Raw genomic sequence first — 127932 nt, 5'->3', positions numbered from 1 at the left:
TTAGAAAACAATCTGGAAACATCTGTAAGAGATTTCAGTTAACAATTCAGTGGTAGGCAACTCATACCTTTTTTACAGGAATATTCAATAATGGAAAAGGTCTTACCATTAAAATATTTCCTTATATAGAGGTCAAATATGATGCTTTAACAACTTCAATCATTATTTCTCTTTCTAATGCTAACAGTGAAATAACGCTGAGAGAGAGAAACTGGAGAGACTGAGAGAATCTACTCTCAATAAAGATTTATCAAAAATAGTTGAGAAAATTTCAACTATTTTTGATTGATTCTGTAATTTAAAGAAGTTTTCAGAAATTGCAATGGGGAAATGGTACACTTGATGAATTTCTTGTCAAATCTCTCTTAAACCGTTTTCCAAACTAAAAGAATGAGTTTCCCAGAGTTTCCTTTGTGGCTCAGTGGTTAATGAATCCGACTAGGAACCATGAGGTTGCAGGTTTGATCCCTGGCCTTGCTCAGTGGGTTTAAGGATCCAGTGTGGCCGTGAGCTGTGATGTAGGTCACAAAGACGGCTCGGATCCTGAGTTGCTGTGGCTGTGGCATAGCCTGGTGGCTACAGCTCCAATTAGACCCCTAGCCTGGGAACCTCCATATGCCGTGGGTGCAGCCCTAGAATGGACAAAATAATAATAATAATATAATAATAGAATGTGTTCCCTCCAAAAATGAAAGTAAACAGTTGAAGCGAGACTGCCACATCTCTTGCCTCCAGTTCTGCTTTTATGGGAAGGTTAGGAGCCGCTATCTCTGTATCATCACCATTCAGGAACAATGTCAAAGCCTGTCAGAGTAGATAGCATACTTTAGTTATTTAAATATTAGTAACTTACTATTTCCAAAACATTCCCCCGGAATACATAAAAAATAAGAACCATCACTAGACTTGAGAAGGCAAGTTGCGAAGTTGTTGTCCACGTGGTCTACTTTGGGTTGAGATCTGAAAAGGCATGACAGAGAAATTTCTTGTTAACATCCAGACCAATCCTATTGCTGTTTCTACAACAGAAATTTTATTCTATACTCAAGTAACCTGTAGGTCTATGACCAAGTTTCAGTCTTCATAGTAGAGGGATTGCCTGCTTCTAAGTATCTCAAGGGGGTCTTGCAGCAGCCACTCAGAAGACAATGTGGGACTGAATATCTCAGAGTAGACCAGGGATTAGGGAGATGTTTCTCCTATGGGTTATGAAGGATTGCTGAGGGTGGCCACTTAAAAGTAAATGACAGAATCTCTGCCAAATTCTGGATGTGCCGCATCTTCGACCTACACCACAGCTCACAGGCAATGCCGGATCCTCAACCCACTGAGTGAGGCCAGGGATCGAACCCGCATCCTCATGGTTCCTAGTCGGATTCGTTAACCACTGAGCCACAATGGGAACTCCCTACATCATCTGTTTTGTCAAGCCTCAGATGGTACCACATGTATGGGGTCTTATGTCGTATGTCCTGTGAAGCTAAACATGATCAGGGCAGGTTGCAGAATGGCCCTACCCCAGCAACTCAAAAACACTCTCTCCTTCCATAGCATTAATCAATGCTGAGTGGAGAACCTGTACTTTTACCTGCACTTAGCAAAATGAGGTGCTATAAGAGATCCCCCAAATGTCCAGTATACAATAGAAAATCACACTTCACACGTGGGAGAACCAAGCAAATATCCACTCAAATGAAAAAAAAAAAAAAAAAAAAAGACCATCAATGTACATCAGCACCAAAAGGACAATGATTTTTGAATGATCTGTCAAGAATGGTAGGGTGTTATCACAAAAATAAGCATTCTGAACATACTTTTAACAAATGAAAAAGATAGAAAGTTTAGTAAATAGGACAAAACAGAAATTTAAGAACTGGAAAATAAAATGCTCACTGAATAGCTTAGCAGAAAAAAGAGATGACAGAAAGTCAGTGAACTTGAATACAGAAAAACTATCAATCTCAACAACAAAGAGGAAAAGACTAAAATAAATTCCTGTGGGCTATCACAGAAATTAATGTACATGTCACTGAGGTCCCAGGAAGGGGAGAGGCCGTGGGCTGAAAACTGTTTGAATAATTGATGGCTGAAAATTTTCAAATTTGGCACAGGGCATCAATCTACATATTCAATAAGCTGAGCAACCACAAATAGGATAAACCTGACTAATTCATGCCAAGATACATAATAATCCAACATCTGAAATGAATATCATTCATGACTATGGTGTCCTTAATTACTGTTAATTCTGTTAATTTCTGTCAGAAATAGAATCAGAATATCCTAATTTACCTTACCACAGAGGATGCTGATGGCTTAGCAGTGATAAAATTTTATTTTATGTAATTTTATTTCTTTAATTCAGGGTGAGATTGAAATTTTCTGAAAAATAAGATCAATCTCAGTCATTCATACTGAACACCACGTAACTCTGAAAATAGCTCTTACTTCAGACATCATAATGCTTCTCCACACATTCAATCTAAAATTACAAGGTAAAATAGAACTTGCATATGAAATTTACACTGTGATGAGGCCGTTTTAACTACAATTGTATCACATAAAGTGTCAAGCTCCTTTGCATATGCCTCTTGTGGTGTCAGAAAGTAAACAAACAAAAGGAAAGATCTTCCTCCTCACACGAATTTGCACCAGATATGTTTTTAAAGTTTAAATTAGATTTCCAGCAGCATCCATTTTACCTCAATAACACTGCAAAGGAAATTTCCATATGTTAAAATGTATGTCTCTGTGCAGTTGAGCAGCTTCCAAATAATCTTCAAATGGAAGTGGCAGATCTACAGTGTAATGACATTCTAAAGGCGACTAGTAAGAGAAGAACAAAATAGAACTCAAATATTGTCTTTGAAGTGATTCAAGCTCAGTTAAACTCATATGCCCCTGGACTAGTATCAGCATTTGGTGGTAGTTCGCTGGGTGAAAAGACATTTTCAAAGATGAAATAAGTAACTCTTATAACAGACCATTATTAACAGATAAGCACTGTTTCTAAAGATCAGGAATGCTAACTTAAATCCACAATTAAGCAAGACCTTATTTCCTCCAAAACTTCTATTCTTCTCATTATTAGATCTGCATCACACAAATTGTACTCAATAGCTATTAATACTTAATAAATCTCGGAGTTCCCGTTGTGGCTCAGTGGTTGGCGAATCAGACTAGGAACCATGAGGTTGTGGGTTCTATCCCTGGCCTTGCTCAGTGGGTTAAGGATCCGGTGTTGCTGTGAGCTGTGGTGTAGGTTGCAGATGTGGCTTGGATCCTGCATTGCTGTGGCTCTGGCGTAAGCCGGCTGCTACAGCTCCAATTAGATCCCTAGCCTGGAAACCTCCATATGCTGCGGGAGTGGCCCTAGAAGAGTCAAAAAGACAAAAAAGACAAAAAAAAAAAAAAACTTAATAAATCTCACCAATAAAATATCTATGGAAATGTTTTCTCTCTTATTATGTAAGTACATACTATTTTTTGCCTCTTAGTCTTCAAAGCCTGGAGTATTTATCACCTTTTCCTTTACATATAATGTTTCCTGATCCCTGGTTTGGGGAAAGAAACTGGAGGGACTCTACCTGAGTGAAAACAGCGTAACTCTTCTGAAGTGCTACTCAGGTTGGAATCTGAAGATGCAGCTAACTGATCAGGCTTCTAGTAGGATATGTTTTTACTGTACACACTGATTATGAATATCCAATCATATATACATGATTCACACCCCTCTAGAACTGTGCCGTTTTACTGGAAATATAGACAAATTTTATGAATAGAAGTGAATGAGTTTGTCTCCTAGATCTTATATATACATATTTTTAAGAAGACTTAATTTAGTAGAAGTAGAGCAGATAAATGTAAAGTTTTATTTATTGCCAAATGCAAATATTGCATTTATGAGCAATAAACAGGAAAAATCCTTTTTCACCTTTTTTCTTTTTTTCCATTTTAGGGCAGTGCCTGAGGCATATGGAAGTTCCCAGGCTAGGGGTCAAATTAGAGCTGCAGCTGCAAGCCTACCCCACAGTCACAGTACTCGGGATCTGAGCTGCACCCGTGACCTACACCACAGCTTATGGGCAATGCCAGCTCCTTAACCCATTGAGCAAGACTAGGGATCATTCCCATATCCTCATGATACTAGTCAGGCTGGTTACTGCTGACCTGGGATAGAAAATCCCCTTTTCATCTTTGAATCTGATTTGCTTTGAAATGTAAAGTGAAAAATCTCATTCTTTTTTTTATATACAATTTTTAAAGGGGGCGAAATAGGGGTGGGGAGTGGGAGGTACAAACTATTGAGTTTAAGGTGGGCTACAAGGATGTACTTAAGACACAGGAAATACAGCGAATATTTTGTAATAACCATAAATGGGGTGTAACCTTTAAATATCTGTATGAATTTCCCTGGTGCAGCAGCAGGTTAAGGATCTGGCATAGTCACTGTAGTGGCTCAAGTCACTTCTGTGGCTTGGGTTTGATCCCTGGCCAGGATTGGATGAAAAACTTACTCTTTCTAAATGTAAATTCTACACCTTTAAGTTTTTTTGTTCAGAAAATGCATTTGAAGTTAATAACATGGTCTTATATGTCATTCAGATTATTTACTTGTTGGTTTTTAAAAATAATTAAATAATTGAGATAAATTCCAAGAATTTAAGTAAATGAGATGTAGCCACCTTTACTTAATTGAACTGGCTGTAATATGATTTAGTTATATTCTTACTTCTTTTTCTTTATATTATCATCTTTCTTCTTGCTAGAGACCAACAGTTCTCTGCTTATTTCTTAGCCAAATGTCTGAGGGAATTGGATGTATTTACACCATTACTGTTAGTACTGTTTGAACAGGAAGCTTTGGTGAAGCTCTCCTTCTAGGTAAATGGTCATATCATCTATGGGTTCCTCTGTTCTTGTATCTAGTCTTCTTCCTCAAACATTAAATATTTCATTAAATATTGCCAAGTAATAAAATGTTTAAAGTTAATATCAAAATAGTCCAAAGCCATACGCTTACATAAAACATTTTTAGGGAGTTCCTGTCATGGCGCAGTGGTTAACGAATCCGACTAGGAACCATGAGGTTGCAGGTTCGATCCCTGCCCTTGCTCAGTGGGTTAAGGACCCAGCGTTGCTGTGAGCTGTGGTGTAGGTCGCAGATGTGGCTCGGATCCCGCGCTGCTGTGGCTCTGGTGTAGGCCGGCGGCTACAGCTCCGATTCGACCCCTAGCCTGGAACCTCCATATGCCACACATGCGGCCCTAGAAATGGCAAAAAGACACAAAACAAAAACAAAACAAAAAGACCATTTTTAGAACAAAGTATAAAACTCTTATGTTAGAATAATTTGAATGATACCCAACAATGACCAGAAATAACTTTTTCTAATCTCTACACATCTATGAGTTGTTTCACAGGTTATTTTTCCAAGCAGAGAAGCTTACCTATGGCCTCATTATACATCAATTTTTTTAGGACTTACTATGAACCAGAATATTAGCCACTATAGCTTAGTTCTCCACTCTTAAAATGCCCAATTACTGCACATTAAAATATATTCACCAAGAATATTAAAAGCATCTTGGAATTCCACAGCATCATGTGCCTTAAAAGAAGCTTTTGGAGTTCCTGTCATGGCTCAGTGGTTAACGAATCTGACTAGGAACCATGAGGTTGCGGGTTTGATCCCTGGCCTGGCTCAGTGGTTTAAGGATCTGGAGTTGCCATGAGCTGTGGTGTAGGTTGTAGACACAGCTTGGATCCCACGTTGTTGTGGCTCTGGTGTGGGCGGGTGGCTACAGCTCTGATTCGACCCCTAGCTTGGGAACCTCCATATGCTGCAGGAGCGGCCCAAGAAATGGCAAAAAGACAAAAAAAAAAAAAAAAAAAAAAAAAAGAAGCTTTTAATTCATTATTACATAAAGTCACTAGTATAAGACTGTTAGTTTTTAATCCTATAAGGTACTTTTTCATAACTTTAGAATGCACACTTAAAATATCACACTTATTAATTGCTAATTTCTGGTTATATTTTTGAAATAAGTGATACTCTAATGACATAGAGAAAAGAATGCATGGAAGTCAGGTTGACCAGACTTGGGAGAGTAGAATATCCAAGTCTTATACCTTGTACACTGAGGTTTGCTCTATCTTTGTGACTCAGATGTTTTTTTCAGAGGCACTAGACACATGTGTGCTCTTGAACACATGCTCTCGTTCTACACACACACACACACACGAACAATAACTGCAGTATCAAAAATAAAACTCACCTTTGTGATTTTCATTCATTATATGTAATTTTCTACAGCAATCTCTTGGGTAGGTCATCATCTCAGGAAAGAAATTGTTTCACGTCTTTCACTCGTGGCCCAAAGAAAATCCTTAACTTGGTTTCAAGTTGCGTTGGCAGGATTTTTAAATCCTTTGTGTTTTTGAAACACAAAGATTTTGAAAGTCTTTGTATTCACTCTGTTAACACAGGGGCAAGATACCACCCAAGGCAATATCACTGGATCAGAGAGAAGTTTTACTCATGTGAATCAGGTTTCTTGCTCTTGAGCTCTCTAGGTAGATTGGAGTATAGAATTAATCAGAAGCAGGAACAGAAACTCTGGACTCTGGACTTTATAGCTCATAAAACCATATTTTAGTTGCATTTAGTTCATTTGCTCATCTGAACACATGCACAAATAATTGCACATACACAGAAAATCAATTGATACATGGGAGATTTCTCTTTTTTCCTCTTCAGTGCAAATCAACCTCAGAGTGTCTAGTGCTAAAAGAGAAAAAAATTTTGTGTTCACTTGATAATTGATAAAGACCAGTAAAAACTAAGGGTTGTTGCAAAGTAGGTTCCTCTTCTTTTTTCTGAAAATCTTATCCACTGATTTCAGTCTCCTTGTCTCAAGAGTTTTCTTCAGCAGCCCAAGTTGAGCACTGGACACTATCCTCAGACTCTGTGAACTTCTGAACCATTTCTGCTATGATGGACCTAGACTCTGCTGTAGGTTCTCCTTGTATCTCTATCCTTACATAGGCTCTTTGGTGGAGTCCCAGGGCTGTATCTTTGACCCCATCTCACACCCTTTTGATGACCTGCTCTAACCAGACCAATTCCCTTGCTGTTCCATGAATATTCCAATCAGGTTTTGTTTCTTCTTACTCTTTCCTCTAAATGGAATGCTCTTCCTCCAGATATGCCCACAACTCTCCCTCCACCCTCTCAGGTCTTTGTTCACCTTTCTAGGGAGACTTTCCTTGGGAAAACTGTCTCATGTTGCCAGGCTTCTTCAATCCTTATACGCCTTTGCTACTCTATCTTCTTCTGAGTATTTATTACCATTTAAGACACTCCATATGTAACGTCTGTAAATGTGTATTGTCTCTCTCAACAAGAATGAAAACTCCTTGAGGGTAGGGATTTGTGTCTACTTTCTTTCCTGTTGTATACTCACTGTGTTTGTGGAGGACATGAATCAATACCATTTTAAAATTAATTAATTTAAAATGTTACTAGTCTTTTCTGGTTTACTGCTTTTGTGAGAACCTCCAATAAATTAGATTTGATGAACCAGTATTTTACATTCTTATTCTGTTTGTTTTTCATAGCTAACTCTGTGAACCTTGAAGCTCCAGAATTCAAGTCCTTTCTTTCCTTTTAGATCAATGACCGTCTTGTTTGAGGGATAGATTAGCATAAAGGGCACTGAACACATAGTGATGTCACATAGTAATATCTCACAATGTATTGTATTTTTAATAGAATTATATGTTTATAATACCTGATATAATAGTTTATTAGTATTTCCAGTGGTGTTCTTGACACTGTAGGCATATCTTGGAGATACTGTGAGTTCAATTCCAGACCACTTCAATAAAGCGAATATTCCAATAAAGCTAGTCATGCTAGTTTTTTGGTTTCCCAGTGCATTAAAAGTTATATTTACACTGTGTTGTAGTCTGTTAAGTATTAAATAGGATTATATCTAAATATATATAAATATATATATATATCTTAAGTTAAAAATACTTCATTGCTAAAATATACTTATCTGAGCCTTCAGCACATCTTAGTCTTTTTGCAATAGCGGTAACATTAACGATCGCTGATGACAAATCACCTTAATATGATTTGTTATGAATATGATCACAATGAAAACCTTTGAAATATTGCAAGAATTACCAAAATGTGACACAGAGACATGAAATGAGAAATGCTCTTGGAAAGTGGCACTGATAGACTGACTCTGTGCAGGATTGCCACAAACCTTTAATTTGCAAAAAACAAACCAGCAAACAAACAAACAAACTGTGTCTATGAAGCACAATAAAGCAAAGCACAATAAAACCAGGTATGTGTGTACTTTAACTTCAGCGAATTTTACGGTCCTGCTTTAATAAAGTCGTTTGAAAATACTCTTTTTCAGTAAAGATTTTCTAATTAAAGAAATATGAATTAAAAATGATCATTTGCTGTTGTTATTCTGCTTCTTTCTTTTCTCTGCCTTATTGTAACCCATGCCTACTTCTATCTGTTTTCAAGGCAGTTAAAAATGAGTAGTTGTGGTCATGGTTAATGAACTTTTTTGGGAGTTCCCTGGTGGCTCAGTAGGTTAAGGATACAGCATCATCTCTGCTCTGGCTCTGGTTACTGCTGTGGCATGGGTTTGACCCCTGGCCCAGTAACTTCCATATGTCTTGGGTGCATCAAAAAGATAAAAATAGGGAGTTCCCATTGCGGCTCAATGGTAATTAATCTGACTAGTATCCATGAGGATACAGGTTCTATCCCTGGCCTCGCTCAGTGGGTTAAGGATCCAGCATTGCTGTGAGCTGTGGTGTAGGCTGACAGCTGCAGCTCCGATTCTACCCCTAGCTTGGGAACTTCCATATGCTTCTAGTGTGGCCATAAAAAGCAAAAAGAAGTTACAACCTCTCTTTTCTCCCTCTCTCCTCTATTTCTCTTGCCTTTTCTTGCTTTCTTCCTGAAAAACATGAATGCTACTTTATATTTACAAAATAAAACATGTCAAGGTGATAATGAATTTTCAGAGGAAAGAGATTGTTTTTTTTATTTTTTTTTTTTTTTTTTTTTTGTCTTTTTGCTATTTCTGTGGGCTCTTCGGCATATGGAGGTTCCAGGCTAGGGGTGAATCGGAACTGTAGCCACGGCCTAGCCAGAGCCACAGCAACGCTGGATCCGAGCCGCGTCTGCAACCTACACCACAGCTCACGCAAGCCGGATCGTTAACCCACTGAGCAGGGCAGGACTGAACCCGCAACTCACGGTTCCTAGTCGATTCGTTAACCACTGCGCCACGACGGAACTCGAGATTGTTTTTTTTTAAATGCTGTTCTCTTTTTTAAAAAATAAATTTCATTGGAGTATAGTTGACTTACACAGTTGTGTTAGGTTATTTCCTTTACATAATTCTGTTAGATAGAAATAGTTGGCTGGTTGGATAAAAGGTCCTTGAACAATGCACTCCCTTTGTCCTCACCCAGTCTTGAGGCTCAGTAGGAGCTAACAGACAAAGGCCAGAAGGCATGGAGATGGCAGCCTAGTACTGTGCTTCTTAATCTTGGGTGCACTGCATAGTCACTTGAGACTGTCATTAAATTACTGATTCATAGCCCTGTCTTCTTTCCCTCCTCTCCCCCTCCCCATTCCCAAGGGGAAAAAAAATATTTTTAGGGCCACACCCGAGGCATACGGAGGTTCCCAGGCTAGGGGTCCAATTGGAGCTGTAGCCGCTGGCCTATGCCACAGCCACAGCAAGGCCAGATCTGAGACATGTCTGAGATCTTATCCAGCTCACAACAATGCCGGATCCTTAACCTACTGCGTGGGACTAGAGATCTAAGCTGTGTCCTCTTGGATACCAGTCAGGTTTGTTTCTGCTGAGCCACAACAGGATGTCCCCTCCCAAGAAATTTTTATCTCATCCAAGACAGGACCTGGATGAAGTCACTTTTTATAAACACTTAGGGTAATTTGGGGCAGGACTAGCCTGTGCTCCATTCACACATATTACATGTGAATGAATAATCAAAAGGATGGGAAGTGTTTTAAGTCTTTTGACAATACTTGAAAAAAAAGGGAATTAGTCCTCTTTTCTCTGAAGGTCTTCATAATCTGTTGATATAGAGGAAAAACTTGACCCAAAAGATTGTCTTCATTGGTGTTAATTGCCAAGAATGTTCACCCAAAGACTAACACATAACTTATCTGTGTGCCTGTCCCAATTCTCCTTAGGAAACGGCTGCTGGAGAATAACCCTTTCTGAAAATTCTTACCTTTGCAGCTTTATGGAAGAAGGTTGTGTATTCTCCTTATCTTCTCAACTTTGTAGGAAAATGAGAAGTAATACTAAGGCAGTCCCTATTATCTCCATGATTTTTTTATTGAAGTATAGTTAATTTACAATAATACGTTAGTTTCAGGTGTTTGGTATAGTGATTCAATATGAAACTGAGCAGGGCCCTGTGGAACTTCTGGACACAACAGCCTTTCCCTGTCCCCCATTTCCTTATTCAGCCTCCATGACCTCCCCTGAGTTCCAAAGGGCAGGTTCAAGCAGTTGTTAATTAGGGAAGGGAGGGGATGCAGAGACCAGAGAGGAAAAGTAAAGTGCCACTTTGGGGCCGGGGTTCTGTTTCCTCTATCAAGGAATACACGGAACAATATCTTTGCGCTCTTCTGCAGAACTAAAACCCCCAACGCATGAATGATGCTAACTACTTGGTGAAGCATTCTTCATTCCAGAAAGGAGGACCCCAGGAACCAGCCCCAGGGCCACTAAACACCAGCTTTGAAGAAGGATGAAAACTTGCATCTACCCTGATCCTTATCTCCAGCCCTATTTTCTACTCTCCAACTGTAAAACCACTTCCTAATTTCTCCCAAGGGAGGGCATAGTCTTTAGGGCATTCGCCTGCTGTGCGCTCCTTTGCCTGGCAAAGCAATATTTTCTCCTAGGCCCCAAACTCTGTCTCTGAGTTTCTATTCAGCCCTGGTGGACAGAGGCCAAGTTTGAGTAACACGACTTCCACCTTCCCTCTCCCTGTTGGTAACCACTGGTTTGTTTTCTATATCTGTGAGTCTGTTTCTGTTCTGTTATATACATTTGTTTTACTTTTAGACTTCCGCATGTAAGTGTTAATGTATTTTCTTTCTCTCTCTGAATTTTGTCACTAAGCATAATACTCTCTAGGTCTATCCATGTTGTTGCAAATGACAGAATTTCATTATTTTATGGCTGAGTAATACTTCACTTTATACCCACACACTCACATTGATACACATACACACATTTATATGCCATATGTATTCCAAATCTTCTCTTTTATTCATTTGTTGATAGACATTTAAGTTGCCTCCATATCTTGGCTATTGTAAATAATGCTGCTATGAATATTGGGGTACATTTTTTTTTCAAATCAGTGTTTTTGTTCTCTTCAGATATATACCCAGAGTAGAATTGCTGGATCATATTGTAGTTGTTTTTTGTGTTTTGGCTGCTCCACAGCATATGGATTTCCCTGGCCAGGGATCAGATCTGAGGCACAGTCGCAACCTAAGCTACAGCTGTGGCAATGCCAGATCATTAACCCACTCTGCCTGGTCAGGGATCAAACCTGTGTCCTGGGGCTCCCAAGATGCCACAAGTCCCATTGTGCCACAGGGGGAAAATCCTATCTTTAAGTTGCTGAGGAACGTCCATGCCGTTTCACACAGAGACTGCACCAATTTACATTCCTGCCAATAGTGTGTAAGGGTTCCCTTTTCTCCATAGCCTCACCAATATTTGACTTGCAATAATCGCCATTCTATCAGGTATGAGGTGATATCCCACTGTGTTTTGATTTGCATTTCTCTAATAATTAGTGATGCTGAGCATGTTTTCATGAGCCTGTTAGCCCTCTACTGAGGGTGTCTTGAATTGAGCCATTTCGTAGCATCTCTTACCCATCTTGGATGGAATGAAAAGACAGGGAATGAGGTTAGGAAAAGAACCACACAATTCTTCCATTTCATAGCCACCAAAAAGTATATAATTAATTTTAAACCATGCTTTGCAGGGATATAAAAATCTCATTTTTGGCCAGCCAACCAGCCTTATGTCAGTCTTTATTGTTATTGCTGAGAACTGCATATTCTGACTGGGCAGTCAATGTGTGTCAAGGCCCCTTTGGCTACTTGAATTGTTTAAAATATTAACCCTATTTCTAGATCAACTGATCTCAACCCCAGGTACCATTAGAACCAGCTAAGAGCTTTTAAAAAGAACCATTGCCCGGTTCCCACTTCAGACTAATTAAATAGAAATTTCTTGGGGATGGGAGGAAGAAAGAGAAGGTAGGGCTATCAATCAGTAACTTAAAATACATTCTCAAGGGATTATACTGTGCAACCAGAGTTAAGAAGCACAGTTCTACCTGTCATCCCATTCCTCCTTTCCCTTATCTGAGAGCTCCTGCTGAGCCCTCAAGTCAGGGTGAAATGGAAGGGATTGTATTGTGCAAGGACCCTCTTATCAACCAGCCACTTCTTATCAAAAGAAATATTTTGAACTCCGTTTCAACCACAATTAATCTAGTGTTCTTGACCCATGGGTATAAAGATATTGTGGTGCCTCACCCAAAAGAGTTATGTGCCACTAAAACTCATGAGGGTAGTTAATGTTACTGAAACTCAACCTCTGCCTACTGTTGCCAAATAGAAACAGCACCTTTGGGTGAAGGAGAAAAAGATAGTTTTATTGCTTTGTCAGACAAAGGGTGTCACACCAGGCTAATGCCTTAAAGACTGTGCCTTCTTTGGAAGAGATTAGGAAGTGGTTTTATGGTTTGAGAAGTGGAAAATAGGGCCACAGATAAAGATCAGGGTAGAGGCAAGCTTGCATTGTCTTTCAAAGCTGGTGTTTTGTGGCCCAGGACAGATTCTAGTGGTCCTTCTTCTTCCAGGAATGAAGAATGCTTCATCAAGTCCTTCTTCCATTTGCTGGAGGTTTCACTTCTTCAGAAAGCCTCAAGGAGATTATTATCCATAGTCTTTGAGGAGGAACCAGGACCTGCCCTAAGGCTGCACCACCTTGACTGTTCCTCCCTGGTCTCTACATGCCCTCCCTTCCCTGATTAGCAGCTGCCCTTTGGAACTCACAGAAGGTCATAGTGGCTGAGGCTTATTCCCTAAATACAATAGATGGAGGACACAGAAAGTCTTGTATGCCAAACAGGGTACTGGCTCGGTTACATTAATGTATAATTGACCTTTGATTAAAGGTATGGCTGAGTTCTTTTGAGGCAGAATATTAACTCAGGGAGTCAGTGTAGGAGCATGGGTTCCCATGCATTCTTTGCTATGGCTATTGATTAACATTTGTAGCTTAAGGGCTCTAGGGAGTAACATCCCCACAGGCCTTGTTTACTATAGGCAGTGTACCTATGCCCAGATGGTCATTAATCTCTAACCCCCTGTAACTCAGTTTACAGGAAGAAAAGAGCAAAGAAACCCTGAGACATATGGGACATTTCCACCTCTAGACCCCTACTGGACAGGAACTGATATAGGTAATTGGGCAAGGCCAATGGGAGAAAACCACATCTTTCTGGACCCCACGTTGGTACCCCCCCATCTTTAAGAGATAAAAACTCCTATAGGATGATAGAGAAGGGGACACTTCTCCCCCCTCCCAGCTGTCCTGGGAGCTATTTGCTTTCCTGTAACAACGACTTTGCTTGCTTGCTGCCTGTGTGTTCACGAAGTTCATTCTTCAGCTGTGTGAACAAGAACCCGATCCCAATAACATCTTTCCAGCATCAGTTTGACTTCATCTCAGATGTAGTATTTCATTTTCCTTATTTTCTAAATACTCTGACTTCAAAGAATATATAAAGCAAGGGTGATCTTTGAAATAAGATTACAAGACTAAGAGCTCTCTTGTGAAGAAATTGAACGTCATTACTCTGTGATCACACCAAGTAAGATTTAATCATTTTATAAATATAAAGAAACCAGTCCAGAGGTCCCTGTATCTGTTATATTAACTAGTCTACTTCATTTCATATTAAAAATTCATCAAATAATTTAATATGTCCTAATTGGAATTTAATCTAATTTTTATTTTAATGGTTGCCAATCCCAAACATAAAACTTACTCTTTTGCAATTCGCAGAATAAAACAAGGCAAATCTATAAATGAGTGGAATATAAAAATGTATGCACTGTCCTGGCTCGTGAGTATTTTGAATATTATCTTTGGCTGTGGTTCAAACCAATTTCTTCTGTCTCATAGCTCTCAGTTATTTATGTAGTTCTATATTATATTTAGGCTCCATCTATGATACTTGGCAGTTCAGGCCTGAAGTGCTTCAATAATTCTCTTTTAGGAGTTCCCGTCATGGCACAGTAGTTAATGAATCCGACTAGGAACCATGGGGTTGCGGGTTCGGTCCCTGTCCTTGCTCAGTGGGTTGACGATCTGGCATTTTCCTGAGCTGTGGTGTAGGTTGCAGATGCGGCTCGGATCCCGCATTGCTGTGGCTCTGGTGTAGGCCAGTGGCTACAGCTCCGATTGGATCCCTAGCCTGGGAACCTCCATATGCCGCGGGGGCGGCCCAGGAAATAGCAAAAAGACCAAATAATAATAATAATAATAATAATAATAATAATTCTCTTTTAGAAAATATTATTCTTTAAAATTATTTTAGTCATCCTAATCTGATGTATCTTTCTTATGTTGTCAGGAGTCATATATATATACACTTCACAACTCTGGTCTCACATCTAGTATCCCCAAATGGAAAAAATAATGTGCGCTCACACATGCACACACACACATCACCTTTTAAAGTGTGCTTCATTAATGTGCTTTCATTTATGTACAACCCAATATAGTCTGAACAATTTTTAGGTACAGTTTTTAATCCTTGAATAGAACTTTTTGCCACATGAGAGAGAGAGAAAAAAGAGATCATGTTAAAGAAAATGAATGAATAGGAATGTTGTAGGTTAGGTTTTCTTATTAAAAATAATCCATATTATTTTAAAAGAGAAATATGGTGGCAAGAGTATGAAATATAAACAGGAACTGGAAAGAAAAAACTATAGAAAGTAACAATTTTTGGCAAAATATAAAATGTAAACATCTTGGAAACCTAGTAGAGTTTCACAGGAGGTACACTGTGCAACTCTATAGCTATCAATACTGTAGACTAGAAGTCAGCATGTTTATTCTATAAAGGGTCAGAAAGTAAATTGTTTTAGGGCTTTGTTGTCTACATATAGTCTGTGTCATATATTTGTTCCCTACATCCCTTTAAAAATGTGAAAAATCTTCTTGGTTGTATCTTATGCAAAAACAGACTATGGGCCAGGATAGGATCAGGGACTGTGATTTGCAAAACTCTTCTATGGACTATGACATCTGGACTGGAGAGGTGGAACATGGTGACCCTTTAACATTAACATCACAAGGTTAAGATTAGGAGAATATAAGTTTATTTTTTTCCCCAAAAGCAGGCAAGCATTTATATCCATGTCAGACTTCTGCCTGTTTGGAAAATGCAAACCCAAATCTCGAATGAGATTATTAACACTTAAGCAAGTTTCAAAGGAATATCAGACTGAACATAAACTTGGGGATCTATTTATAGAGACACAACTAGGAAAGACTTGACATTCCAAACACAGCAAAAGTTCTTGGTATAAAAGTGTACGTTATGTGTATAGAGGTCTGATTCTTCAGGGTACACTCAAAAGATTATTACTCACTTCTTCCCATAGGCATGAATATATATATTTTTAATCATAAAGGTATAATAAAATAGATTGGAAAATATATCTAGCAATCTGGAGCTTCTTCACCTCTTTTCCAATCAAAAAGGCTTTGAGTCTATAAACAATGTAGTCTTCAGAGAAGTTATATTGGTGGCCTTGCTCGTTGAAAGCATTACTGCTTCTGGTGGTCTCTAATAGCAAGAATCAAGGAAAAGCACTTGCAAGATCAATAGCTACTTATCAGAGGGTGTGTTAATTTGCTCAAGTGATAAAAATCACATCTAATACAGCAGATACAATTGAGGTCACCACCTGGTTAGGTTTGTGATAATCCATGATCATTCTCCAAGATCCACCTGTTTTCTGTATAAGCCAAATCGGTGCGTTGAAGGAAGATGTGGGAAATCACTACCTCTGAGTCCTTCAAGTCACTGACGATGGCACTAATCTCTGCAGTCACTCCAGGAAAATGGTATTTGTGTATTATTTTCACAGAAGTCTTCCACTTGGCCTTTTTTTTTTTTTTTTTTTTTTTTTGCCATAATAGCTTTCATCCCACTTGTCGGGAACAAATGTGGATATTCTGCCATTTTCTGAGTGAGTCTATTCCAATTATGCATTCTGAAACTGGGTAAATGACCACAGGATGGGTTTGGGGGCCTATTCTACCCAGTGTAAAATGAACCCAAGCTAGAACTCCTTGGATCACCTACCCTTCATAAACTTGTACTCTTGACTTGTGGACTTCAGTAAAGTTCGAGGTCTCCTGGAATTAGTGTCAGCTCAGAGTCAGTGTCCAGAAATCCGTGAAAGGTCTGATTATTTCCTTTTACCCAGTACATAGTCACCCTGGTCACCACAGGACCCTCTGAGGAGGGTTAGGAGGAAGAGTAACTGTATAAAGTTTTGACACTCTCTTTCATTAATTTTTGCCCTTAAGACCTTCAACTGACTAGATGAGGCCGTCTTTATTACAGAGGTTAATATGCTTAAAGTCAGTTGATTTTAGATGCTAACCATACCTGCAACATATCTTCACAGTAGCATCTAGATCATCGGTTGATTAAATAACTGAGTACGATAGCCTAGCCAGGCTGACAAATAAAATGATGAGCATAGGCTCAACCTCTATCCTTCTAATCAGTATAATCAAGTTAGCTAAGGAAGGCATCCATAATACCTTATGAGATTCTTGGTACCTCTCTGCCCAGCTGTCGGGCTTAGATAAACTGAAGGTATCATTTACTCTGCCCTAGGAGGTTAATTCCAAACAGGTATTCCCAAACCAATGGACACATTCTGAAGTTATTTGTTAAGTTTAAAGCTCCCAATACACTGGATGATGGTCCAAGGGAGGATCTCACATGCTTATGATTCATGCATTGACCCTAAACACTACCGTTTGAATCAGCTTCCCTTTGGTTTCTATACCAATTGACACTGTGACATTGAAATAATGATTTGTATTAATTATGCTTTGGCTATGGACATAGGACAATTATGAACAATATGGAATGAAGGGTTTGCAATAGGTCCTATAGAATAGGACTATAGAATTGTTGGAGCTGGTCAAGATGTCTACAAAAATCCACTGCAGGGTTTACTAATTTTTTAATGTTAGTGACAGCTTGTCAATTTAATGGTAAAAAATGGTCACCTGTTTTGATTTAAATACATGTTTTCCTTCCATAAGCATAGATAAGTGATTTTGGTTTATCGGTGTGAAGCATGTCAGAAAAAACAGGGATCGTGTTTCTGAAAACTATATGCTGAGAGCATCTTAAAAATAGAATATTGCTGGATTAGGAAGATGTGGTATACACACACAAACACACACACACACACACACACTCAATGGAATACTACTCGGCCATAAAAAAGAACAAAATAATGCCTTTGCAGCAACATGGATGGAACTAGAGACTCTCATACTGAGTGAAGTAAGTCAGAAAGAGAAAAGCAGATACCATATGACATTACTTATATCTGGAATCTAATATAGGGCACATATGGAACTTTCCACAGAAAAGAGAATCATGGACATGGAGAATAGACATGTGGTTGCCAAAGGGGAGGGGCAGGGTGAGATAGATGGCGTGCTTGGGGTTAATAGATGCAGACTATTGCCTTTGGAATGGATTAGCAATGAGATCCCGCTGTGTAGCACTGGAAACTATGTCTGGTCACTTATGATGGAGCATGATAATGTGAGAAAAAAGAATGTATACATGTATGTGTAACTGGGTCACCATGCTGTGCAGTAGAAAATTGACAGAACACTGTAAACCAGCTATAATGGGAAAAAATAAAAATCATAAATAATAGAATACTGGGAATTTGTGGTGCCAGAATTTGAGGCAGCCCACTGCCTAGGTCATAAATACATGAATTCAATGTCCTTTTTACTGAACTACTTTAAAGGACATTTTAATTTTCAGGAAAACATACCATAAGGAGGTACCCACTGAGGAACTGTTCTGTGTGGGTGAGCTGGTAGTTTGGAGCAGTTGGTTTGAGGGGGCCTATCCATTCACATGATGACTACAGTTGTGGGAATTAGTCCTGCCAGGAGGTCCCCCATATGCCCTTTCTTAGGCCCAGACCAGGTGGCAGAGAGAGCAGTTGAGTTCCCTGATCTCTAACATGGAGAAAGGACTGTAGTGAATGGTGGTCTGAGAGTCTTCATCACTGGTACTTGATATGGCAGCAGCCACTTCCTAGGGCTTTGGAGTAAATAAACTAGACTCTTTCATTGAAAACTGACTGTAAGAGAATGTAGAAGAAATAAATCACTTGGAGAGAAAGTGCCGAAAAAAGAACATTATACTTAAGAATTCAGGGAAAAGAGATAAGAGATGTGGAGGAAGAGATAAGGCCCTGAGGATGTAAGAGATAACTTGTAAAGGAAGAAGAGTGAAACGCCAAGAGCAGGAAGCTAAGCCCCTCCCTTACCCCTGGAAGGGATGCCTTCCCAAGCTTGCTATTTCTGCTCCCACAGACTTTCCCAGTCCCTTTCTTTTGACTTCCCAGTAGCCAGTGCTCTGTAATCCTCCAGGTCCTAGACCTCAGTTTTTACTCCCTTGGGTGGGGCTCTCTGCTGCTAGGGGTGAGCCCTAATTAATGTTGTCTATGTTCAGCTGCCACTCGGACCTCATCACACACTCTTGTGCTAAAGTAAAGTTTCTCAAAAAGGATAAACTCAGTTATTATTACATGTTGATGCTCTTCGTAGCTCTGCCTTTGGCCTCTGGGCTTGGTGGCTTTAATCAGTCTCCTAAGAGTGGGCCCATAGGTATTCTTAAAGAATTTTATGTTATGTGAGAGAGCAGAATCCCCTTGCTCCATAAGTCATTTTTGTGAATGGAGAGAGTACTCTGTGGAGCACAGAATCCCACGCCTCAACTGTGCCATCAAAGCAACATAAACATTTTAGAACGTTCTTGATGTGACACACAGCAAGAGTTTATTAATTTGGAAAATTCGTGACTTAAACATGCCAAGGAGAATATACTCTATATATTCATAAATCAAATTTTTTTTTTAACAACTCTGCTGAACAAAACAGATTAATTCCTGATGCTCATGGACTTCATTCCTACACCATTTACCTCTCTCTGACAACTTGTTTGAGCTTGAGCTCTTTTGGTCTTTTTGTCTTATTGAGTAATAGATAATTGGTTGTCCAATTATCACTTATAATGATTTTTATTTTTTGCATTATAGCTGGTTTAGATGTTATATCTCTTTAATCTCCTCTTGGCTATGGCAATTTCTCAGATTTTCCTTGGTTTGAAAATGACCTTAACAATTTTCAGGAGTCCTTGTCAGGAATTTTATATGCCATCGAACCGAGAGTTGTCAGATGTTTTTCTCACGGACAGACAAGAGGAAGAGCGCAGAGGTAAACTTCCATTTTCATCACGCCATATCAAGAGTGTATGCTATCAACAAGATTTATGTTGGATTCATTGACCTCACTGAGGTAAGGTTTATGAACTTTCTCCACTGCACAATTATTCCTTTCCACCTCCCATTTCCATACCGTACACTGTGGAAAGTGTCACTGTGTGTAACCCCCACATCTAAGGAGTGAAAAATTATGCTTCCCCTCCATGAGAACAAAGTAACTACAACCTACGTTTATTACTTGGAATTCATTTACATGAAATGTTTGTCTCTTTTTCTCTCGATTAATTAATTTAATCATTTGTTTTTTTTATCAAGAGGGACTCACGGATATTTATTTTTTACTTTAGGTTAATGCAATATTATTTAATTTTGTTATTTAAATTATTCCGGCTTTGGCCATTGGGAGCTCTTTCATTTGGCTTCTGCACCTCTTTGATGTGCCCTCATTAACTTTTTTAGCCTTTTTTACTTCCTGACACTAAATAATGCTTCTGAGCCAGTCCTAGAATCAACCATTTCTCCCGGAGCCCTGCACAGTTCTTTTATTGGAGAATGGTATTAAAAATTACATCTGGGAGTTCCTGCTCTGGCTCAACAGGCTGGGCAGTGTTTTGGGAGCAGTGGGACACAGGTTCGATCCCCAGGCTGGCACAGTGGCTTAAAGATCTGGTGTTGCCACTGCTGTGGCTTCAGTTGTGACTTTGGCTCAGATGTGATCCCTGACCTGGGAACTCCATATGTTGCCAGGAGGCCCAAAAAACAAACAAATTCAAAGCAGTATCAGGATGCTAGGTTTGTGGAGCTACTTTCTTTTAATCTTTCCTTACTTTTATTGATCAAACAAAGGAGATAGTGTAGACTCTAAAGATTTGTCTTCTTTTGAGGTGATCCTGCCTTTACTTTTGGTTCTGGATCAAGGTTGTTTCCTGTTGTTGCTACTGACTTTTTGTAAGTGCACATTCTAGTAAATTTAGAAAATTTAGCACAAATCTTCTGTTAATATCATCTGTGGATCTACTTGTAAATCAGGAATTCCCTCTCCTCCAGAAAGAGTTCACTGTGATAAATAACTAATCCTATGGCTGGGATTTTGGTGACAAGTAGTTCAAATCTGAGGGGAGGGATACCGATTCTTAGCAAATCATGAACCCTTAAAAAGGAGCTTATTTATAGCTCTTGGAGTGCCAGAATCTCCTCAATACCATCTCCAATAATATTGTGATCCCATAACAATCTCCATTGTGTGACCGTTTGCTCTTAATGAATTACCTCTATGAAGGAGGTGACATTTTTATCTTCAGCAGCTGTTATCATTTCTCTCTTAAATAGGTTGCAAATTTGACTTTAAAAATTTTCTGCAAAATAATTCTAATCCTGCTTGATGACTTCTCAGGATGACCACTGTTCCAAATGCTTAGTCCAGTCCTTTAGATGTTTGAAAATTATTACCTTAATCTCCCAAAGGTTTTTCCTTTTCAGATTGTATTATTTTCTTAAGGCTACTCTAACAAATTACCAAAAACTTGGTGGTTTAAAAGTTCAGAAATTTATCCTCTCTCAGTTCTGAAAGCCAGAAGTCTGAAATCAAGGTTTCAGTAGCAGTGCACCCTCTCTGAAACCTCTAGGTGAAAGTACTTTCTGTTTCTTCCAGCTTCTGGTGGTGACACACACATTTCTTGGCTTGTGGATATATAACTTCTATCTGTGCTTCCATTTTCCCAAGGCCACCTTCTCTGCATGTATCTCTTATAAGGACATTTATTTTTGAGTTTAGAGCCTACTTGGAACACTGAGGAAGGTTTTCTCTCAATATCCTTAATTTAATTACATTTACAATTGCTCTTTTTCCGGATAAGGTTGAGTTCACAGGTTCTGGGGATTAAGACATGGATCAATCTTTCGGGAAGCCACCATTCAACCCACTCCACAGGCTCAACATCTTCAATCATTTTAGCCATTTATTCTTCTTTGCGGGGCTGTCCAAATTATCCTCAGTTAGAGTTGTCATATTCTTTTCATGATCAAATTTGTCAATTCCTTATCAAACTATGCTTCTAAGAACATGGTAGGTCCTGATGTAAGCAGTGACTACTAGAATGAGACTACTATATTTTTCTGTATTGAGCAGTCAAATGACTCCAATGACACTCATCAGGGCACCAATGACAACTTTCAGAGAAGAGGGAAGTTTCTTCTAGAACTTGGATTTTACCATTTTCATTGCTTTCTTTTAATTGCTTGTCCATGAGAGAGACTGTGAAGGGAAACAGGAACCACAGGAGAAGGAGTGGTAGCTAGTAGGATCATGTCTAGGATGAGGTAGTTACTGAGTATGGTTCTATCACCTACCAGCACTTGCTTGGGAGATTGAAGGATGCCCTGGAGGATTTCATGTCCTTTCTCATCCGTATGCTCCTCCTTGTGGAGAACTTGTAATTTCACAGAGTTCTTTGGAATTCAGAAGGAAGAGAAAATTTGAAAAGTTTATCCATTCAATAACCAGAGATGGTTTTCCTGTGATACTGGTAAATGAAACATTTCTTTTCTCTCTCTCTGCTCATTATGCTTAATGCTTAGAGATGCTGATTGAAGGGGAAAAAAATCCCCCAAAGAGAAAGAGAATCCTTTTATACCCTTGTTGACCATCTCTTCTGCACAGGGGAATCTGCTAGGCATAAGAGGATGTTGGCTCCCCTCAGAGAATGCATGAGTAACGAAATGGCATAAATATAGAAGTAACAATAATTCAATAGGTATACCTTAATTTACATTTTTGAGAGTAAGCTTTAGTTGTCATATAGAAAAGGGAAGAAATGATGTAAGCTTTATGTTTAACAGCATTATGGTTTCTTATTTCCCTGTGCTAATTCAGATTCTCCTTCCCTCACTTTTAGTTCAGTAATTCAAAAGGAAAATACAACGTCCAAGGTAAACCACATAGGGTATATATTCCCAAATGACTGTTCAGTAGTATGTGCACAGGAATAATGATTGGACACTATTCACAATACAAACATGTCAGATAATTAATTTTTATTTTATTTTTTTTTTTTTTTTTTTTTTTTTTTTTTTTTTTTGCCTTTTCTATGGCCACACCTGTGGCATATGGATGTTCCCAGGCTAGGGGTCAAATCGGATCTATAGCTGCCAGCCTACACCACAGTCACATCATGGTTCCCAGTCAGATTCATTAAACACTGCCACACGAGGGGAACACTGAATTTTTTATTTGAGTTATTGTATTTTGCGTCTCTGCTTGCTGAAGTTTTATATCTTGTATTTCTTTCCTCAGTGTTTCCTGTAAATTATCCATCTTTGCCTATAGGTTATTTTCAATGACTTGCATCATCTTTAGCATCAACAATCTAAAGTCTTTTTCCCAGAGGCTGAGACTCTCATCTCTTAGCTGATTTTCTGTTTTTATTTTTTCTTCTTTCTCCCTTATCTGAGTTATAGTTCTCTCTTTTCATTTTTATAAGTTTTTGGTGTGGTGACCTTTTTACAGATTATATACTTTTAGCCTCTCTTACTTCTGATGGCTGCCCCCCTGGTGGCAGAAGTTGGTATGGGGGCTTGCTGTAGGCTTCCTGATGGGAGGAACTGGTGCCTGCCCACTGGTAGGTGGAGCTGATTCCTATCCCTCTATTGGGTGAGGCTTTGTCTCTGGGTGAGATTAGAGGTGGCTATGTGCCTGGGGGGTCTTTAGGCAGCCTGTTTACTGATGGATGGGGCTGTGATCCCACCTAGATTGTTGTTTGCCTGGGGCTTCCAGTGCTAATGGGTGGGGCCAGATTTTCCCAAAATGGCCACCTCCAGAGGAATCATGTTGATGGATATTCCCAAAGCTTTGCTTCCAATGCCCTTCCCCCACAAGAAGCCACATTCACCCTTGCTTTCCCAGGAGGTCCTCCAAGAACTGCAGTCAGGTTTGACCCAGATTCCTATGGAGACTTTGCTTTGCCCTGGGACCAAGTGCACCTGAAAGTCTGTGTGTGTCTTTTAGGAATGGGATCTCCATTTCCCTCAGTCCTGTGGAGCTCCTGCACACAAGCCGCACTGTCCTTCATGCATGCTCCATTCTCCAATGCCAGATCTCCAGGCATGGGGACTTGACATGGGGCTCACAACTCTCACTCCTGTAGGTAAATCTTTGTGATACACTTAATTTCCATGGATTTTTTTAAAGAGTAAAAAAAAATGAGTGAAGTGCCAGAGACACTATCTACTGGATATTTTGAGTTATCTAATCCCTTAGCAAGATTAATAATTAGAGTGCAAGAGCCTTTTCAGGAAGATCAAATGCTAGAGACTGGATGTAATCACCTCAAGTTCAGGCAGAAGTTGGTGTCATTTTCTGAAAACTACATTGCAAACACTAGGAGGTTTACCAAATGGAATTTATGAAATGTCCTTATTTTTCCCCCTGCATTTCTTCACAGTCCATCATGCTTCTTCTAGACTTAATGTTTCTTGATGTTGTAAGGGGGATGGTTGGGCCTTTTATAGCCCCCCATGATCTTAACCCTCAGCACTTGTATCAAAATAAGCAATGAGATGGTATTTGTATAAACCAGACTATTAAGTCAACTAATCAAGCTGACATACTGCCATCATACACAAATGTGAACCAGTGGATCCATTGGTATGTAAACAAGGGAACTTATGTCATGCGACCCGTGATGCCAGTCCCAGGATCATTGCTTGTGTGTTTTGTTGTTCAATATGAACACACGGTTACTTTCTCATTAGTATATACTTCAGGTCTCTATACCATCAAATTACTGTAGAACTGTGAACAATATTTGTGATATAAGATGAATTAGTGGTTTTGTATGACAAAACAGAGAAAGAACAATATCACTCTATGTGGAAGGTTATTTCTCTTTCTGAAATACTGTTCAGCCAAGGAGTAAATGTGAAGGATGAATTTTTTGAAAGAAATTGCAGGGAAAATTATGTTTGAGGCTTTAGGCCTTCACTTGTTATCTATCACTTTATAAGGAGATTACTCTCCTAAGAATCTGGCTATCTCTTATGCTGTATCAAACCTAGATTAATCATAAAACCAGCTGATGAGGTTCATCTGGTGTGTTGACTCTTGAAAAAAAAAGTGATAGAATTATTGGAAACTGTTATCTTCCTCCTCTCCTCCTCTTCCTTCCTCTTCTTCTTCTTCTTCATATTCAAAAATGAAATACAGTTAGAAACTGAGAATAAGGGGGTGGTAGAGTTGGACATTTAGAGAAACTAGAATTTTTAATAAAATTAACTGCAAAATATGGGAATGCAAATGGCTAGAGATGCATAGGGTGATTATCAGATAGTACTAGTGTCCACAAATTGGCAAGTGACTACACGTGTATAAAGAAAATAATCTACTCATTTGTATGAGTTTTAATAGCATATCAGGCTGCCAGTATCATAAGTAGAGGAATTCCCACTGTGAGGCAGAGAGTTAGGAATCTTACTGCAGAGGCTCAGCTCAGGTCACTGTAGAAGTATGGGTACCATCCCTGGTCCTGTTCAGTGAAGTAAAGGATCTGGCATCGCCACAGCTGTGGCATAGGTTTCAGCTGTGGCTTGGATTTAGTCACTGGCCTAGGAATTTCCATATGCCAAGGGTGTGGCCATCCAAAAAAATAAGTAGATGACTACATTAATTTGTATTTGTATTTTGCCAAGTTATTGTGGCAGAAAAAAAATGACACCAGGATTTCCATTTCTGAGGAAGAGAATACTTGAAATTATTAGCCATGACACCAAGTAGGGAAAAGGGTAGGAAGTGAAGTCAGGAGTGACGAATGAATTAGGAGACATAAAGGGGCCTGATGAGCCTGACACAGTGCAGGAGTAGGAGTAGCTATGTAATCAAGTACAAGACTTATACCTCCAGTTTCCTTGCACATTCAATGTGGATGTCATCTGCTGCCAAACTTAAAGGCAGAGGGCACCAGTAAGGGTAAGAATCAATCACAAGGGACAAATATCCAACACACAAATTGATTAAAGACATACATGTTTGCGTTTCATGAAAAGAATTCTAGAATTGAATTGAGGGCAATAGAGGGGCTCCATAGAGTTGACAGACTCCCAAGTCCACTTCAATTTCTCTACCATCTGCGTCATATTACATGGTCATATATGTTTTTTGAATTCCATTAATCATAACACTTTATAGCCAGAAGAAAAGTAAAGAAGAAAAGAAAGACACAATTTTCCTTTAAGGACACATCCTTGTAATTCACCTTTTAATACACCACCATCCTTTGGTCACATGCACCAGGGGAGTCTAGGAAATCTAGTACTTACAGGAGGCTGTCATAGGAAAAGGTAATAATGAGAAAAATACACAACGAAAAGAGGGAGAATTGATATGAGGGACAATCATTAAGTCTGAGTCCCAGAGCTTCATATTGACAATGAACCAGTAGGGACTAGGAAAAAATCTATTTATATATCTGGTTGGGGGAGAAGTGCCATCTTCTATGGGGCAAAGTGATCATTTCACCTGGAGGGTAGGCTTATGAATTACATCAGTACATTCTCCTTCAGCTGAACAGATGGTTAGGGAGCCCGAGTCAAAGGACCAAAGTCTGAAAAGTGGTCTTAGGACACCACAGAATGTGTTCTGGGGAAAGGTGAAAATGTGAGATCCATCTGTCATGTTGTAGAAAGATACATCTCCAGCCTCATAATTCAGGAATATCCCCACCTTAAGGGGTCTTTCTCTTAGAGGAAGAGAAGTTTCCGGGGAGGTGAGGGCCCAGTAGTCCCCGTCATAGAGCCTAATGGCCCAGAAACCATTCTGTGGGGACATAATGAATGCCCCCTTCCTGGTCACATTATCTCTACAAATTCCCAGGTCCCAAGATTGCATGTCCCCAACCTCCACCTCCCAGTAGGCTCTCCCTGAGTTGATGCGCAGCTGACCCAGCACACAGGGAATGGAGTTGAATCTCTGTGTGGAGTTGGGTAGATCTTGACAAGTTTCTTGCCAGGTAACTCGCCTCCCTCCTTCAGACATGAGGAGGGCAGGATGGGCAGTGGCTTCATCCAGGGTCACATTTGCTGCAAAGACCAGTGGACTATCATGCTTCTGGCAATGGTCATAGTCATGGGCCAGAGGGTTCCCGTTCTGTCAGGACTCCTCTGGCCCTGGGTAGATCCAGCTCACTTTTACCCAGCAATCCTCCAGCCACTCCACAAAAAGCAAGTTCCCTGCTGGATCTTGATAGACTCACCAGCTTCGAATACTTCTTTCCTCCAATCTATAAGGTAAGAAATAATCATGAGATCCCACCATCTGAAAAATAAATCTGCCTGTCTGACCAGAAGACCATGAGTATAAATTCCCTAGGATTAGTCAAGAATAATATCAACCAGGATTTCCCGTCATGGCGCAGTGGTTAACGAATCCGACTAGGAACCATGAGGTTGCGGGTTCAATCCCTGCCCTTGCTCAGTGTGTTAACGACCGGCGTTGCCGTGAGCTGTGGTGTAGGTTGCAGACGCAGCTTGGATCATGAGTTGCTGTGGTTCTGGCATAGGCTGGCGGCTACAGCTCCGATTAGACCCCTAGCCTGGGAAACTCCATATGCTGTGGGAGCGGCCCAAGAAATAGCAAAAAGACAAAAAATAAATAAATAAATAAAAGAATAATAGCAACCAAGAAAAATATTCTTTCATAAATTGAACTTCTTTTTACAATCTATTAAATTATGTCTGACTTGAGACCTGACCCATTTTCTGTGTCTTCTAAGTCAACATCCCTGTAGGATAAATATCTATAAACTTGTTAGGATGTTTCAGAGAAAATAGGGAACATGGTGTATCTGACCAAATAAAGTATTTTTCATGTTAGTGTCCTCAGATTTTAGCTGATGAAAATCACTCTGCATATGCTCAAAACACAATGTAAAGTGCAATTATAAAATGAAAAACCTGCTATAATTCAATGTTTCAAACAAATTATTATCTGTTTAAAACATTGAGTAATCTATGGAGTTCATGTTGTCTATGGTTTGGATTTTCTTTGATTTTCAGCATATTATTTTTGGACATGGTAGGTGTTCATTGCAAATATCCTAGACAGTAGGATTGTCTTCATCATAGGCCATGTTACTCACCAGGATATATTGGAGCATCCCTCCAGGCTGCAAAAGAAAACATAGGAAACCCTTTAGCTTTTTTCCTTCTCCATTTACTCCTGTTATCTTTTCCATTGCTCCCTGTCATTATCCCTTTTCCTCTCTTGAATACCTCATACTTCCTCTTTCTATTCTGTATTACCTCCACATTGCATTTTAAGAAACATGACAAATAAAAACGGTCAGGTTTAAGATACAGATAACAAGTTACAATGGTCAGGTTTAAGATATAGGTAGAAATACAGAAGCAACAAAAGTGGGAGGGACAGAGGTGGAACACAAAGCAGGGAGCATAAGATAAAGTCAAGAAGAAAGGAAAGAGGAGAGGGGGAAGAACATGCTGAATCACTCCTCATTTACACTTCAGAGAGAATTCATTACAGAAATTTAGACAAGGAAAAACAAAGGCTTCTTTGCCCAATATAGACATTTTAATTTTTATGCCTGCATTCTCTCATACTGCTATAGGGACAGGACCCAAGAGAGATGGAAGAAGGAAGCTTTCTGAGAGACAACCATTTACTTACCGTTCTTGAATTGAGCCTTCCTCCTAGCTGAGAGAAAACACAAAACACCCATAGATATGAGAGGATTTCTTAACTTCATGAGGAAGATGCAATTAAAGCCATACATCTGCTAATGATTATATCTGCATGTTGGTCAAGTAATTCACATTTTAAAAATAATGAGAAATCTTTCTGGTCCATTCTAAATAAAAAGTTCCCTTCAATTTTAGGAGTACTACATGATATGTAGGGACATCAGAACATAAAATATTCATGTAGAGTACTAAAAAATAGTTTAAGAATTCTTCATAAGATAGCCTTAGACTATAAGGATACATTACCAAGGAAGTGGGATAGAAAAATCAACATAAAAATATCATGAAGGAAGAGAAATTTGTCAAATACATGTTAGAGTGGATGAAAATAACCACAAAAGAAGAAGAAGAACTAAAGTTGGAAAGAGAAATTAAGCAGGCAGATCAGGAAAATATATTTACAGACAGATTACTTGAGGGTATGTTCAAGGAAAGTAGACTAGTCAGTCAACTACAGGAGGAACTTATAATAGAAAAAGTGTGTAAATCAAAAGGAAAAACTTCTCTCTCTAACCAAGTTTGGAGTCTGAATGTTTACACTAAAAATCAGGACAATATCAGGTACAAAACAGTGGGCACTCTATCTCAGAGGACACATTAGAGAACCCAGTCTAAAGAAAGTTTTTTATTTCAGAGAAAACAACATTCTTCAAAACACATTTTTTCTTGCCCAACTCCTTTCATTTAACAAACCTTACAATGAAATCACGGTAATCATCTGGAAGACAGTAAATGAAAGTAATAGCAAAGGAAGGCAAGAAACAAAGAGAATATTTCTAGGAAATATACCTTCCCCACCAAAAAAAGACCAGAAAAAGTTACCAATCTCATCCTGAAGGGCTCCTGAAAGATAAATTAAAAAAAGACTCATATAAATATGAGGAAATCATCAAAACAACAGGGAAAGAAGAAGAAAATTTCTAGGTGTGGGATTAATAATTCAAAATTGACAACAGAATGCATATTCAATAAAATAATTATATAACAAATGTTTTTAGTAGTTATTTTTTGCTTTCTTTTTTCTTTTTTTATAATTTTTTTATTTTCCCACTGTACAGCAAGGGGGTCAGGTTATCCTTACACGTATACATTACAATTACATTTTTTCCCCCACCATTTCTTCTGTTGCAACATGAATATCTAGACAAAGTTCTCAATGCTATTCAGCAGGATCTCCTTGTAAATCTATTCTAAGTTGTGTCTGATAAGCCCAAGCTCCCAATCCCTCCCCCTCCCATCAGGCAGCCACAAGTCTCTTCTCCAAGTCCATGATTTTATTTATTTTGGTAGAGTGGATTGATATTGATTTTTCATTTTGAAAGTGTTTCCAACTATGCCACATTGAACAAGATGCTTTTCAGGGAAAGCACTCTTTTTACAATAGTGTGAAACACATGCATTAGTCCTGAAAAGGTCTTTTTGGAAGATGCCACAGCAGCTGAGAAAGGGGATGACTGACATCTGGGTCATGGCTTTTGAATACTTATGGTTTCTATTTCTCTTTATTTAACACAACTGTAAGAAAAACTAATTTAGTTTTCAATAGTGCTTTCAAAATTACCTCATGTTTATCATCTAATGAAGAAAGTCAAAGAGCTAAGGAGCATGGATCTAATCACATTCTTTCCATTCCTGTTAACTTACCACGGGAGTGAAGAATGTCTCAGAAAACCAATCTTTCATAATCCAAGAGTAAAGAAATGGAATAAAATGGATGTTGAGGCTGACTCATGTATTTGGGGCAAATATAATTTTCAGCAATAAGTTAGTAAAGAAAAACAAATGGTACAAGTATAAGAGCAAAGTGTTAGAAAACTGAGCACTTATTTCATCTCTTTTCTATAATATGACTCAAGGTTTTACTGATGTCCCTTACAGAACTTGTGTGCACATTTCAATAGATTAGCTCATCTATAGAACTGAGATTTTATTAAAAGAGAGTACTTAGGAGTCCTTATGATATAAGGAATCAAGACTTTAGGTCATATACACTTTCTCTTGTCCAATAACACTGTTGGAAATCTCTCTGGCATTGTTAGACACATTCTGTGGGCACAATTAAATATCCACTCTGTTCAATAGAGGAAAGCATTTATTAATGCAGAAATATGTTTAACAAGTTATAAATTGACTATATATGTATGCTTTAAGCAATACTACATCACTTAAAAAAAAAAAGGACGAATAATTTTTGTGCTTCAGTGGGAAAAAATGTGAGTAGTATCCAGGAGGACACAGGTTCCATCCTGGCCCTTGCTCAGGAGGTTAAGGCTCTGGCATGGCCATGGGCTGTGGTGTATGGTTCCCAGGGGTGGCTGGTACCCGGCCTTGCTGATTCTGTGGTGTAGGCCGGTGGCTACAGCTCCCATTCAGCCCCTAGCCTGGAAGGTCACTGTGCCGGTGGGTGTGGCCCTTACAAAACAAAAGAGGCTAGTAATGCCATCTCACATAACTTCTGGGGAGGAAAACGAAGCATTCTAAAAGCGAGTAATCCAAAAGGACCTGAAAAGATGTGTTACGTGGAACTGAAGATTGCTCTCAATTTTCAAAAGCCTACGTCGGAGGGAACTGACATTGCAGAACTCTGAGACACCCAAAAGGACACAACCGGTAGGCCTGGCTTTTGTTTCGAACATCAGGCAAACTGAAGTGACATGTTTATACCTGGGAATACTTGGTTCCCAGGGTAAGGCCAGTGGAATAGGGGCGCTCTGGCACACTCTGGACCGATGGATGATAGCATATACTACTTAGGCTTTGAAAGGGCAGTGGGCAGAGGGCGTTAACTGAGCCATTTTGGGGCCATCTCCCATCCCTTAAGTCTTTGAAGAGCTATCACTTGTGTAGGAAGGGCACCTCTGACTTGGAAGTCCCGACAGAGCCCCTGTGTTTGGATGTTTTCGAGAAACACACGTGGAAGAGAAACCATCTCCCTCTCAGCGTAATGCTTTGCATCTCACCAACTTCTTCATGAAACTGTGGCAAGTGCCTGAAAGACCGAAGCAAAGCCAGTCCTTATGGGGAGGGCATGGCATGCATTGCAAAGAGCAGGAATGGCAGAGCAGAGGAGGTAGGCAAACAGAAATGGACAGAAGGAACGTGGGACATGTCCCACCCAAAACACTGAGGTGGAGCCCGTAGACAGAACGTGCAAGAGAAAGGCATGCCGACAGAAGCGAAACAGATGAAGCGGCAGACAAGATGAAAGGTTGAACCAGTCTCTTCAGAGGGGCTCAAGAGCAATGGGATATCAGAAATATTACCATTTATTTTCTGAAGTTTTCCTGAAAAAAAAAAAAAGGTAAATGTAAATATCATGAGGGAGAACTAGAGGCAGAATTCAGATTTATTGAAAGCTTCCTATTTAAAATGAACACTCTGAGAGAGGACAAGATGGCGTAGGAGTAGGGGGACACGCTCGCCCTCTCCCACAAACACAACAAAAAAAGCACATCTACAGAATAAATGACTCGCACAGAACAGCAACCAATCACTGGCAGAGGAACCTAAACTCCAATAATGGCAAGAAGTTCGTGACATTATTGGGCAGAATGGGAGAAAGGAGTAGAGTGAGAAAAGGTGAATCCAAGCGGGATGGGCACTCCCGAAAGGGAACTGCGGAGGAGAAAGGGATCCCGCACCCTGGAAAGTCACCTACCGGGCTAAAGATCAAACGAACCGGAGGAATCTCCAGATGCAGAGAAGAGTGTAGCAGTAAGTTGGTGTATGGAACAGCCGATCAAGAACCCAATGGACCATCTGAACTAGGGGCACAGTCACCAAAAATTGAGACACCTGGGTGGGGGCTGGGCACCAAATCCTCGGCTCCAGAGGTTAGTCCCTGGGAAAGGGCCAGGGGACGCCTGGGTGGGGGCTGGGCACCAAGAACACGCCTCTGAAGTTTAGTCCCCGAGACGGGGCCAGGGGATGCCTGGGGGGGCGGCTGGGCACCGAGACCTCGCCTCCGAAGGTTAGTCCCCTAGAGGGGGCTGGGGGATGCCTGGGTGGGGGCTGGGCACTGAGACCTCGGCTCCAGAGATTAGTCCCCGGGCTAGGGGGGCGGGGCAGATCGGAAACTGCTTGGGAGGTCTAGAAACCATTTGATGGGGCAGAGACTGCCTGGAAGACTAGAAAACAAAGCTGTTGCAGAGGAAGGGAGCAATACTCTAGGGGCGGGGAAGTGGAAAGCCGCATCAGAGGGAACCTGGGAGAAGAGCCTGGTCTACGCCCATGCTGGAGAGGGGAGAGAAGAAGAGGTGGGTCCCCATAGAATACCACCCACGCCACAGCAAGCTTACAGGCCTGCTAGCTAGCTGAAAGCTGTGCTTCCCAGTGCATCCCCTCCCCCCACCCCCACCACGCCCTACGCTCTCACCAGACCTGGGGCTGCCTGCCATCCAGGAGGGCTGGCCTCAACAATTGCTTGAAGCCTACCACTCAGGGGCTGTCCCTGCACAGGCCTGCTTGCCCTTTGGAGGGGCTACACTTCCGCAGAGCAGCACCAAACACCACCAGCCCCCGAGAAAAGGCCTGCAGCCCAGAAAAGCTAGAACAAGCTTAGCCAGGCTGTGAATAGATCGGCCTAATTCTCTGACGGTTTTTCTGAGTCAGGTTGCCCTGGGGAGGAGCCTCTTAGGTTTCCAACGGCCATGCTACTCACCCAAGCCCCCAGGGGATGCTCTAGTGGACCAGCTGCATAGGACTGCCAGCTCCAGGCAGGACCACCTGCAGCCCAGAAAAGCTGCAACAAGCCTGGCTGAGTCGGGAAAAGATCTCAGACGGTTTTTCGGAGTCAGGCTGCCCTGGGTAGGAGCCTCTTGGGTTTTCAGTGGCCCTGCTACCTGCCCAAGCCTCCAGGTGGTGCCCCACTCCCACGGAATAGCTGCTTAGCACCACCAGCCCCCTGGAAGAGCCCCTGCAGCCCAGAAAAGCTGCAACAAGCTCGGCCAGACTGTGAAAAGATCCGCCTACATTCTCAGGCCATCCTTCTGAGTTGGGCTGCCCTAGGGAAGAGCCTCTTACATTCTCAGTGACCCAGATAGCTGCTCCAGCCCTCAGGGGGTGCTGCACTCCTGAGGAACAGCTGCCCAACACCGCCAACCCCCTGCAAGAACCCCACAGCCTAAAAACACCAGAGCAAGCTCTGCATGGCCAAGTGAAATCTGCTACCATCGTGGTGTGGACCTCCCAGTCCTGTCTGCCCTCAGGAAGTCCTCCTTTGCTTCAAAGAAACACTGTCAGCCCCATCAACACTCCAGAAAAGCCACACTGCCTCAAAAAAGATTGACCAACAATGCCAGCCCTCAGGAAATATTCCACGGCAGTGACAAGGCAAACACTGCCCGATCACGGAGAGTACAACTCCCTCAGGAGAAAGAAAACAACAAGCAAGATGAAGAAGCAGAGAAGCCACCCCCAGTCAAACCAACAGGAGAACTCACCTAAAACAGTCAACAATGAAACAGATCTCTGCAGTCAGACAGACCTGGAGTTCAAAAGAGAAATAGTGAAAATAATGAAGGAATTAAGAGAAGATATGAACAGTAATGCAGATACCCTCAGAAAGGAACTAGAAAATATAAGGAGGAGCCAAGAAAAACTAGAACATTCATTTGCAGAGATGCAAACTGAACTAGGGGCAGTAAAAACCAGAATGAATAATGCAGAAGAACGAATCAATGATATGGAAGATAGAATAATGGAAATCACTCAATCTGGTCAACAGACAGAAAACCGAATCAAAAAACTGGAAAGCAATATAAGAGACCTATGGGATAATATAAAACGGGCCAATCTATGCATAATAGGAATTCCAGAAGGAGTAGAAAAAGATAAGGGAATGGAAAATATATTTGAAGAAATTATCGCTGGAAACTTCCCAAATCTAAAGGATACTGGATTCAAGATACAAGAAGCACAGAGGGCCCCAAAAAAACTGAACCCAAACAGACCCACACCAAGACACATCATAATAAAAATGGCAAAAGTTAGTGATAAAGAGAGGCTCCTAAAGGCAGCAAGAGAAAACCAGAATGTTACCTACAAGGGAACCCCCATAAGAATATCAGCTGATTTCTCTACAGAAACACTACAGGCCAGGAGGGAATGGCAAGAGATATTTAAAGTGCTAAAAGGAAAAAATATGCAACCTAGAATACTCTATCCAGCAAGAATATCATTTAAAATAGAAGGGGAAATCAAAATTTTTCCCAACAAACAAAAACTTAAAGAATACAGCAACACAAAACGCAGGTTAAAGGAAATATTGAAAGGGCTTCTCTAAACCAAAAAGAAAGGAAGGAAAGGGAAGAAAAAAGAAATGAAAAAAAAAAAAAGAAGAAGAGGAAGAACTAGGACTGAGGAAACTGTAATCAGAGAGCTGTCACTCAAATCAGCCAGCATACAGATTTAATCATGAACATGCTTCAAACAAAATAAAATTAAAAAGAAAAAATAAAAAAGAGTCATCAAAACCATAAAATGTGAGCAAGGGATGTTAGGAGGTAAGTAACCCTTTTTGTGTTTATGTATGTCTCTCTTCTTAATTTTAATATAGTAATGAAGTGTTTGAACTTACAGGACCATCAGGCTAAAACACACATTTATGGGAAGGGGTTAGCATACTTAAAAAACAGGGCAACCACAAGCCAAAACCAAATATTGCATTTGCAAAAAATGAAAAAAAAAATTCACTCAAGCAGATAATAACAGGAGACCATCCAACCAAAAAAAAAAAAAAAAGAAAAGAAAAAAAGAAAAAAGAAAGGAAGAATGAAATGGAGAACCATAGAATCAACTGGAACACGAGGTTCAAATGGCAATAAATAGTCATCTATCAATTATCACCTTAAATGTCAATGGACTGAATGCCCCAATCAAAAGACACAGAGTGGCTGAGTGGATAAAAAGGCAAAATCCTTCAATATGCTGCCTACAAGAAACTCACCTTAGGACAAATGATACATATAGATTGAAAGTGAAAGGGTGGGGAAAAATATTTCACGCCAATAGACATGACAGAAAAGCAGGAGTCACAACGCTCATATCAGACAAAATAGACTTTAAAACAAAAGACATAAAGAAAGACAAAGAAGGACACTATTTAATGATTAAGGGATCCATCCAAGGAGAGGATGTTACTATCATCAACATATATGCCCCAAATATAGGAGCACCCAGATACATACAACAAATATTAACAGACATAAAGGGAGATATTGATGAGAATACAATCATAGTAGGAGACCTAAATACCCCCCTCACATCAATGGACAGATCCTCTAGACAGAAAACCAATAAAGCAACAGAGATCCTAAAGGAAACAATAGAAAAGTTAGACTTAATTGATATCTTCAGGACACTACATCCAAAAAAAGCAGAATACACATTCTTCTCAAATGCTCATGGAACATTCTCAAGAATCGACCACATATTGGGACACAAAGCAAATCTCAATAAATTTAGGAGCGTAGAAATTATCTCAAGTATCTTCTCTGACCACAATGCCATGAAATTAGAAATCAACCATGGGAAAAGCAAAGAGAAAAAACCTACTACATGGAGACTAAATAACATGCTACTACAAAACCAATGGGTCAATGAGGAAATCAAGAAGGAAATTACAAACTACCTTGAAACAAATGATAATGAAGACACAACCTCTCAAAATCTATGGGATGCTGTGAAAGCAGTGCTCAGAGGGAAAATTATAGCAATACAGGCTTTTCTCAAAAAAGAAGAAAGATTCCAAATTGACAACTTAACCCTCCACCTAAACGAATTAGAAAAAGAAGAACAAAAAAGTCCTAAAGTCAGCAGAAGGAAGGAAATTATAAAGATCAAAGAAGAAATCAATAAAATAGAGACTCAAAAACAATAGAGAAAATTAATAAAACCAAGAGCTGGTTCTTTGAAAAGGTGAACAAAATTGACAAACCCCTGGCCAGCCTCACTAAAAAGAGGAGAGAAAGAACCCAAATCACCAAAATTATAAATGAAAAAGGAGAAATCACAACGGATACAGCAGAAATACAAAAAACCATAAGAGAATACTATGAACAATTATATGGCAACAAGTTTGACAATCTGGAAGAAATGGACAATTCTCTAGAATCTTACAGCCTGCCAAAACTGAATCAAGCAGAAACAGACCAACTGAACAGACCAATCACTAGAAATGAAATTGAAGAGGTCATAAAATCACTCCCTACAAATAAAAGTCCAGGACCAGATGGCTTCACAGGTGAATTTGATCAAACATATAAAGAGGAATTGGTGCCCATCCACCTTAAACTCTTTCAAAAGGTTGAAGAAGCAGGAATACTCCCAAAGACATTCTATGAGGCCACCATCACCCTCATTCCAAAGCCAGGCAGAGATACCACCAAAAAAGAAAACTATCGGCCAATATCATTGATGAATATAGATGCAAAAATTCTCAACAAAATCTTAGCCAACCGAATCCAACAACATACCAAAAAAATTATACACCATGACCAGGTTGGGTTCATCCCAGGTTCACAAGGATGGTTCAACATATGCAAATCAATCAGCATCATACACCACATTAACCCCAAAAAATGTCAAAAATCATATGATCATTTCAATAGACGCAGAAAAAGCATTTGACAAAGTTCAACATCCATTCATGATCAAGACCCTCGCCAAAGTGGGTATAGAGGGAACATTCCTGAACATAATCAAAGCCATTTATGATAAACCCACAGCAAATATAATCCTCAATGGGGAAAAACTGAAAGCCTTCTCCCTCAAATCTGGAACAAGACAGGGATGCCCACTCTCACCACTGCTCTTCAACATCGTTTTGGAAGTCCTAGCCACAGCAATTAGACAAACAAAAGAAATAAAAGGCATCCATATAGGAAGAGAAGAGATCAAACTGTCACTGTATGCAGATGACATGATACTAGACATAGAAAACCCGAAGGACTCAACCCCAAAACTCCTTGAACTGATTAATAAATTCAGCAAAGTAGCAGGATATAAGATTAACATTCAGAAGTCAGTTGCATTTCTGTATACCAGCAATGAAACATTAGAAAAGGAATACAAAAATACGATACCTTTTAAAATTGTACCACACAAAATCAAATACCTCAGAATACACCTGACCAAGGCGGTAAAGGACCTATATGCTGAGAACTATAAAACTTTAATCAAAGAAATCAAAGAAGATGTAAAGAAATGGAAAGATATTCCATGTTCCTGGATTGGAAAAATCAATATTGTGAAAATGGCCATCCTACCCAAAGCAATCTACAGATTCAGTGCAATCCCTATCAAATTACCCATGACATTGTTCACAGAACTAGAACAAACAATCCAAACATTTATATGGAACAACAAAAGACCCAGAATGGCCAAAGCAATCCGGAGAAACAAAAACCAAGCAGGAGGCATAACTCTCCCAGACTTCAAGAAATACTACAAAGCCACAGTCATCAAAACAGTGTGGTACTCGTACCAAAACAGACAGACAGAACAATGGAACAGAATAGAGAATCCGGAAATAAACCCTGACACCTATGGTCAATTAATCTTTGACAAGGGAGGCAAGAATATAAAATGGGAAAGAGAAAGTCTATTCAGCAAGCATTGCTGGGAAACCTGGACAGCTGCATGCAAAGCAATGAAACTAGAACACACCCTCACACCATGCACAGAAATAAACTCCAAATGGCTGAAAGACTTCAATATATGACAGGACACCATCAAACTCCCAGAAGAAAACATAGGCAAAACACTCTCTGACATCAACCTCATGAATATTTTCTCAGGTCAGTCTCCCAAAGCAATAGAAATTAGAGCAAAAATAAACCCATGGGACCTCATCAAACTGAAAAGCTTTTGCACAGCAAAGGAAACCCAAAAGAAAACAAAAAGACAACTTACAGAATGGGAGAAAATAGTTTCAAATGATGCAACTGACAATGGCTTAATCTCTAGAATATATAAGCAACTTATACAACTCAACAGCAAAAAAACCAATCAATCAATGGAAAAATGGGCAAAAGACCTGAAGAGACATTTCTCCAAAGAAGATATACAGATGGCCAACAAACACATGAAAAAATGCTCAACATCGCTGATTATAAGAGAAATGCAAAGCAAAACTACCATGCGATACCACCTCACACCAGTCAGAATGGCCATCATTAAGAAGTCCACAAATAACAGGTGCTGGAGGGGCTGTGGAGAAAAGGGAACCCTCCTGCACTGCTGGTGGGAATGGAAACTGGTACAGCCACTATGGAGAACAGTTTGGAGATACCTTAGAAATCTATACATAGAACTTCCATATGACCCTGCAATCCCACTCTTGGGCATCTATCCGGACAAAGCTCTACTTAAAAGAGACTCATGCACCCGCATGTTCATAGTAGCACTATTCACAATAGCCAGGACATGGAAACAACCTAAATGTCCATTGACAGAGTATTGGATTCGGAAGATGTGATATATATACACAATGGAATACTACTCAGCCATAAAAAAGAATGACATAATGCCATTTGCAGCAACATGGATGGAGCTAGAGAATCTCATCCTGAGTGAAATGAGCCAGAAAGACAAAGACAAATACCATATGCTATCACTTATAACTGGAATCTAATATCCAGCACAAATGAACATCTCCTCAGAAGAGAAAAACATGGACTTGGAGAAGAGACTTGTACTTGCCTGATGGGAGAGGGAGGGAGTGGGAGGGATCGGGAGCTTGGGCTTATCAGACACAACTTAGAATAGATTTACAAGGAGATCCTGTTGAATAGCATTGAGAACTATGTCTAGATACTCATGTTGCAACAGAAGAAAGGCTGGGGGAAAAACTGTAATTGCAATGTATACATGTAAGGATAACCTGACCCCCTTGCTGTACAGTGGGAAAAAAAATTAAAAAAAAATTAAAATGAACCCTATGCAGTTTCAAGTGACAACCATAGCCATCCCCAGAGCCACCTATACACACATCGGCTCAGAGGACAGCAGTGTCCAGAGATCGTCTACAGTAAAGGAACAGAGGGGAAATGGAGTTAATTTCGATGAGCTGAAGAAAACAAGAATGATTCGTTCTGGGGTTGAGTTCGCAAAAGCAGTCTTGATCACTTTGACCATATTTAGGGTCCTGTTGTTCTGCTGTGCATTTTAGCATGGCCATGGGCTGGCTGTGCAAGTGGAAGTCAGTTCTCACGCTGGTGGTCACGGGTGCTACCTTGTGTCAAGTTGCCACAAACCCTGTGTGAGGTTATACCAAGACCCTGTTGGTGTGTGGGATCCACGTTCAGGTTTCCGGGTGCCTCTTTTCACAAACAGACTGCTACTGATTAAATGGCGATGTTACTGAATTTGAGTGTGTGTTTTACCTCATGCATAAGTGCAGATTTTCTGAACCAAAGCACATGGGTACTGAATCCAGGAGAGAGAACGTTACCCCGGGAGAGACTGTTTCTTACCCCATGCTTACTGTGCATCCTCCCTTCTGAGAGAAAATATCTGAACGTGCTCGTATGAAACAGGTTTTCCGAACTTTATGAAGAAGGCGTGACCAGAGCGCTACATGTCCGAGTGAGTGTTTCTGGAGCATTTTCAAGTCACGTCCACTCCTGAGTTCAAGAGGCAGATCTCTAAACTCCATGCCATTGAAAGCACCACCACCATTTTCAGAATACTTTGTCACATACAGGCTTATGAAATTGAAAATATTTCTTGTGTTAGGGTATTACGGAGAGGTGTGGCATCATCTCAGAACACAACTTTGGACTTTAGCTATGTATTACCAGTGTGATTTCTTGAGGGGAAAAAGTGCACCCAAAGATGCCAGAGGGCAGTTAACTTGGTGAGATAATAAAGAAATAGGTAACATAAAAATGAACGAAGAGTAAGAACTGTGGTTGTAAACTGAAAATAACCAGGACAAGTCAGGCAACAATATTTCTATACACTGGATCTCTTGAGAGTGTGATCGGCAGATGTGAACTGGCCTGTCTTAAGATAACTTATGCAGGGCATCGGCTGTTGACAGAGTGTGAGCAATCAAAGGAAAAAACTCATCCCTGTAACCAGGGTTGGAATCGGAACCATTCCAGTAACAACTGGGACAATGTCAAATACAACACAGCGGGCACTGCATCTAGTTGTGGTGGTGGAGGACCCAGGTAAAAGGAAGCTTTCTGTGGAATGGAGGAAAGAGCATTCTTCAAGCCTGGTTCTCTTCATTTAACAAACCTCGTAATGAGAGGGTGGTAAGTGCCTGGAAGACAGTGACTTGAAGCAATATCAAAGGAAGGAGAGACAAGAGAGATAAAATATTTCTAGGAAATATATCCACCCCTCCAAAACAGAAAAAAAAAAAAGAAAGTAAAGAAGAAGGAAAAGTCAGAAACAAGTTGCCTGAAGTTCTCCTGAAAAGGAAATTTACAAATAGTCATTCAAATGTTAAGGAAACCACAACAGATAGTAACAAGAAGATGACAGTTGCCAGGCATGGAGTTTCTGACTCAGAAGACGTATCTAAGAAAATGATGTCATGTTATTTCAGGAGTTCCCACTGTGGTACAGTGGGTTAGGAACCTCACTTCAGTGGCTCGTGTTGCAGTGGAGGTGCGGGTTCGTGCTCTGGCTGGACACAGTGAGTTCAAGGATGTGGCATTGCCCCAGCAGTATTCTTGGTTGCAGCTGTGGCTCAGATTCAGCAACTGGCCCTGGAACTTCCACATGCCATGGGTGCGACCATAAAAAAACAAAAACACAAAAAAAACAAACAAAAAATGATAGAAATTGCTATCTTGGCCGTGGATCGAAGTTAAATCTCTCAGTGTGGCAGACACTTCTGACGATGCCATATTAGACAAGTTGTCTTCCAGGGAAAGCACTGTTTCGTAGTTCATGTGAAACACAAGCGTCACTCCTGAAAAAGTCTTTTCGGAAGATGCCACAGTGCCTGAGCAAGTGGATGACGTATGTCTGGGTACTGGCTTTTGCAAGTGTGATGGTGTCTAATGCTTTGCATGTCACAAAGCGATGCTAAACTTAATGTAGTTGTCAAGAGGGCTTTCCAAATTGCCTCTGAAGGTGTCGTCTCCTGCGGAAAGGCAAAGACCTGGGCGACAAGGCTCTAATCCTACGCTTTCCATTCCTGTCAACTGACATGGTCATAAGGATGTTCTCAGCGACAGATCATTTTCCTATTCAAAGCACAGAGAAATGGAATCAAATCGATGTTGAGACGGGCTCATGCATTTTGGGGAAATGCAGTTTTCGAAAATGCGTTGGTGGAGGGAAACGAAGGGCACGATTGAATGAGCAAGGTGCCAGAAAGCCATGCTCTTGTTCGCTCTCTTTTCTTTGATGTGACTCGAGGCTTTCCTGGGAGTTCCCGTCATGGCTCAGTGGAAGTGAATCGGACGAGTATCCAGGAGGACACAGGTTCCATCCTGGCCCTTGCTCAGGAGGTTAAGGCTCTGGCGTGGCCATGGGCTGTGGTGTGTGGTTCCCAGGGGTGGCTGGTACCCGGCCTTGCTGCTTCTGTGGTGTAGGCCGGCGGCTACAGCTCCCATTCAGCCCCTAGCCTGGGAATGTCCCTGTGCCGGTGGGTGTGGCCCTTACAAAACAAAAGAGGCTAGTAATGTCATCTCACATAACTTCTGGGGAGGAAAACGAAGCATTCTAAAAGCGAGTCACACAAAAGGAACCGAAAAGATGTGTTACGTGGAACTGAAGATTGCTCTAAATTTTCAAAAGCCTACGTCGGAGGGAACTGACATTTCAGAACTCTGAGACACCCAAAAGGACACAACCGGTAGGCCTGGCTTTTGTTTCGAACATCAGGCAAACTGAAGTGACATGTTTATACCTGGGAATACTTGGTTCCCAGGGGTAAGGCCAGTGGAAGAGGGGTGCCCTGGCACACTCTGGACTGATGGATGATAGCATATGCTACTTAGGCTTTGAAAGGGCAGTGGGCAGAGGGCGTTAACTGAGCCATTTTGGGGCCATCTCCCATCCCTTACGTCTTTGAAGAGCTATCACTTGTGTAGGAAGGGCCCCTCTGACTTGGAAGTCCCGACAGAGCCCGTGTGTTGGATGTTTTCTAGTAATACATGTGGAAGAGAAACCATCTCCCTCTCAGCGTAATGCTTTGCATCTCACCAACTTCTTCATGAACCTGTGGCAAGTGCCTGAAAGACCGAAGCAAAGCCAGTCCTTACCGGGAGGGCATGGCATGCATTGCAAAGAGCAGGAATGGCAGAGCAGAGGAGGTAGGCAAACAGAAATGGACAGAAGGAACGTGGGACAAGTCCAACGCAAAACATTGAGGTGGAGCCCGTAGACAGGACGTGCAAGAGAAAGGCGTGCCGACAGAAGCGAAATAGATGAAACGGCAGACAAGATGAAAGGCTGAAGCAGTCTCTTCGGAGGGGCTCAAGAGCAATGGGTTATCGGCAATCTTACCGTTTACTTTCTGAAGCTTTTCTGCAAAAAAAAAAAAAAAAAAAAAAAAGTAAATGTAAACATCATGACGGAGAACTAGAGGGAGAATTCAGATTTATTGAAAACTTCATATTTAAAATGAACCCTCTGCAGTTTCAGGTGACAACCACAGCCACCCGCACACACATCTGCTCAGAGGCAGGCAAACAGAAATGGACAGAATTAACGTGGGATATGTCCAATGCAAATTATCGAGGTGGAGCTCGTAGACATTTGATCGTAATATATTATATCTATATATATATATATTTTTGTCTTTTTGCTATTTCTTTGGGCCGCTCCCACGGCATATGGAGGTTCCCAGCATAGGGGTCTAATTGGAGCTGTAGCCACCAGCCTACGCCAGAGACACAGCAACACGGGATCCGAATCGCATCTGCAGCCTACACCACATCTCACAGCAATGCCGCATCATTAACACACTGAGTAAGGGCAGGGACCGAACCCGAAACCTCATGGCTCCTAGTCCGATTCGTTAACCACTGCTCCATGACGTGAACTCCAAATCTCCCATAAATTCTTATGAGGGTAAACTCATCATTCCAAATTGAGTAACAGAAATGTAATAGGAAGAGGTTTTACATGGAAGTGAAGATTGATCTAAATGTAAAAGAGTCTGTGTTGGAGAAAACGGACATAACAGAACCTTAAGATACTCCACTGTGACACATAGCTAGGTGAAAAATACTAGTTACAGAAAGTCTCTGTCTCCTTGATTATTAGCAATGACTACAATATGAAAGAGGCAATAACCACTTAAACTGAATAGTACATGAAGACAGGTAACCTAAGTTGGAAGGGTAAGATATAGACATATAATCATGTAAAAACATGTCTCTGTGTGAGTTAAGGCAGATGATCATTAAGAGTTTCAACATGAGAATTTCAATGGTACGAGAAACAGATGAGAGAATAACAGTTGAGTACATTATAGTTACTTGCCATTTAGCAGTGCTCTCTCCCCTGAACAGGTGAAAAAAAAAAGAAATAAGATACTCATTCCAAATAAAGGCATAACATTGGAAAGGAAGGAGAACAAATATTGGGATCCTTTTCATGGTTTTCTCTGTGATGCATCTTGACCCATGTTTGTGAAAACTGGAACCATAAGGTTCCAAGGGACATCTTACCAATCAAAGTGTGGTTTTCCAACCCCACATCCCTATGTACAAGGGAACTAAGTTAGGAAGTGAAACTCTAAGAGAAGATAGTGCAGGAATTTGGAGGTAGGCCCAATGCCACTCATTCCTCTTTCATTGGGGCATTCTTTTTCATACTAAAATACAAATGTACACACCTGCACATGACAGGTCCTTAGAAAGTGATGAGGAAGCGTTCTTCACTTAAAGTTTTCAGTATTGAGAGATGTATTTCAACTTTATTAACATGTATAATTCTTCTAAATATATTAATGTGATTTGCTGTTTGCTGTTTTGGTTAATTGTGCAAATAAAAATGCAAATGAATAAAGAACAATCAATCATAGGGTTAGATTTTGTTTAGAAAAAGATGTAAACATCAGTGACATATTTAGATAACTGGGAATACTTGGTTCACTTGTTCAAAGACAGTGGAAGAGTGGCATCCAAGTGTACTCTTGACCGAGTGAATATGAAGGAATTAAGAGCAGCTAGGAACAGTAATGCACAGTACTTTCGAAAGGAATGAGAAAGCCTGAGGAGGAGCCAAGAAAAAATAGAAAATTCATTTGCAGAGGCACAAGCTGAGTTAAAGCCCATGAAGAACATAGTGAACAATGCAGAGGAATGAATTAGTGACTTGTGAGATGGAGTATTGTAAATCACCCAATCAGGACAGCAGGCGGAATCAAAGTGAAAACACGTAAAAACAATATAAGAGATCTATGAGATATTATAAAGCAGGCCAACCTGCAAATAATAAGGATTCAGAAGGAGAAGACAAAGAAGAAGGGATTGAAAATACATTTGAAGAAATTATGGCTGAAAACTTTCCAAATATAATGGGAACAGACATCAAGATAGAGGATCAAAGAGCACCTCAGCAAGTTGAAGCCAAACAGGCCCACTCCAAGACATACTATAATAAAAATGGCAAAAATTAAAGAGAAGGAGAGGATTCTAAAGTCAGCAAGTGAAAAACAGAGAGTTAATTATAAGGGAACCCCCCCGTAAGTCTATAAGCTGATTTCTCCACAGAAACACTATAGATCCAAAGGGAGAGATAAGATATATTTAAAGTTCTAAAATGGAAAAATTTGCAGCCTAGAATACCCAGCAAGAACATCATTTAAAGTAGAAGGAGAAATCAAGAATTTCTCTAACAAACAAAAACTAAAAGAATACAGAATGCTAAAACCATTCTAAAAGAAATACCTGAAAGGCCTCTGCAATAGGAAAGAAGTAAGAAGACACAGGATGGAGGAAATCACAATTGCAAAGCAATCACTTAAAAAAGCCAGTACACAGATCTAAAATGGGAAGGGGGAAAAACTATTGTAAAGCCAGAATAAACACAAGGAACGGCAAAAGGGTAAACAGGGGATTACTTGTTTTAGATCAGTAAAGACAAACATGACTAGTATCCACGAGGATGCAGGTTCAATCCCTGGCCTCACTCAGTGGATCGAGGGTCTGGTGTTGCCATGGACTGTACTTAGGTAGCAGACAAGGCTAGGATCTGGCATTGCTGTGGCTGTGGCATAGGCTGGCAGGTATAACTCTGATTCAACCTCTACCCTGGGAATGTCCATATACCATGAGTGTGGCCCTAAAAAGCAAAAAATAAATAAATAAATAAAGGATAAACATGATGAGCTTAAAAAAGGGCATCAAAACCATAAAATGTGGGGAAGGAAAATAATTATATCTAGACTCTTTTTTAATAGAATATGTTTGAGCCTATATGACTGTCAGGCTAAAGCAAGCAGATATAGGATGTGGTTAAAATACATGAAAAACAGGGCAACCACATCAAAACCAAGCAATACATTCACCAAAAATAAAGGAAGAGGACACAAACAGAAAATAAAAGGAAATCATCACAGGAAAGAAAGAAAGAAAGAAAGAAAGAAAGAAAGAAAGAAAGAAAGAAAGAAAGAAAGAAAACAACAAAGAAGAAACTGAATCAACTGGAAAACAAGCTTTAAAATGGCAATAAATACATATCTATCAATAATTACCTTAAATGTCAAGGGACTGAATGTTCCAGTCAAAATTAGAGAGTGGCAGATTGGATAAAAAAACAAAATCCTACCATATGCTGCCTACAAGAGGCTCACTTTTGGGCAAAGTACACATATAACTGGAATATGATGGGATGGAAAAAGATATTTCATGCCAATGGACAAGACAGGAAAGCAAGAGTTGCAATACTCATATCAGGCAAAATAGACTTTAAAATGAAGGCCATAAAGACAGATAAAGAAGGACACTATTTAATGAAAAATGGACACATTCAAGAAGAGGATGTTACAATTGTCAGCATATATGCCCCTAATATAGGAGCACCCAGAAACATACAACAAATACTAACAGACATAAAAGGAGAAATGGATGGGACTACACTAATAGTGGGGAGATGTTAGCACACCACTCACATCAATGGACAGAACCTCGAGAAGAAAGTCAATAAGGCTACAGAAATCCTAAATGACACAGTAGAGAAATTAGACTTAATTGATATTTTTAGGACATTACTGACAAAAAAATCAGAACAAGCCTTCTTTTCAAGTGCACATGGAACATTCTCAAGGATTGACCACATAATGGGGCATAAAGCTAACTTCAAAACATTTAAGAGAGTAGAATTTTTTTCTCCTTTTGTGGCTGCATTTGTGCCTAATGGAAGTTCCCAGGCTAGGGGTTGAATCAGAGCTACAGCTGCTGGCCTGCACCACAGCCACAGCAATGCCAGATCTGAGCCGCATCTGCAACCTACACCACAACTCACAGCAACACAAGATCCTTTAATCTACTGAGCAGGACCAGATATCAAACCTGCCACCTCACGGATATTAGTCAGATATTTTTCTGCTGAGTCACAACAGGAACTCCAAAATTATTGAAATTATTTCAAGCATCTTTTCTGACCCCAAGAGAAGATTACTAGTTTCTTTACTAGTCATGACTAGTAAAGAAAGTAGTAATCAACCATAGGAGAGGAAATGAGAAAAAACTGACTAGATGGAGACTAAACAACATGCTACTAAAAAAACCAGTGGATCAGGAGTTCCTGTTGTGGCGAAGATAAAACAAATCTGACCAGGAACCATGAGGTTGCAGGTTTGATTCCTGGCCTTGCTCAGTGGGTTAAGGATCCAGCATTGCCATGAGCTGTGGTGTAGGTCACAGATGCAGCTCGGATCTGGTGCTGCTGTGGCTGTGGTGTAGGTCAGTAGCTGTAGCTCCAATTAGCCTCCTAGCCTGGGAACATCCATATGCTGAGATAAAACAACCAGTGGATCAATGAGGAAATCAGAAGGGAAATTTAAAAATGCCTCGAGACAAATGATACTGAAAACACAACCATTCAAAATCTATGGGATGCCACGAAAGTAGTTCTTGGAGGGAAGTTCATAGCAATACAGGCCTCCTTCAAAAAGGAAGAAAAATCTCAAATCAACAACTTAACCTGCCATCGAAAAGAATTAGAAAAGAAGAACAAACAAAACCTAAAGTCAGCAGAAGGAAGGAAATCATAAAGAAGCAAGGAAATCCATCAACTTCCCATGTTGTACAGTGGGGAAAAAAGGTATGTTGGGAGAAATAACAAAAAAATTAAATAAAAAAAATCATCACTTAAAAAAAAAAGAAGCAAGGAGATCGGTCAAATAGAGATTCAAAAAAGAATAGAAAAAGTCAATAAAACCAAGAGCTGGTTCTTTGAAAATTTAAACAAAATTGAGAAACCTCTGGCTAGACTCCCCAAGAAGGGGAAAGAACTCAAATAACAAAATAAGAAATGAAAAAGGAGAAATTTCAAAGAATACTGCAGTAATACAAAAAACTATAAGAGAATAGTATGAACAATTGCATACCAACAAATTTGACAACCTAGAGGAAATGGACAACTTTCTAGACTTCCAGCCTACCAAAACTGAATCAAGAAGAAATAGATCAGTTGAACAGACCAATCACTACAAACGAAATTGAATATGTAATAAAAAAACACTCTCTACAAACCAAAGTCCAGGAGCAAAAGACTTCTCAGGTGAATTCTACCAAACATACAAATAAAAACTCATACCCATCCTTCTTAAACTGTTCCAAAAGGATGAAGAAAAAGGAACACTCCCAATATATTCTTGTGAAGCCACCATCACCCTAATACCAAAACCAAAGATACTACCAAAAAAGAAAATTTATAGGCCAATATCTTTGATGAATATGGACACTAAAATTCTCAACCAAATTTTAGCCAACTGAATCCAGCAACATATAAAAAAGATCATACACCATGACCAAGTGAGATTCATCCCAATTCACAAGGATGGTTCAACATAGGCAAATCAATCAATGTCATACACCACATTAAAAAGGAAAGTCCAAGACAACATGATCATCTCAATAGATGTAGAAAAAGCATTTGACAAAGTCCAACATCCATTCATCATAAAAAGTCTTACCAAAGTGGGTATAGAAGGAATATACCTTAACATAGTAAAAGCTGTTTATGACAAACCTCCAGCCAACATAATACTCAATAGAGAAAAGCTGAAAGCCATCCTGCTAAAATCTGGAAGTCAAGGATGCCCACTCTTACCACTTTTATTCCACATAGTATTGGAAGTCCTAGCCAAGGCAATCAGACAAACAAAAGAAATAAAAGGTATCCAATATGAAACTATTTTCTCCCATTCTGTAAGTTGTCTTTTTGTTTCCTTTGCTGTGCAAAAGCTTGTCCATTTCATTAGGTCCCATTGGTTTATTTCTGCTCTTATTTCTGTTGCTTTGGGAGACTGACCTGAGAAAACATTTGTAAGGTTGATATCAAAGAATGTTTTGCTTATGTTCTCTTCCAGGAGTTTGATTGTGTCTTGCCTTATATTTAAGTCTTACAGCCATTTTTGAGTTTACTTTGGTGCATAGTGTGAGGGTGAGTTCTACTTTCATTGATTTGCATGCAGGTGTCCAGAAAACTACCATGAGATACCACCTCACACCAGTCAGAATGGCCATGATTAATAAGTCCACAAACAACAAATGCTGGAGGGGGTGTGGGGAAAAGGGAACCCTCTTGCACTGTTGATTGGAATGTAGGCTGGTTCAAACACTATGGAGAACGGTATGCAGGTACCTTAGAAAAATTTTCATAGAACTACCATATGACCCAGCAATCCTCCTCTTGGGCATATATCTGGACAAAACTTTCCTTAAAAAAGACACATGCACCCGCATGTCATTGCAGCACTATTCACAATAGCCAAGACAGGGAAACAACCCAAATGTCCATTGACAGACAATTGGATTAGGAAGATGTAGTATATATACACAATGGAATACTACTCAGCCATAAAAAAGAACAACATAATGCCATTTGCAGCAACATGGATGGAACTAGAGACTCTCATACTGAGTGAAGTAACTCAGAAAGAGAAAGACAAATACCTTATGATATCACTTAGATCTGGAATCTAATATATGGCACAAAGGAACTTTTCCTCAGAAAAGAAAATCATGGACTTGCAGAATAGACTTGTGGTTGCCAAGAGGGAAAGGGAGAGAGTGGGAGGGACTGGGAGCTTGGGGTACATGGATGTAGACTATTGCCTTTGGGATGGATTAGCAGTGAGATCCTGCCGTGTAGCACTGGGAACTATGTCTAGTCACTTATGATGGAGCATGATGATGTGAGAAAAAAAAATGTATACATGTATGTGTAACTGGGTCATGCTGTACAGTAGAAAACTGAAAGGACACTGTAAACCAGGTATAAATGAAAAAAATTATATACAAAAAATAAAAATAAAAACAAAGAAAAGATGTATGCACTGCAGTGTTCATTGTAGCACTATTTACAATAGCCAAGACAGGGAAACCACCTGAATGTCCATTGACAGAGGACTGAATAAAGAAGAAGTGGTACATACATTCAGTGAAATATTACTCAGTCATAAAAAATGAAATACTGCCATTGGCAGCAACATGGATGCAACTAGAGATTATCATACTGAGTGAAATAAGTCAGATAAAGACAAATATCATATGATATCACTTATATGTAGATTCTAATAAAAAATGATATTGATAAAAAAGGACAGATAAAGACTCAGTTATGTCCAGATCAAACTTAGGGTTGCCAGAGGGGAAACTGAGGGGGCAGGGATAAATTTGGAGGAGGGGATTGGCACATGAACACTACTATATATAGGAGAGGTAACTAACAGGGACCTATTGCATAGCACAGGTAGGTCTACTCAATATTCCGTAATAATGTATATGGGGAAAAAAGAACAGGTATATGTATATGTACAACCGATTCACTTTGCTCTAAGCCTAAAGCTAGTACAATATTGTAAATCAACTATACTTCCCCAAAATTTAAAAGAAGTGTCAGAGAGGCCAACTACAAATTTATCTCATACATGTTTCTTTATGGATGACTTTATATATTTAGAAAATTCAGAGTTTGGACCAAATGTATATTTAAAAAAATAATTTTGTTACAAATAGTATCTCAGTAGTAGTGCATAAAATTGATACCTTAATTTTTCCAATTTTTTACAGGTATGTTCGACTAAGCAGGGTGTCTCTAAGTGAAAATACAATTTGCACTAGTAGTAGTCAATCTATAAAGCTTGTCAAAGTCTTTCTAGTCAATGCTAAAATCATTGAGAAAGAGAATGACTATAATGTGTCAGCATACATCTTTGTGCAGGTTTGATGGTTTTTAATTCTTTGACTTTACCAAAACTGCAATGAACTGAACTGGCAGTAGGTAGAACTTCTAAAATTACCTTTGATAAACACTCTTTGAATTTTAACTTTTACCTCAAAAGAAATTCAAAGAATTGAGTGACATCATTTTAACCCCCAATTTTCCACTTCTAATAATGTATAGAAGGACACAGTTTCATGGCACATATGTCTTTTATAAACAAAAAAAGAAAATAAAATTGAGGCTGAATTCGATTTGGGAAAAATAAAATATGAGTTAATTGTGGTAAAGAAATTCTGTAAAATGTTTGAGTAGGAAGGAAATGTGTATTCATGTACTTTTTAATTGATCACGCTGTGTATAAAATAAAGCAGTGAATATTGGGAAAGGGAATCCTTGAGTACAGTTTATCAGCCCTGGTTAGTCATAGAAGAATTAGCCTTTGCATTGGGAAACCTCTTTACCAAGAGTTAAAGAGCTCACACAGCCTGCATTGGACTTACCATCTTGTGTGGGAATATCCTTCCCTGTTTCAGGCTCAACGAACACTTTATTTTTTATCTCTACTTAAAGCATGTGCATTATATAGTACTTGGCCAACCCTACGTTTGTATCTTTCATCTGAGGGGAGGGGTGGGTCTTTCTATTACAGCACAAGAGTGGTGCATGTAAGCAAATTACTCTTGTGTCAGCCACCAGGAGAGACCTGTTGGCCATGAGGGACCAGCAAACACTACTGAAGATAATCTTTGTCTATTCTCTGTGTAAGTTCCATTACTCCATGCAGTGCTTTGTGCTCTTCCTGGTGACTCGGATACCAAAATGCAGTGGGCAGAAGTGCCGAGGTCCAGCCCCAGCAGCCAGGGAGTGCCGAAGGAGAGGATGGGCTACAAACGGCGTGGAAAGAATTGGAGCCAACTCCTCAGCTGCATGCTGCAGATGACCCAATTTATTAAATGAAAATCATCAGTTTTTATACCATTTCACAATCAGATTTCGTGTAAGATTTAACATTAACATTTGATTTAAAGCCCTTTTGTTCCCTCCACCCGAGATACAAAAAAGAAGGTTAGTTAAAACATGTTCCTTTCAACTTCAGATTTTCCTACAAGATTACAAACTTAAAGTTTCACACTGTATTTTTCTTAAAAGGTCAACAACAGTAGCTATTCTATTCTATATTAAGAACAAAGCTTTAATAAGTAATAAACTATGATACCTAACATTCTTTAACTAAAGGTGTATGTGGTTAACAAAACGCATGAAAGCTTTGGGCTCATGGCATTCTTAAAACCACGATTTATTTGGCGCCAGCAAGCTAAGCATTTAACCTATTGTACTGATTTACGTAAGTTCCAAACCACCAATTTCAATAGAAAGGAGTATTATACCCAAAAATTAACAAATGCCCCCACAAGGGATGAAAGCTACAAGTGACACTGTTAAAAATATATCTATTATAGAAAATAGCAATTTATAGGCCAAACAACATTTTCCCAGCCCCAAACTTCTTTTTAAGTAAAGGGACTGAAATCATAAGTTTCCCCTGTATACTCTCACAAAATAGGTGCCATAAATTGTTACTCCAAAACAAAGGCCTTTTCCATTACATTGTTTAAACAACTTCATTCTGTTTTGGTTCAAGTGTTTTACGTATCCAGGGCAAATCTTTAGCAGTAAGAAAGCTGTGAATAGAGATAGAAAAGGAAAGATAAACACAGAAAAATAGATTAACATATTTTTTAGGGGATATCATTTTTATTTTCCTGGAACTGATGTCTTTCAAGGGATTGCTCTGCAATCCTTCTTCTTTCTTCAGCTTGTCTGTAGCTCTGCTAACCAGACAAGCCTCACGCATCCGCAATCCTTCTTCTTTCTTCAGCTTGTCTGTAGCTCTGCTAACCAGACAAGCCTCATGCAGGTGCCGACTGTGGTTTTGCTTTCTTTACTGGAGCAGCCCTATGGCTCCCGACACAGAAGTATTTAGAATTCTCCTCTGGGACTGATCTCCAGTGCTCTATGCCCTGCTCCTTTGAGATTGCTAACTGGTGACCTGTACACTGCTGGACAGTGACAGTTTTTATCTTAAAATATCTATAAGAAAATTTAGTGAAATCCTTAAAAGGCAAACTTGTTGAGGTTTAGTTTAAGTTGGGTGTAAAACAGTTTACACAATTTTTTTCCAAAATCGTTTTAAAGGTAACGAAAGCAAAATATTTGACAGATGTTGCCTTGCCTTAATTTTGCTTTTTTATTTTGTCTGTTTCATAAATGTGACTTTAGGCTTCATTTAAATCCCTTTAACATTTCCACTTAATTTTCAGAAGGTTAGTACATATTCTTGAATTCACAGATTTTTTTTTTCTTTTCAGGGCCATTCCTGAGGCATGTCGAAGTTCCCAGGCTAGGGGTCAAATCAGAGCTACAGATGCTGGCCTATGCCACAGCCATGGCCAAGCTGCATCTGTGACCTACACCACTGCACACTGAGTAAGGCCAGGGATCGAACCCACATCCTTATGGATGCTAGTCATATTCATTTCCACTGCACCACAATGGGAACTCCCACAGAATTTTTTAAGGCAGAAAGTTGCAAGGGGAGTTTTCTGAAGTTTATTGAGGAAGATGTTCATAAATAGTTGAATATAAAGTAGAATGATCAGATGAAACAAGGACTATGTGCACAAATTGCAATGAGTTAACAATACTTGCTTCTTTTTTTTTATTTTCCCATTGTACAGCAAGGGGATCAAGTTATCCTTACATGTGTACATTACATTTACATTTTTCCCCACCCTTTGTTCTGTTGCAACATGAGTATCTAGACAAAGTTCTCAACAGATGATTGGCTTCAGAAGATGTGGAATATATACACAATGGAATACTACTCAGCCATAAAAAGGAATGACATAATACCATTTGCAGCAACATGGATGGAACTAGAGAATCTCATACTGAGTGAAAGGCGCCAGAGAGACAAAGACAAATAACATATGATATCACTTATAACTGGAATCTAATATCCAGCACAAATGAACATCTCCTCAGAAAAGAAAATCATGGAGAAAAGACTTGTGGTTGCCTGATGGGAGGGGGAGGGAGTGGGAGGGACTGGAAGCTTGGGGTTATCAGACACAACTTAGAATAGATTTACAAGGAAATCCTGCTGAGTAGCATTAAGAACTTTGTCTAAATACTTGCTTCTTAATGCACCTATGTGAAAAAGAAAGGAAGAACCAATTCATTCAAAATGAAAGACTAGGCGTTCCAGTTGTGGCTCAGCAGGTTAAGAACCTGACTAGTATCCATGAAGATGTGGGTTTGATCCTTGGCCTTGCTCAGTGGGTTAAAGGATCCGATCCAGCATTGCTGTGCACTGCCACGTAGGGTGGAGATAGGGTTAAAGGATCCTGCATTGCTGTGGCTATGGCATAGGGTGGCAGCTGCAGCTCTGTTGACTCCTGGCCTGGGAACTTCCATATGCTGCAGGTACAGCCGTAACAAGGAAAGAAAGAAAAAGAAAGAAGGTAAAAAAGGAAGGAAGACCAATATTAGGAAGAGAGGAGGAAAAAATTGAAATATGTTTACAATTTTCTCTCTAGAGCAAAATTACCTACATTTCTGAGCCCTGGAAAGAAAATTCCAAAAGCCTCTTCACCAACTATAAGTAATTCTGATTTGTATCTCCTGCTTGCTGTGAAAAGTACATTGTCTTATTCCAAGACAAATGGATTAAGATTTTTATCTGGAATATGCAATGCCAATTATTTATCTTGCTTGGACTTTCTACCATTATGAAAATAAAGTGCATATCTACATATTTATGTCTATATATATATGTATATATATGAATGACAGGTCCTTCAAAAGTTATTAATAAGCATGTGGTAATGGCAGTTATCCAACAATAATTATATATTTTCATTATTCATATTATGTGCACTATGTAAATTAAGGTGATGTAGTCATGAATTCTAATCCTTGTAAAAACATAAATAAATTGTCTCTTATACTCACTTTCTTGAGTTATCATAAGGGATGTGGAATTTTGTCAAAAGCTTTTTCTACATCTATTGAGATTGTCATAAATTTTTCCTTTATTTTGTTAATATGATGTATCACATTGATTGTTTTGTAGATGTTGAACCATCCTTACATCACTGGGATAATCCCATTTGATCATAATATATAGTATATATATATATATTTTTTTCTGTCTTTTTGCTATTTCTTTGGGCCACTCCCACGGCATATGGAGGTTCCCAGGCTAGGGGTCTAATCGGAGCTGTAGCCACCAGCCTACGCCAGAGCCACAGCAACACGGGATCCGAACCGCATCTGCAACCTACACCACAGCTCACAGCAATGCCGGATCATTAACCCACTGAGCAAGGGCAGGGACCGAACCCGAAACCTCATGGTTCCTAGTCAGATTCGTTAACCACTGCGCCACGATGGGAACTCCTGATCATAATATATAATATTTTGATGTATTATTTAATTTGGTTTGGTAATATATTGTTGTGGATTTTTGTGTCTACATTCATTAGGAATATTTCCCTCTAATTTTTTTTTCTAGTGCTGTCCTTGTCTGCTTTTGGTATTTCTGTATTGCTAATCTCATAAAATGAATTTGGAAGTGTTCCCTTCCTCTCCTCCTTTGTTTTGCCCTCATCTATGAATGACAGTTTGACCATGAATAAAATTCAAGTTGATAGTTACCCCTTTTATTTTCTCCTAGATCTTATTGTTGACATTGTGGTATGGACTGTTAGCTAGGTCATTCCTTTGCAGGTCCCCTGAAACTGCTTCACCAATCCTTCCATCCCCTTCTTATAGAAGTCTTATTAGGCAAATGTTGAAACCTCTCAGCCTTTGATTTTTAAATTTTCTTTCTGATTTTAATTTCTTTTCCTTTCTGTGCAATGTTTGGGGTGAGTTTGAGGTTCTTCTACTCCATTTTCCAATTTGTTAATTCATCTTTAAAATATATCCAGTCGGAGTTTATGCCCTTATTCCCTCTGTTGTTTGTTTGTCAATGATTCTATTTTTCCTGTCTATATTTAAAGTGCACGGCATTGTTTTAGCATGTGTATACACTTCAAAATGGTTACCACTATCAATCTAATTAACACATCCATCACCTTTCATAGTTATCTTTCTTTTTGTAGTGAAAATACTTAAGTTCTCTTAGCATATTTCAAGTATGCACTATAGTATTACTACCTATACTCACCATATTGTATATTAGATCTCTAGAATTTATTTGTTGGGAGAGTCTTAAGCCTTTAGGCCCCCCCCACTCATTTGCATAAGAAGGGGCCATGGGCTGGGACCACTTCCTCATCAAGAAATAACCTATACTACCTGTGCAGGGCTTATTACCCTAACTGGAGTATCTTTCCAAGTTTCAAGCTACATGAATGTTCTTTTGATGTGCTTAAGTGTGAATATCAATGGTCCTCAGGCACCCACCTAACTTTCAGTATTTCAGGCTCCACGGAGGGGTTGGGGGGTCCTCATGTTATAGCACAATTGCCCTGCATTGGCTGAATAGTCATGAAGGACTAATACACACAGTTGGAGCTGATAATGGTCTATCTCTTCGCAATGTGAGTAAATCATTGTTGAACACAGTGCTTGACTGTGTTTTGTTTTCCTTTGCAAATTTGTTACCAAGGTGAAATAGAGCATTTGGAGTCCTTCTCTGGGATTGGTACCCAATGTATGGTACTCTGCTCAACATCATTCATCCTGCATAAATAAAACTATTTATTTTTATTGACCAAAATCTCCTGATTTGTCTTACCCTTCAGCCTCCTGGAAAATACCATTCTACTCTCTGCTCACATGAATATTATTTTTTAGATTCTCCCCCCCCCCAAAAAAAAACATGAAAAAACTTAACGACAGGTTTGACAGTGAGTTAAGCTCAGCTGTTTTTAAGGCAGAGCAGGAGCCACCAGTGAAAAACAAATGATTAGTCATTAGTTGTAATATTAAGGCAACTTGATCTTAGCATTTTATATTATTACTTTTTAATCTCCTTTGGGGTTGGGGAGACCGGGGAAAATAGTTTTTAAAACTGCTTGTGTCATATTTGGGTTGTAAATTCATAAGATTTGGTACAACAAAGCAGGATATGCCATTCTGATTTAAATTAAAAAATACAAGTGAGGTCATGTAGCATTATCTTTGCATGTCTGACTTATTTCACTTAGCATAATGCCCTCTAGGTTTAATATATATTGTTGTAAATGATGATTATCTTTCTTTTATAGGGACAAATAATAATATCTACTGGATGTGTACATGCCGTATTTTCTTTATGTGTTCACCTATTGATGAACATATAGGTCGTTTCCATATCTTGGCTTTTGTGGTTAATGCTGCATGGGGGTGCAAATATCTTTTTGAGATATTGATTTATTTCCTTTGGATTTATATCCAGAGGTATATATCATATGTTAATTTTAGTTTTAATTTTTGGAAGAACCTATATACTATTTTCCATAGTGGCTGTACCAATTTACATTCCTACCAACAGTGTACAAGGGTCCCCTCTTCTCTGTATCCTTGTCAAACTTGTCCCTTTTAGATCTTTTGTCTTTTTGATGAAGCTATTCAACAGCTATGAAGTGATAGGTTATTATGGTTTGCATTTGTCTTTCTCTTTTTATTAGTGATTTTGTACACCTTTTCATATACCTGTTAGCTATTTGTATTTCTTTTTGGAGAAATGTCTATTCAAATCCTTTGTCCACTTTTTAATTGAGTAATTTGGTTTTGCTATTAAATTGAGTTCCTTATATATTTGGGATATTAACCCCTTCAGATATATGGTTTGTAAATATTTTCCTCTATTCTATAGGTTTTCTCTTTACTCTGTTGATCAATTCTTTTGCCATGAGGTTTCTTTGATGAAATCCCACTTGTGTATTTAAAAATTTTTTTTTATTCCCTGTGCTATTGGAGTCACATCCAAAAATATTATTGCCCAGACTAATGTCAAAAATATTTTTCTCTATGTTTTCTTCTAATAGGTTTATAGTTTTAGATCTTATGTTTAAGTCTTTATTCCATTTTCAGTTGATTTTTTATACGTTTGAAATAAATTTCCAATTTAATTCTTCTGCATGTAGATTTTCAGTTTTTGCAAGGCCGTTTATTGAAGAGACCAGATTCCTTGTTTGTTCTTTGCACTCTCAAAGAAGATCTGTTGACAATAAATGTATGAATTTACTTCTGGAATTGCTATTATGATCCTTTGGTATATAAGTATGTATGCCTATTTTTATACAAGGACAGTAGGTTTTGATTAATGCAGCTTTATAATATATTTTAAAACCAGGGAGTGTGATGCTCCCAGCTTTTTTTCTTCTTGCTCAAATTGCTTTGGTTATCCAGAGATTTTTTTTTTTTGACCTGTATAAATTTCAGGATTTTAAAAATTTCTGTAAAGAAAAACAAGCATTTGGGATTTTGATAGGAATTACATTGAAACTGTAGATCACTTTGGGTAGTATAGACATTTTAACAATATGCATTCTTCAATCTGTGAACATGATATGTCTTTCCATTATTTGTATTCTTCTATTTCTTTTGTCTGTTTGTTTTCTAGGGCTGCACCCATGGCATATGGAGGTTCCCAGGTTTGGGGTTGAATCGGAGCTACAGCTGCTGACCTATGCCATAGCCACAGCAATACCAGATCTGAGCTGTGCCTGTGACCTACCACACAGCTTATGGCAATGCCAGATCCCCAACCCACTGAGCAAGGCCAGGGATCAAACCCACATCCTCTTGAATACTAGGCAGATTTGTTTCTCCTGCACCATGATGGGAACTCCCGTTCTTTTATTTCTTTCATCAATGTTTTATGCTATTCAGTGTATAGATCTTTCACCTCCTTAGTTAAATTTATTCCTAAATATTGTATTCTTTTGAATGTTATTGAAAGAGGGGTTACTTTTTAAATACCTCTTTTGTATGGGCTATTAGTGTATAGAAATAAAGCTGACTTTTGTATGTTGATTTAATATCTTGCAACTTTACTAAATTTGTTGTTTTTTCTCCTAATTTTTTTTTGGTGTGGGAATTCTAAAGGGTTTTTACCTATGAGATCATGTCGTCAGCCAGCACTGACAATTTTACTTCTACTTTTCTATTTTGGATGGCTTTTGTTTTCTTTTTTTGTCTAATAGCTCTGGATAGGATTCCTATATTGGCTAGCACTACATTGAATAAAAGAGGCAATATGAATTCCATGTATTGTTATTTTCTAAAAACAGTTCTAAGAGAGAAATTTATTTTAATAAATGTCAGCATTAAGAAAAATATCTCAAATAAGCAAGTTAAATTTATATTTCAAGTAACTAAGAAAATAAAAATAAACAAGCCTAGTGTCCGTCTTTGGTATCAGGTTAATGATGGTCTTATAAAATGAGTTTGGCAGCTCCCTTCCTGTTGTTTTGGATGTTTGAGAAGAATTGGCATTAGACCTTTTAAAAATATTTGGTAGTATTACTTGTGAAACAATCTGATCTTGGGCCTTCCTTTGTAGGGGGATTTTTGATTGCTAAATCAATCTTACTCATTGTTGGTTTGTTCAGATTTTTTTTCTTCATAATTCAGTGTGAGTAAGGTGCATATTTGTAAAAATGTATCCATTTCTTCTAGGTGATCCAATTTGTTGACGTACAATTGTTTATAGTAATCTCTGCATAGTATCGTATACTGTACAATAGTGTAGTACTTCTGTGATTTCAGTTGTAATGCTTCCTCTTTTTGTTTATGATTTTATTTATTCAAGTCTTCTGTCTTTTATTTTTGGTTATTCTAACTAAAGGTTGGTTAATTTCATTTATATTTTCCAATAGCCCACCTAGTTTTGTTTATATTTTCTATTGTTTTTCTAGTTTGTATTTCATTTATTCTTGCTCTCATTTTTAATATTCTCTTCTTTCTACAAACACTAGGCTTGTTTATTTTTATTTTCGTAGTTACTTGAAATATAAATTTAACTTGCTTATTTGAGATATTTTTCTTAATGCTGACATTTATTAAAATAAATTTCTCTCTTAGAACTGTTTTTAGAAAGTTTTGTTTTTGTTTTTATTCATCTAAGGTATTTACTGATTTCTATTTTTTTTCTTTACCCACTGGTTGTCCAGGAGTGTGTTGTTTAATTTCCGCATATTTGTGAATTTTCCAATTATCCTTCTGTTATTGATTTCTAGTTTCATAGCATTTTGGTCAGAAAGGTACTTGATGAAATTTCAAGCTTCTTAGTTTTTTGTGGCCCCATCTGTTCTGGAGAATGTTTCATGTGCACTTGAGAAGAATGTGTATTCTGCTGCTGTTAGGTGAAACACAGCATTTGTATCTGTTTTGTCCATTTGGTCTATAGTATAATTGAATATAACTTTTTCTTATTATTTTTTATTTTCTGTCTAGAAACAGGAAATCCAAAGTCTAGATGTACTTTCCATTGCTGAGGGTAAGTATTAAAGTCCCATACTTTTGTCTTTCTTCTTGTTGTGGTTGTCTTTTTGGCTGTGCCTGTGGCATGGTGACGTTCCCAGGCCAGGGATCAATGTGCCAATGACCCAAGCCACTGCAGTGACAAGGCTGGATCCTTAACCCACTGTGCCACAAGGGAACTCTCTGCTCTCTTTTTTTTTTCCTTTTCAATTCTGTTAATATTTAGGTGCTTCAGTGTTGGATGTATATATTTACAATTGTTATAGCCTCTTGATGAATTGACTCCTTTGTCATTTTATAATGACCTACTTTGTCTCTTTGACATTTTTTGATTTAAAGTTTATTTTGTGTAAGTATAGGCACTGGTTCTCTCTTGGGGATTACCACTTGCATAAAATATCTTTTTTCATCCCTTCACTTTGTTTGTTTGTTTGTTTGTTTGCTTTTTAAGGCTTCACCCATGGCATATGGAGGTTCTCAGGGTAGGGGTCAAATTAGAGCTACAGCTGCCAGCTTACACCACAGCCACAGCAATGTGGGATCCTAGCCTCGTCTGTGACCTACAACACAGCTCACAACAATGCCAGATTCTTAACCCACTGAGCGATTCCAGGGATTGAATCCACAACCTCATGGTTCCTAGAAAGATTTGTTTCTGCTGCTCCATGATGGGAACTTCCATCCATTCACTTTCAACTTACCTGTGTCCTTAAACTAAAATGGGTATCGTGTAGGCAGCATATTGCTGGTTTTTTTTTCCTTTTATCCATTCAGCCAGTCTGTCTTTTGATTGGGGAATTTAATCCATTAATATTTAAAGTAACTATTACAGATAAGAACCTTCTATTGTGATGTAAAAATTATTTTGGTAATGTTTGTAGTTCTTTTCTTCCTCTCTCGATGTCTTCCTTTGTGATTTGATAGTTTCCTGTAGTGGTATGTTTTGATTATATTCTTATTATGTGGTTTGTATCCACTACAACATTTTTTTTGTTTTGTGGTTACAAAGAAGCTTACCTAAAACACCTTATAGTTAAAACAGTCAATTTTAAGCTATAACAACTTAACTTCAATTGCATTAAAAACTCTGCACTTTTACTTCTATTTTACATTGCTTTACAATTTACCTCTTTTTTCTTGTGTATCCATTAACAAATTATTACACCTTTGGTTATTTTTAATAGTTTTGTTTTTTTAATTTTTTCCCCTAAAGTTAAAAGTAGTTTATGAACTACCATTACAGTGTTAAGGCATTTTGAATTTGACTATCTATACGTATTTACCAGTGAATTTAATATTTTCAAATGTTGTTATGTTACTAACAACATCCTTTCATTTCAACTTGAAAAACTTCATTTAATTTTCCTTGTAAAGCAGGTTTAGTGGTGACGAGTATTTCAGCTTTTTTTTTTTTTTGGTTTTAAAATTATTTCTTTTTCCTTCATTTTTAAGTATAGTTTTGCCAAATATAGTATTCTTGGTTGGCTGTTATTTTTCCTTCAGTGCTATGAGTATATCATCCTAGTCTCTCCTTAGCTGTAAGATTTCTTCTGATAAATCCACTGATACCCTTATGAGGGTGCTCTTGTATGTGATGAATCTCTCTTCTCTTACTTCTTTCTATTTTTTTTGTATTTGACTATGAATCATTTAAGAAAAGTTAATGCCAAACTTTTTCAAAAAATAAGAGGATAAGACCCTTTCAAAATCACCTTATGAGGCCAGAATTACCTTGATTCCAAAACAGACAAAAGCACAAAAGAATAAATCACTAGGTCAATATCCTTGATAAATATATATGCAAAACTCAACAAAATACTTGAAAGTTAAATCCAACAACACATTGAAAACATTAAAATGATCACAGGCCATGGGGAAAAAAAAAACAAGGGGAATTTATCCCCAGCATACAAGGATGGTTCAACACACCAAAATCAATTAATATAACAGACCACATTAACAAAATAAAGTATGACCATCATATGGTTATCTCAATAGATGCAGATAAAGCATTGGACAAAACTGAATACCTTTTCACCCTCTTAACAAACTGGTTATTGAAGGGAATTTACCTCAACATTATAAAAGCCATATATGAAAAGCCCACAACTAACATCATCTCAATGATAAAAAAGCTAAAGCCTTTTTCTGAAGATCAGGAACAAGGCAAGCATGCCTACTCTCACCACCTCTGTTCTACATAATACTGCAAGTCCTAGCTAAAGCAGTCAGTCAAAGTAAAGAAATAAATGAAAAGAAAACATCCAACAGGAAAGGAAGAAGTAATATTATCTCTGTTCACAGAAGGCATGATCTTAAATATATAAAGCTCTAAAGATTTCACACAAAAAATTTAGAACAAACAAATGATTTCAGTCAAGTAGCAGGATATAAAGTCAACATTGATATCCTTTGAAAAGGAAATTAGAAAAGTAATTTCTCATACAATAATACTGAAAAGACTATAATATTTAGGAATAAACCTAAGAGTGAAAGACTTGCATACCGACAACTACAAAACATTGATGACAGAAATTAAGGAAGACCAGCAAATGGAATGTTATCCCATGTTCATCGATTTAAAAACTCAGTATTGTTAAAATGTCTATGTTATGCACAGCAATCTGCCTATTCAATATATTCCCTACCAAACTCCCAACAGCATTTCTTCACAGAAATAGAAAAAAAACTAATATTTGTATGGAATTATAGAAGACCATAAATGGCTAATCAATTTTGAGAAAGAATGCAGCTGGAAACATCACCTTTTCTGATTCCAAAATATAATATAAATGCACACTAATCAAACAGTACTGTACTGGCATAAAGATAGACATGTAAACCTATGGACAGAATAGAGATTCCCCCTTTCAAAATATACACATATGTGATCAACTGATCTTTGTTAAGGGTGTCAAGAATGCACAATGAAGAAGGAATACACTTTTCAACAAACTTTGTCGGGAAAACTGAATATTCACATTCAAAAGAATGAAATTGACCCTTATCTTATACCATACAGTCAAATATACCCAAAATGGAAGAAAGACTCAAAAATAAGACCCCAAAGTATAAAAGTGCTAGAAAAACACTTAAGGCCAAAGCTTCATGATATTAATTTTGAGAATACTTTCTTGGGTAATAATTTCTTAACAGCAAAAGCACTGGCAAAAATAAAGAGCAAAGAAAAAAAACAAATTTAAGGGTTACATAAAACTAAAAATCTTCTGCATAGCAAGGGAAACAATCAAAAATGAAAAGGTCACCTATGGAATTTGAATGAATATTTTCAAATCATATATCTAATAATATATTAACCTCAAAGATATATAAGGAACTTGTCTAATTCATTGACAAAGAAAAAGAGAAAAACCCTCATAACCCAATTAAAAATGGTCTATGGACTTGAATAGACATTTCTCCAAAGAAAATATGCAAATGGCAAAAAGTATATGAAAATGTGCTCAACATCACTGACCATCAGCGAAATGTGAATGAAAAGCACCATGTAATATTATTTCACAATTGTCAGGATAAGTATATTGAATAAAGATAACAGGTGTTACTAAAGGTATACAGAAATTTAATTCTTTTACACCATTGGTGAGAATACCAAATGGTGCCTCCTTTATCCAATGGAGGTTTCTCAAGAAATAAAAAGAGACTACCATATGATCCAACAGTCTCACTTGTGATATTTATCCAAAAGAATTGAAAGCAGGATTATAAATAGGTATTACTACTCCCATGTTCACTGCAACATTATTCACATTACCTGAGATGTGGAAACAACCTAAATGCCCACTAAAGATGAAAGAATAAAGAGGTTTATACATACCATATAATATTGTTCAGCATTAAGAAGAAGGAAATTCTGCAATATGTGACAATGTGGATAAACCTTGAGGATATTATGTCAAGTGACTTGTCAGCTACAAAAAGGCAATCACTGCATGATTGACATATAGCATCTAAAAGAGTCAAATTAATAGAATTAAAGAGTGAAATAATGGTTGTCAGGGGCCATGTTGAGGGTCAAATGGGAAATTACTAACGAAGGGACATACATCCTAGAGATTTGCTGCGCAACATTGTACCTATAGTTAACAAAATTGTATTGTACACTTAAACATTTGTTAAGAGGGTAGAGCTCACATTGTGTTCTTACCACAATAAAATGAAATTTAAAAAATTATGCCATGAATTTGAAATATATTCAAACTTACAATAAGAATTTTCTTTGTATGGGAAACCTTCACTTAAACTATTGCATTTGGAGTGGATAAGCAATGAGATCCTGCTGTATAGCACAGAGAACTACATCTTGTCACTTGTGATGCAACATGATGGAGGATAATATGAGAAAAAGAATGTATATATATTTGTGATTGAGTCACTATGCTGTACAGTAAAAATTGACAGAACACTGTAAACCAACTCCAATGGAAAAAATAAAAATCATTGAAAAATTTTTAAAAAATCACACCTTAAAAAAAATCAGCTCAATGACATTGCTACTATTAACCTGTGTCTTTAAAAGAATTGAAACATGAGAGTTCAGTTCTGCAATATGCCAATTATTATTTTTTTTGTTTCCTCAGTTTATTTACTTTTTGCTAATGTTACTTACTGAGAACTAAAGATTGTTTATTATCTAATATCTATTGTAATAGAGGGTAATTAATTCTAAACATCTCAATAAGAATAAAAATAAACTTTACCCAATTTGTATAGTTGTTTAAAAAGAAAATGATCTGAGTATGTTTTCGAGAAAGTATACATTTCCTCCACCTAAATATTCATAAATTCAGAAGTAAATATAATTAGCAGAATCCATTGTCAAAAACATTTCATATACATAGATTCTTTATAGAGAATACCTTGCATCATGGAAAACCGATAAAGTTTAAGTGCAAATGGAAGTAATTTTGGTGACCTCAGTTGGAATGAGAAAAAAATAAGACGTACTAATGTAAATTTAAAGAATCTGAAAAGGAATGGATATATTTATATGTATAACTGTATTACTTTGTTATACACCTGAAACACACCAGTGTAAGTCAACTATACTGTGATAAAATTTTTAAAAAATAGGAGTTCCTACTGTGGTGCAATGAGATTGGAGGCATCTTGGGAGCTTTGAAACACAGGTTTGAGCCCCAGCCCAGCACAGTGGGTTAAGGATCCAGCATTGCTGCAGCTGTGGTGTAAGTAGCAAATGAGGCTCAGATCCGATCCCTGGCATGGGAACTCCATATTCTTTCTGCAGGGTGGCAAATAAAATAAAATAAAATAATATAAATTTAAGACATACAACATGTGAGGAACATGTTTGTTTCAAGGACAATAAAAGAACAAGGAACAAGGCAATACTTGACAAAAGTTCCAAAAGGCTATGTGTACAATGTAAAAATGACTAATGGAACTCAGTATTGTCTATTACAACAATATATGAAAAACAAAGAGAGATAGAAATATTATTAATTTATTCAGTTGATTATTCAATAAAAATAATCATAGGTTGTCATGGTAACTGCAAACCAAAAATCTACAGTAGATAGACAAATAAGAAACAATACTCCAAACCTAACACTAAAGATAATCATTAAACCATAGGAGAATAAGAGAATGGAAGAAAAAAGACTAACAAAAATAAATCCAAAACAATTAACAAAGTGGCAATAAGAACATACATGTCAATAATTGTCTTAAATGTAAGTGGACTAAATGCTCCAACCAATAGCCATAGACTTGCTGAATGGATACAAAAATAAGACCCATATATATGCTGTCTACAAGAGGCTCACTTCAGTTTTAGGGACACATACAAACTGAAAGTAAGAGAATGGAAGAAGATATTCCAGGCAAATGGAAATCAAAAGAAAGCTGGAATAGCAATACTCATATCAGAAAAAAATAGACCTTAAAATAAAGAATGTTATAAGAGACAAAGAAGGTAATTACATAATGATCAAAGGATAAATCCAAGTAATATAACAATTGTAAATATATATGCACACAACATAGGAGCACCTCAATATATAAAGCAACTGCTAACAGCCTTAAAAAGAGAAATTGACAATAAATAGTGGGGGACTTTAACACCCCACTTACGGAGTTGGATGGATTATCCAGACAGAAAATCAATGAGGAGACATAGGCCTTAAATGCTGCACTAGACCAGATGAACTTTATAGATATTTATAGACTATTCCATCCAAGAGCAGCAGAATACACATCCTTCTCAAGCACACGGGGAACATTCTTTAGATTAGATCACATTCTGGGCCACAAATCAAAGTAATGAATTGTTATAGGCTGAATTGTGTTCCCTAGAAATTCACATGCTGGTCTTCTCACATGGTACCTCAAAATGTGACCTTACTTGAAATAATATCATTGCAGATGTAATTAGTTAAAATGAGGTCATTAGGGTATGCCCTAATCCAATATGACTGCTATCCTTATGAAAATGGAAAATTTGGGCATAGAGACAGACATGCATTAAGAAGGACAGTGTGAAGAGACACAGAAAGAATGTCATGTGAAGATAAAGTCAGAAATCTACAAGCCAAGAAATGCAACAGATTTCCAACAAACCACAAGTAGTGATGGAAGGCATGGAACAGACTCTCTCTCATCACTTCAAAGGAACCAACCCTGCTGATATCTTGATCTCAAACTTATATTCTCCAGAACTAAGACAATAAATTTTGTTACTTACACAATCTAGTTTGTGGTATTTTGCTATGGAAGCCCTGGCAAACTAATAAACAAATACTTATAAATGAACTCCGATTATAATTAATAACATTATCTTATTTTTATGCTTAAGTGATTTAATTGATAATTTCTATTGGGGGGAGTGTTAATATTTCAATCCTACCTGAATGTCCATGGAGAGAACCTGAAAGGGAAAAGAATCTTTTATTAGGCCTCTTAGGCTTATAGGAAACAGAGTAGAGGCATAATATTAAATTAATATTTATATTATAAACATGACATTTTTTATATGATTACATAATTATTTTTATTAATTTTCATAAAAAAGCTATAGTTTCAGGCATTATCAGGTGTGTCAAGCTTTTAAACAATACTGTTTTCTATTCCACAATAATTCAAAAATATATTAATTAGCAGTTATGTTATGGAAGGCTTAAATATTTTAAGGGTCTTGGCTGATTTTACATGACATTTAATTGGAAGATACTCTAAACCTAAGGGAAGTATTATCATGGGATCATTCCACTCAAGCCCTCAAGAAATGAGGCTTGATGAGAAGGAGCAAATGAGATTTATGAATATGAATGCAAAGTTCTCAACAAAAAATTTAGTTAACTTTATATAGCAATAATTAAGAGATTATACATCTTGAACAAGAAAGTTTTTATCAGAATTATAAGAATTAAAAAAAATCACTAGATTCCCTGCACATGAATTATAATTAGTTCATGTCTCATTTTGCTTGACCTATTCTGAGCTAATGCCTGTTTTCTAAGGATAATTATTAATATAGCTTGTATTCGTTATCTGTTGTTAAATAGTAAATGACCACAAATTTAGTGGCTTAAAAATACAAATTTATTATCTCATATTTTGTGTAGACCAAGCATAAGATATAGTTTTGCTGGGTTCTCTACCTCAGGATTTTTCATGAGGGTGAAATGAAGGTGTTGGTCACCACTGGGGTCTTGGCTAGAGAAGGATGTGTTTTCAAGCTCATTTGTATGGCTGCAGGCGGACTTCCAACAGAATGGCTATTGGTTTGAGGATCTTAGTTCTTAGCTGGCTATTTGCTTAGAGCTGCCATCAGATCCTTGCCATGTGGTTTTCCTTAACCTGACAACTTGCTTTGTTGGAATAAAAGGAAGAGAGTCTGGTAGTGAGACAGAATCAGAATCTTTTGTAACATAATAATTGATGTGATAGCCCTTCAAACTTCAGATAAGGAAACAATTATTCAAAAGGAGAAGATTATACAGGCCATAAATACCTAGAGGCAGAGGTCATTGATGACCAGGTGACATTTTTTGAGTTTAGGATAATCTTTGCATCACATCATCACAGCTTCCTGGTTTCTGTCTTCTCAGCAGTAACAACTTTAGCCACAAAAATATACCTGTTGTTTTTACTTCAGAATAAGTCCATAAATAGACTGATTATAAACAAATGTTCAGTTTAAACATGCTGTGAAAGGAAAACTTTCTATTATTATTTTGATCTTAAGGAGGTATATTGTAGGCCACCCTAAAATATGCCAAAGTGGCATATTGAGTATTTTGAATTAAAGGTACTTGTAAAACAGTCAATGCAAAGACACTCTGACCCTCCTTTCTGACTGCCCTGAAAACAGAAAATCAATCACCTATGTGAAAGATACCCTTACTGCAACAGGAGGTAGAGATACATCTTTATGACCAGAGATAAAAATCTGAGAATGCTGTGTAAACAAACTCTGCTTAGTTTATTCACCAATTAGTACTTAGTACCAAAGTCTAAGTTTCTTTGCCGGGTCAGTTCTTCACAAATAAATTTATTTATTTATTTATTTATTTATTTATTTATTTATCTAAAAAATACATAAGCACCCTACTTTAATTACTTCTTGGTTCTCACATCTATGAGACCTCTGTATGGACAAAGTTATTTTTTTCTCTTGTTACTCTGCCTTGTGTCAATTTAAGTATTAGACCAGCCAAAGAAATAAAGGTAGGTAGGGGGATTTTTTTTCTTCCCTGATAATCTTGTTTTTTCATTTTTTATGGCCACATCTGTGGCATGTGGAAGTTCCTGGGCTAGGGGTCTGACTGAAGCTGCAACTGCAGTCCTATACCACAGCCATGGCAACACTGGATCCAGGCTGCATCTGTGACCTATGCAACAACTTGCTGCAAAACACTGGATCCTTAACCTAGTTAGTGAGGCCAGGGTTTGAACTTAGATCTTCATGGACAAAAGTTGGGTTCTTAACCTGCTGAGCCACAACAGCAACTCCAGTCTTATTTTTTTCAATATAGGTAATGTATCAAGACAAAATTGATGTCTTTTCCTAATTTTCACCACTCACTATATTGGCTTTATTATAATTGATTGCATTATATTTTTATATCTTACCTCTTGTTTTGAAATAAAGTATGCAAAAAACAAAAAATAAAAGTGTCATTATTGCAGCAATGATTCCAAGCACTATTATTATTATATTTTTGTCAGAACGATTTTCTGAAAAACAAAAAATATGATGTATGCAATTAGGATCAGTATTCATTCTTAGTCCCCTTTCACCCCAAAGAACACATTCTCCAGAAAAGATCATATGTTAGGCCACAAAACCAATGATGATAAATTTAAGCAAATTAAGATCGTATCAAACATCTTTTCCAACCACAGTTTTATAAAACTAGAAATTAACTACAAGAAGAAAAAGGAAAAACAAATAAACACATGGTGATTAACTAAGGAATGAATGGGTCATTGATGCTCTCAAAAAGGAAATAAATAAGTACTTGGAGTCAAGTGAAAATGGACATTTGCCCAAAATCTATAAGATGCAGGGGAAACAGTTCTAAGAGGAAAGTTCATTGTGATAGAGGCCTATTTCATGAAACAAACAAACCAAAAAAACTCAAACAATCTAAATGCACAAATAAAGGAATTGGAAAAAGAAAATTCACAGGTAAATTCTACCAAACATTTAAAGAGGCAAACACTTATTTTCATAACTATTTCAAAAAATTGAAGAAGAAAGGGCACTTTCAAACTCACTTTACAAGACATTATCCTGATCCCAAAATCAGACAAAACAAATATAAAGCCAGAAAATTACATCAACATCCCTGATACACTTAGTTGCAAAAATCTAAAGTTGGCACAACCTTGTAAATCAACTGTACTTTTATAAAAAATAGGTGCAAAAATCCTCAACAAACTCCAGCAAACTTAAGGCAAGAATACATTAAAAGGATCATATATCATGATCAGTTGGGATTCATTCCAGGGGTGCAAGGATAGTTTAACATTTGTAAATAAATGTGATACAACACATTAATAAAATAAAGAATAGTCATACGATCATCTTACTAGATGCAGAAAAAGCATTTGACACAACTCAACATCCATTTTTGATAAAAACTCTGAACGATGTGGGTATAGAGGGAAATTACCTCAGTGTGATAAAAGGCTATATATGACAAGTCCACAGCTAACATCATACTCAATTGTGAAAAGCTGAAAATATTTCTTCTAAATCAGGAATAAGACAAAGATGCCCACTATCACCACTTTTATAAACATAGTATTGGAATTCCTAGCCACAGCAATCATACAAGTCAAATAAATAAAAGACATCCAAATTGAAAAGGCAGAAGTGAATTGTCACCTGATACTGTACATAGACAATCCCAAACACACTATCAAAAAATTACTAGAGTTCATTAATGAATTTGGTAAAGTGGCAGGATGCCAAATTATTTACAAAAATCTGTTGCATTTTTATACACTAACAGTGAACCATCAGAAAGAGAAAGTAAGGTAACAATCCCATTTATCATTGCATCAAAAAGAATAAAATACCTGTGAATACATCTAGTTAAGGGGATGAAAGTCTTGTTCTCAGAAAACTATAAGACACTGAAGAAAGAAATGGAAATAACTCAAACAGATGGAAAGATACATTCAGGATTGAAGGAATTAATATGCTAAAACACCCATACTACCCAAGACAGTCCCTATCAAAATACCAATGGCATTTTTTTCACAGAACCAAAACAAATAATTTTAAAATTTGTAAGGAACACAAATAATCCAAATAGCTAAAACAATCTTGAGAAAGAAGGAAAGAGCTGAAGGAATCAGATTCCTTGACTTCAGACTATGTTACAAGGCTATGGTAATCAAAACAATACAGTACTGTCACAAAAATAGACACATAGCTCAATGGAACAGGATAGAGAACCTAGAAATAAACTCACTCACTCATGGTTGGTTGTTTTATGATAAAGCAGGAAGAATATACAATGGATAAAAGATAGTGCCTTCAATAAGTGGTGTTGGGAAAGCTGGATGGCCACATGTAAATCAATGAATTTAGAACACGCCCTCATACCATTTGGAAAAAAACCCTCAAAATGGAATAAAGACAAATTTAAGACTGGCTACTATAAAACTCCTAGAGGGAAACAGAGGTAGAACACTTTGATATAAATCACAGCAATATTTTTTTTTTGGATAGTCTCCTAACATAAAGGAGAGAAAGCCAAAAATAAACAAAATGGACCTAATTAAATTTAAAAGCTTTTGCACAGCTATGGAAAATCATTGATGAAATGAAAAGACAACCTACTGAATGGGAGAAAATATGTGCAAATATTTTTGCCAATAAGGGATTAATATCCAACACATATACACAACTCATACAACTCAACATCAAAAAACATACAACCCAATTAAAAATGGGCAGAAGAACTGAATAGACATTTTCCAAAGATGAAATGCAGATGGCCAACAAGCACATGAAAAAGATGCTCAACATCACTGATCATTGGGAAATGCAAATCAAAGCCATGGTGAGATATCACGTCACACCTATCAGAATGGGTATCATCAAAAAGACACAAATAACAAATGTTGGCAAGGATGTGGAGAAAGGGAAACCTTGTACACTGTTGGTGGGAATATAAATTGGTGCAGCCGTTGTAGAAAATGGTATGGAGATTTCTCAAAAAACTAAAAATAAAACTACCATATGATCCAGCAATTCCACTTTTAGGTATTTATCTCAACAAACCAAAACACTAATTTGAAAAGATACATGCATTTGAATGTTTATTATTTACACTTGCCAAGAAATAGAAATAACCTAAATGTTCAACAAGAGATGAATGCATAAAGAAGTAGTACACACTCACACAATGGACTACTACTCAGTTATAAGAAAGAACAAAATGTTGCCACTTGCAGCAACACTGATGGACTTGGAGGGCATTATGCTAAGTGAAATAAGTCAGAGAAAGACAAATACTGTATGACATTACTTCCATGTGGAATTTAAAAAATACAACAACTAGTGAATATAACAAAAATAAGCAATATAACAAATGCTTTGTAATAATCATAAAAAGAAAGTAAGTTTTAAAATTATAAAAACTTAAAAAAATCAAAGCCTCCCCTTAACAGCTGATAAAAATAAAAGCAAATTAAATCCATGAAAAGTAGGAGTAAAATAATTGTGCTTAGAATGTAACTAAATTAACTAGAAAATATATGATTCTGCCATTTTACTTTCAAGAGAAGTTAAGTCACATGCCTAACAAATACTTTTCCAGAAAGTACATAGCAGTTTCATTTAATATTTAGAAAATGAAAACAAACCAAATGTTCATGAACAAGTTGATAGATGAATCAATTATGGTATATCCATACAATAGAATACTATTTGGTAACAGATGAGTAAACAATTTTCTCATGCTACAACATGCCTATATACTATTTCTTGGATTCGGTTGAGTATGTTACCTTACAGAGCAGAAAAAAAAGAAAAAAAAAAAAAAAAACGAAAAGACCCCTCTGTAAATGTGATTAAGTTAAAGACACTGAGATGAGACAGTTAAAGATAACTGAGATGGGAAATTATCTTGGATTACCTAGGTGAGTCAAATGTAATTGTAGGGGTCCTTACAAGTGAAAGAAGGAAGTGGGACTGTCAGAGTCAGAGGAGATGTGATGACAAAAGAAGGCAATGTGTGGCAGAAAAGGTGCATTTAAAAATTGTATAAAATTCTATTTGAGAAACAGGTTTTCAGAAACATTTGTGTACTGAGGACCATTAAAAAGATGCCATGTTTAATGCATTTTGGAATATGAAAACCCAAAGGGAAAGTAACAGCAGTGAGTAAGTAGAGGTAAAAAGGGCAATGAAACTCACAGCCTGTTTCTTCTGAGGATTTTTCTGACAAACCTATGTAAGAAAAACTAAATTCAACCTATAAAACTGGGAAACAGATAGCTATTCAGTTAGGTGTCATTGCGTTCAGCAATCATGGAATGACAAAGGAGAAATTATACCCTTGACCTTCAGAGATGTCAACAGTAAGGATTTTTTTTTAAAGTTTTATCGAAGTATAGTTAATTTACAAGGTTGTGATAATTTCTGCTGTACAACAAAGTAACCCAGTCATACATACAAACATATCCACTCTTTCTCATTTTCTTCTCCCGCATACATTATCGCAGAATAATGGGAAGAGTTCTCTGTGCTATACAGCAGGTCCCCATTGGCCAACCATTCCATTTACCTCAGTGTTCATATGCCAATCTCAAGCCCCCAGTCCATCCCTCCCAACCTCCCACTCGTCCCCTTTGGTAACCATAAGTTTTTCACGGTCTGCCAGTCTGTTTTTGTTCCGCAAATTTTGTATCCATTTTTTTTTTTTTTAGATTCCACATATAGGTGATAGTATATTATGTTTGTCTTTCACTATCTAACTTCATTTAGTGTGATAGTTTCTAGGTCCATGTTGCTGCAAACGGCATTATTTCATTCTTTTTTATGACTGAGTAATATTCAACTGTACATATGTACCACATCTTCTTTATTCATTCCTCTGTTGATGGACATTTAGGTTGATTCCACGTCTTGGCTATTGTGAATACTGCTGCAATGAACATAGGCGTGCATGTATCTTCTTAAATGGAAGTTTTGTCCAGATATATGCCCAGGAGTGGGATTGCTGGATCATAGGTTAGTTCTATATTGAGTTTTCTGAGGTATCTCCATACTGTTTTCCATAGTGGTGGCACCAGTGTACATTCCCACAAACAGTGTAAGAGGATATCCTTTTCTACACACTCTCTCCAGCATTTATTATTTGTAGACTTTTTGGTGATGACCATTCTAGAGTTCCCTTCATGGCTCAACAGTAGCAAACCTGACTAGTATCCATGAGGATGCGGGTTTAATCCCTGGCCTTGTTCAGTAGGTTAAGGATCTGGCATTGCTGTGAGCTGTGGCATAGATTGCAGATGCAGCTAAGATCCTGCATTGCTATGGTTGTGGCATAGGCTTGTAGTGCAGGGCCAGTTCAACTCTAGCCTTGGAACTTGCATATGAGGCAGGTGCGGCCCTAAAAAGCAAATAAGTAAGTAAATAAATTAATTAATTAAATAAAATAAAAAAGATGGTCATTCTGACCAGAGATGGCATTTCATTGTAGTTTTGATTTGCATTTCTTTAATAGTGATGTTGAACATTCTTTCATGTGCCTATTGGCCATCCATATATCTTCTCTGAAGAAATGTCTATTCAGGTCCTCTGCTCATTTTTCAAATAGGTTGTGTTTTTTTGTTTTTTGTTTTTTTCCGTTGCATTGTATAATTTGCTTGTATATTTTAGAGATTAAGCCTTTGTCGGTTGCATTGTTTGAAAATATTTTCTTGCATTTCATAGGTTGTCTTTTTTTTTTTTTTTTTTGGTGATTTCCTGTGCTGTGCAAAAGCTTGTAAGTTTGATTAGGTCCTATTTGTTTATTTATTTATTTTTCTGTTGCCTTGGGAGACTGACCTAAGAAAACATTTGTATGATTTATGAAAGAGAATGTTTTGCTTATGTTGTCTTCTAGGAGTTTGATGGTGTCTTGTCTTACATTTAAGTCTTTAAGCCATTTTGAGTTTAATTTTGTACATGGTGTGAGGGTGAGTTCTAGTATCATTGATTTACAAGCATCAGGTTTGGTGGACTGCACGTCTCTAAAAAGTTGTCTATTTCTTTTAGGTTGTCAAATGTATTGGCATGTAATTGTTCATAGTATTTTTTTATGGTTTTTTATATTTCTGCAGTATCTGTTGCGAATTCTCCTTTTTCATGCCATATTTGTTTATTTGAGTTCTTTCTCTCCTCTTCTTGGGGAGTCTAGCAAGAGGTTTGTCAATATTTTTTACCCTTTCATAGAATCAGCTCTTGGTTTTATTTATTTTTTTCTATTTGTTTTTTGAATCTCTTTTTTATTGATTTACCCTCTGATCTTTACAATTTCCTTCCTTCTGCTTTCTTTAGGTTTTGTTTGTTTTCTTATTCTAATTACTTTAGGTGATGGGTTAAGTTGTTGATTTGAGATATTTTCTTCTTTTCTGAGGATGGCCTCTATAGCTATGTAATTGCCTCTAAGAACTGCTTTTGCAGCATTCCATAGATTTTGAATGGCTGTGTTTAAGTATCATTTGTCTGGAGGTATTTTTAATTTCCCTTATGATTTCCTCACTGACCCATTGGTTTTTTAGTAGCATGTTTTCTAATCTGCATGTAGTCGGTTTTTTCTCATTTATTTTCCAGTGGTTGATTTCTAGTTTCATGAAATTCCCCACATTTTATGATTTTGAAGTCCTTTTTTAAACATCTTCATGTTTATCATTTTGCTGTTCCTTGCATTTATCATCACTTTTACAATAGTTTTTTTTTTTTCTTTTAGATCTGTGTACTGGCTTATTTAGGTGATTGCTTTCCAATTGTGATTTCCTCCATCCTATTTCTTCTTACTTCATTTGTATTTAGAGGAGCCCTTTCAGTGTTTCTTTTAGAATGGGTTTAGTATTGGTGAACTCTTTTCGTTTTTGTTTGAGAAAGTCTTTATTTCTCCTTCTTGTTTAAATGAAATTCTTGCTGGGAAGTGTGTTCTAGGCTGCAATTTTTTTCCTTTTAGAATTTTGAATATATCTTGCCACTCTTTTCTGGGCTGTAGTGTTTCTGTAGAAAAATCAGCTGATAGCCTTATGGAGATTCCCTTATAATTAATTCTTTGTTTTTCTCTTGCTGCCTTTAGAATCCTCTCTTTGTGTTTAACTTTTGTCATTTTTATTATAATAAGTCTTGGTGTGCGCCTGTTTGGGTTCAACTTGTTTGGGGCCTTTTGTTTTCCCAGTATCTTGGTATATGTTTCCTTTATTTGTGGAACGTTTTCAGCCATAATTTCTTCAAATATATTTTCAACCCCCTTTTCTTTTTCTTCTCCTTCTGAAATCCCTATTATGTGCAGGTTGGCCTGCTTTATATTATCCCATAGATTCCTTATATTGCTTTCATGTTTTTTTCATTTGGTTTTCTGTCTGCTATCCTGAAGGGGTGATTTCCATTATTCTCTCTTCCAAGTCACCAATTCATTCCTCAGCATTATTCATTCTGCTTTTCAGTGCCTTTAACTCAGCTTACATTTCTGTGAATGCATTTTCTAATTGTTATTGGCTCCTCCTTACGTTTTCCAGTTCCTTTCTAAAGTAGTCTGCATCACTGTTCATATCCACTCTTAATTCCTTTATACTCACCCTTAATTCCTTCAGTACTTTCACTATCTCCTTCTTGAACTCAGTAGCTGTTAGACTGCAGAGGTCTGTTTCATGTTTGGCTCCTTCAGATTAATTCTCCTGTTCTTTTAACTGGGAATGGTTCCTGAGATTCTTCATTTTGCTTATATTTTTCTTATTCTGTGTGTTTAGTTAAAACAACTACTATAGTCTTGGAGGGATATTTATATGTGCTAGTACCCCTGGGTATTTTGGAAGGTCTTACTATTTATTTATTGTGTGCTGCATGAGCTTCCAAAGAGATACAGGCAATGGGCAGGGCTAGTAGCCAATGCCTGGTTGCTGGGCCCTTGGCAGTTGCAAGGACCTGTGTGAAGGTGGCACAGGCCTCTTCTAGTTGCAGGGCCCTGGGAAGTGACAGTTATCTTCAGGCATGTGTGGGAAGTGCCCAGAGTGTTTGACAGTGGTAGCAGTAGGGTGTGCACATTCTCAGGGGAGTGAGAGTGACAACAGGTGGTGCTCAGTTGCAGTCTCCTTCTCTGTGCCAACCTCTGAGGTGACTGGGGCCGCAGGTGGTACCTGTTCTCTGACCCCCTAGTGGTGGTGGCCATGCCCACATCTGGTGTTTGAGATCTCTGCTGTAGTTTGCCTCTGCCACCTGGAGACCATGCAAGAGGCCCTGCATTACTCTTTGTGTACCTTTCCACTTCCCTACTGCCCTTATCCTGCACAAGATGTACCCAGACACCCAAAGCCCATACAGGAGGCATCCTATTCCCCATAGCCCCTGCAGGTGGCACCTCACCACCTGTAGCCTGTGTCAGATGCAGTCCACCCTCTGAGAGTCTGCAGTCCACAGGGACCAATATCCCTATGGTGCCTTCCCCAACAGTGGCACCTTGCTTCTCCTGAGGGCCCAGACCTCCTCCTGGGTTTCCTTGGCTATGGCATTCTGCTTCCCTGCCTGTGGCAACCACTCCCTAACCACACAGGCTATCTCCACACAGCCAACCCTAGTCCTCTCCCCATAAATGACCTTTGGATCCTGAGTCTCAGCACCCAGTCCCTGCCCAAGTATCTCTACAGTGATGTCCGGGGATGGTGGTACTGATGGTCTGTGGGGCTCTCACTCTGCTTTGTCCTCCTCAGTCCAGTCACTGAACTTTTCTCTGAGGCTTTGAGGTCCCTTTGTCTCAGCTGATCTACCTGTCGTTTATGTGGCTTGCCAGAGTGTGGGTTCCTTTCCTCTTTCACAGCTTTCTCTCAGGAGTGCTAGTCCCATCCTGATTCCTTTTCTCACTCTCCCTCTTTCTCCCTTCGTTTTCCCCCTTTTGCTCTGCCCAGTTATGTGGATGGGTTCTTGCCCCTTTTGGAGATTTAGAGTCTTCTGCCAGTGTTCAGTAGATGATCTGTGTGAATCATTCTACATGTAGATGGGTTTTGTTCTATGTGTTGTGGGAGAAGGTGAGCACCACATCTTACTCCTCCACCATCTAGATCCTCTCATCTAAACATTTTAATACCTCAGAATGTCTCATATCAACATCTCAAAGGATCTGGTAATCACTGAGGCTCAAAAAAGACAAGTGTAGAGAAAGACTGTGGATCGTGAGCGAAGTGAAAGTAAGATGAAAAGAGCAATGGGATAGATAGAAATAGAAAGATAACAGCTAGAAGAAAATAAGATAGAATAATGTCTGGTTAGCAACAGGCTATATAAAATTACCATTTTCTTATAGGCACAGACAAAAAAGATGAAATTTATAACTTCATATACAGCAGTTCCCATTGTGGCTTAGTGGTAATGAACCTAACTGGTATCCATGAGGAATGCAGGTTTGATCCTTGGCCTCACTCATTGGGTTAAGGATCTGGCATTGCCATGAGCTGTGGAGGAGTTTGCAGACACAGCTCAGATCCCACATTGCTGTAGCTGTGGCGTAGGCTGTCAGCTGCACCTTGGATTGGAGCCCTAGCCTGGGAACTTCCATATGCCACAGTTGCAGCCCAAAAAAGACAACAACAACAGCAACAATGACAAATACATATACAAATGCAAATGGGGGACAAAGAATAAATGAAAATATACTGAAAAACTTCCTACAGATAGGACAAACACTAGAATGATGCCAAAGAAAAACAATTACTTATCTTTTTTGTACTGATCACTAAAAAAGAAACATGTATTTTTCTAAATATCAGAATAATTAAGAAAATTTGTGTTTTTGTCCTAGAGGTGTGACTAGGCTATCTTTCAGTTTGTGTCTCACAGACTATTTCACAGTTTATTTCTGCCTCTTATCCCCGGCATAGATACTACTGTCATCTTGAATGACTACATGACTCATGAGGACAAATGTTGGTGACTCTCTTGCCATTGGCATTTCCATAGAGATTGTATTATATTTCACTTCTTCCCTGAAATAAACTTACACATGGCTGCCTATTATGTGATTTGCCAGGGCCAATTGACAGTAAACAGGGCTGTCAATTTGGGGTGGGCCTTGGATATACGATGTTCTTCTTCCAATAGAGAATATTATTTGTCACATTTGGGACAAGAGGGCAAAGAAGGACATTTCGTAATGGTAAAAGACTAATTCCTAGAGCAGATACACAATTCCAAATGTTTATGCTTAATAACAGTTTCAAAATACTAACTGAAGAAGAAACTGACCAAACTAATAGAAGAATCAGACAAATCTCTAACTGAAATTTCACTGCTTTTTCTGTCTGCAATTGCTAGGAGAAGTACAATGAAAAGCAGTAAGGATATAAAAGATCTTAACATTACCAACCAGTGGACATCTGTAAGGCACTATCTAGCCACAACAAGGCAAACTGCACTGAAAACATTAATTAAAGTAGACCATAAATTGGTATATAATGAAGTCCAAATAGGTTTTAGAGAATTGAATTACTGTGTTGTCTGACCACAACATAGTTAAATTTGGGATTGATAATATTTTTTGATAATCCCCATATACGTGAAAACCAAATAAAATGTGTCTTACAAAACCCACGATCTAATGAGGAAATTATAAATGATATTGAATGTAATTTTAATGAATGAAAATTAAAATATAATTTGTGGGATACAGCTGATGTAGCATTTTGAAGTAAAATTATAGCATTAAAATACATATATTAAAAAAAAGAAAAGTCTGAAGTTAATGATCTCAGCTTTCATATTTAAACAATTGAAAGTAAGAGTTAAACTCTCCAAGAGTAAAAGAAAGGAAATAATGATTAAACTAGAACTCAATGAACTAGAAAACAGATAAGCAATAGAGAAAATAAAAAGATCAAAGCTGGTTGTTTGGAGTAGATCAATACTATGTCAATAATATCAATAGATTTCTTTTTTTGATCAAAAAAGAAAGCACAAATTACAAATATGAAAATTTGGTATTCCTTATTTGATATTTGACATCCTACAAATTCTATACATATTAAAATTATAATAAATGTGTTGCAGATATTTATGCCAATAAATAAACTTGTCAGCACCTTTCTTACTATTTGATTTTATGTCACTTGTTGGCAATTCTGATTTCCAAATATACTGTACTATTTTGCTTTCCCATAAACAGTGAATGGGAATTCCTATCATTCTATATCCTTACCAGTACTTAATATACCCAGGTTTAAAATTTTTATTTTAGACATTCTAATAGGGGTGCAGTGATGTCTCAGTTTTGCCTTTGCTTTTGTTTTTTGTTTTCAAGTTTATTGAGGTATAATTGACAAGTAAAGTTGTATATATTTAAAGTGTATGATGTGATGATTGACATATGTGGAATGTTGTGAAATGATTACCACAATCGAAGTAATGAATGTTTCCATCACTTACCTGGCTAACAGTATTATTACTGTTATATTTTTGGTGTGGGTGCTTAACATCTGTTCTCATAACAAATTTCAAGTATAAAATAGAGTATTATTAACTACACTCTCATGCTGTACATTGGATTCTCAGAACTTATAAATGAAAACTTGGGAGTTCCCTCGCATTTCCCACTAAAAGTAGAGCCAGAATTCGTCAGAGAAATAGCTAGACACTGGACTGAGGGAGGGGGAGAAAAAAAGGTGGACCTTCTAGCTGGGCCAGAAATTTTTAAAGTGCTCAAGGGTTTCAGGGAAATGTCAAAAGGATACAGATGTCAGGTTGCAGGGGTTCCAAATAGGGAAGATTTTGAGTTTCCAAACAACTAATGATATTAATACATGACGACCCATTGAATAAAACAGAAATTGGAGCCTACACTGATATTAAACAAATGAACAAAAAAAAGAAAGAAAGAAAATTTGTACCCTTTGACTAATCTCTCCACATTTTCCCCAACCACTGGCCCCTGGAAACCACCATTTTATTTTGTTTCTATACATTTGCCTTTTAAAAAACTTTTTGATTCTGCATATAAGTGATACAATAGAATTCTTATCTTTCTTTGTCTGGCTTGTTTCATTTAACATAAAGCCCTCCAGATTCAAACATGTTGTTGCAAATGGGAAGATTTCCTTCTTTTTAAATACATAATACTATTCGTACACATATATATTTTAAATAGTTATATATATAAATTATATATATATATATATATCTCACATTTTCTTTATCCATTCATCCATCAATAGACATTTGGGCTGATTTCATAGTCTAGCTAATGTGAATAATGCTATGATGTATATGAAAGTGCAAGCATCTCTTTGACATACTGATTATTTCCTTTTGCATATATATCCAGATGTAGGATTGCTAGATCATATGGTAGTTCTATTTTTAATGTTCAGGGGAACTTCCATTCAGTTTTCCATAATGGCTGAACTAATTACATTTGACCAACAGTGCATAATAGTTCTTTTTTCTCCACATCCTTTCCAACGTTTATCTTTTCTCTTTTTGATAATTCCTTTTCACACAGATGTAAAGCAATATCTCATTGAAATTTTGATTTGCATTTCCATGCTGGTTAGTGATACTGAGCACCTTTTCATGTACCTATTTTTTTTTCTTTTTTAGGGCAGCACCTGTGGCATAAGGAATTTCCTAGGCTAGGGGTTGAATTGGAGATGAAGCTGCCAGCTTATGCCACAGCCACAGCAACGTGGGATCTGAGCCGTATCTGTGACCTAGACACAGCTTGCAGCAACACCAGATCCTTAACCCACTGAGCAAGGGCAGGGATTGAACCCACATCCTCATGGACTCTAGTTGGTTTCTTAACCCACTGAGCCACTATAGAACTCCTCATGTTCTATATAAGGCTATCTGTATGTCTTTGGAAAAATATCAATTCAAATCCTCTCCCTGGTTTTTAATGTTGCTTTGTTTTCTTGTTATTGAGTTTGAGTTCTGTATATGTTTTAGATATTAACTCCTTAACAATATATACTTTGGAAATATTTCTCCCATTTTATAGATTGTCTCTATTCTTTTGATTTTTTCCTTTGCTCTCTGAAGCTTTTAGTTTGACACAGTCCCACTAATTTATGTTTGCTTTGCTTTTGTTGTTTGCCCTTTTGGTATCAAATCCAAAAAATTGTTCTAAGACCATTTTCTTGGAGATTTTTTCCCTAAGCTTTCTTCTAAGAGTTTTATAGTTCAGATTTTCCCTTTAACTCTGCTTTGCATTTAATTTAATTTGATTTGATTTTTGCATATGGTATAAAATAAGGGTTCAATTTTAATCTTTTCCATGTGAATGTATGGTTTTCTGACACTACTGAAAAGACTGTTCTTTCCACATTGTGTTTGCTTGTCACCCTTGCTGAAAATTAGTTGACCCTATATACATGTGTTCATCTCTGGGCTCTCTATTCTGTTGCATTGGTCTATGTGTTTGTTTGTATGCCAGTTCCTTACTGTTTGGATTAGTATGGTTTGAAATTAAGAAAGCGTAATGCCTCTAGTTTATTCTTGCTCAAGATTGCTTTGGCTCTTTTGTGTCTTTTGTAGTTCCATACAGATTTTAGCATTGATTTTTCTGTTTCTGTGCAAAAGCCATTGAGATTCTGATAGGAATTTCATTGATGCTGTGGATTACAGTAGGTAGTATGGCCATTTTAACACTATTAATTCTTCCAATCCATGAACATAAGATATCTGTCCATTTATTTGGGTCTTAAATTTCTTTCATCAATATTTTATAGTTTTCAGTTTATAAATCTTTTACCTCCTTGGTTGAATTTATTCCTAAGTATTTTATTCCTTTTGGTGATTTTTGTAAATGGGATTGTTTTCTTGATGTCATTTTTGTTTTGCTGATTTCATTTCATTTTATTTTATTTTATTTTATTTTGTGTATGTGTGTCTGTCTGTCTTTCTTTCTTTTCTTTTCTTTCTTTCTTTCTTTCTTTCTTTCTTTCTTTCTTTCTTTCTTTCTTTCTTTCTTTCTTTCTTTCTTTCTTTCTTTCTTTCTTTCCTTCTTTCGAGTCTTCTGTGCACCAATGCAGAATTTTCTTTGGCTGCATTCATGCCAAGTGGAAGTTCCTGGGTCAGGGATTGTACCTGTGCTGCAGCAGTGATGATGCCAAATCCTTAATTAGTAGGTCACCAGGAAACGCTCTTGATTTCCTTTTTGGATATTTTGTTGTTAGTGTATAGAAATGGTGCTGATTTTTGTGGGTTTTTTTTTAATCTTGAAACTTTATGTAATTTGTTTATTAGTTCTTGAAGATTTTTGGGGGGGTTTAATGGTTTTATATGTAGAAGCTTGTCATCTGGGAAGAGACAATTTTACCTTTCCTTTGTGATTTGGCTATCTTTAACTTTTTCATGTCTAAGTGCTTTTGTTAGTACTTCTATTACTATGTTGAATAAAAAGGAGAGAGTGGGCATGCTTGCTTTGTACAGGATCTTAAAAGAAAGGCTTTCTGTATTAATTAAGACATTAGTTGTGGGCTATTCATATATGGCCTTTATTGTGTTGAGATAAGTTTCTTCTATATCTCTTTCATTTGAATTTTCTTTTTTCTTTTTTTTTTGCCATGTCTATGGCATGTGTAAGTTCCCAGGCCAGGGATGAAACCTAAGCCAAAGTAATGACCTAAGCTACAGCACTGACAATGCCAGGTCCTTTAACTGCTAGGCCACAGGGAATTCCTGGAGGTTTTTTTTTAAATCCTGAATGGATGTCAAATTTTGTTAAGTGCTTTTTCTGCATCAATTGAGATGATCATCTTGTTTTTAATATTACATTCTGTTAATACCTTGTATCACATTGATTGATCTGTGTATGTTGAACCAACCGTTTATCTCAGAGATAAATCCCACTTGGTCATGACATATAATTTTTTGATGTGCTACTGAATTCAGTTTGCTCATATTTTATTGAGGATTGTTGCATCTATGTCCAAGCATTACTAAGAGGGAAATTTATAGATATAAAATCATATGCTAAAAAGAAGAAGGATCTCAAATAAACAATTTAATGAACTATAAAAAGAACAAACTCAACTCAAAGTTAGCAGGAGGAAGGAAATAATAAGGATCAGAGCCGAGATAATTCAAATGGATAATACAAAAACAATAGAAGAAATTAACAAAACAATGAATAGGTTTTTTAAAAAGATAAAATTTGCACTTAGCTGGATTAGATTATTTGTGAAAAAAGAGAAAAGACTACAATAAATAAAATAAAAAGTAGGAGTTCCCATTTTGGCTCAGTTGTAACAAACCTGACAAGTATCCATGAGGATGCAGTGGGTTAAAGATCTGGCATTGCCGTGAGCCATGGTGTAGGTCACAGATGTGGCTTGGATCCTGCATTGCTGTGGCTGTGGAGTAAGTTGGCAGCTGCAGCTCCAATTTGATCCCTGGCCTGGGAACTTCCATGTGCCACACATGCAGCCCTAAAAAGCATAAATAAATAAATAAAACCAAATAAAATAAAAAATAAATGAGGAGACATTATGACAGATGCCTGAGACAAAACGTTTAAAAACATCAGAAGACCTGTTGGTATTCTGTATGTCTTTGGGGTAAATGTCTATTCAGTCCTTTTGCCCATTTATAAATCAGGTGGTTTGTTTTCATATTGGGTTGTATGAACTGCTTATATATTTTGAATATCAACCCCTTATTGGTCATATCATTTGCAAATGTTTTCTTCCATTCAGTATGGTGTCTTTTGTTTTTATAAAAACTTTTGCATTTAATTAGGTCCATTTGTTGATTTCTGATTTTGTTTCCCTTGCTTGAGGAGAAAGTTCTAAAAAATACTGCTAAGACTTAAATCAATGTGTGTATTGCCTATGTTTTCTTCTAGGAGTTTTATGGTTTCTGGTCTTACATTTAAGTCTTAATACATTTCAAGTTAATTTTTTTGTGAATGGAGTGAGAAAATATTATAATTTCATTCCTTTATATAGAGCTGTCCAGTTTTCCCAGCACCACTTACTGAAGAGACTTTCTTTTGCCCAATGTATATTCTTGCCTCCTTCATTGTTGATGAACTGACCGGAGGTGTTTTGGCTTTCCATTCTATTCCATTGATCTAAGTGTCTGTTTGGGACCAGAATCGTGATGTTTTGATCACTGTAGCTTTGTAGTATAGCCTCAAGTCAGAGATCAAGATAAATCTGGCTTCATGGATGGATGCTCAACATCACTACTCACAACCACAATGAGATCTCACCTCGCATCTGTTAGAATGGCTATCACCAAAAACAAACAACAGCAACAACAACAACAAAAAAAAAAACAATAAATAACAAGTGTTGGTGAGGATGTAGAAAAAAGGCATCCCTTGGCCACAGCTGATGGGAATGTAGATTGATGTAGCCACTACGGAACACAGTATGGAGATTCTTCAAAAGAGTAATAATAGAACTACCACATGATCCAGCAATTCTACTCCTGGATTCATTTATTTGAAGAAAACAAAAACACTCATTTGAAAAGATACATGCACCCAATGTTCACTGAAGTATTATTTACAGATTTACAGTAGCTGAGATAGGTAAACAACCTAAGTGCCTGTCAATTAATGAATGAAAACTAATATAATGGAATACTACTAGCTATAAAAGGATGAAATCTTGCTATGTGTGACAACATGGATGACCTAGAGGGTATTATGCTAAGTGAAATAAATGAGTCAGAGAAAGAAAATACTGAATGATTTCACTTGTATGTGGAATCAAAGAGACATCAAACAAACAAACTAAAACAACAAAACAGAAATGGAATCATACATCTAGAGAGCAAACAGGTATTTGTCAGAGAGGAGGGGTTGGGATGAGTAGGGATGTAGATGAGGGAGACTAAGAGGTACGACCTTACAGTTACAAAATAATTGAGTCACAAATAGGAAATGTACAGGGTGGGAAGTATAGTAAATAATTATGTAATATCTTTCTATGGTGACAAAGAGTAACTAGACTTATCCTGGTAATGATTTTGAAACATAGAAATATTTAGTCACTCTGTTGTGTACCAGAACTTTAATAGTATTTTAGGTCAATTATACTTCAACAACATACAAATAAACAAACTCATAGAAAAAAAAGATCCAATTTGTGGTTACTAGAAGAGGGGAGTGGAGGAAGGGGAATTTGAAAAGGGTAGTCAAGGGTACAGAGTTTTCAGTTATAAGATAAAGAAAAGCTAGGGATATAATGTACAAAATGAAAGAGGTAATTCACATTGCTCTATGTTATGTACGAAAGTTGTTAAGAGAGTAAATCTTAAGAGATATCATCACAGGAAATTTTTTTTTCTATTTTAAATATGTATTTATATGAGATGACGGATGTTCACTAAAATTATAAAACTAATCATTTCATGATAAATGTAAGGCAAATGATTCTGCTCTCTAAACTTATACAGTACAGTGTGTCAGTTATATCTTAAACTGGAAGAAAAAAATTGAAAAAGTAAAACCTTACTGTGAACTTAAAAAAAATTCATACAGATTAGTCCTAATTCTTCCTGAATAATCCCCTCATTCTCATTATTCCTCCACTAGTATTTGTGAACCCTCCAGATTCTGGAGTCTGCAATCTTATGTCTTTAGCAGTGTTGATTCCCAGGGTCAGTACAAGTTTAATGTGACCACTGAGTGATAAAATGATAGAATGAGTATACCAGATAATATCTGTGGAAATTACTTTCTTCAGGTACTCAAAAAAACTGCAAAACTTTTCTTGACACCATAAGTCCAGTACAATAAGTATTCAGATCTATTAACTTCACTCATTCTTAAACTTACCATTTTCTCTGGGCTTCTCAGAGGCAACTTGATAAAACAAATTTAGCATGGTGATTAGAAGGGCAGCTGACATGATCTTGGATAATTTATTCGTTATGATGTAAGGTGTGAAAAATGGAATCCCAGAAACTTCTCTGTTGCCTCCTATATAGATTAAAATTGTTTTTCTTGCCTTTTCCCCTATAAACAAACAGAAAAATCACAATCCAGGTCAATTTTCCTCAGGAAAAGCTGACCTCCATCACTTCCAAGGGATACAGGGTTGGGCCATGCTGGAAAATCAGGGACAGGGATGGAGTAGGGAGGAGCTTCTCTCCTGGGTCCTGTGCTTTGAGTGAAGTAACCTCATCTGACAGCACCAGCACAGGGGAGTGAAAAAAGCCCTATCTGATCACAGTTCTTCTATCATTCTCCTCTTCCTTCCTAAAGAAGATATGAGAAGCTAGAAGAGATTTGGCAAGATTCCAGACCTTTAGAAGTAGATTTGCCTGAATGAATTCTTGCATGGGTTTTGGATGAGTGATTGAGTTCAGGGGAGAAGGTGAGACAAAAGGAGACTCCTAATATTCTCTTCTGGCATAAAATAAATGCCCTGGCTGGATAGAGAGTGATAGAAGGAAAACTAAGGGGGATAGAGATAATATAAGGATCGTAGTATGGATTCAAAATCAATAGGGATAGAACTAGATAAATTCTAAGGACGAGCGAGTATAAGATAAAACCTGGTCTCTAAGGTTGGAGAGGTTTACAGCTTTCTGGATGAGTCTTTAAGGTTTTTTAATCAGGGAAAGGAATAAATAAGAAGATGGAAAAACCATGGGGATTAAAGATACTAAGGTCTTTCCCCCTAGATTCTCTGCTGGGTCTGTTGACCTTTCTCAGACTGTTTACACACACACCTCCACACCCAACATTGCCCTTCTTCCCCATGGTAAAAATTTCTTTTTACACTTACCTGGATTAATCTCCAACAGACAATTCTAAGTTTCTTAGCATACACAGGACATCTCTCTTCTCTTATGCCTCCTCTAATAAAATAATGAAGCCCATCATCTAGAGGCATCAGTCAAACCACTCAGGTGTTTTCTCTCTGTGAAGTACATCCAAAAGGGAAATAAGAGTAGCACAAGGACACAAGATAGCAAGGAAGGGACTTTGCTCTTCTCTAATGATGTGATAGCAAAAAGACCTCACCTAGCCATAAAGTCAAATATTTAATCCAGATATATACATGAAAACACAGACACAATCCTCTGAAAAATTACAGTCTTTCTTCCTGCTTTTATTATTTTAAAAATCATAGCATATAGCAAAGATTTAAACAATGCATTCTCACAGCAACTGCCCAGATTTAGGTATTTACCTTGATTAGAGGAAGGATTGTGTATACAAGCTACCTCTACAAGTTTTTGCAATCTAGCTTTCTTAATCCTACAGTTAATGGAAAATCTACCCAGGAGGTCGAGAGGAGCTGATTTCTACATTTACATCTCCTGCTGCATAAATGTTTGTAGCCTGTCCATGCAAAAAGCTACTGCACGTATTTATATCATCAAGAGTTTGTTTTCTCCAGGATACTCTCGTGATTTAAATACTGTCAGCGAGGCAAATTAAATTAGAACTCTGATGGTTGTTCTAGGCAAGAATACAGGAACCATCCACTTTTCATGTGTTCTTAGAACATTTGCACTCTGTTTAATCTCTTAGGACAAAAACTCTAAATCTTAGGGATCATAAACTGAATTTACTAGATATCTCCTGATTTCTTGCATTTGATCCCTGGTAGACAACTGTCACTGACCCTAATGGCTCTCAGGCCCCCAGATGATGTCAACATCATGCACTTCTTTGGCCTTAGGGCCTTTCGTTCCTTGTCTCAGAATGCTCTACATGGCCCTGCCTCTCAGATGGTAATTTGGATGATTTAGTGCGACAAGTTCCCAAATCTACCCCCTCCTCCTATCCAACAAGAGAAAATATGTATACAGAAAACTTTGCAGATGAGAAATGCAGAAATGTGCTACTTGGAAGGTGTTCTTTTGGATTAATGGACAAAATTAAGAACAGATTTTGATGGTCTTGCACACACAAGGGACATCAGAAAGGCAAACTCCTCCAAAACTTCTCTCCTGCTTTGTGGGACTTGAAGGGCGTTATGGCCTGCAACTGTGCAGGTGCCAGGATGCCCAGATTCTCTTTTCCACATCTCTCTGTGTCTATGAGTTGGGTAATTGCTAATAACCCTTTTGCTACTGGACAAATTATCTTTATACTTAAAGCAAAAAGAAAAAAAAGTAACAAATAGGGAAACTTTAAGCAAAAATGTAACACCCAAGCCCTACCATAAAAATTTCTTTAGAAGTATCAGGAATTTCTACCAAGTAAATGAACTGTTATTCTAAGCTGCTCAGGTGAGAGCCTTTGGCCACTGCTGATGGAGGAGGTGGAGTTGGTTTCTCTACCATTAACCTTCAAGGAGGCCCCTCAAAAGTAAAAATGATAAAGACATTGTTGCAGCTCCTTCGCTTTAGATCCTGACTTCCCTTGGTAGAGACCACTGCTTCTGCTTCCCTAATTTAAGACTATGTCTCACTCTGATATATTGATTTTCTGTGTAATTTTCCTTGTATTTGAGTTTGGGGCACCTCTGCTGAATTATATATATATTTTACACTTTAGGTTTTGTTCCTTTGTTGCTTTAAGTGTCAACTACGTTGTTCAGCGTTTTGGCGCCAGACCTCTGGTTGATCCATCAACATTTCTCACTGGGTTAGATTGGGAAGCACCATGGCATGCTGTTGTTAAGGTGCATAGTAGTTCCTGAAAATTTATTTCCAATAATAGAATTCAATCACTCTCAAATCAAGGGATTAAAAACGTGTCTCTCTTAATGCTCAGAAAACAATTTCCTTAATTGCAAGCTTGTTTTAATTTTGTTGATTTACACTCACACAATGTGAAAGAGGGTAAAAACCGAGTAAATGCATTCGGGACAAATGAGCAATTGAATGATTTTCATGTTTCCTTCTATTTATTGTCTTTACCACTCTTGTCATCTGTATTTTCAAAGTAATTCATATAGAATGATCTATACATATCCCCCCTCATAGTTTGCTGATTTTCCCATATCCATTTGCTTTCCATGAATTCTCTGCTGAGTGTAATAAGGTGCTTGTCTCTCTGTCTCTCTTTTTTCCTCTCTTTTTGGAATATTGTTGATCTTTAAACATCTTACATTAGATAATGAGAAAAAGTCATGTGAAGTTTTATTGCCTATGTAAGAATAAATACAGCAATAAATCAGCCACAACTGCTGACTTGGCAAAGATATCTGGGCTATAAACTGGTTGACCTTTGTTATTTAGTCCACAGAATTGGGGAGGGGGAGATATGGTTTTATTGCTATGAAAGTAATTGGAAGAAATTTTTTTTGTCTTTTGCCTTTTAGGACCATACCTGCTGCATATGGAGGTTCCCAGGCTAGGGGTCTAATCAGAGCTTGTTGCTGCTGGCCTATGCCAGAGCCACAGCAATGCTAGATCTGAGCCATGTCTGCCACCTACACCACAGTTCACAGCAACGCCGGATCCTTAACCCACTGAACAAGACCAGGGATCAAACCCAAAACCTCATGGTTCCTAGTCAGATTCGTTAACCACTAAGCCATGATGGGAATTCTGGATGAAAATGTTTTAATATTTCTTTGTTAAAAACCGAGAGAATCTTCTAGGTTCATAGCATGTTGGGACGTTTCAGAGAAAATCATGACAAAAATGGTGCACAAGAGCAATTAGAGAAAAGGAAATTAGAAAAGAACAAAGGAATATAATACAGGTCAGAGGAGCTTTGAGAAAGACTGAAGAGCAGCTACCTAGAGGAAACTGACAGATGTTGGAAGATTATTTCTTCATAGAGACGGAATGTTGGCTATGGAGGTTATTAGTCGCTGCATATATAGTGGTGAGACTCTGGGCTCAGTCTGGAGTTGTGAGAATTAGGTACAAACTTTATGGGACATGGCAGTTTATGACTCTCCTCTTAAAAGGCTAAATGGTGACAAACCAAAAACATAAGTAAATAAGAGGCAAAATGCAGCTGGAACCATTTCTGATTTACCTGCACCAAAAAACCACAGTTTCCCGAACTCTGTCATCATCCTAGACACTCCCCTCTTCTCCAAAGCCTTCTTTTCTCTCTGCTCTTATGATGTTTCCCCATTTTTATGGTCTTGGCATCTAGGAGCATCTATTTCCCATGGGATTTAAGCTTGTGTAGATTAATTTAGTCAACTCATAATTGTGGCTCAGTTGACTGCTTTAACCCTGATTTGGTGGTAATGTTCTTCTGCCTTGAGGGTCTTTGCCACCATGTATCCTCTTTTGCAATCTTTAGTAGTGGGTGAAATGTCACCTAATCTTTCCCAGGCATAATCATTTCAGGTAATACTTGCTTCCCAGTCACTTTCATCTTTCACTTTCTGGTTTCCTTTCTACATAAACATGTTTTTGTTTCTCCCATTAAAAACAAAATAAAAGTAAAGAAAGCTAGTCAAATTTAGCACAAAATTCCTTCCTCTAACCTGCTTTATGTTGCAGATTTGCCATATCTTTCTTCCTCCTATAGTCAATGATTCTTCAAAAGAGTGGTCCATACTCAGCCTTTTCTCTTACCTAACATCCATTCATGCTTAAAACCCCATCAGTCTGCTGAAGGTGCCTTAGGCAGATCACATGAGCTCTGCTTGAGCTTTTTTCAGCTTTGAGCTAACTTGACCTTCTATAGCATTTGGTCGTATAGTGTCACTAAGTCTGTGACATTCTTGTCTTGTTTGATTTCCATGAAATAGCACTCTTTTTGGTTTCTATGAGTCTCCGTGGCCCAATTATGGGGTCTTAACCTCTTCTCACACCCCAATTTTTCATACTGAGGTTTTTAAGATTTTGCTTTACTTTTCTCAATCTGTATGATTTCTATTCCTAATTTTATCTAGTCAAATGAATTTAGTAATCAACTGTATAAGTGTATTTTAGACATTCCTTCTGAGCTTTTGACAGACATTTTTTAAATTTTATTTTTTATGTATAATGATTTTTATGTTTTTCTATTATAGCTAGTTTAAAGTGTTCTGTCAGTTTTCTACTGTACAGCATGGTGACCCAGTTACACATGCATGTATACATTCTGTTTTAACACATTATCATGCTCCATCATTTGACAGATATTTTATTTTTTAATTTATTTTATTTTTAATGTAATGTTTTTTTATTTTTTTTCATTATAGCTGGTTTACAGTGTTATGTCATTTTCTACTGCACAGCATAGTGACCCAGCTACACATACATGTATAGATTCCTTTTTCTCACATTATCATGCTTCATCATAAGTGACCAGACATAGTTCCCAGTGCTACATAGCTGGATCTCATTGCTTATCCTGTTCAAAGGCAATGGTCTGCATCTATTATCACCAAGTTCCCAATCCATCCCACTCCCTCCCCTTCCCTCTTGGCAACCACAAGTCTATTCTCCAAGTCCATGATTCTCTTTTCTGTGGAAAGGTTCATTTGTGCCATATATTAGATTCCAGATATAAGTGATATCATATGGTTTTTGTCTTTCTCTTTCTGACTTACTTCACTCAGTATGAGAGTTTCTAGTTTCATTCATGCTGCTGCAAATGGCTTTATTTTGTTCTTTTTAATGGCTGAGTAGTATTCCATTGTGTATATACACCACATCTTCCTAATCCAATCTTCTGTTGATGGACATTTGGATTGTTTCCATGTCTTGGCTACTGTGAATAATGCTGCAATGACATGCAGGTGTATGTGTCTTTTTTAAGCAGAATTTTGTCTAGATATATGCCCGAGAGTGGGATTGCTGGATCATATGGTAGTTCTATGTATAGATTTGTAAGGAACCTCCATGCTGTTCTCCATAGTGGTTGTATGAACTTACATTCCCTCCAACAGTGCAGGAGAGTTCCATTTTCTTCACACCCCCTCCAGCACTTGTTATTTGTGGAATTAGTAATGATGGCTGTTCTGACTTGTGTGAGGTGGTATCTCATGGTAGTTTTGATGTGCATTTCTCTAATTATCAGTGAAGTTGAGCATTTTTCATGTGCTTGTTAACCATCTGTATCTCTTCCTTGGAGAAATGTCTATTCATGTCTTTTGCCCATTTTTCCATTGGATTGTTGGCTATTTGACTGTTGAGTTGTGTAAGTTGTTTGTATATTTTAGAGATGAAGCCCTTGTCAGTTGCATCAATTGAAAGTATTTTCTCCCATTCTGTAAGTTGTCTTCTTGTTTTATTTTTGGTTTCCTTTGCTGTGCTATAGCTTGTCAGTTTGAGTAGGTCCCACTTGTTTATTTTTGCTTTTATTTCTGTTGTTTTCGGAGACTGACCTGAGAAAGCATTTGTAAGGTTGATGTCAGAGAATGTTTTGCCTATGTTCTCTTCCAGAATTTTGATGGTGTCTTATCTTGTATTTGAGTCTTTCAGCCATTTTGAGTTTATTTTTGTGTGTGGTGTGACAGTGTGTTCTAGTTTCATTGACTTGCAATATTTGCTGAAAAGACTGTCTTTTCCCCCATTTTATGTTCTTGCCTCCTTTGTTGAAGTTTAGTTGACCATAGGTGTCTCGGTTTATTTCTGTGTTCTCTGTTCTGTTCCATTGGTCTGTCTGTCTCTTTTGGTATCAGTACCACACTGTCTTGATGACTGTGGCTTTGTAATATTGCCTGAAGTCTGGGAGAGTTATACCTCCTGCTTGGCTTTTGTTCCTCAGAATTGCTTTGGCAATTCTGGGTCTTTTGTGGTTCCATATAAATTTTTGGATTGTTTGTTCCAGTTCTGTGGAAAATGTCATGGGTAATTTGATAGGGATTGCATTGAATCTGTAGATTGCTTTGGGTAGTATGGCCATTTTTACAATATTAATTTTTCCAACCCAGGAGCATGGAATATCTTTCCATTTCTTTACATCTTCTTTAATTTCCTTCATTAATGTTTTATAGTTCTCAGCATACAAGTCCTTTACCTCCTTGGTCAGGTGTATTCCTAGGTATTTGAGTTTTTGAGGTGCAATTTTAAAAGGTATTGTATTTTTATATTCCTTTTCTAATATTTCATTGTAGTATATAGAAATGTGACTGATTTCTGAATGTTAATCTTAGATCCTGCTACTTTGCTGAATTTGTTGATCAGTTCAAGTCGATTTGGGGTTGAGTCCATGGTGTTTTCCATATATAGTGTCATGTCATCTGCATACAGTGACAGTTTTCCTCTTTTTTTCCTATTTATATGCCTTTTATTTCTTTTGTTTGTCTGATTGCTGGGGCTAGGACTTCCAATACTGTGTTGAATAACAGTGGTGAGAGTGGGCATCCTTGTCTTGTTCCAGATTTTAGTGGGAAGGCTTTCAGCTTTTCTCCATTGGGTATTATATTGGCTGTGGGCTTATCATAAATGGCTTTTATTATGTTCCCTCTCTACCCACTTTGGTAAGAGTTTTGATCATGAATGGATGTTGGACTTTTGTCAAATGCTTTTTCTGCATCTATTGAGATGATCATGTGGATTTTGACTTTTCTTTTGCTAATGTGGTGGAATGACACTGATTAATTTGCATACGTTGAACCATCATTGTGCACCTGGGATGAAATCCCACGTGGTCATGGTGTATGATCTTTTTTATATGTTGTTGGATTCGGTTGGCTAAAATTTTGTTGAGAATTTTTGCATCTATATTTATCAAAGATATTGGCCTATAGTTTTCTTTTTTGGTGATATCTTTGGTTTTGGTATTAGGGTGATAGTGGCTTCACAGAATGTCTTTGGGAGTGTGCCTTCTTCTTCAACCTTTTGCAAAGTTTAAGGAAGATGGGTATAAGTTCCTCTTTGTATGCTTGGTAGAATTCACCTGTGAAGACATCTGGTCCTGGGCTTTTATTTGTAGAAAGTGTTTTTATGACATAGTCAATTTCATTTCTAGTGATCAGTCTGTTCAGTTGATCTATTTCTTCTTGATTCAGTTTTGGTAGGCTGTAAGTCTCTAGAAAGTTTTCTCTCATGGTTTTTTGTATTTCTGCCATATCCATTGTGACTTCTCCTTTTTCATTTCTGATTTTGTTTATTTGGGGTTTTTCTCTCCTTTTCTTGGTGAGTCTAGCCAGAGGTTTGTCAATTTTGTTGACCTTTTCAAAGAACCAGCTCTTGGTTTGATTGATTTTTTCTATTGCTTTTTGAATCTCTATTTTATGAATTTCTTCTCTGATCTTTGTGTTTTCCTTCCTTCTGCTGACTTTAGGTTTTGTTTGTTCTTCTTTTTCTTTCCTTTTTCTTTCTTTTCTTTTCTTTTTTTTTTTGTCTTTTCTAGGCCTGCATTTGGAGGTTCCTGGGCTAGGGGTCTAATTGGAGCTGTAGCCGCTGGCCTCCACCAGAGCCACAGCAACATAGGAACTGAGCCACATCTGTGACCTACACCACAGCTCATGGCAGTGCCGGACCCTTATCCCACTGAGCAAGCCCAGGGATTGAACCTGCTACCTCATGGTTTCTAGTCAGATTCATTAACCACTGGGCCACAATGGGAACTCCTGTGCTTCTTTTTCTAATTCAGTTAGGTGGTGGGTTAATTTGTTGGTTTGAGATTTTTCCTCTGTTTTTGAGGAAGGCCTGTATTGCTATGAACATCCCTCTGAAGACTGCCTTTGCAGCATCCTGTAGATACTGTTTTCATTATCATTTGTCTCAAGGTATTTTTTAATTTCCTTCTTGATTTCCTCATTGACCCATTGGTTTTTTAGTAGCATGTTATTTAGTCACCATGTCCTCAGTTTTTTCTCATTTCTTTTCCTGTGGTTGATTTCTAGTTCCATGCCATTGTGGTCAGAGAAGATACTTGAAATAATTTCTATACTCTTAAATTTGTTGAGGCTAGCTTTGTGCCCCAGGATGTGGTCAATCCTTGAGAATGTTCCATGTGCCCTTGAGAAGAATGTATATTCTGATTTTTTGGATGTAACGTTCTGGAAATGTTGATTAAGTCTAACTTTTCTATTGTGACCTTTCGGATCTGTTGCCTTATTGATTTTTCGTCTAGTGAATCTGTCCATTCATTCAGTGGGGTGTTAAAGTCTCCTACTATGAATGTAGTCCCATCAATTTCTTCTTTTATGTATGTTAGTATTTGTTGTAGGAATCTGGGTGCTCCTATATTAGGGGTATATATATTGACGAATGTAATATCCTCCTCTTGAATGGATTCTTTAACCATTAAATAGTGTCCTTCTTTGTCTTTCTTTATGGCCTTCATTTTAAAGTCTATTTTGTCTGATATGAGTATTGCAACTCCTGCTTTCCTGTCTTGTCCTTTGGCATGAAATATCTTTTCCCACCCCCTTACTTCCAATCTATATGTATCCTTTGCCCTAAGATGAGTTTCTTTCTTTTTTCTTTTTTTTTTTTTTTGTTCTTTTTGCAATTTCTTGGGTCGCTCCTGTGGCATACGGAGGTTCCCAGGCTAGGGGTCGAATCGGAGCTGTAGCCACCGGCCTATGCCAGAGCCACAGCAACGTGGGATCCGAGCCGCATCTGCAACCTACACCACAGCTCACAGCAATGCCAGATCGTTAACCTAATGAGCAAGGGCAGGGACCGAACCCGCAACCTCATGGTTCCTAGTTGGATTCGTTAACCACTGTGCCACGACGGGAACTCCTAAGATGAGTTTCTTTTAGACATCAGATTGAAGGTTTTGGCTTTTTTATCCAATCTGCCACTCCTAGTCTTTTGATTGGAGCATTCATTCCATAGACATTTAAGGTGATTCTTGATAGATATGTATTCATCGCTGTTTTAACCTTGTTTTCCAGTTGATTCTATGTTTCTCTTTTCTTCTTTTCTTTTTTTGATTGGATGGTTTCCATTTATTTTATGCTTGATACTTTTCTTTTCAGTTTCTGTGAATGTAGTGTTTGGTTTGGATTTGTGGTTGCCTTATTTTTTAAGTATGTAAACCCCTTCCTACATCTGCTTGCTTTAGCTTGACAGTCATATAGGTTCAAACGCATCATTAAAATAAAAAAAAAGAATTTATATTTTCTTACTTACCTTCCCCACATTGTATGATTTTGATGTCTTTTTTTTAACTGCTTCATGTTTAGATTTGTATGCTGGCTTATTTAAGTGATTGCTTTCCAAGTGTGGTTTCCTCCATCTTGTTTCTTCTTATTTCTTTTTTTTTTTTAATTTAAAGAAGCCCTTTAAATATTTCTTTTAGAATGGGTTTAGTATTGCTGTACTTTTTCAGCTTTGGTTTGTTAGAAAATTCTTTATTTCTCCTTCTATTTTAAATAATATTCTTGCTGGATACAGTATTCTAGGTTGCAACTTTTTTCCTTTCATCACTTTATATATATCTTGCCACTCCCTTCTGGCCTGTAGTGTTTCTGTAGAGAAATCAGCTGATAGCCTTATGGGGGTTCCCTTATAATTAATGCTTTGCTTTTCTCTTGCTGTCTTTAGAATCCTCTCTTTATCTTTAACTGCCATTTTTATTATAATATGTCTTGGTGTGGTCCTGTTTGGGTTGAACTTGTTTGGGGCCCTCTGTGCTTCCTGTATCTTGGTATCAGTTTCCTTTAGATTTAGTTTTCAAATAAATTTCTTCAAATATATTTTAAATCCCCTTTTCGTTTTCTTCTCCTTCTGGAATTCCTATTATTCATATTGGCCTGCTTTATTTATTTACTTTTTCCACTGTACAGTATGAGGACCCAGTTACACATACATGTATACACAAATTATTCTCCCATTGTCATGCTCCATTGTAAGTATCTAGACATAGTTCTCAGTGCTACACAACAGGATCTCATTGTAAATCCATTCCAAGAGCAATAGTTTGCATCCGTTAACCCCAAGCTCCCAATCCCTCCCACTCCCTCCTCCTCCCCCTGGGTAACCACAAGTCTATTCTCCAAGTCCATGATTCTCTTTTCTGTGGAAAGGTTCCTTTATGCCTTATATTAGATGCCAGATATAAGTGATATTGTATGGTATTTATCTTTCTCTTTCTGACTTACTTCACTCAGTATGAGAGTCTCTAGTTCCATCCATGTTGCTGCAAATGGCATCATTTCATTCTTTTTTACGGCTGAGTAGTATTCCATTGTGCATATATACCCCCTCTTCCTAATCCAATCATCTGTCAATGGACATTTGGGTTGTTTCCACGTCTTTGCTACTGTGAATAGTGCTGCAATGATATGCAGGTGCGTGTGTCTTTTTCAAGGAAAGTTTTGTCTGGGTGTATGTCCAGGAGTGGGATTGCTGGGTCATATGGTAGTTCTATGTATAGATTTCTATGGTACCTCCATACTGTTCTCCATAGTGGCTGTATCAGCTTATCTTACCACCAAGGATACAGGATGGTTCCCTTTTCTCCACATCCCCTCCAAAATTTGTTCTGTGGACTTATTAATGATGACCAATCTGACTGGTGTGAGGTGGTATCTCACAGTAGTTTTTCCTTTTGGTTTTGGGTCTGGTGTCCTGATGGGGCGATTTCCATTTTTCTATCTTGCAAGTCACTAATTCATGCCTCTGCATTAGTCATCGTGCTCTTTATTGACTTTAACTCAGTTTGCATCTCTGCAAATGAATTTTATAATTTTTCTTGGCTCCTTATGTTTCCTAGCTCCCTTCCCAAGGAATCTGCATTAGTGTTCATATCCTCACTTAATTCCTTGATATTCAGCCTTAATTCCTTCAGTATTTTCATTATCTATCTTTTGAGCTAAATGTCTGCCAGGTGGCAAAATTCTGTTTCATTGTTGACTGCTTTAGGTGACTTCTCCTGTTCCTTTAACTGGGAATGGTTTCTGAGCTTCTTCATCTTGCTTATGTTTGTCTTTTCCCCTGAGTTTAGGGAAGACAAACTGTAGTCTTGTGGAGGCCACTTCTATGCAAGAGCGCCCCTTTGTATTTTTTTAGGGGGGTTAGTATTTATTTTTGGTGTGGGAGTGTGAATATTTGCTGTCTCTTTCTTTGATGTGAGCAGGCTGTTAGCCCCAGGATGCTCAGTGTGTTTTCAGGGAGAAGGAGGCAAAGGGTAAGGCCAGCAGTCAGTGCCTGGTCGTTGGGCTCTCAGCAGCAGCAAGGACCTGCAGGAACGTGGCACAGGTTACTCCTAGTTTCAGGGTCCTGGGAAGTGGTAATGAGCTCTAGGCAGATCTACAAAGTGTCTGGAGCATTTGGTAGTAGCAGCAGCTGGGTGTGTGAGTTCCTAGGGGAGGGAGTGAGAGCAACAACAGCTAGTGTTCAATTATAATGCCCTCCTCTGAGGTGATTGGAATTGCAGGTGGTGCCTGTCCAGGGACCCCTAGTGGTAGCAGGCCATGACCACCTCTGGAGTTAGTGATAAGTGCAGTGGTTTGCCCGCCACCTGTAGACCATGCATGAAGCACCCCATCTCACTTAGCCCACATAGGAGGTGCTGCACAGGCTGCTCCTAGTTGCAGGATCCTGGGAAGTGACAGGGATCAGGTGTGTGGGTACTGCCAGGAGCATTCAGCAGTGGCAGCAACAGGGCCGGTTTGCTCCCAGGGGTACAAGAGCACCAACAGGTGGCATTTGGTCACAATGCCCTCCTCTCTGTTGCCTTTGAGGTGACTGGGGCTGCAAGTGGTGCCTGTTCATGGACCCCTAGTGTTAGCGGGCCACTCCCACCTCTGGAGCCAGAGGTAACTGCAGTGGTTTGTCCCCACCTTCTGTAGACCATGCAAGAAGCACCTCGTCCTGCTTAGCCCCCACAGGAGGTGCTGCACAAGCTGCTCCTAGTTGCAGTTTCCTGGGATGGGACAGTGATCAAGCGTCTGGGCACTGCCCAGGGTTTTCGGCAGTGGTAGCAGCAGAGCAGGTGTGTTCCTAGTGGAGTGAGAACAACAGGTGGTGTTCCATCACAATGTCCTTCTCTATGGTGCCCTCTGAGGTGGTTGGAGCTGCAAGTTACTTTTGTTCAGTTATAGCCAGTGGCTGTGGGCCACATCCACCTTTGGAGATAGAGATAACTGCAGTGGTTTGCCCCCACCATATTCAGACCACACAAGAAGCACCCTGTCCCACTTAGTGCATGCAGCAGGTGCTGTGCCAGCTGTTCCTAGTTGTAGGGTCTTGGGAAGGGACATTGACCAAGTGTCTAGGCATTACCCAGAATGTTTGTCAGTGGCAGGTGCAGGGCGGGTGTGTTCCCAGGGGAGTGTGAACAACAGCATACATGTTTGGTTACATGCCTTTTTTTTTTTGCCAACATCTGAGGTGACGGAGGCCACAGGTGGAGCCCACTCACACGCCCCCAGTAGTGGTAGCCACGCCTCCCTCTGGCCTTGGAGACAACTGCCCCGGTCTGACCCTGATGCTAGGGAGGAAGAAGGATGGCAGTTGCAGCCAGACCACAATAGTGAATGTTGTCCTTTCAAAACTGCAGCCATTACCTCATTCTTTTTCCATGGAAAGAGCTTCTCAATATTTTTTGCCAGAGGCACCATGCCGCACTTAGCCCCCTGATGCCCTTAGCCCACACTAGAGGTGCCTGGCCACTGGTAGCCTTAACAAGAAGGTCCCAGACTCCTGTAAAGGAGCAAGAGGCTTCTCACACAGAGTGTGCTCCAGAGCCGCCCTGCCCTCTGAGAGAGCCCACAGGCACACACGCATGCTCAGGAGGAAAGTGTGCAGGGAGTTTCCTATGGTGGTCCACCCCTTCTCCTCTCCCCTCCCCAATAATGGTGACTTGCCTCTCCTGTGGCCAGGACCTTTCCCTGGGTTCCCTCTGCTGTGGCATTCCACTCCCTAGCCTGTAGCACACCAATCCCCCACCCATGGCGCACTGCTCCTTAGCCCCTCAGGCTGTCCCCACACAACCAGCCCCTGTCCTCTTCCTAGGACTGATCTCCACAGCTTAAGTCACATCACTCAGCCCCCGCCCAAGCATCTCAGGCTGTGGTGTCCTGGCTGGTGGTTCAGATGATCTGGCTGGCTGTCTCTCTGCTTTGCCCTCCTCAGTCCAGCTGCTGTGCTTTTCTTGGTGACTTTGAGGTCCTTCTGTCTTGGCTGATCTTTCCATCAGTTAGGTGGCTTTCCAGGGTGTGGGTTCCTTTTCCTTCACTGCTCCCTCTCAGGAATCCTAGTCTCATCCTGGTTCCTTTTCTCTCTCTCTCTCTTTTTTTTTCTTTTGTTCTACCCAGTTATGTCAAGAGTTTCTTGCCTTTTTTGGAGGTTTGAGTTCTTTTGCCAGCATTCAGATGCTGTTCTGTGTTAGTTGTTTTACATGTAGTTGTGTTTTTTTTTTTAATATATATTTTTTTAAATTTTCCCACTGTACAGCAAGGGGGTCAGGTTATCCTTACATGTATACATTACAATTACATTTTTCCCCCCACCCTTTCTTCTGTTGCAACATGAGTATCTAGACATAGTTCTCAATGCTATTCAGCAGGATCTTCTTGTAAATCTATTCTAAGTTGTGTCTGATAATCCCAAGCTCCCGATCCCTCCCACTCCCTCCCCCTCCCATCAGGCAGCCACAAGTCTCTTCTCCAAGTCCATGATTTTCTTTTCTGAGGAGATGTTCATTTGTGCTGGATATTATATATGATATCACTTATAACTGGAATCTAATATCCAGCACAAATGAACATCTCCTCAGTTGTGTTTTTTTATGTGTTTGTGGGAGAAGGTGAGCAAGACCTCTTTCTCCTCCACCATCTTGCTCTGCCCCCTTGACAGATATTTTAATTACCTCCAAAACAATTCCTATTGATCATCTTACTTATATTTCAAATTTAACATACATAATAATGAGCTCAGGAAACATTCTCCTGTGGCTGTAATCTCATTCTCAGGGAATGCCAAATCATCTACTCATTGTATTTAGCACTTTCAATATTTTCTGATTATAGTTATTTAGAGAATTCTGTTTGTTTTTTGGCTGCACCTGTGGCATATGGAAGTTCCCATGCTAGGGGTCAAATCGGAGCTGCAGCTGCCAGTCTACACCACAGCCACAGCAACAACAACATGGGATCTGAGCCATGTCTGTGACCTACACCACAGCTTGTGACAATGCCATCTCCCTAAACCACTGAGCGAGGCTGGGGATCAAACCTGCATCCTCTTGAATACTTGTGTTTGTTACCTCTCAGCCACCGTAGGAACTCCCAAGGAAATATTTTTCTGAAGCAGGTACTTTTTCTGTTTATTTTTTGTGTGTATTAATCGGCTTCTCATATTTTTGCTCTACTATCAGAAGATTACTGATGGAAATATGGGTAGCTCTGTTTGGTATGTCAACCCAACCTGATATTTAAATAGTCATAAAAGTGGAAATGGTCATGTTCCTTCAGATTTAAAATCCTGCCACCTTGGAAAACATGGTCCAAAATCTGGCAAATGTGTATTCATTTGAGGCCCTTTTCTTCAAGGGAGAAGAGTTTTCCTTCAAAGAATTCCAAAATTTCAGGAAATTTTGCACTGTCCCCTTCTTCTCTCCTGCCCCTGAAAACCTCCTGCACTGCCCAAGCACCTAAGAATGTCCAGTGGGAAAATGCAGCCCTTGGTGTTGGAGCCTTCAATTTCTAAGTAATTACCCCAGATACACCTAACTATCAGAGGCTCTGATTTTTCTCTCTCCTCCACCCATGTCCCTTTGCTTGAGCCAAGCCCCTTGCTTGAGTCAGCAAATTCCCCCAGGAGATAAAATGGCCAGTGGCTCAGAAGCTGTGTTATATGTATGCAATGGAATACTACTCAATCATAAAGAGAAAGAAGTAACACCATTTTCCACAACATAGATGGACCTAGAGATTATTACACTAAGAGAAGTAAGTCATAATGAGAAAGAAAAATACAGTATGAGGAGTTCCTGTCATGGCTCAGGGGTTAACAAATCTGACCAGGAACCATGAGGTTGTAGGTTCAATCCTTGGCTTTGCTCAGTGGGTTAAGTATCCAGTGTTGCCATGAGCTGTGGTGTCCGAGTGCCCTCGGTGTCTACCAGCTGTCCCGGGAGATTCGTGCCCCGGTCCGAGTGCCCGCGGTGCCAATCAGCTCTGCCGGGAGACTCGGAACCTGGTCAGAGGGCTCGCGGTGTCGAGCAGCCTTCCCGGGCGACTCGGCCCTGGGTCCCAGGGCCCGTGGGGTCGACCAGCTGTCCCGGGCGATTCCTGCCCGGGTCCGAGGGCCCGTGGGGTCGACCAGCTGTCCCCGGCATCTCGCTCTTGTGTCCGAGGGACCCGGAGTCTACCAGTGTTCCCAGGCGACTCGGGTTCGTGTCCGAAGGCCCGGGTTTGGAATAGCTGTCCCTGGGGTCTCACGCTTGTGTTCAAGGTTCCACGGGGTGGACCAGCTGTCCCGGGCCACTCGGGCCCGTGTCTGAGGGCCCGCGGGTTCGACTAGCCCTCCCGGGCCAATCGCGCTTGGTTACGATGGCACGCGGGTTCGACCAGCTGTCCCTGGCGACTGGGGCCCGGGTCCGAATCCCCTCGGTGTTCACAACCTGTCCAGGGCGACTCGGGACCATGCCCGAGGGACTGGGTGTCGACCAGATGTCCCGGGCAAATCGCGCTTGGGTCCGAGGACCCCCGGGTTCGACCAACGGTCTCGGGAGACTGGGGCCCAGGACCGAGGGCCCGCGGGTTCGTCCAGCTGTCCAGGGCGACTCGGGCCAGTGCACGAGGGCCCGAGGTGTCGACCAACTCTCCCGGGCGACTTGGGTTTGGGTCTGAGGTCCCGGGGTCGACCAGCTGTCCCGGATGACTTGGGCCCTGGTCAGAGGGACCGTGGTGTCAACCAGGCGTCCAGGGTGACTCAGGCCCGTGCCCAAGGCCTCGCGGTGTCGACCAGGCTTCCCAGGCAACCTGGGGCCGTGCCTGAGGGCCCGTTGGGTGGACCAGCTGTCCCGGGCAACTTGGGACTCTACCCGAAACCTCGTGGTGTCGACCAGGCGTCCCGGGCGACTCGGGACCGTGCCCGAGGGCCCAAGGGGTCGACCAGCTCCCCCGGGCGATTCGGGCCCGGCTACGAGAGCACGCGGTGTCGACCAGCTGTCCCGGGTGACTCAAGCTTGTGTCAGAGGGCCCGCGGTGTCGACCAGGCGTCCCGGGAGACTCGGGACCATGCCTGAGGGCCCAAGGGGTCGACCAGCTCCCCCGGGCGATTCGGGCCCGGGTCTGAGAGCACTCGGTATCGACCAGCTGTCTTGGTTGACTCAAGCTTTTGTCTGAGGGCCCGCGGTGTCGACCAGCTGTCCCGGGGCACTCGGGCCCGTGTCAGGGTCCGCGGTTTCGACATGCTCTCCCGGGCGAATCGCGCTCGGGTCCGATGGTACGCGGGGTTCGACCAGATCTCTTGGGCGATTCGGGCCCGTTCCCGAGTGCCCACGGGGTCGACCAGCTGTCCCAGGTGACTCTGGACTGTGCACGAGGGCCAGCGGTGTCGAACAGCTTTCCCGGGCGTCTTGCGCTTGGGTCTGTGGGCCCCCGGATCGACCAGCAGTCCCGGATGACTCTGGCTTGTTTCCGAGGGCTCATGAGGTCGACCTGCGGTCCCGGGCCACTCAGGCCAGAGCCCTAGGGCCCATGGGCTCAACCTGCTGACCCGGGCCACTCGCACTTGGGTCCGAGGGCCTGCGGGGTCAACCGGCTGTCCCGGGCGACTCCTGCCCGCATCCGAGTGCCCAGGGGTTGACCAGCTGTCCGGGACACTCACGTTTGTGTCAGAGGGCCCGCAGTGTCGACCAGCTCTCCCGGGCCACTCCGGCCCGTGCCGAGGGCCTGCGGTTTCCTCCAGTTCTCCCGGGCGAATCCCAGTGTACCGGGTGTCTCACTGTTAAGTCCAAGGGCCCCTGGGGTCTACCAGCGGTCCCGTTAGACTTGGTCCCGGGTCCGAGGGCTCCGCGGGGTCGACCAGCTTTACCTTGGGACTCGGGCCCGGGTCTGAGGGCCTGTGGGGTTGACCAGCTCTCTAGGGCCACTAGGGCCTGTGTCCGAGGGCTCGTGGTTTCGACCAGCTCTCCCGGGTGAATTGCACTAGGGTCCCATGGCCCCCGGTGTTGACCCTCTCTCCGGGTGACTCGGCCCATACCCGATTGCCCGTGGGGTCGACGAGCTCTCCCGGGTGACTTGGGACTGTGCCAAGGGTCGACCAGCTGTCCGAGGTTCCGCGGTTTCCACCAGCTCTCCCGGTCGAATTGCGCTTGGGTCCGATGGCCCACGGCAGTGACCAGCTCTCTGGGGTGATTCGGGCCCGTGCCTGAGGGCCCACGGTGTCAACCAGCTGTCCCGGGTGACTGGGGCCCGGGACCGAAGGCCCTCGTGGTCGACCAGCTCCTGGGCGACTTTCGCTTGAGTCCGAGGGCCCGCAGGGTCAACCAGCTCCCCCCAGTGACTCGGGCCTGGGTCAGAGTCCCCGTGGTGACGACCAGCTGTCACGGGAGACTCGGGACCTTGTTGGAGGTCCCACGGGTCAACCAGCCTTCCCGGGTGACTCAGGGTGGTGCCTGAGGACCCATGGTGTTGACCAGCTTTCCCGAGCTACTATGGAACGTGCCTGAGATGTGGCGGTGTTGAACAGCTGTCCCGGACGACAGGTGCTTTGGTCCAAGGATCCCGGGGTCGATCAACTCTCCAGGGCGACTCGGGTTCGGGTCCGAGTGCCTGTGGGGTCGACCAGCTGTCCCGGGCAACTCCGGCCCGTGTCCGAGGCCCACAGGGTCGACCAGCTGTCCCGGGTGACTCGGGCCTGGGTCCAAGTGCCCGCAGGGTCGACCAGCTGTCCCGGGTGACTCGGGACTGTGCCTGAGGGTCCACGGTGTCGAACAGCTTTCCCGGGCATCTCACGCTTGCGTCTGAGGGCCCCCGGGGTCGACCAGCATTCCCAGACGACTCTGGCTCTTGTACGAGGGCCTGTGAAGTCGACCTGTGGTTATGGGTGACTCGGGCCAGAGCCCTATGGCCCGCGGGGTCGACCAGCTGTCCCGGGCGACTAGGGCCTGGGACTGAAGGCCCTCGTAGTCGAACAGCTCCTGGGTGACTTCCGCACGAGTCTGAGGGCCCGCGGGGTCGACCAGCCTTCCTGGGCCACTGAGGCCCGTGCCTGAGGGCCCACGGTGTCGACCAGCTGTCCCGGGCTATTATGGAACGTGCCCAAGGTACGGCGGTGTCGAACAACTGTCCTGGGCGACTCGCTCTTGGTCCGAGGGCACCCGGGATAGACCAACTCTACCGGGCGACTCGGGTTCGGGTCCGAGTGCCCACGGGTTCGACCAGCTGTCCGGGGGACTCGGGCCCGTGCCCAATGTCCCGCTGGTTCGACCAGCTGTCCCGGGGACTTGAGCCCTGGTCACAGGGACCGTGGTGTTGACCAGGGGTCCCGGGTGGCTCGGGACTGTACCCGAGGCCTCACTGTATCGACCAGGCTCCCCGGGCGACCTGGGGCCGTGCCCGAGGGCCCGTTGGGTGAACCAGCTGTCCCGGGCAACTTGGGACTCTACCTGAGGCCTCGCGGTGTCGACCAGGCATCCCGGGCGACTCGGGACCGTGCCCGAGGGCCCAAGGTGTCGACCAGCTCCCCTGGGCGATTCGGGCCCAGGTCCGAAAGCACGCGGTGTCGGCCAGCTGTCCTGGGGGACTCAAGCTTGTGTCTGAGGGCCCGCGGTGTCAATCAGCTCTCCTGGGGCACTCGGGCCCGTGTCAGGGTCTGCGGTTTCGACATGCTCTCCCGGGCGAATCACGCTCGGGTCCGATGGTACGCGGGGTTCGACCAGATCTCTTGGGCGATTCGGGCCCGTTCCCGAGTGCCCACGGGGTCGACCAGCTGTCCCGAGCGCCTCGGGCCCATGCCCAAGAGCTTGCGTGGTGGGCCAGCTGTCCCGCGCAACTCGGGTCCTGGTCAGAGTGCCCGAGGTGTCGACCATCTGACCCGGGCACCTCGGGCCCGTGTCCGAGGGCCCGCGGGGTTAACCAGCTGTCCCGGGTGACTCGGGAACAGGTCGGATGGACCGCGGTGTTGACCATGCGTAACAGGCGACTCGGGCCAGTGCTGTAGGGACTGGGGGGTCCACCACCTGTCCAGGGTTTGGGGCCCGGGTCCGAGGGCCTGCGGCTTCGTCCTGCTGTCAAGCGCGACTCGGGCCCAGGTCTGAGGGCCCACGGGGTTGACCAGCTGTCACGAGGGATTTGGGCCCGTGTCCGAGGACCCGGGGGGTCGATCTGCTGTCCCGGGGGACTGGGGGTGGGTCCTATGGCCCGCGGGGTCGACAAGCTCTACCGTGCGACTCAGGCCCTGTTCCGAGTGCCCGTGGTGTCGACCAGATGTCCCGGGCACTCTGGCCCGGGTCCGATGGCCCGCGGGGTCGACAAGCTCTACCGTGCGACTCAGGCCCTGTTCCGAGTGCCCGTGGTGTCGACCAGATGTCCCGGGCACTCTGGCCCGGGTCCGATGGCCCGCGGGGTCGACAAGCTCTACGGTGCGACTCAGGCCCTGTCCGAGTGCCCGTGGTGTTGACCAGATATCCCGGGCTACTCGGGCCCGGGTCCGATGGCCCGCGGGGTCGATCAGCTCTCCCGGGCGCCTTGGGCTGTGGTCCAAAAGCCCTCGGGGTCGAACAGCTATCCCGGTTGACTCGTGCTCGAGTCCAAGGGCCCGCAGGGTGACCAGCTCTCCCGGGCGACTTGGGGTCGGGTCCGAGGGCCCGCAGGGTCGATCAGGTGTCCCGGGCGCCTTGGGTCCTTGTCCGAGACCTTGCGTGGTTGGCCAGCTGTCACGGGCCACTCAGGTCCGGGTCCGAGTGCCCGCGGTGTCGAATAGCCGCCCCGGGAGTCTCGGGAGCTGGTCAGAAGGCCTGCGGGGTCGATCAGCCTTCCCGGGCGACTCAGGCCTGGGCCCGAGGGCCCACGGTGTCGACCAGCTGTCCCGGGCAATTCGGGCCTGTGTCCAAGGGCCCGTGGGTCGAACAGCTCTCCCAGGAGAATCGTGCTCAGATCCAATGGCCCGTGGGGTCGACCAGCAGTCCCGGGGTATTCGGGCATAGGTCCATGGACCTGCTGGGTCCACTGCGACTCGCGCTCAGATCCGATGGCCCGTGGGGTCGACCAGCAGTCCCGGGTTATTCGGGCATAGGTCCATGGACCTGCTGGGTCCACCAGCTGTCCCCCGCGACTCGGGCCCGGGTGTGAGAGCCCGCGTTGTCGACCAGCTGTCCCGTGCGTCTCGTGCATGGGTCCGAGGGCCCCCAGGTTCTACCAGAGGTCCCGGGCGTCTTGGGCCCAGGTCAGAGGGCCCGCGGCGTGGACAAGCTGTCCCGGGCAACTCAGGCCTGGGTCCGAGGCCTCGCGGGGTTGACCAGATATCCCGAGCGACTCTGGCCCGTGTCTGAGGGCCCATGAGGTCGAACAGCTCCCCCAGGCGACTTGGGCCCGGATCCAAGAGCCCTCTGGGTCGACCAGCTGTCCCGGGTGACTGGCGCTTGTGTCCGAGGGCCCGCGGGGTCGACCAGCTGTCCCGGGGGACTGGGGCTCGGGTCTGAAGGCCCACGGCGTCGACCAGCTGAACCGAGCGACTCGTGCCTGGGTCCGAGGTCCCGCAGAGTCGACCAGATGTCACGAGGGACTCGGGCCCGTGTCTGAGGGCCCGGGGAGTCGATCAGCTGTCCCGGGGAACTGGGGGTGGGTCCTATGGCCCGCGGGGTCGACAAGCTCTACCGTGCGACTCGGGCCCTGGTCCGAGTGCCCGTGGTGTCGACCAGATGTCATGGGCACTCTGGCCCGGGTCCGAGGGGCCACGTGTTCAACCAGATATCCCGGGCAACTCGGGCCCGGGTCCGATGGCCCGGGTGGTGGTCCAGCTCTCCCGTGGGACTGGGGGTGGGTCCTAGGGTCCGTGGTGTTGACCAGATATCCCGGGCTACTCGGGCCCGGGTCCGATGGCCCGCGGGGTCGATCAGCTCTCCCGGGCGCCTTGGGCTGTGGTCCAAAAGCCCTCGGGGTCGAACAGCTATCCCGGTTGACTCGTGCTCGAGTCCAAGGGCCCGCAGGGTGACCAGCTCTCCCGGGCGACTTGGGGTTGGGTCCGAGGGCCCGCAGGGTCGATCAGGTGTCCCGGGCGCCTTGGGTCCTTGTCCGAGACCTTGCGTGGTTGGCCAGCTGTCACGGGCCACTCAGGTCCGGGTCCGAGTGCCCGCGGTGTCGAACAGCTGCCGCAGGAGACTCGGGAGCTGGTCAGAAGGCTTGCGGGGTCGATCAGCCTTCCCGGGCGACTCAGGCCTGGGCCCGAGGGCCCACGGTGTCGACCAGCTGTCCTGGGCAATTCGGGCCTGTGTCCAAGGGCCCGTGGGTCGAACAGCTCTCCCAGGAGAATCGTGCTCAGATCCAATGGCCCGTGGGGTCGACCAGCAGTCCCGGGGTATTCGGGCATAGGTCCATGGACCTGCTGGGTCCACTGCGACTCGCGCTCAGATCCGATGGCCTGTGGGGTCGACCAGCAGTCCCGGGTTATTCGGGCATAGGTCCATGGACCTGCTGGGTCCACCAGCTGTCCCCCGCGACTCGGGCCCGGGTGTGAGAGCCCGCGTTGTCGACCAGCTGTCCCGTGCGTCTCGTGCATGGGTCCGAGGGCCCCCAGGTTCTACCAGAGGTCCCGGGCGTCTTGGGCCCAGGTCAGAGGGCCCGCGGCGTGGACAAGCTGTCCCGGGCAACTCAGGCCTGGGTCCGAGGCCTTGCGGGGTTGACCAGATATCCCGAGCGTCTCTGGCCCGTGTCCGAGGGCCCATGAGGTCGAACAGCTCCCCTGGGCGACTCGGGCCCGGGTCCAAGAGCCCTCTGGGTCGACCAGTTGTCCCGGGTGACTGGCGCTTGTGTCCGAGGGCCCGCGGGGTTGACCAGCTGTCCCGGGGGACTGGGGCTCGGGTCTGAAGGCCCACGGCGTTGACCAGCTGAACCGAGCAACTTGGGCCCTTGTCCAAGGGACCACAGGGTCGACCAGATGTCACGAGGGACTCGGACCAGTGTCCGAGGGCCCGTGGGGTCGACCAGCTGACCCGGGGGACACGGGCCCAGGTCCGAGTGCCCGTGGTGTCGACCAGATGTCCCGGGCACTCGGGACCGGGTCCGAGTGCCCGCAGGGGCGACCAGCTGTCCCGGACGCCTCGGGCCCATGCCCAAGAGCTTGCGTGGTCGGCCAGCTGTCCCGCGCTACTCGGGTCCTGGTCAGAGTGTCCGAGGTGTCGACCATCTGTCCCAGGCAACTTGGGCCCGTGTCCGAGAGCCCGCCGGGTCGACCAGCTGTCCCGGGTGACTCGGGAAAAGTCGGATGGACCATGGTGTTGACCATGCGTAACGGGCGACTTGGGCCAATGCTGTAGGGCCTGGGGTGTCCACCAGCTGTCCAGGGTTTGGGGCCCGGGTCCTAGGGCCTGTGGCTTCGTCCTGCTGTCAAGCGCAACACGGGCCCGGGTCCGAGGGCCTGCGGGGTCGGTCAGCTGACCCGAGCGACTCGTGCCTGGGTCCGAGGGCCCGCGGTGTCGACCAGCTCTCCCATGTGACTCGGGCCCCTGTCTGAATACCGTCAGGGTCAACCAACTGTCCCGGGTGACTCTGGCCCGGGTCTGAGGGCCTACAGCGTGACCAGCTGTCCCGGGGGACTCGGGCCCATGCCCGAAGGCCAGCTGGGTGCACCAGTTGTCCCGGGCGTCTCGCGCCCATGTCTGAAGGCTCGCGGTTTGGACCAGCTGTCCCTGGTGACCCGCGCTTGGGTCCGAGGTCCCGCGCGGTCGACCAGATGTCCCGGGCCACGTGGGCCCATGTCCAAGGACCCGTGGTTTCAACCCGCTCTCTGGGGCGAATCGCCCTTGGTTCCTATGGCCCCCGGGGTCACTTGCTGTCCTGGGGGATTCGGGCCCGAGCCCGAGGGTCTGCGGGTTCGACCAGATGTCCCGGGCATCTTGCGCTTGTGTCTGAAGCCCCCGGGTTCTACCAGTGGTCCCAGGCGACTCGTGCCTGTGTCCGAAGGCTCGCGGTCGACCAGCAGTCCCAGGTGACTCGGGCCCGTGCCTGATGTCCTGCGGAGTCCACCAGCTCTACGGGGCGAATCGCGCTTGGTTCTGATGGCCCGTGGGGTCGACTAGCTGTCCTGGGAGATTCGTGCTCGAGCCCGAGGGCGCACGTTGTCGACCAGCTCTCCCGGGTGACTCGGGACCGTGCCCGATGTCCCGCTGGCTCAACCAGCTCTACCGGGCATCTCGGGACTGGGTCCGAGGGCCCGGGGTTGACCAGCTGTCCCGGGCGTCTCGGGACCGTGCCCGATGCCCCGCGGGGTCGACCAGCTGTCCCGAGTGACTCGGGCCCTGGTCGCACATACTGCGCGGTCGACCAGGCATCCCTGGTGACTCGGGCCCGTGCCTGAAGGCACACGGTGTGGACAAGCTGTCCCGGGCAACTCGGGAGTGTATCCGAGGGCTTGCAGGGTCGACTAGATATCCAGGGCGACTCCGGCCCGGGTCCGAGAGCCCGCGGGGTCGATCAGCGCTCCTGGGCTTCTCTGGCCAGAGCCCTATGGCCCGCGGGTTCGACCAGCTGACCCGGGCCACTCGCACTTGGGTCCGAGGCCCTGTGGGGTCAACTAGATCACCCGGGCACTCGCACTTGGGTCCGAGGTGGTGCGGGGTCGACCAGCTGTCCCGGGCCACTCGGGCCCAGGTCCGAGGGCCCACGTGTTCGACACGCTCTCCAGGGCGAATCGCGCTCGGGTCCAATTGCCCGTGGTGTCGACCAGCTCTCTGGGGCGACTCGGGCCCAGATCCGAGGGCCCCCCTTGTCGACCAGCTGTCCCGCGTGACTCGGGCCTGTGTCCGAAGGCCCGCGGTTTCGACCAGCTCTCCCGGGCGAATCGCGCCTGGGTCTGAAGACCCGCGGGGCAACCAGATATCCTGGGTGACTAGGGCCGTTGCCTGAGGGCCCGTGGGGTCAACCAGCTGACCCGGGCCACTCACACTTTGGTCCGAGGGCCTGCGGTGTCAACCAACTCTCCCAGGAGACTCATCTTCCGGTCCGAGTGCACGCGGTGTCGACCATCTCTCCCGGGCAAATCGCGCTCGGTTCCGATTGCCCGTGGGGTCGACCAGCTGTCTCGGGCGACTCGGGTCCGTGCCCGAGACCTTGTGTGTTCGGCCAGCTGTCCGGGGCCTCTCGGGTCCGGGTCCGAGGGCCCGCGGTGTCAAACAGCTGCCCCGGGAGACTTGGGACCTGGTTGGAGGGCCCGCAGGGTCGATCAGCCTTCCCGGGCAACTCAGGCCTGGGCCCGAGGGCACATGGTGTCGACCAGCTGTCCTGGGCCCCGCGGGGACGTGGCCGAGGGCCTGAGGGTTCGACCAGCTTGCCCGGGCAAATCACGCTCGGGTCCGATGGCCCGCGGGGTCGACCAGCTGTCCCGGGGGATTCAGGCCCGGGTCCTTGGGCCTGCTGGGTCAACCAGCTGTCCCCCGTGACTCGGGCCCATGTGTGAGGGCCCGCAGTGTCGTCCAGCTGTCCCGGGCGTCTAGCGCTTGGGTCTGAGGGCCCCCAGGGTCTACCAGTGGTCCCGGGCATCTCGGGCCCGAGTCAGAGGGCCCGAGGCCGACCAGCTGTCCTGGGTGACTCAGGCCCTGTCGGCCGTTCTGCGGGGTCGACCAGGCGTCCCGGGTGACACGGGCCCGTATCTGAAGGCACGCGGTGTGGACAAGCTGTCCCAGGCAACTCGGAACTGTACCCGAGGCCTCGCAGGGTCGACCAGATATCCCGGGAGACTCCGGCCCGTGTCCGAGGACCCATGAGGTCGAACAGCTCCCCGGGGCGACTCGGGCCCAGATCCGAGAGCCCTCTGTGATGACCAGCTGTCCCGGGTGACTGGCGCTTGTGTCCGAGGGCCCGCAGGGTCGACCAGCTGTCCTGGGGGACTGGGGCTCGGGTCCGAGGGCAAACGGCGTCGACCAGCTGAACCGAGCAACTCGGGCCCTGGTCCAAGGGACCACGGGGTCGACCAGATGTCATGAGGGACTTGGGCCAGTGTCCGAGGGCCCGTGGGGTCGACCAGCTGACCCGGGGGACTCGGGCCCAGGTCCGAGTGCCCGTGGTGTCGACCAGATGTCCTGGGCACTCGGGCCCGGGGCCGAGGGGCCACGTGTTTGACCAGATATCCTGGGTGAATCGGGCCAGGGTTCGATGGGCCGCGGGGTCGATCAGCCCTCCCGGGTGCCTGGGCCGTGGTCCGAAGGCCCTCGGGGTTGAACAGCTGTCCCAGGTGACTCGCGCTTGAGTCTGAGGGCCCGCGAGGTGACCAGCTCTCCTGGGCGACTCGGGCCCGGGTCCAAGAGCCCGCGGGTTCGACCAGCTGCCCCGGGAGACTCGGGATCTGGTCAGAGGGCCCGCAGGGTCGACCAGCCTTCCCGGGCTACTCAGGCCCGGGCCCGAGAGCCCACGTGGTCGACCAGCTCTCCCGGGTGCCTCGGGCCCATGCCCAAGAGCTTGCGTGGTCGGCCAGCTGTCCCGCGCAACTTGGGTCCTTGTCAGAGTGCCCGAGGTGTCGACCAGCTGTCCCGGGCAACTCGGGCCTGTGTCTGGGTGCCCACAGGGTCGACCAGCTCTCTAGGGCCACTAGGGCCCGTGTCCGAGGACTCGCGGTTTCGACCAACTCTCCCGGGTGAATCGGGTTCGGGTCCGAGTCCCCGCGGTGTCGTCCAGCTGTCCTGGGCGCCTCGGGCCTGGGTCCAAGTGTCCGCGGTGTCAACCAGCTGTCCTGGGTGACTCGGGACTGTGTCCGAGTGCCCGCGGTGTTGACCAGCTGTCCCGGGTGACTCGCACTTGTGTCTGAGGGCCTGTGGTGTTGACCAGCTCTCCCGGGCCACTCGGGCCCGTGTCTGAGGGCCTGAGGTGTCGACCAGCTGTCCCTGGTGACTCAGGATGCCCGATGATCAGCGTGTCCACCAGGTGTCCTGGGCACCTTGAGCCCTGGTCGGACGTATCGCAGTGTCGACCAGGCGTCCCGGAAAACTCGGGCCCGTGCCTGAGGGCCTGTGGGGTGGAACAGCTCTCCTGGGCACTCGGGACTGTACCCCAGGACTCGCGGGATGACCTGCTGTCAAGGCCACTTGGGACTGTACCCAAGGCCTCGCGGGTTCGACCATCTGTCCTGGGCAACTCGGGCCCATCCCCGAAGGCCAGCCGGATGCACCCGTTGTCCCGGGCATCTCGCGCCCATGTCTGAAGGCTCGTGGTTTGTACCAGCTGTCCCTGGTGACCCGTGCTTGGGTCCGATGGCCCGCGGGGTCGACCAGCACTCCAGGGTGACTTGGGCCTGAGCCCAAGGGCCAGTGGTGTCGACCAGCTCTCCCACGTGACTTGTGCCCCTGTCTGTATACCCGCAGGGTTGACCAACTGTCCCGGATGACTCGGGCCCGGGTCCGAGGGCCTGAGGGGTCGACCAGCTGTCCCAGGGGGCTCGGGCCCATGCCCGAAGGCCAGCCGGGTGCACCAGTTGTCCCGGGCGACTCGGGCCCTTGTCTGAAGGCTCACGGGGTGGACCAGCTGTCCCTGGTGACCCGCGCTTGGGTCCGAGTGCCTGCGGGGTCAACCTGCAGTCCCGGGCTACTCGTGCTCGCATCCGAGGGCCCGCGATGTCGATCCGATGTCTTTGGCGACTCGGGCCCAGGTCCGAGAGCCCGCGGGGTCAGCCAGCTGTCCCGGGTGACTCGCGATTGTGTCCGAGGTCCCGCGCGGTCGACCAGATGTCCCGGGCCACCTGGGCCCGTGTCCAAGGACCCACGGCTTCGACCAGCTCTCTGGGGCAAATGCCCTTGCATCCTTTGGCCCGCAGGGTCACTTGCTGTCCTGGGGGATTGAGGCCCGAGCCCGAGGGCCTTTGGGTTCGACCAGATGTCCCGGGCGTCTCACGCTTGCGTCCGAAGCCCCCGGAGTCTACTAGTGGTTCCAGGCGACTTGTGCCTGGGTCCGAAGGCCCGTGGTCGACCAGCAGTCCTGGGTGACTCTCGCCCGTGTCCGATGTCCCGCGATGTCGACCAGCTCTCCCGCACGACTCAACCTGGTTCCGATGTCCCGTGGAGTCAACCAGCTCTATGGGGCTAATTGCGCTTGGTTCCGATGGCCCGCAGGGTCAATTAGCTGTCCCGGGGGATTTGGGCCTGAGCCCGTGGGCCCACGGTGTCGACCAGCTGTCCGGTGCAACTCGGATCCTGGTCCGAGTGCCCGCGGTGTCGAATAGCTGCCCCGGGAGACTCGGGACATGGTTGGAGGGCCCGCAGGGTCGATCAGCCTTCCCGGGCGACTCAGGCCCGGGCCCGAGGGCCCACGTGGTCGACCAGCTGCCCCGGGCGACTCGGGCCTGGGTGCGAGAGCCGGCGGTGTTGACCAGCTGTCCCGGGTGACTCGCGCTTAGGTCCGAGGGCCCGCGGTGTCAACCAGCTCTCCCGGGCTACTCTGGCCTGTGTCCGATGGCCCGCGGTGTCGACCAGCTGTCCCGGGGGATTCGGGCCCGTGTCCTTGGGCCTGCTGGGTCCACCAGCTGTCCCCCGCGACTTTGGCCCAGGTGTGAGGGCCCACGGTGTCGTCCAGCTGTCCCGGGCATCTCGCACTTGGGTCTGAGGGACCCAAGGGTCTACCAGCGGTCCCGGCTGTCTCGGGCCCGGGTCAGAGGGCCTGAGGCCGACCAGCTGTCCTGGGTGACTCAGGCCCTGTTGGACGTACTGTGGGGTCGACCAGGCATCCCGGGTTACACGGGCCAGTATCTGAAGGCCCGCGGTGTGGACAAGCTGTCCCGGTCAACTTGGGAGTGTAAACGAGGCCTCGCGGGGTCGACCAGATGTCCCGGGGGACTCGGGCCTGGGTGCGAGAGCTGGCGGTGTCGACCAGCTGTCCCGGGTGACTTGCGCTTAGGTCCGAGGGCCCGTGGTGTCAACAAGCTGTCCCGGGCCAATCTGGCCTGTGTCCGATGGCCCCGGTTTCAAGCAGCTCTCTCAGGCAAATCGCGCTCGTGTCCGATGGCCAGCGGGATCGACCAGCTCTCAGGGATGACTCGTTCCCGAACCTGAGCGCCTGCGGGGTCGACCAGCTAACCCGGGTGACTCGGGACTGTGCCTGAGGGCCTGAAATGTCGTACAGCATTCCCGGGCCTCTCGTGCTTGGGTCTGAGGGCCCCCGGTGTCGACCAGCCGTCCCGGACGACTCTGGCTCATGTCCTAGGGCCCGTGAGATCAACCTGCGGTCCTGGATGATTCGGGCCAGAGCCCTAGGGCCTGCAGGGTCGCCCAGCTGAACCGGGCCACTCGCACTTGGGTCCGAGGGCCTGCGGGGTCGACCAGCTTTCCCGCACGACTTGCGCTTGGGTCCGAGAGCCCACGGTTTCGACCAGCAGTCCCATGGGACTCAGGGCCGGGTCCGAGGACCTGATGGGTCGACCAGCTGTCCCGAGCAAATCGTGCTAGGGTCCTATGGCCAGCAGTGTCAACCAGCCCTCCCCACGACTCGACTCATGTCCAAAATCCCGCAAGTTCTTCCAACTTCCCGCAAGACTCGACCCAGGTCCGAGTTCCCGCGGGGTAGACCAGCTGTCCCGTGTGATTCGGGCCCTTGTCCGAGGGCCCGCGGGGTCGACCAGCAGTCCAGGGTGACTCCGGCACGGGTCCTAGGTCCTGTGGGGTCCACCCGCTGTCCCGGCCGTCTAGCACTTGTGTCCGAGGTCCCCCGGGGTCTACCAGCAGTCGCGGGCGACTCGGGGCCGGGTTCCTTGGCCCCCGGTCGACCATCTGTCCCGGGCCACTTGGGCCCGTGTCGGAGGGCCCGTGGTTTCTATCAGATATCCTGGGCGACTCCGGCTTGAGTCCTAGAGCCCGCGGGGTCGACCACCTGTCCCGGGTGACTCGGGACTGTGCCCGATGGCCTGCAATGTCATACAGCATTCCCGGGCCTCTCCTACTTGGGTCTGAGGGCCCCCGGTGTCGACCAGCCGTCCCGGACGACTCTGGCTCATGTCCGAGGGCCCGTGAGATCAACCTGCGGTCCTGGGTGATTTGGGCCAGAGACCTAGGGCCTGCGGGGTCGCCCAGCTGAACCGTGCCACTCACACTTGGGTCCGAGTTCCTGCGGGGTCGACCAGCCTTCCCGGGTAACTTGGGCTTGGGTCCGAGAGCCCATGGTTTCGACCAGCAGTCCCAGGGGACTCAGGCCCGGGTCTGAGGCCTGAGGGTTCGACCAGAGGTCCCGCGTGACTCGGGCCTGGGTCCAACGGCCTGCGGTGTCGACCGGCTCTCCTGGGGAACTCGGGCCCGGGTCCAAGGCCTAGAGAGGTCCACCAGTTGTCCCGGGGGACTCGGGCCTGGGCCCGAGGGCCAGAGAGGTCCACCTGTTGTCCCGGGAGACTCGGGCACGGGTCCAAGGGCCTGCAGGGCCGACCAGCTGTCCCTGGCGACTCGTGCGTGGGTCCAGTGCCCGCAGGGTTGAACTGGATTTCCGAGCGACCTGCGCTTGTGTCAGAGGGCCCACGAGTTCGACCCGATGTCTTTGGAGATTCGGGCCCAGGTACAAGGGCCCGCGGGGTCGACCAGGTCTCCTGGGCATCTCGGGCCTGTGCCCAAGGCTCCACGGGGTCAACCGGATGTCCCGGGTGACTCCGGCTCAGTTCTGAGGGCCCACGGGCTCACTAGTTGTCACGGGCCCCTCACGCTTGGGTGTGAGGGCCCATGGGGTCGACCAGCTGTCCTGGGTGACTCGTACATTAGTCTGTGGGCCCGAGGGGTCTACCAGCTGTCCCGGGCCACTTGGGCAGTTCCGAGGGCCCACGGTTTCGACTAGCTCTCCCAGGCGAATCACGCACGGTCCAATGGCCCATGGGGTCGACCAACCCTCTGGGGCGACTCGGGCCCGGGTCCGAAGATCCGCGGGGTTGACTAGCTGTCCCGGATGACTCGGGCCCAGGTCCGAGGGCAAGTGTGGTCGACCAGCGTCCAGGGCCTATTGCGCTTGAGTCCTAGGGTACCCGGTGTCGACCAGCTGTCCTGGGCGACTGGGGCCCGGGTCCGAAGCCCCACGGGGTCGAACAGCTGTCCCAGGAAACTCGGGCCCGTGTCCGAGGGCCTGCGTGTTTGACAGGCTGTCCCGGGTGACTCAGGTCGTGCCTGAGGGCCAGCGGTGTCCACCAGTTGTCCCGGGCGACTTGGGCCCGAGTCTGAAGGCCCGTGGGGTCGACGAGCTGTCCCTGGCGAATCACGCTTGAGCCCGAGTGCCTGCGGGGCGAGCAGAAGTTCCGGGTGACTCGGGCCCTGGTCGGAGGGAATGCGGTGTCAACCAGGCGACCCGGGAGACTTGAGCCCGGGTCTGAGGGCCCGTGGGGTTGACCAGCTGTTCCAGGCAACTCGGGCCCATACCCGAGGCCTCGCAGTGTCGACCAGCTGTCCTGGGCGACTCCGGCCCGGGTCTGAGGGCCCACATGTTCGATCAAATATCCTGGGCAACTCAGCCCCGGGTCCGAATGCCCGCAGTGTCGAACAGCTGTCCCGTGAGACCTGGGTCCAGGTCTGAGGTCTTGCGGGGTCGACCAGACTTCCCAGGCAAATCAGGCCCATGCCCGGGGACCCACAATGTCGACCACCTGTCCCAGGCGACTCGGGCCGGTGCCCGAGGGCCCGCGGTGTCGACCAACTCTCCCAGGCGAAACGGGTTTGGGTCCGAGGTCCTGTGGTCGACAGGCTCTCCTGGGCACCTCGGGCCCTTGCCCGATATCTCGCTGGATCGACCAGCTGTCCTGGGCGACCCGGGCCCTTGTCCGAGGGCCCGTGGGGTCGCCCAGCTATCCCAGGAGACTCGGGACATGGTCGGAGGGCCCGCGGGCTTGACCAGCCTTCCCGGAAACTCAGGCCCGTGCCCGAGGGCCCACGGTGTCGAACAGCTGTCCCGGGAGACTCTGGACCATGCCTGAGGTGCCGCCGTGTCGAACAGCTCTCGCAGGCGACTCACACTTGGTCCGAGGGCACCCGGGGTAGACCAGCGGTCCCGGTCGGACTCGGGCCCTGGTCCAAGGGCCCGTGGGGTCGACCAGCTCTCCCGGGCGACTCTGGCCTAGGTCCGAGTGTCCCCGGGGTCGACCTAATATCCCGGTGCACTCAGGCCCGTGTCCAAGGCCCTGCGGGCTTGACCAGCAGTCCCGCGCGACTCGGGTCCTTGTCCGAGGGTCTGCGGGATTGACCAGCTGTCCCGTGCGACTTGGGCCCTTGTGCGAGGGCCCACGGTGTCGACCATCAGTCCAGGGTGACTCTGGCCCGTGTCCGAGGGCCCGCGGTGTCCACCTGCTCTCCCGGGCGTCTCGCACTTGTGTCCGAGGTCCCCCCGGGGTCTACCAGGTGTCCCAGGCCACTTGGGCCTGTGTCCGAGAGCCCGAGGTTTTGAATAGCTGTCCCGAGCGAATCGCGCTAGGGACTGATGGCCCGTGGGTTCGACCAGCTCTCCGGGGCGTCTCAGGCCCGTTCCTGAGGGCCCATGGTGTCGAACAGTTTTCCGAGGTATCTCGTGCTTGGGTCTGAGGGCCCCCGGGGTCGACCAGCCATCCCGGACGACTTTGGCACGTGTCTGAGGGCCCGTGAGGTCCCATCGGGGTCCACCTGTTGTCCTGGGTGACTCGGGCCCTGGTCGGACGTACTGCAGTGTCGACCTGGCCTCTCGGGCAACTAGGGAGTGTAACCGAGGCCTCGTGGGGTCGACCAGATGTCCCGGCCGACTCTGGCCCAGGTCCGAGTGTCCCAGGAGTCTACCTAATATCCCGGTGCACTCGGGCCCGTGTCTAAGGGCCCGCAGGGTCGACCAGCAGTCCCGTGCGACTCGGATCCTGGTCCCAGGGCCCACGGTGTCAACCAGCTGTCCCGGGCCACTTGGGCCTGTGTCCGAGGGCCCGTGGATTCGACCAGCTCTCCCCGGCACCTCGGGCCTGGGTACGAGGGCCCAGTGTTCTACCAGCCCTCCTGGGTGATTTGCGCTCGTGACCCATGGCCCGCGGGATTGACCAGTTCTCCAGGGTGATTCAGGCCCATGCCGGAGGGCCCGTGGGTTTGACAAGCTGTCGCAGGTGATTCTGGGCCGGGTCCGAGGGCCCACGGTGTCGACCAGCTGTCTCGGGCGACTCTGGCCCAGGTCCGAGTGCCCGTGGGGTCGACCAGCTGTCCCGGGTGACTGGGTCTTGGTCGGACATACAACGTTGTCGACCAGGCGTCCCGGGAGATTTGGTCCCGTACCTGAGGGCCTGCGGGGTGGACCAGCTGTCCCGGGAAACTCGGGAGGGTACCCGAGGCCTCGCGGTGTCGACCAGATAGCCTGGGCGACTCCGGCCCGTGTCCGAGTGCCCAAGGGGTCAAGCAGCTCCCCCGGGGGACTCGGGCCCGTTTCCGAGAGCCTGCGGTGTCTAGCAGCTTTCCCGGGTGACTCGGGCCCGTGTCCGAGGGCCCACGGTTTCGACTTTCTCTCCGGGGCAACTCAGGCCCATGCCCCAGGGCCCGTGGGGTCGACCAGCGGTCCTGGATGACTCGGAACTGTGCCCAAGGGCCTGCGTTGTCAAACAGCTTTCCTGGGTGTCACGCGGTTGGAACTGAGGGCTCCCGGGGTCGACCAGCAATCCCGGATGACCCTGGCTTGTGTCCAAGTGCCTGTGAGGGCGACCTGTGGTCCTGGGCGACTTGGGCCAGAGCCCTAAGGCCCTCGGGGTCTACCAGCTGACACGGGCCACTCACGCTTGGGTCCGAGGTACTGCTGGGTCGACCAGCTGTCCCGGGTCACTCACGCTTGGGTCCTCGGTCCTCGGTGTTGACCAGCTGTCTCGGGCCACACGGGCCCGGGTCCGAGGGCCCACGTGTTTGACAAGCTCTGCCGGGCAAATCATGCTCGGGTCCGATGGCCCACGGGGTCAACAAGGACTCCGGGGTGACTCGGGCCGGAGCCCGAGGGCCCACAGTGTCGACCAGCTGTCCCGCGTGACGCCGGCTGGGTGTGAAGACCCACGGGGTCGACAAGCTGTCCCGGGCAACTTGGGCCCTAGTCCGAGGGCCTGAGTGGTCGACCAGCTGTCCTAGGAGACTCAGGCCCATGCCCGAAGGCCAGCGAGGTCCTACAGTTGTCCCGGGCAACTCGGGCCCAAGTCTGAGGGGCTGCGGGGTTGACCAGCTGTCCTGCGTGACTCAGACCCGTGTCTGAGGGCCCGCGGGGTCGACCAGATGTCTCTGGCGACTGGGGTCCGGGTCCGAAGGCCCTTGGTGTTGACCAGCTGTCCCGGGCGACCCGGGACTGTGCCCAAGGGCCCAGGTGTCAAACAGCTGTCCTGGGCGACTCGCGCTTGGGTCCGAGGGCAGGCAGTGTCGACCAACTCTCCCGACGACTCGGATTCGGGTCCGAGGACCTGTGGTCGACCAGTTGTCCCGGGCCACTCGGGCCCAGGTTGAAGGCCCGTCGGTCGACAAGCTGTCCCTGGCGACACACGCTTAGGTCCGTGTGCCCGCGGGGTCGACCTGCAGTTCCAGGTGACTCAAGCTTGGGTCCGAGGGCCCGCGAGGTGGATCTGATGTCTTTGGCGACTTGGGCCCGGGTCTGAGGGCCCGCGGGTTCGACCAGGTCTCCCGGGCAACTTGGGCCCGTGCCCAAGGCCCAGCTGGGTCAACCAGATGACCCGGGCGACTCCTCCCAGGCTCCAATGGCATGCGGGGTCGACCAGCTGTCCCGGGCCACTAGCACTTGGGTCCAAGGTCCCGCGTGGTCGACCAGCTGTCCCGGGTGACTTGCGCATCGGTCCGAGGGCCCGCGGGGTCTACCAGCTGTCCCGGGCCCCTTGGGCCCAGTTCCTAGGGCCCACGGTTTCGACCAGCTCTCCCGGGCGAATCGCGCTCGGGTCCGATGTCCCTCGGGGTCGAGCAGCTCTCCTGAGAGATTCGGGCCCTGGTGGGAGGGACGATGGTGTCGACCAGGCGTCCCGGGTGACTCGGGCCCATGTCCGCGGGTCCACAGTGTCGAACAGCAGTCCCGGGTGTCTCGCGCCCGTGTCCAAGGCCTCGCAGGGTCGACCAGATGTCCCAGGCGACTCGCGCTTGGGTCCTAGGGCCCACGGGGTCGACCAGCTCACCCGACTGACTTGGGCCCGTTTCTGAGGGACTGCAGGTTCGACAGGCTGTTCCGGGAGACTCGGGCCCGGGTCCAAGGCCCCCTGGGATTGACCAGTGGACTCGGGAAACTCGGGCCCGTGCCCGAGGGCCCGCGGGTTCAAACAGCTGTCCTGCACGTTTTGGACCCGGGTCCGAGGGCCCGCAGGATCGACCAGCTTTCCCTTGACACAGGGCCCCTGGTCCAAATGCCCTCGATGTTGACCAGCTGTCCTGGGTGACTCTCACTTGAGTCCGAGGTCCCGTGGTGTTGACCAGCTGTCCCGGGCGACCCGGGCCTGGGTCCGAGGTCCCGCGGTATCGACCAGCTGACCCGCGTGACTTGGGCCCATGTCCGAGGGCCCACGGTGTAGACCAGATGTCACGGTCGACTCGGGCCCGGGTCCGAGGTCCCGCGGGGTCGACCAGCAGTCCCACGTGACTCAGGCCCGGGTTCGAGGGCCCGCAGAGTCGACCAGCTCTCCCTGGAGACTGGGGCCCGGGTCCAAAGGCCCTCGGTGTTGACCAGCTGTCCCGGGCAACTCGGGACCGTTCCTGAGGGCCCAGATGTCGAACAACTGTCCCGGGCGACAAGCGCTTGTGTCTGAGTGCTCCTGGTGTTGATCAGTGGTGCCGAGGGTCTCGGGCCCAGGTCCGAAGACCCGCGGGTTTGACCACCTGTCCCGGGCGATGCGGGCCGGTGTCTGAGGGCCTGCGGTGTCGACCAACTCTCCCGGGTGACTCGGGTTCAGGTCCGATGTCCCATGGTCGACCAGCTGTCCTGGACGACAAGCGCCCGTGCCCGATGTCCCCCTGGGTCAACCAGATGTCCCGGGCGACTCGCGCTTGGGTCCTAGGGCCCACGGGGTTGACCAGCTCACCCGACTGACTTGGGCCCATTTCTGAGGGACTGCAGGTTCGACAGGCTGTTCCGGGAGACTCGGGCCCGGGTCCAAGGCCCCCTGGGATCGACCAGTGGACTCGGGAAACTCGGGCCCGTGCCCGAGGGCCCGCGGTGTCGACCAGCTGTCCCTGGCGACTGGGGCCCAGGTCCGAAGGCCATCGGTGTTGACCAGCTGTCCCGGGCCACTCGGGCCCATGCCCGAGGGCCTGTGTGTTCAACTGACTGTCCCGGGGAACTCGAGCTCGGGTCCAAGGGCCTGAGTTGTCGACCCGCTCTCCTGGGGGACTCGGGCCCATGCCCGAGTGCTGAAGGTGTCCACCAGTTGTCCCGGGCGACTCGGGCCCGTGTCTGAAGACCCGCGGCATCGACCAGCTGTCCCTGTGATTCGTGCTTGGGTTCGAATGCCCACAGGGTCGACCACCTCTCCCGGGCTACTTGCGCTCGTGTCCGAGGGTCCGCGAGGTCAACCCTATGTCTTTGGTGACTCGGGCCGGGGTCCGTGGGCCCGCGGGGTGGACCAGCTGTCTGCAGCCACTCTGGTTTGGGTCCGAGGGCCCGCGCGTTGGACCAGCTCTCCCGGGTGTGTCGCACTCGGGTCCGATGGCCCGCAGGGTTGAAAAGCTCTCCTGGGCGACTCGGGCCCATGCCCGAGGGCCCGCGGGGTCTACCAGGTGTCCCAGGAGACTCGGGCCCGGGTCCGAAGGCCCGTGGCATCGACCAGCTCTCCCGCGCGACTCTGGCCCTGGTCCGAAGGACCACAGCGTCGACCAGGTGTCCCTGGCGACTGGTGCCCCGGTCCGAAGGCCCTCGGTGTTGACCAGCTGTCCCGGGTGACTCGCACTAGAGTCCGAGGGACCACGGGATCGACCAGCTGTCCCGGGACACTCGCACTTGGGTCCGAGGGCCCGCGGGGGCCACCAACTGTCCCGGGCGACTGGGGCCCATGTCCGAAGGCCCTCGGGGTCGGCCAACTCTCTTGGGCGAATCAGGCTTGGGTCCGAGGGCCCCTGGGGTCGACCAGCAGTCCCGGGAGACTCGGGCACAGGTCCGAGGGCCCGCGGGTTTGACCAGCTCTCCCGGGCGTGTCGCACTCGGGTCCGATGGCCCGTGGGTTTGAAAAGCTCTCCTGGGTGACTTGGGCCCATGCCCGAGGGCCCTCGGGGTCTACCAGGTGTCCCAGGTGACTCTGGCCCGTGTTCGAAGGCTTGCGGCGTTGACCAGCTCTCCCTCGTGTCTTGGGCCCAGTTGCAAGGGACCACGGTGTCGACCAGGTGTCCCTGGCGACTGGGGCCCGTGTCCGAAGGCCCTCAGTGCTGACCAGCTGTCCCGGGTGACTCGTACTAGAGTCCGAGGGCCCATGGTGTCGTCCAGCCGACCCACACGACTTGGGCCCGTGTCCGAGTGCATGCAGGGTCGACCAGATGTCACGGGCGATTCGGGCCCGGGTCCGAGGGGCCGCGGGTTTGACCAGCTGTCCCACGCGACTCGGGCCCGCGTCCGAGGGCCTGCGGGGTCGACCAGATTTCTCTGGCGACTGGGGCCCGGGTCCAAAGGCCCTTGGTGTTGACCAGCTGTCCTGGGCGACTCGGGACTGTGCCCGAGGGCCCGGGTGTCAAACAGCTGTCCTTGGCGACCCGCGCTTGGGTCCGAGGGCCCGCGGTTTCGACCAACTCTCCCAGGGGACTCGGGTTCGGGTCCGAGGTCCCGTTGTCGACCAGTTGTCCCGGCCCACTCGGGCCCGGGTCTGAAGGCCCGTCGGTCGACAAGCTGTCCCTGGGGACTTGCGCTTAGTTCCGAGTGCACGCGGGGTCGACCCGCAGTTCCAGGCGACTCACGCTTGGGTCCGAGGGCCCGCGAGGTGGACCCGATGTCTTTGGCGACTCAGGCCCTGGTCTGAGGGCCCACGGGGTCGACCAGGACTCCCGGGCAACTCAGGCCCGTGCCCAAGGCCCAGCGGGGTCAACCAGATGTCCCAGGTGACTTGCGCATTGGTCCGAGGGCCCGCGGGGTCTACCAGCTGTTCGGGCCCCTTGGGCCCAGTTTCGAGGGCCCACGGTTTCGACCAGCTCTCCCGGGCGAATCGCGCTCGGGTCCGATGTCCCTCGGGGTCGAGCAGCTCTCCTGAGAGATTCGGGCCCTGGTGGGAGGGACGATGGTGTCGACCAGGCGTCCCGGGTGACTCGGGCCCATGTCCGCGGGTCCACAGTGTCGAACAGCAGTCCCGGGTGTCTCGCGCCCGTGTCCAAGGCCTCGCAGGGTCGACCAGATGTCCCAGGCGACTCGCGCTTGGGTCCTAGGGCCCACGGGGTCGACCAGCTCACCCGACTGACTTGGGCCCGTTTCTGAGGGACTGCAGGTTCGACAGGCTGTTCCGGGAGACTCGGGCCCGGGTCCAAGGCCCCCTGGGATTGACCAGTGGACTCGGGAAACTCGGGCCCGTGCCCGAGGGCCCGCGGGTTCAAACAGCTGTCCTGCACGTTTTGGACCCGGGTCCGAGGGCCCGCAGGATCGACCAGCTTTCCCTTGACACAGGGCCCCTGGTCCAAATGCCCTCGATGTTGACCAGCTGTCCTGGGTGACTCTCACTTGAGTCCGAGGTCCCGTGGTGTTGACCAGCTGTCCCGGGCGACCTGGGCCTGGGTCCGAGGTCCCGCGGTATCGACCAGCTGACCCGCGTGACTTGGGCCCATGTCCGAGGGCCCACGGTGTAGACCAGATGTCACGGTCGACTCGGGCCCGGGTCCGAGGTCCCGCGGGGTCGACCAGCAGTCCCACGTGACTCAGGCCCGGGTTCGAGGGCCCGCAGAGTCGACCAGCTCTCCCTGGAGACTGGGGCCCGGGTCCAAAGGCCCTCGGTGTTGACCAGCTGTCCCGGGCAACTCGGGACCGTTCCTGAGGGCCCAGATGTCGAACAACTGTCCCGGGCGACAAGCGCTTGTGTCTGAGTGCTCCTGGTGTTGATCAGTGGTGCCGAGGGTCTCGGGCCCAGGTCCGAAGACCCGCGGGTTTGACCACCTGTCCCGGGCGATGCGGGCCGGTGTCTGAGGGCCTGCGGTGTCGACCAACTCTCCCGGGTGACTCGGGTTCAGGTCCGATGTCCCATGGTCGACCAGCTGTCCTGGACGACAAGCGCCCGTGCCCGATGTCCCCTGGGTCAACCAGATGTCCCGGGCGACTCGCGCTTGGGTCCTAGGGCCCACGGGGTTGACCAGCTCACCCGACTGACTTGGGCCCATTTCTGAGGGACTGCAGGTTCGACAGGCTGTTCCGGGAGACTCGGGCCCGGGTCCAAGGCCCCCTGGGATCGACCAGTGGACTCGGGAAACTCGGGCCCGTGCCCGAGGGCCCGCGGTGTCGACCAGCTGTCCCTGGCGACTGGGGCCCAGGTCCGAAGGCCATCGGTGTTGACCAGCTGTCCCGGGCCACTCGGGCCCATGCCCGAGGGCCTGTGTGTTCAACTGACTGTCCCGGGGAACTCGAGCTCGGGTCCAAGGGCCTGAGTTGTCGACCCGCTCTCCTGGGGGACTCGGGCCCATGCCCGAGTGCTGAAGGTGTCCACCAGTTGTCCCGGGCGACTCGGGCCCGTGTCTGAAGACCCGCGGCATCGACCAGCTGTCCCTGTGATTCGTGCTTGGGTTCGAATGCCCACAGGGTCGACCACCTCTCCCGGGCTACTTGCGCTCGTGTCCGAGGGTCCGCGAGGTCAACCCTATGTCTTTGGTGACTCGGGCCGGGGTCCGTGGGCCCGCGGGGTGGACCAGCTGTCTGCAGCCACTCTGGTTTGGGTCCGAGGGCCCGCGCGTTGGACCAGCTCTCCCGGGTGTGTCGCACTCGGGTCCGATGGCCCGCAGGGTTGAAAAGCTCTCCTGGGCGACTCGGGCCCATGCCCGAGGGCCCGCGGGGTCTACCAGGTGTCCCAGGAGACTCGGGCCCGGGTCCGAAGGCCCGTGGCATCGACCAGCTCTCCCGCGCGACTCTGGCCCTGGTCCGAAGGACCACAGCGTCGACCAGGTGTCCCTGGCGACTGGTGCCCCGGTCCGAAGGCCCTCGGTGTTGACCAGCTGTCCCGGGTGACTCGCACTAGAGTCCGAGGGACCACGGGATCGACCAGCTGTCCCGGGACACTCGCACTTGGGTCCGAGGGCCCGCGGGGGCCACCAACTGTCCCGGGCGACTGGGGCCCGTGTCTGAAGGACCTCGGGGTCGGCCAACTCTCTCGGGCGACTCAGGCTTGGGTCCGAGGGCCCCTGGGGTCGACCAGTGGTCCCCGGCGACTTGGGCCAGTGCCTGAAGGCCCACAGTGTCAACCAGCGGTCCCCGGCGACTTGGGCCAGTGCCTGAAGGCCCACAGTGTCGACCAGCTGACCCTGGTGACTCGGGCCCGTGCCCGAGGCCTCGCGGGGTCGACCATATGAACCGGGCGACTCCGGTCCAAATCCGGGTCCCGTGGTGTCGACCAGGGCACCCGGGCATTTCGGGCCCATTCCCGAGGCCACACGGGGTCAACCAGATGTTCCAGGTGACTCGGGCCCGAGTTTGTGTGCCCACGGGGTCGACCAGCTGTCCCGGGAGACGTGGGACCTGGTCGGAGGGCCCTCAGGGTTGACCAGCTTTCCCGGGTGACGCAGGCCTGTGCCGCGGGCCCACAGTGTCAACCAGCTGTCCTGTGTGACTCGTGTCCTGGTCCGAGGGCCCGCGGTGTCGACCAGCTGTCCCGGGAGAATTGGGACCTGGTCAGAGGGCCTGTGGGGTTGAACAGCTTTCCCGGGTGACGCAGGCACGTGCTGGGGGCCCTGTTCCCGGGTGTCCAACAGCTGTCCCCGGGGTTGACCATCATTCCTGGGGTACTCGGGCCCAGGTCCGAGGGCCTGCGGGTTCGAAAAGCTGTCCCTTGCGACTCGGCCACGTGTCTGAGGGACCATTGGGTCGACCAGCTGTCTCTGGTGACTGGTGCCCGGGTTCAAAGGCCCTTGGTGTTGACTAGCTCTCTCGGGTGACTCGAGACCGGGTCCGAGGGC

At 44.0% G+C, this 127932-nt stretch overlaps 1 protein-coding gene across 11 annotated transcripts; it reads right to left on the bottom strand.

The window, feature by feature from the left end:
- Window positions 1-6284: 6284 nt before the first annotated feature.
- Window positions 6285-87969, bottom strand: LOC100517524 (butyrophilin subfamily 1 member A1-like). 11 transcript variants are annotated; one of them, XR_002341232.1, is made up of 12 exons: window positions 87758-87969; window positions 86803-86982; window positions 69416-69520; window positions 68295-68488; window positions 67188-67208; window positions 42923-42943; window positions 31714-31734; window positions 29273-29293; window positions 28377-28403; window positions 27829-27855; window positions 26944-26970; window positions 25916-26770 (listed from the first exon to the last, which is right to left on the bottom strand). XR_002341232.1 is itself a non-coding variant. In XM_013989509.2 (11 exons), the coding sequence occupies exons 2-11, from the start codon at window positions 86873-86875 to the stop codon at window positions 26202-26204; spliced, it is 912 nt and encodes a 303-aa protein (XP_013844963.1). In that variant the 5' UTR covers window positions 86876-86982; window positions 87758-87939; the 3' UTR covers window positions 25916-26201. The 11 variants fall into 11 exon arrangements, 3 of the variants coding, with proteins under 3 accessions (XP_013844963.1, XP_013844969.1, XP_003353774.1); XM_013989509.2 differs by lacking the exon at window positions 68295-68488 and having other exon boundaries at window positions 87758-87939; XM_013989515.2 differs by lacking the exons at window positions 31714-31734; window positions 68295-68488 and having other exon boundaries at window positions 87758-87939.
- Between the last annotated feature and the right edge of the window lie 39963 nt (window positions 87970-127932).

This window comes from Sus scrofa, unplaced genomic scaffold, assembly GCF_000003025.6.
Source record: "Sus scrofa isolate TJ Tabasco breed Duroc unplaced genomic scaffold, Sscrofa11.1 Contig340, whole genome shotgun sequence".
NCBI lineage: Eukaryota > Metazoa > Chordata > Mammalia > Artiodactyla > Suidae > Sus > Sus scrofa.
This window is presented reverse-complemented; position numbering and strand designations above follow the sequence as displayed.

Bases quoted from the DNA above. Each gene is read 5' to 3' on its own strand.
- LOC100517524 (XM_013989509.2), bottom strand. From the start codon at position 86,875: ATGTCAGCTGCCCTTCTAATCACCATGCTAAATTTGTTTTATCAAGTT. The intron at 67,209-69,415 runs GTAAGATATAAA...TTTCCCTTTCAG, and splicing joins ACTTTATTTCAAAACAAGAG to GTTCTCTCCATGGACATTCA. The intron at 27,856-28,376 runs GTAAGTAAATGG...TTTCTTTTGCAG, and splicing joins GAAGGCTCAATTCAAGAACG to CCTGGAGGGATGCTCCAATA.